Source organism: Coregonus lavaretus (genome assembly GCF_964263955.1).
Source record: "Coregonus lavaretus genome assembly, chromosome: 24".
Taxonomy (NCBI): Eukaryota; Metazoa; Chordata; class Actinopteri; order Salmoniformes; family Salmonidae; genus Coregonus; species Coregonus lavaretus.
This window is the reverse complement of record NC_140011.1, coordinates 32,692,445-32,814,169: the sequence shown is the minus strand read 5'-3', so window position 1 is coordinate 32,814,169 and position 121,725 is coordinate 32,692,445. Positions and strand designations below refer to the sequence as shown.

General features: G+C 44.2%; 5 protein-coding genes across 5 annotated transcripts; all 5 read left to right on the top strand.

Annotated features, from left to right (window-relative positions):
* Positions 1 to 3,089: 3,089 nt before the first annotated feature.
* efemp2b (EGF containing fibulin extracellular matrix protein 2b) lies at positions 3,090 to 7,996 on the top strand (the record flags this gene model as incomplete). Its single annotated transcript, XM_084140464.1, has 10 exons — positions 3,090 to 3,194; positions 3,651 to 3,699; positions 3,962 to 4,174; positions 4,849 to 4,971; positions 5,115 to 5,231; positions 5,419 to 5,538; positions 5,888 to 6,007; positions 6,243 to 6,369; positions 6,463 to 6,658; positions 7,318 to 7,996. The coding sequence occupies 10 exons, from the start codon at positions 3,090 to 3,092 to the stop codon at positions 7,477 to 7,479; spliced, it is 1,332 nt and encodes a 443-aa protein (XP_083996590.1). The 3' UTR covers positions 7,480 to 7,996.
* A 15,369-nt stretch (positions 7,997 to 23,365) lies between these two features.
* Positions 23,366 to 28,954, top strand: LOC311099829 (neuronal PAS domain-containing protein 4A-like; the record flags this gene model as incomplete). The annotated part of the gene is made up of 8 exons (XM_084140569.1): positions 23,366 to 23,540; positions 23,987 to 24,138; positions 24,264 to 24,372; positions 26,189 to 26,480; positions 26,586 to 26,695; positions 26,837 to 26,972; positions 27,098 to 28,722; positions 28,926 to 28,954. 8 exons carry the CDS (start codon positions 23,366 to 23,368, stop codon positions 28,952 to 28,954), a joined length of 2,628 nt encoding a protein of 875 aa, XP_083996695.1.
* An 11,625-nt stretch (positions 28,955 to 40,579) lies between these two features.
* Positions 40,580 to 41,900, top strand: LOC311099686 (small ribosomal subunit protein uS12m-like). Its single transcript, XM_084140404.1, has 3 exons — positions 40,580 to 40,708; positions 40,814 to 40,864; positions 41,442 to 41,900. Exons 2-3 carry the CDS (start codon positions 40,816 to 40,818, stop codon positions 41,825 to 41,827), a joined length of 435 nt encoding a protein of 144 aa, XP_083996530.1. The 5' UTR covers positions 40,580 to 40,708; positions 40,814 to 40,815; the 3' UTR covers positions 41,828 to 41,900.
* Positions 41,901 to 42,251: 351 nt separating this feature from the next.
* Positions 42,252 to 60,939, top strand: LOC311099663 (chromosome-associated kinesin KIF4-like). Its single transcript, XM_084140384.1, has 30 exons — positions 42,252 to 42,501; positions 42,844 to 42,967; positions 43,085 to 43,199; positions 43,307 to 43,497; positions 43,734 to 43,832; positions 43,941 to 44,107; positions 44,329 to 44,423; positions 44,949 to 45,071; positions 45,678 to 45,853; positions 45,965 to 46,026; positions 46,856 to 46,988; positions 47,195 to 47,253; positions 47,765 to 47,870; positions 48,200 to 48,322; positions 48,564 to 48,737; positions 48,927 to 49,030; positions 49,243 to 49,387; positions 49,632 to 49,742; positions 49,880 to 49,963; positions 50,080 to 50,193; positions 50,580 to 50,735; positions 52,932 to 53,029; positions 56,520 to 56,649; positions 56,866 to 57,147; positions 57,560 to 57,637; positions 59,261 to 59,362; positions 59,501 to 59,668; positions 59,812 to 59,937; positions 60,269 to 60,388; positions 60,615 to 60,939. The coding sequence occupies exons 2-30, from the start codon at positions 42,845 to 42,847 to the stop codon at positions 60,768 to 60,770; spliced, it is 3,720 nt and encodes a 1,239-aa protein (XP_083996510.1). The 5' UTR covers positions 42,252 to 42,501; position 42,844; the 3' UTR covers positions 60,771 to 60,939.
* A 10,154-nt stretch (positions 60,940 to 71,093) lies between these two features.
* Positions 71,094 to 102,643, top strand: LOC311099770 (nuclear protein AMMECR1-like). The gene is made up of 6 exons (XM_084140514.1): positions 71,094 to 71,965; positions 86,182 to 86,292; positions 98,877 to 98,991; positions 101,721 to 101,811; positions 101,941 to 102,037; positions 102,340 to 102,643. Exons 1-6 carry the CDS (start codon positions 71,520 to 71,522, stop codon positions 102,452 to 102,454), a joined length of 975 nt encoding a protein of 324 aa, XP_083996640.1. The 5' UTR covers positions 71,094 to 71,519; the 3' UTR covers positions 102,455 to 102,643.
* Positions 102,644 to 121,725: the final 19,082 nt, after the last annotated feature.

Here is a 121,725-nt window from a genome sequence, read left to right as displayed (position 1 = left end):
AACTGTTTTGTATATGTTTGTGAAAGTGTGAGGGTCTGTGTGTGTGTCTTAGTCCATGTGTGTGTGTTTTAAGGGGGTGGGTTAGCAGCAGGGGGCTACAGTTGGTCAGGGTTGTCTCGGAGGGGGTTTTGTGTCTGAACTGAGACTTTACTACCTTATAAAACCCCTTCACTGGGACAGCTGTCAACCCCCTCCTGCCCCGATCCTGCCAAATGGTAATGGAAATTCCCTTGACAAAGTGTCCCCATTTTCCTAATGATAACTTGGACTAAGGAAATGGAATCACAGTTTATTTTCCCTTGAATCAGCTCACTTTTCCAATGCATAGAGGCATTTGCACTCTGGTGCAATACAGGGATTTATCATGTTGAACATGAGCACACTGGTGTGTACACTGTAGAAACTGTGGCCTGCTGTCTTTAACTATTGTACCTTGTTTCTTTGTTTCTGCTCGTTAATTTGTCTCCACATTCCTCTGGGCCCCCCTTCTTCCCAGACAGTAAATATCCAACTGTGTCAGAAGGAGAATAAGGGGGCAGGAGAGGGCAGGGATGGATGGCACTCAGAGGTACGGAGGGAGCAGGGGGAAGAGTGATAAGTTAAGGACTGGGTTTGATTTAATCCAGGTATGTCCTTTCCCCAGAGAGCAGGGTTGGTTTTTCATGCCACCATTGTCCCTGGCTGGTTGATTAATGGATGTGGAATTTGGGCTGCAGACCAGGAATTTGAATCCCAGATAAAGAGAAGAATAGACAGAGGACATGGCCAAACAAGAGGCTGAAGGAGGGTAAGGCTCAGGGCTGGGCAGCAAGGATGTGGTTTAGGGGGTAAGAATGGGCTGTCCCTCCCCCTTTCCTTTCTCTACCCCAGACCCCTTTTTTTCTCCACAAACACTTCGTTTCACAAACACACTTTCACACTGCTTCACATACTCACTTTCACACTGCCACAATCTACTGATCTACTTGTAGGACAGACACCTAAAAGACAGGACCTGTAAATCACTAATCAAAAGGAGGAGAGAGAAAGTGAGGAAGAGACAGCCCATAAAGCTGTACTATAGCCCTGCATCTTGAGGAAGATTTTCTGTTAGCATAAACCGCAAAAGGGTGTCAAGGACGTACAACATTATACAAGTGAACAGAACTGTGGATTAGAGGAAGACTGATCAGTGAGTGTGATTCTTTAAAATATTTACCTTGATATTTGTGTCTGATGTGTTTCAATGTTAGATTTTTAAACTGTTATTGTATGTAGGAATGTAGAATTTAAAAACAAATATGCAATACATTACATAGAAAGACAGTACTGTAGGTAGTAACATGTCATTCTTCATTCTTCCCTTCAACCTGCTGTAGTACAAATGTAGGATCTTAATTTGAGCCAGTTTGCTACAGCAGGAACATAATCCTACAGCAACAGGAAATGGAAATTATTATGTGAATTATAATTAATGGACACTTTTGCAGGGGTTGATACATTTTCTGTAAATCAAGTCTGACATTTCAAAGTGGAAATTACAATCTTCAGAAGCCTTTTTAAACCTCAAATACACTACAAGTTAAAAATGTATTGCATTGCAGGAAAGTTATCCTGCAACAGGCTGATTAAATTAAGATCTTACATCTGTATGTTGTTTTCTGCTATTTTTTTTTTTCTTTGAGGATAAAATGCACTGTGTAAGTTCTGCAATGCAAGTTGTATTGAATTGATTGATCAATTGCTAAATATATGCTCATCTTAAAGCCTGTTACTGCAGTGGGCTAAATCAGGGTCACACAGAGTGATTCTTGGTAGTCTTAAACTAATCTACTTTGAAACAAAAGTATACACCTCACACACATGGTTATGGGCTTACAAAAAAGAAGTCACCTGTACCATGTTGAAATGTATAACATTTTGAGTTTGCATCCCAATATACACTTTCTATACATCACAGAAGACTAAAATATAACACAACTGTTTGACATAGAAACACCTGATTTTTGTCTGTTTTCTTTAATAATCTGTATTAAATATGAAATTATGAAAAATATTAACAACATTCCACCCATGAGGACAATAGAGGGCGCTTTTGGTCAGTGACTGCAGGAAAGGGATCGGTCTACCCACTAAAACCCTCCTGAAAGAGGAGGCTCATCTGTCAATCTCATCACCTGCCAGGCTTTAGGGCCAAGAATGGCCACAATAAACATGTGTACATTTCCACATTTGATTTTGAGATGGTTTAATATTATGCTAAACGTCTGTTTTACATTATTGCACAATGATAAAACCTATGGAAAAATGTACCATGGACTAATAAAAGTTTATGCACAGCTGTGAGCTAAATCCAGTTATGCATAGCTTCATGTGGTGTCTGTATACCTGCACCTGTGCCCTCCCAGGCCCTTGAGGTCATATCTCTGGCACCATTAGACTAGAGTAGTGAGGAATTTAGGAAAGGAGTTCACGGCCTTCTTGGAACCAGCCTAATTGCTTTAATCTCTCAGAGAGTGGTGATGTGGTTATTTGCCAATATCAGCAAGTGTCTGTCTGGATATGGGGGTTCAGTCTCATTATACTGAAGTGAAAACAGAGGACTTCATGGTATGTGGCAAGTTATGAAATACCGATTCAAACCATTATAATTGTGTGACATATTTTCTTTGAAATGGTAGTTTGGCCAGTGGCACACATTGTTCTACTTATGCAGTACATGATTCGAGCATGAGAGCATGGGGCAGTCTACTCTGTCTTCCAGTGTGACCATTAGTTTAGCAGGTTAAAAAGCATGGGTCTAAATGTAGCTATTTGACATAATGCAGTTGTGTTCAGGTCACCCATGCACAGTCTGAACTGGGATACATGCACACATGACATACCACTAGTAAGTATCACTGTTTATGCCATTGTCATACTTAATTTCTCTCTCTCTCTTGTCTCTCACAGATTCTGGAATATCACTTTGGTTCCCCTCCCTGTGTTATTGATCTTTGCCCGTACATTTATGTACTGCTGACTCAAGTGTGTGATTGTGATTGAGTGACTCCGCAGCATTTGTTTGTCTGTCTGCTACCTGCTCTCTATTTGTTTGCTTCTGTGTGTTTATGTGTAGTATGCGGGGAACATTTGTGTTGTTATGTGTGTGTGTGAGTTTGTCCCTCCACCACCATACAATGTCTCAATCGCCTCCTGAAGGTGACAGCCTCATGGTAAGGATGAGTCAGTCTTCACGTCTCCTCTTCCTTCTTATTACTTTTTCATTGCTTAGTTTTTCACCCTGTCTCTTCTAAAAGCCACTTTATGCCTCTCTCCCTGCAACATTTACACCTCTCGATAACAATGCTCATTCCCCATGTACCTGAGTCAGTCCCTCTTCTAATATTGTATATGTGCATAGATGCTCTGGCACTTTAGTGCATACAGTCAACACTGCAACCTTTCTCTCTCTCTCTCTCTCTCTCTCTCTCTCTCTCTCTCTCTCTCTCTCTCTCTCTCTCTCTCTCTCTCTCTCTCTCTCTCTCTCTCTCTCTCTCTCTCTCTTTCTTTCTTTCTTTCTTTCTTTCTTTCTTTCTTTCTTTCTTTCTTTCTTTCTTTCTTTCTTTCTTTCTTTCTTTCTTTCTTTCTTTCTTTCTTTCTTTCTTTCTTTCTCTCTCTCTCTCTCTCAGGAGTGCACAGATGGTTATGAGTGGGATATTGAGAGTCAGCATTGTAAAGGTGGGTGGATTAATTTAGGTTGTAATGTTACAGAGAGTGATGTGTGAGAAAGTGATGTCACTGTGCTTATGATCTGATGGTGTCACAGCCAAAATATCATGGTAAATATGCTTCCTTTGTCAGTTCTATTCATCACCAACTCTCATTTGAGGTTTTTTTACTCCTCACGTGATTGCACTTTCACACTTTCCTCCTCATCTCTTGCTCTCTCCATCTCCTTCATTTGCCTTTCACCCATTTTCTCTCTTACCTCATCTCTCAGATATCAATGAGTGTCAGACCATTGTGGAGGCCTGCCAGGGGGAGATGAAGTGTTTTAACCACTATGGCGGTTACTTGTGTCTCCCACGCTCTGCCTCTGTCATCACCGCCCCTGAACCGTCCAGCCAATCAGTGGCCATCCTGCCAGTGGAGTCCAATGAGGCCTTCAACCCCTGTCCTGTGGGCTACGATGCCCATGGGGAGGGCTGTGTAGGTGAGGCCCAGTGGGAGGGCTGTGTAGGTGAGGCCCAGTGGGAGGGCTGTGTAGGTGAGGCCAGTGGGAGGGCTGTGTAGGTGAGGCCCAGTGGGAGGGCTGTGTAGGTGAGGCCCAGTGGGAGGGCTGTGTAGGTGAGGCCAGTGGGAGGGCTGTGTAGGTGAGGCCCAGTGGGAGGGCTGTGTAGGTGAGGCCCAGTGGGAGGGCTGTGTAGGTGAGGCCCAGTGGGAGGGCTGTGTAGGTGAGGCCCAGTGGGAGGGCTGTGTAGGTGAGGCCCAGTGGGAGGGCTGTGTAGGTGAGGCCCAGTGGGAGGGCTGTGTAGGTGAGGCCAGTGGGAGGGCTGTGTAGGTGAGGCCCAGTGGGAGGGCTGTGTAGGTGAGGCCAGTGGGAGGGCTGTGTAGGTGAGGCCCAGTGGGAGGGCTGTGTAGGTGAGGCCAGTGGGAGGGCTGTTTGGGTGAGTCACAAACCTGGACAGAGAATGGGAAGGCTGGCCATAAGTGTTGAGTGGGAGAAGGGTCGGGGTGAGTGTGTATGTGTTGGTTTATTTTATGGAGCGCTGTGAGTGAGAACAGAGATCAGGGTGGAATGATTTACTATGAACACCTCGCCTTCCCTATTTGTTCTACTGAATCAAAGGTTACACTGTGTGTGTGTGTGTGTGCGTGTGTTTTCAGACGTGGACGAGTGTGTACTCAATCTTCATGACTGCCAGCCAAGCCAGCAGTGCGTTAACACTGTGGGCACCTACAGCTGCCAGTGTCCAGATGGATACAGCAAGATTGGTATTGAGTGTGTGGGTGAGACAGGCTACCTACCTCATGTTTCTCTTTATTTTTTCCTCTAATGAGGCTTTTTACTTTGTGTTTATTTTCCATCTTCTCCTATTCTCCTTTGCGCTACCTCAGAATCTTACCTCCTCTCTTTCGTCCTCTCCTCTCAGACATTGATGAGTGCAGATACAGGTACTGTCAGCATCGCTGTGTAAATGTACCTGGCTCTTTCTCCTGTGAATGTGAGCCTGGGTTTCAGTTGGCTGGAAACAACCGTTCATGTGTGGGTAAGTCCCTTTACATGAGTAAAACTGGCAGCAACTCAACTTTAAACGCTAAACTAGAATTCATTACCTCACAATATATTTGATGATGGTTACTGTAGGTTCTTCTTATCCCCCTGCTGGTCTCTTCCTCACCCGACTACAACTTAACCCTAACCCTAACCCTACAACACCCAATATCCAACTCTAGATGTGAACGAGTGTGAGTTGGCCGCCCCCTGTCAGCAGAGATGTTACAACACGTATGGTACCTTCCTTTGTCGCTGTGAACAGGGCTACGAGCTGGGACCAGACAGACACTCATGCAATGGTAAAGGGCCTGATTTTCTCCTTGGCTATTGTCTGTCTGTCAGTCTATATCGCTGTAAGGTTTCCAACATGAAAACAAAGAATGCTGATGGTTATTAAACTCCAGCCCTTCAGTTACATCTGTGCCCTTCCCTGACTCTTCCCTGACTGTCTTTCTCTCTCTCTATCTATCTATCTATCTATCTATCTATCTATCTATCTATCTATCTATCTATCTATCTATCTATCTATCTATCTATCTATCTATCTATCTATCTATCTATCTATCTATCTATCTATCTATCTATCTAATCTAATCTAATCTAATCTAATCTAATCTAATCTATCTATCGCTCCTGCTCTCTGTGCAGACGTAGACGAGTGCAGCTACTCCAGTTCCATGTGCCAGTTCCAGTGTGTTAACGATCCGGGGAGGTTCTCCTGTATCTGTCCAGAGGGGTACCAGGTAGAGGGCACCAGACTCTGCCAAGGTAAACATCGTTAGAATACGCTATCATTTTTATTTTTTATTTAACCTTTATTTATACAGGTTCTTCTCATTGAGATAAAAATCTATTTTTCAAGAGTGACCTGGTATTTATAACTGACAAATGTGAGAAGTTATGATATCTCTTTCTCTATGTTCTTCTTTCTCTCCTCTGCCCTCCCTCTCTTCCCCTATCCCCCTCTCCCTCTCTCCCCCTCTCCCTCTCTCCCCCTCTCCAGATGTGAATGAGTGTGAAACAGACATACACCAGTGTGGAGAGGGCCAGACCTGTATTAACATCCATGGGGGTTATCAGTGCACCGATTCCAACCGCTGTCAAGAGCCCTATGTGCAAGGGTCCGACAAGTGAGTAGCATCCTCTTACACACAGATACACAAGAAATGACACACGGACAGCACTAGACAGGTTATTTCACCCCCTCTTCCCTGTCTTTCTAGCCGCTGTGTTTGCCCGGTCATCAAGCCTGAGTGTGGTGACCTCCCCTTCTCCATCGTCCACCGCTACATGAGCATCACCTCAGAGCGCTCCGTCCCCTCAGACATCTTCCAGATCCAGGCCACCAGCGTCTACCCTGGAGTCTACAACACCTTCCGCATCCGCTCTGGGGACGACAATGGGGAATTCTACATACGGGTGAGTGGGTGGGAGATACTGGCATCTTTAAGAGTATCAACTATTTTCTCTCCACTCCATGTGTTAACTGTAGACCAGTTTCATTCACTACACTACACTCTTATCCACATAGGAGAACCCTTTGAAGAACCCTTTTGGTTCCAGGTAGAACCATTTTGGGTTCCATATAAAACCCCTTTCCACAGAAGGTTCTACATGGAACCCAAAGGGGTTCTACCTGGAACCAAAAAGGGTTCTACCTGGAACCAAAAAGGGTTCTCCTATGGGGACAGCCGAATAACTCTTTTGGAACCCTTTTTCTAAGAGAAACACCAACTGCTGAATATCCAGGTGTGTGTGTTGTAATGCTTGGAGTTAAAGGGTACAGTGTTGACTTAAGAGTCAGGGTGAGAACGTGTCCCAATCTCAGCCATACATGGTCTTATACATACCAGACCACTGGGTTGGATGCATGTCAAGAACAAAGCAGAATGTCTAGAATGTCTAGATGTCTGCATATTACACAAAAATACTTACCAAGACCTAACATGTAAAACTGCCTACTGCAGTAGTAGGGGAACAAAAATGACTGGTTTTGAAGACAGAATACTGAGTTAAAATTATGATTCAGTCCTGCACATTCATGCAATGCCACTACACCTCTCTCTATCTTTTCACAGCAAATTAACAACATCAGTGCCATGCTGGTCCTGGCCCGTGCTTTGACCGGTCCAAAAGAGTACACCCTGGAGCTGGAGATGGTGTCTGTCAACCCCCTCATGAGCTACCAGACCAGCTCTGCCTTACGACTGTCTGTCTTTGTAGGACCATACGCCTTCTGAGGAGAGAGGAGAATGGCTGGAATGGAATAAATGGAACAGTATCAAACTTGTTTTTGATACGGTTCTATTTATTCCCTTCCAGATATTATTCCCTCCTTTCACCAGCCTCCTCTGACACATACACAAGGACACACGCATGGCACACTGGCACAGGGTACACATGGCTGGCACACGGGTACATCACAATAGTTTAAGACAGTTCAATCAGTAATATTCCCATTACAGTTATATAAACAGATTAACCTATCACCTTGTGTTCACCATAACACAGTTGGTATCTGGTCTCTACACCATATTTTCAATTTTCAACCCTAAGTTATATAGAGGGCCATTATCTTGTTACCAAGGCAACTGATGAAAACATCCATTCAAGGGTACCATTTCCACCCATGTTATACTATGTTCTCTTTCTCTCCATCAATAATTTACATTACTGTTTGTTACTATTCTGTAGTTTTTTTTAAGTTTTAGTTTTTAGTTTTTCTTTTACAACTTATGGTTGTTTTGACATGTTACTAAAATGAAAAGAAATGAAACCAACATTTGGATGAATGATGTTCCTTTTGGTGGCCTTACATCCTATTCTGCTTAATTAAGGCCCATTAATGGGTTATTTTACTGACCTTTTTTCTAACTCTTTCTGTCACGTTTGCTTATCTTCTTTTGAGTACAGACACAGATCAATGCATTTACACTACAGTAAATTAAAAGCCGTAGAGCACAATTACAATACAAGGGACACTGTTTCTATATACTACCACATTGGAGTATATTTATATCTGTAGTTACCATAGATTAATATCTTAATGTAAATTGCCAAATTACTGTAACTTCGGGTTTAAATGTCTTTTAAATGTATAGCCTACAGCGTAACTTAAAAGTTGGTAAATTGGTTGAGTCAATAAAGGGCCCTATTCAATCTGCATCACGGAAGTTCAGCTTTACAGCGTGATTGAAATTTAAAGGCAATGTTCCCGCTTTAGAGGAGACTGCATTCATGGTAAACGCTGAATATGTCGGCTCAATCGGAAATTACCTTTTACATTTCTAATCTGTAACGCTTCAGCTTTACAGATTGAATAGAGCCCAAAGTCTCCTTTCAACCTACTTTATCAATGTGTTGCATTAACGTGACTAGTTGGTAGACTGTGCATGAGGTCATGAACATGCACAGTCTTTTCGTCTAATTTTAACCCAGATGTCAACCAAAAATCAACACTAGGATTCAAATCAACAATGCAGTCACATATGAACCAAACTTGGATGGTGTGACGTCATGTAGCTGTGTAAGAGTTCACATTCATCTAAAAAGGGGTTGACATTACATCAATGCTCCACTGTATAATTTACCTTTACCTAAGACATAATTCACAGTTATCTCTGTTATCTAAACAATTATTTTGAGATATGGATGTTATTCTCACTTCATCATATTCATGTTCAAAAGGTTGACATTACATGAATGCTCCACTATAGAATGGTCCCTTACCTAAGACATAATTCACAGTTATCTGTTACCTAAATAATTATTTTTAGAAATTGATGTTATTCTCGCTTCATCATGTTCTTTTTCACACTAACAAGTTTTTCTCAGCTTTGCCCCACACACACATGGTCAGTAGACTGAAGTAGCAGTACCTTAATGTCTCCACATAGTGGCAGAAACAACAGAAACCTGAAGCTGATTCACTTGTGTAAAAAATAAGAATATTTAGAGTATTTCAGAATAAATTCTTTACTCAGACCTTACATTAGAATGGGCAGTGAAGAGTGTGTGTTTGCATGTGAGATAATGTGTGAGTATGTTTTGATGTGTTTGTATCAGAGTGTTGGGCATTCCTCTGTGGTATCTTCAGTGTGGGAGCTGAGAGGCAGGGAGTCCAGGCACAGACGTTATGTAGGTGGGCAGGGGAAGAAACAGATGGGTGTGGGTGGTGGGTAGTACAGGGGGTAATGTTATGGGTAATATTATGGGTGGTGAGTAGTACAGGGGGTAATGTTATGGGTGGTGGTTAGTACAGGGGGTAATGGTATGGGTGGTAGGTAGTACAAGGGGTAATGTTATGGGTGGTGGGTAGTACAGGGGGTAATGTTATGGATGGTGGTACCACAGGGGGTAATGTTATGGGTGGTGGGTAGTACAGGGCGTAATGTTATGGGAGGGGGGTAGTACAGGAGGTAATGGTATGGGTGGTGGGTAGTACAAGGGGTAATGTTATGGGTGGTGGGTAGTACAAGGGGTAATGTTATGGGTGCTGGTAGTACAGGGGGTAATGTTATGGGTGGTGGTAGTACGGGGGGTAATGTTATGGGTGGTGGGTAGTACATGGGGTAATGTTGTGGGTGGTAGGTAGTCCAGGGGGTAATGCTATGGGTGGTGGGTAGTACAGGGGGTAATGTTATGGGTGGTGGGTAGCCCAGGGGTAATGTTATGGGTGGTGGGTAATACATGGGGTAATGATATGGGTGGTGGGTAATACAGGGGGTAATGTTATGGGTGTGGGTGCTGTCTAGTACAGGGGGTAACATTGTCAGGGCACACCTGGGATTGGACAGGGATTTCATCACAGGGTGCCATGGTATGGGTGGCAGGGGTCACAGAGCAGGCTCAGTCTGAGGTAGAGGGAGAGTATGAATTGGCTTACCAGTGAGGACCTAAAAGGTTATTATTAATCTTGTTGACACTTTACAATGACTAATTTGTATACATCTACAATAAATGGTTAAATCCTCACAACATATTCCAATTATATACTGTAGCTTCACCACCAACATATTTTATTAACCTATGCCGACTCGAAATGGTTTTTAGTCTTATTTATTCCTGTGGATAAAGATATTTGTATATTTCCTGTCCAGAGAGGAGGAAATTGAGCTGGATCAGGTAGAGAGTCATTTTCTCTCCACCCCCTCATGAGTCCCTAGTCATCACCAGTCCATTAGGAGAAGGGCTCTGACATGAGAGAACAAATGCATGAATGAAAGAGGAAATGAATAATCGTTCTATTCAAATTCAAAAAAGTGTAGGACAGTGTGTGTGAGCGAGAGACTGATTTTATATTTATTTGCATTTAGCTTGTTCATACAATTTTTAATATCATTAGAGAAAATGTAATCATGACTAGAGACAAATGCGGCATCATTACCTGATTGTTACGTCTCCTCCCGTTGCTCCCCTCCGGCGCTCTGATTCGACCGGTCTACTGAGCCACCGGTCTGAATGCACCACCTCGGCAACACCGGAATGGAAACCCAACGCACCCTAATCACCTCCAGCGCACCTGCACCTCATCATCACCCCTATTTAGCCCTGGACTGTTATGTTGTGTGTGATTGTTTAGCTTCGTGTCGTGTACGCTATCTTTGTTATTTCTCTTTGTCATTGTTTAGTAAACCTTGTTAATTCCTGCATCTGCGTCCTGTCTCTTCGTATACTCAGTACTCGTCACAGAATCACACACCAAACGAAAATGGATGCAGCAGGAGTTTCCTAGTGCCTCGACCAGCAGCAGCTTGCCCAGTTGAACGCCGCCATGCAGGAAGTACTCCAAACTCTGCATAATCTGCCCAGCGCTCCGGTTCCACCTCAGGGAGCGGCGAGTGCCCCCAATCCACCTGTTCAACTGCAGTCTGGGAAGGAGAGGAGGCAGTGGCACTAGCCTACCCCACCTTCCTCGCTCAATTCAGGGCGGTGTTTGATCATCCCATGGAGGGAAAGGACGGGGGTGAGCGTCTCCTCCATCTACAACAGAGAGAGGGGCCCGCGTCCGAGTACGCTCTGAGCTTTCGCACGGTGGTGGCGTCTTCCGGCTGGAATGAGCGTGCTATGCGCACGGCCTTCAGGAGAGGCTTAAGGGAGGACATCAAGACGGAACTCACATGTCGGGACGACGAGATGGACCTTGATACCCTCATCACCACGTCCATCCGTCTTGACAACATGTTGAGAGAGAGACGGCGTTCCCAACACCTCCCGGAACCTCGACGCTCACCCCATCTGAGCTATGGAAGCCGCCCTGCTTCCGAGTCCTCACCCATGGAGGTGGGCAGCACCCCCTACACCACCATGGATAACATATCTCCTGGCGGCTCCCTATCTAGGCGGTATGACTCCCGTCGCCGCTCCGTGAGTGTTACGTCAGCTCCTATCACAAAACCATTGTTTTGTGATAGGATGACTAGTTAACGTTAGCTTGGCTCTCTCTCTGTGTTCGTGCGGTGGGAGGAGGGGTTTCTTCGTTGGCAGATAGCAATGGCTAGCTAGTATGCTAACTATTCTAGCTAACTAACTGGCTGAATAAGTTGACGACGGACTCGCTCAAGCTTTCGGGACTAACCCACAACGTTAGACACGGACACAAATGATCTGCTTGGCGTGTTGACACACTGGTGGTTTGTTGTGGCCGAGTATTGGTGCTAAACCGTGTTGTTGGAGTCCGGCATGCTAGTTGGCTGTGGCGTCATATGACTAGGTGCCCTGGACGGTTTTCACGGAAGAATACTGTACCAAGTTAGCTAGCTGAATAAACTAAGTTAGTCTATTCCTAGAAAACATTGAACCGCTGTAGTTTACAACAATTATAGTTTCTGAGGTGGAAGTTGGGAGAGTTATATTTGGGTGTTTCAGTGAAACATAAGTGAGGGAGGCCCCGCTCTCTCACTTTCCCAGATGTTTAGTTCATTTCATTCCGATCTCCTTTGCATTATTGTAGCCATTTTCTGTAGCCTGTCAACTATGCCTCTGTCTATCCCTGTTCTCTCCTCTCCGCACAGGCTATACAAACGCCTCACACCGTGTGGCTGCTGCCTCTCTAACCTGGTGGTCCCTGCACGCACGACCCACGTGGAGTTCCAGGTCTCTGGCAGCCTCTGGAACTGCCGTTCTGCAGCCAACAAGGCAGAGTTCATCTCAGCCTATGCTACCCTCCAGTCCCTCGACTTCTTGGCGCTGACGGAAACATGGATTACCACTGAAAACACTGCTACTCCTACTGCTCTCTCCTCGTCTGACCATGTGTTCTCGCATACCCCGAGAGCATCTGGTCAGCGGGGTGGTGGCACAGGAATCCTCATCTCTCCCAAGTGGACATTCTCTCTTTTTCCCCTGACCCATCTGTCTATCTCCTCATTTGAATTCCATGCTGTCACAGTCACTAGCCCATTCAAGCTTAACATCCTTGTCATTCATCGCCCTCCAGGTTCCCTTGGAGAGTTCATCAATGAGCTTGACGCCTTGATAAGTTCCTTTCCTGAGGATGGCTCACCCCTCACAGTTCTGGGTGACTGCAAGCTCCCTACGTCTACCTTTGACTCATTTCTCTCTGCCTCCTTCTTTCCACTCCTCTCCTCTTTTGACCTCACCCTCTCACCGTCCCCCCCTACTCACAAGGCAGGTAATACGCTCATCTTTACTAGATGCTGTTCTTCTACTAATCACACTGCAACTCCCCTCCATGTCTCCGACCACTACTTTGTATCCTTTTCTCTCTCGCTCTCCTCCTACACTACTCACTCTGCCCCTACTCAGATGGTGATGCGCCGTCGCAACCTTCGCTCTCTCTCTCTCCCGCTACTCTCTCCTCTTCCATCCTATCATCTCTTCCCTCTGCTCAATCCTTCTCCCTCCAATCTCCTGATTCTGCCTCCTCAACCCTCCTCTCCTCCCTTTCTGCATCCTTTGACTCTCTATGTCCCCTATCCTCCCGGCCGGCTCGGTCCTCCCCTCCTGCTCCGTGGCTTGACGACTCATTGCGAGCTCACAGAACAGGGCTCCGGGCAGCCGAGCAGAAATGAAGAACAACTAGACTCCCTGCGGACCTGGCATCTTTTCACTCCCTCCTCTCTACATTTTCTTCATCTGTTTCTGCTGCTAAAGCCACTTTCTACCACTCTAAATTCCAAGCATCTGCCTCTAACCCTAGGAAGCTCTTTGCCACCTTCTCCTCCCTGCTGAATCCTCCTCCCCCTCCCCCCTCCTCCCTCTCTGTGGATGACTTCGTCAACCATTTTGAAAAGAAGGTTGACGACATCCGATCCTCGTTTGTTAAGTCAAATGACACTGCTGGTCCTGCTCACACTGCCCTACCCTATGCTTTGACTTCTTTCTCCCCTCTCTCTCCAGATGAAATCTTGCGACTTGTGACGGCCGGCCGCCCAACAACCTGCCCGCTTGACCCTATCCCCTCCTCTCTTCTCCAGACCATCTCCGGTGACCTTCTCCCTTACCTCACCTCGCTCATCAACTCATCCTTGACCGCTGGCTATGTCCCTTCCGTCTTCAAGAGAGCAAGAGTTGCACCCCTTCTCAAAAAACCAACACTCGATCCCTCTGATGTCAACAACTACAGACCAGTATCCCTTCTTTCTTTTCTCTCCAAAACTCTTGAGCGTGCCGTCTTTTTTTTATTTTTTTATTTCACCTTTATTTAACCAGGTAAGCCAGTTGAGAACAGGTTCTCATTTACAACTGCGACCTGGCCAAGATAAAGCAAAGTAGTGCAATAAAAACAACACAGAGTTACATATGGGGTAAAAAAAACAACATAAAGTCAGAAATACAACAGAAAATATATATACAGTGTGTGCAAATGTAGCAAGTTATGGAGGTAAGGCAATAAATAGGCTATAGTGAATACTATTGTAATTATTCTGAACACTGGAATGCTAGATGTGCAAGAGATTATGTGCAAATAGAGATACTGGGGTGCAAAAGAGCAAAATAAATAACAATACAGGGATGAGGTAGTTGGGTGGGCTAATTTCAGATGGGCTGTGTACAGGTGCAGTGATCGGTAAGGTGCTCTGACAACTGATGCTTAAAGTTATTGAGGGAGATAAGAGTCTCCAGCTTCAGAGATTTTTGCAATTCGTTCCAGTCATTGGCAGCAGAGAACTGGAAGGAATGGCGGCCAAAGGAGGTGTTGGCTTTGGGAATGACCAGAGAGATATACCTGCTGGAGCGCAGACTACGGGTGGGTGCTGCTATGGTGACCAATGAGCTAAGATAAGGCGGGGATTTGCCTAGCAGTGATTTATAGATGGCCTGGAGCCAGTGGGTTTGACGACGAACATGTAGTGAGGACCAGCCAACAAGAGCGTACAGGTCACAGTGGTGGGTAGTGTATGGGGCTTTGGAGACAAAACGGATGGCACTGTGATAGACTACATCCAATTTGCTGAGTAGAGTGTTGGAGGCTATTTTGTAAATGACATCGCCGAAGTCAAGGATCGGTAGGATAGTCAGTTTTACGAGGGCATGTTTGGCAGCATGAGTGAAGGAGGCTTTGTTGCGAAATAGGAAGCCGATTCTAGATTTAACTTTGGATTGGAGATTCTTTATGTGAGTCTGGAAGTTGAGTTTACAGTCTAACCAGACACCTAGATATTTGTAGTTGTCCACATACTCTAGGTCAGACCCGTCGAGAGTGGTGATTCTAGTCGGGTGGGCGGGTGCTAGCAGCGTTCGATTGAAAAGCATGCATTTAGTTTTACTAGTGTTTAAGAGCAGTTGAAGGCTACTGAAGGATTGTTGTATGGCATTGAAGCTCGTTTGGAGGTTTGTTAACACAGTGTCCAATGAAGGGCCAGATGTATACAAAATGGTGTCGTCTGCGTAGAGGTGGATCTGAGAGTCACCAGCAGCAAGAGCGACATCATTGATATACACGGAGAAAAGTGTCGGCCCAAGAATTGAACCCTGTGGCACCCCCATAGAGACTGCCATAGGTCCAGACAACAGGCCCTCCGATTTGACACACTGAACTCTATCTGAGAAGTAGTTGGTGAACCAGGCGAGGCAGTCATTTGAGAAACCAAGGCTATTTAGTCTGCCAATAAGAATGCGGTGGTTGACAGAGTCGAAAGCCTTGGCCAGGTCGATGAAGACGGCTGCACAGTACTGTCTATTATCAATCGCGGTTATAATATCGTTTAGGACCTTGAGCGTGGCTGAAGTGCACCCGTGACCAGCTCGGAAACCGGATTGCATAGCGGAGAAGGTACGGTGGTATTCGAAATGGTCGATGATCTGTTTGTTAACTTGGCTTTCGAATACTTTCGAAAGGCAGGGCAGGATGGATATAGGTCTGTAGCAGTTTGGATCTAGAGTGTCACCCCCTTTGAAGAGGGGGATGACCGCGGCAGCTTTCCAATCTCTGGGGATCTCAGACGTTATGAAAGAGAGGTTGAACAGACTAGTAATAGGGGTTGCGACAATTTCGGCGGCTAGTTTTAGAAAGAAAGGGTCCAGATTGTCTAGCCCAGCTGATTTGTAGGGGTCCAGATTTTGCAGCGCTTTCAAAACATCAGCTGTCTGAATTTGTGTGAAGGAGAAGCGGGGGGGGCATGGGCAAGTTGCAGCAGAGGGTGCAGAGTTGGTGGCCGGGTTAGTGGTAGCCAGATGGAAAGCATGGCCAGCTGTAGCAAAATGCTTGTTGAAATTCTCGATTATTGTAGATTTATCGGTGGTGATAGTGTTTCCTAGCCTCAGTGCAGTGGGCAGCTGGGAGGAAGTGCTCTTATTCTCCATGGACTTTACAGTGTCCCAAAACTTTTTGGAGTTAGTGCTACAGGATGCAAATTTCTGTTTGAAAAAGTTAGCCTTTGCTTTCCTGACTGCTTGTGTATATTGGTTCCTAACTTCCCTGAAAAGTTGCATATCGCGGGGGCTATTTGATGCTAATGCTGTACGCCACAGGATGTTTTTGTGCTGGTCAAGGGCAGTCAAGTCTGAGGAGAACCAGGGGCTATATCGGTTCTTAGTTCTGTATTTTTTGAATGGGGCATGTTTATTTAAGATTGAGAGGAAATTACTTTTAAGGAACAACCAGGCATCCTCTACTGATGGAATGAGATCTATATCCATCCAGGATACCTGGGCCAGGTCAATTAGGAAGGCCTCCTCGCTAAAGTGTTTTAGGGAGCGTTTGACAGTGATGAGGGGTGGTCGTTTGACCGCGGACCCGTTACGGACGCAGGCAATAAGGCAGTGATCGCTGAGATCCTGGTTGAAGACAGCTGAGGTGTATTTAGAGGGTATGTTAGTCAGGATGATATCTATGAGGGTACCCATGTTTACGGATTTAGGGTTGTACCTGGTAGGTTCGTTGATAATTTGCGTGAGGTTGAGGGCATCTAGCTTGGATTGTAGGATGGCTGGGGTATTAAGCATATCCCAATTTAGGTCACCAAGCAGTACAAACTCTGAGGATAAATGGGGGGCAATCAATTCACATATGGTGTCCAGGGCACAGCTGGGGGCTGAGGGGGGTCTGTAGCAAGCGGCAACAGTGAGAGACTTATTTCTGGAAAGGTGGATTTTTAGAAGTAGAAGCTCAAACTGTTTGGGCACAGACCTGGATAGTATGATGGAGCTCTGCAGGCTATCTCTACAGTAGATTGCAACTCCACCCCCTTTGGCAGTTCTATCTAGACGGAAAATGTTATAGTTGGGGATGGAAATTTCAGAATTTTTGGTGGCCTTCCTGAGCCAGGATTCAGACACTGCTAGAACATCAGGGTTGGCAGAGTGTGCTAACGCAGTGAATAACTCAAACTTAGGAAGTAGACTTCTGATATTTATGTGCAAGAAACCAAGACTTTTGCGATTACAGAAGTCATCAAATGATAGCGCCTGGGGAGTAGGAGTGATACTGAGGGCTGCAGGGCCTGGGTTAGCCTCTACATCACCAGAGGAACAGAGGAGGACTAGAATAAGGATACGGCTAAAGGCTTTAAGAACTGGTCTTCTAGTGCGTTGGGTACATAGAATAAAGGGGGCAGATTTCCGGGTGTTATAGAAAAGATTCAGGGCATTATGTACAGACAAGGATATGGAAGGATATGAGTAAAGTGGAGGTAAACCTAAGCGTTGGGTAACAATGAAAGAGATAGTATCTCTAGAGGCATCAATTGAGTCGGTCTCTGAGTGTATGGGGGGAGGGACAAAGGAGCTATCTAAGGCAGGTTTAGCTAGGCTGGGGGGTCTACAGTGATATAGTACAATTAGAAATAACCGAAACAACAATAAACTAACCATGTTTGGGCTGAGGCTAAACATAAACAGGATGTAGTACCGTAAAAAGGAACAGTCCAGCAGATATCAGCTGTATAGCTGAGTTATAAGGTCCGGTGGTGAAGCACTTGTGAGTAAGAGGCCACGGATAGCGTGTGCTAGCGGGCCAGGGCTAGCCGATGGATGGAATCTTCGTGGTTAACGTCGTAACCACATCAGACGATTTCGTCGGCAGACCAGTCGTGTAGGATCGGCGGGGCTCCGTGTCAACACTAGGTGGTCCCGTCCGGTTGACAGAGAGGTAGATAGCCGGGAGATGGGCCTAGCTCAGGATGATTAGCCAGACCACAGCGTCCGTTTTGTTGTAGCCAGCTGGTAGCGATGAATCCGGAGTTAAAGGTCCAGTGATTCAGTGATTCCGGCGGAAAAACTGATATGTTCTGAGTCTTTAGCCAACTCTCTTGCTATCTCGCTCAGAATGACCTTCTTGATCCAAACCAGTCAGGTTTCAAGACTGGTCATTCAACTGAGACTGCTCTTCTCTGTGTCACGGAGGCTCTCCGCACTGCTAAAGCTAACTCTCTCTCCTCTGCTCTTGTCCTTCTAGACCTGTCTGCTGCCTTTGATACTGTGAACCATCAGATCCTCCTCTCCACCCTCTCCGAGTTGGGCATCTCCGGCGCGGCTCACTCTTGGATTGCGTCCTACCTGACCGGTCGCTCCTACCAAGTGGTGTGGCGAGAATCTGTCTCCGCACCACGTGCTCTCACCACTGGTGTCCCCCAGGGCTCAGTTCTAGGCCCTCTCCTATTCTCGCTATACACCAAGTCACTTGACTCTGTCATATCCTCACATGGCCTCTCCTATCATTGCTACGCAGACAACACACAACTAATCTTTTCCTTTCCCCCTTCTGTAACCAGGTGGCGAATCGCATCTCTGCATGTCTGGCAGACATATCAGTGTGGATGACGGATCACCACCTCAAGCTGAACCTCGGCAAGACGGAGCTGCTCTTCCTCCCGGGGAAGGACTGCCCGTTCCATGATCTCGCCATCACGGTTGACAACTCCGTTGTGTCCTCCTCCCAGAGTGCGAAGAGCCTTGGCGTGACCCTGGACAACACCCTGTCGTTCTCCGCTAACATCAAGGCGTGACCCGATCCTGTAGGTTCATGCTCTACAACATTCGGAGAGTACGACCCTGCCTTACACAGGAAGCGGCACAGGTCCTAATCCAGGCACTTGTCATCTCCCGTCTGGATTACTGCAACTCGCTGTTGGCTGGGCTCCCTGCCTGTGCCATTAAACCCCTACAACTCATCCAGAATGCTGCAGCCCGTCTGGTGTTCAACCTTCCCAAGTTCTCTCACGTCACCCCGCTCACTCCACTGGCTTCCAGTTGAAACTTGCATCTGCTACAAGACCATGGTGCTTGCCTACGGAGCTGTGAGGGGAATGGCACCTCCGTACCTTCAGGCTCTGATCAGTCCCTACACCCAAACGAGGGCATTGCGTTCATCCACCTCTGGCCTGCTGGCCCCCCTACCTCTGCGAAAGCACAGTTCCTGCTCAGCCCAGTCAAAACTGTTTGCTGCTCTGGCACCCCAATGGTGGAACAAGCTCCCCCACGACGCCAGGACAGCGGAGTCACTCACCACCTTCCAGAGACACTTGAAACCCCACCTCTTTAAGGAATACCTGGGATAGGATAAAGTAATCATTCTACCCCACCCCAAAGAAAAAAAGAAAAGAAAAAATATTGTAAAGTGGTTATCCCACTGGCTATAAGGTGAATGCACCAATTTGTAAGTCGCTCTGGATAAATGGTTATTCCTTCTCTTCCATTTCTACTGCTATGATAGATTCCGGATCAGCGGGGAACCTTATAGATAGGGAGCTGGTCTCTGAATGGGGGTTGCCCACCGTGCCACTGCCATCTCCGCTACACGTCACCTCACTGGACAATAAACCCCTTGGATCAGGCACCATTACGCACGTCACTCTCCCCATCACCATCACCATTCCCACACTACCGGAGCACCTTGAGGAGCTGTCATTCCACATCGTCACGTCACCCCTTCACCGGATCGTCTTGGGATTGCCCTGGCTCAGACTACACAACCCCACCATCAATTGGAGCACTAAGAGGATCACAGCCTGGTCTACCTCATGCCGGAAGACCTGCCTGCTGGTGGTTTGTTGTTCCACGTCAGTGGAGAGTCCGGAGTCCGCCCTCCAGCCCAACATTCCACGTGAGTACGCAGATCTCTCCGATGTCTTCTCTTCAGTAAAGGCTACGCGTCTCCCTCCTCACAGGCCCTGGGATTGCGCCATTGACTTGCTGGAGGGACAACACCCCCCGAAGAGTCGCATTTACCCGCTTTCCATGGCGGAGACTGAGGCCATGGAGAGGTATGTGGCGGAGACCCTGAAACAGGGGTTCATCAGACTCTCTACCTCTCCTGCCTCCGCCAGCTTCTTCTTCGTGGCCAAAAAGGACGGAGGACTGAGACTATGCATTGACTACAGGGGGCTGAACGCAGTCACCACCAAGTACCGGTACCCCCTCACTCTGGTTCCGTCGGCCATCGAGCAGCTACGAGGGGCCCGGTACTTTACCAAGTTGGACCTGAGGAGTGCCTACAACCTGATCCGAATCCGGGAAGGAGACGAGTGGAAGACGGCATTCAGCACTACCTCAGGCCACTATGAATACTGTGTCATGCACTACGGCCTCGCCAACACACCTTCTGTGTTCCAGTCCTTCGTCAATGACATGTTCCGGGACATGCTGAGTAGACAGGTGGTGGTGTACATCGATGATATCCTGATCTACTCTGCTACGTTCGAGGAGCACGTCAGGGACATCCAAGCTGTCCTACTCCGCCTCTGGGAACACAGCCTGTTGGTGAAGGGGGAGAAATGCGAATTCCACCAATAGGCCATCTCCTTCCTGGGATACCGGATCACTCCTCAGGGGGTGTTCATGGAAGGAGTGAAGACGGATGCCGTCAGGTCATGGCCAGTTCCCACCACCATCAAGGGCCTACAGAGCTTCCTGGGCTTCGCTAATTTCTACCAGCGTTTCATCTGGTCCTTCAGCTCCATAGCCGCCCCACTCACCTCTCTCCTTAAGGGTGGGCCTCAGAAGCTGGCCTGGAACCCTGAGGCTGACGCTGCCTTCAAGAGGCTGAAGGAGAGGTTCACCACAGCGCCCATCCTAAAACACCCAGATCCATCTCGTCCTTTCATCCTGGCGGTGGACGCATCGGAGGAGGGCGTGGGTGCGGTCCTCTCCCAGCAGCACGGTAAGCCAGAGAGAATTTATCCCTGTGCCTTTTTCTCTAAAAAGCTTACCCCCGCAGAGAGGAACTCTGGAGTTGGAGACAGGGAGCTGTTGGCGGTGGTCCTCGCTCTGGAGGAATGGAGACACTGGCTGGAAGGCGCAGTCCATCCATTCCGGAATCTTACTGACCACCGGATTTGGAGCACCTCCCATTGCTCTGATTCGCCGGTCTACTGAGCCACCGGTCTGAGCGCACCACCTCGGCAACACCGGAATGGAAACCCAACACACCCTAATCACCTCCAGCGCACCTGCATCTCATCACCATACCTATTTAGCCCTGGACTGTTCTGTAATATGTTGTGTGTGATTGTTTAGCTTCGTGTCGTGTACTCTATCGTTGTTATTTCTCTTTGTCATTGTTAAGTAAACCTTGACCTTGTTAATTCCTGTGTCTGCGTCCTGCCTCTTCGTATACTCCGTACTCGTCACACTGATAAAACTCTACAGAGGAACAATAAGGAATTAAATGTTTGGTCGTGTTACACAACTTCTATGAAGATCATACTGTGCTCCTGTCACGCCCTGACTCAGGGGACGCTTATATGTTGAGTCAGGGTGTGTATATTCCTTGTTGTGCTTTTTCTATGTTTGTGTTCTAGTATGTGTGGATCTATGTTGGCCGGTATGGTTCCCAATCAGAGGCAGCTGTCGCTTGTTGTCTCTGATTGGGGACCATACTTAGGCAGCCTATTGGCACTGTCTAGTTGTGGGATCTTGTTCCGGGTAAGGTTTGTTCTATGTACAACCTTAGGACTTCACGTTTCGTTTGTTTGTTGTTTATTCAGTGTAAATAAACATGTACGTATATCACGCTGCGCCTTGGTCTGACCCGTCCTTGAACGAACGTGACAGCTCCTCCTAAACTGAACCTATGATGAAGATATGGCAGTGGTCCATGTAATCACATCGCTCTACACTAAATGTAATTACATATCCAAAAATCGTATTTTATATTTCAGACAACATACTTGCCTTTATCTGTAATCCGCCTCTAAATAATCAAGTGTGGTTATCACTTTCTGGCTTAAATGGTGTCTTTGGTCCACAAATAAATAATTATTCTCAATGTGGTTACTAAGTAACAGCAGTATTGTTGCCATGGTCACACATAGATGGAGACATTGTGATTGATGAATGAAGATGGAAAGAGAGAGAAATAAATGCTGAGTTATAGAAAAACTCTCTAACACCTCTGCATGTGAAAATGTCTCTATATACAAAATAGCAATTCAAGAGTTGGGAAAATCTAATTCTGTGGTGTATCAAAGTCCTGCACCATCAGTGAGAATAGATGCTCCATATCTCAACACCATTGTAGTTTCAACAGATGGCCACACCACCCACGATAAAAAACATCCATTACCACAGGGAGCCCAGGGTGTCAAACAGCAGTTCCCTCTGTGTCCCATGGGCCTGGACCAAACTGAAGCCAGTAAAATCTCAATCTATCTGACGTCATCTGATGATTTTTATTTTTTTACAATTCAAGGAGAATCCAGTTGATCAGTCGTACATGACGAAGAGACTGTAGTGTAGTGATATGATATTATGAAGGACTATCAACAGGATGTTTGAGTCAGGCATGTTGTACATCAGTAAAGTGAAAATGTGTGTGGCTGTAGTCTCATTTGTGGTTGTAGTTTACTTATAGGTAAAAAGTATACCAAATGTTATCTGAATGATGTATACTGTTTGACTTCAATGCCTAATATATCTTAACTCTAATGTAACTCCACTTCTAAAACTACAAATGAACAAATGTAATCTTGACCTCTTGTATTTTCGCTGTAATTGGTGCAGACCTCGAACTCAGTCTGAGAAGCGAATCAGATAAAAATAGAGTATCATTACAATCAGAACATTCCTCTTAAGTACATGTTCTAAAAATAAACTGAACAACCAAGGCAATAATAAAGCAAGGAACATGTACAAGGCTGAATTCTCACCAGAGAGAGAAGGGAAGGGGAGTGTGTAGGCGTTTGCTTAGTTCACCTGGAGACAACACTTACTGCCTATGCTTTGGTTAACACACATACAAACACACACACATTATCTTTCTCTCTCTCTCTCTCTCTCTCTCTCTCTCTCTCTCTCTCTCTCTCTCTCTATGACACTTGATAGAGAGAGAGGGAGTGAGAGAGAGATATCATACAGCAGGCAGTTCTCAATGCTAATCACCCCCTCCCATTGCCATTCAAATTCTATTCCTATCTATGGTTGCTCACCACCCCTCCACCCCACCATCAGCCTATATAAAGAACATCCTCGTTCATGTACTTTATAATCACGACATAACTAGTCAACATAGACAGCCACCATAACAGCTCCTTGCCCGCGGGGAGACAAATTACAATGAATTGACAATGCAAACTCAGCTATTAAACTAGTCATATTCATTCTAACAATTCCGTTGTCAATTTACAGCGCCTGAATGAGGATGAAGTAGTGAGACAGAACAACTCCGCGACTTCTACAAACCTCTCAAACTCCGAACAGACACCTGTTTCAGACAGGCACGCGACAATGTATCGGTCGACAAAAGGAGCATCGAAGGCTCGGAGGGATCAAATCAACGCAGAGATTCGGAACATCAAGGAACTGTTGCCCATCTCCGATTCGGACAAAGCTCGACTCTCCTACCTACACATCATGTCACTTGCCTGCATGTACACCAGAAAGTCTGTATTCTTCTCTCAAGGTAGGCTCAACCTTTTTGTTATTTTAAATATGGTCACACGAAGTGTACTTTTTCTCTTGTGGTTTTAGTCACCAGGTGCACTGAAGTTTAACGTGCATGGTCGACAACCACTGCATCCTATCATGCACTGTAATTTAGAAGTTAATCTATTGATTTATTTGTTGGCTAATAGTTTGATTTGGTATGGATTTTTACATAATGTCCCTATACGTCTTGCGCTGTCCAAAGTTCTGAAAGTATTTGGCGCTGTCCATGGTACTAGTCTGTTGTAGCGAGTAAATGCGCGTGACTCCAATCTGTTGGAAGCATAACACCAGTAATATTTAGGATGAACACGATCCCTGTTGAATAAAATGCAAATAGTACAATTTATTTTATGCTTTTTGTCTCCGTGACGATATTCACAACTAATTTTAGACCTTTTTTTTTTTTATTTGCCAAAACAGACGCTCTTCAAGACGAGACCATGGACTTCATGTTGTTTCACGAGCTGTCAGGGCTGATGTACGAATTGTCAGGTTTCATGATACTCCTAACAAGCGATGGAAAACTTATGTATCTATCTGACAACGTCGCAGACCACCTCGGCCATTGTATGGTGAGTAGCCTAAGCTGCAAACTGGTGGCTGTTGTTGTTACTTTGACAAACCATACACTGAAAGTATTGTGCATAGGCCTATGAAAGTATCATTCAATGTCATGCAACCTGTTTTTCTCATTCAGGTGGACCTGGTTGCCCAGAGTGATCGTGTATATGATATAATTGATCCTAGGGACCACTTTGTCATGAGGAGCAACCTTGCAGGTCTACCGATGACCACTACTGACACAGGTATAGATCTCTCATCACTGTACTAATCTAAGAATTGTTTTACTGTATCCATTAGAAAGACGTTTAGTAACCCAACTGCTGCTTCCTATCCTAGACTATGGTGACATCATCTATCAAAACACAACCAAGACCTTACTTTACGAATTATATAACTGTTCTTCAAATGTACACTACCAGTCAAAAGTTTGGACACACCTATTCATTCAAGGGTTTCTCTTTATTTTATTATTTTTTACATTGTAGAATAATAGTGAAGACATCAAAACTATGAAATAACACATATGGAATCATGTAGTAACCTTAAAAGTGTTAAACAAATCAAAATGTTACATTTGAGATTCTTTAAATAGCCACCCTTTGCCTTGATGACAGCTTTGTACACTCTTGGCATTCTCTCAACCAGGTTCACCTGGAATGCTTTTCCAACAGTCTTGAAGGAGTTCCCACATATGCTGAGCACTTGTTGGCTGCTTTTCCTTCACTCTGCGGTCCGACTCCTCCCAAACCATCTCAATTGGGTTGAGGTCGGGGGATTGTGGAGGCCAGGTCATCTGATGCAGGACTCCATCACTCTCCATCATGGTAAAATAGCCCCTACACAGCCTGGAGGTGTGTTGGGTCATTGTCCTGTCGAAAAACAAATGATAGTCCCACTAAGCCCAAACCAGATGGGATGGCGTATCGCTGTAGAATGCGGTGGTAGCCATGCTGGTTAAGTGTGCCTTGAATTCTAAATAAATCACAGACAGTGTCACCAGCATAGCACCCCCACACCATAACACCTCCTCCTCCATGCTTTACGGTGGGAAATACACATGCAGTGATCATCCGTTTACCCACACAACGTCTCACAAAGACACGGCGGTTAGAACCAAAAATCTCCAATTTGTACTCCAGACCAAAGGACACATTTCCACCGGTCTAATGTCCATTGTTTGTGTTTTTTGGCCCAAGCAAGTCTTTTCTTCTTATTGGTGTCCTTTAGTAGTGGTTTCTTTGCAGCAATTCGACCATGAAGGCCTCATTCACACAGTCCCCTCTGAAGAGTTGATGTTGAGATGTGTCTGTTACTTGAACTCTGTTAAGCATTTATTTGGGCTGCAATTTCTGAGGCTGGTAACTCTAATGAACTTATTATCTGCAGCAGAGGTAACTCTGGGTCTTCCATTCCTGTGGCGGTCCTCATGAGAGTCAGTTTCATCATAGCGCTTGATGGTTTTTGCGACTGCACTTGAAGAAACTTTAAAAGTTCTTGAAATGTTCTGTATTGACTGACCTTCATGTCTTAAAGTAATGATGGACTGTTGTTTCTCTTTGCTTATTTGAGCTGTTCATGCCATAATATGGACTTGGTCTTTTACCAAATAGGGGAATCATCTGTATACCCACCTACCTTGTTACAACACAATTGATTGGCTCAAACTCATTAAGAAGGAAATCAATTCCATAAATTAACTTTTAAGAAGGCACACCTGTTAATTGAAATGCATTCCAGGTGACTACCTCATGAAGCTGGTTGAGAGAATGCCAAGAGTGTGCAAAGCTGTCATCAAGGCAAAGGGTGGCTATTTGAAGAATCTCAAATATAACATTTTGATTTGTTTAACACTTTTAAGGTTACTACATGATTCCATATGTGTTATTTCATAGTTTTGATGTCTTCACTATTATTCTACAATGTAGAAAATAGTAAAAATAAAGAAAAACCCTTGAATGAGTAGGTGTGTCCGAACCTTTGACTGGTACTGTATATTTATCTTATAATGACAACAGATTACATTAATTTCAAACCTTTCTGCTTTTTGTCCTCCTCCAGACAGGTTATTTAGATGTCGCTTCAATACTACAAAGTTCATCCGGCGGCAGGGTGCGGAGAACAAGTTGATGCTAGTCAGAGCTCGATGCCTCACCCCACCTTGCCCTGTCTCTGCATACTGGAACTCCAACCCAGTATGGGTGTGTTTCTGTACCCCTCTGAAGACAAAAACGCCTTACCTTACAATCGCCAAGAGTGGCCCGCTCACCCCACCCCCTGAGCAGTCCATCCTGCTGGCTTGTTTCCACTCTCAACACCACAGGGACATGAGGCTTTGGGATGCCCAGGACAGGTAAGAATAAGCCTGGTTCATTCTGAAGTATAACACTGTTTTGGTAGTGTATATGCATGAGAACATGAGGTATGTTATCAACTCTGCTGTCCCTTTCTCCTCCAGTGTGAGTGTGTACCTAGGCTACGATGTGGATTCTCTACGCTCTCGCTCCTGGTACAGCCTGGTCCATCCCAGGGATCTCTCCCATGCTTCTACACAGCACTGTCTCCTATGTGAGTACATCCACAATAACACAACTACTCAACCACAGCCACTTAACATATAGTGTAACACAACACAACCAACAGTACAAACACAAGAGGAAGACAGACCAGCGAGGAGAGCTGAATATGGGAATGTGTCTGTCTCTGCAGTGAGTGAAGGAGGGGAGAGGCAGGTGGAGATGGTGGTGCAGGTGGAGGCAGCAGACCACTCATGGGTCTGGCTCTATATGGTCCTCCAGCTGAACAACGAAGAAAACCCCATCAGCTGCCACAACTACGTCATCAGGTACCACAGCTACACTGTTATGAAATACCACTATGCCATTTGTCTCTTACCTTTAACAATGACCTCTATACAGGATCTGTGAGATATAAATCATTATTGTCTCTTTTCCTCTTTCTCTCTCTTAGTGAGTCAGAGGCGTGGTCAATACGCCAGCAGCTGTGTTTGGAGCAGAACCAGTTCCCTGGGTATTTGGGTTCTGGTGAGAGCCTGTCCAGTCCAAATCAGGTCTTCACCCCCAGTAGAAGTGACCTGTCAGCCCAGTCCTTTGACTTCGGCACTGCCACGTCTGGTGTGAGCTCTTGTGAGGAGCCCATGCAGCCAGTTGGTTATGGTCCTCGCTCCAGCCTGTCGTCTCTGGATGAAGAGAACTTCCCCCAGACACATGGAGGACAACACCAGTGGAAAATAAAGACCAGCCATCTCTCTGTTGGACCAACCACTCCTGCCTCACTGACTGACCCTGAGTCTGATATTCTGACTCAGAGAATTACCTCTCACCTAACCAATATGTCAGAACCCCTCCCCTCCTCCCTCACCAAGCCCCTCGCCCCTCTTACTATGCCCCACCCTCAACAGATGGGGGAGTTTGCATGCACTCCCCCGTACACCCCTCATCTTGCTAGTGGCAGTTTTCCTTTTGTGGAGAAACTGCAACTCAGTTTAGATCCTTTCAATGCAGCTGTGTCATGCCCAATGGTCCATGCGGTTATTAACTCAGCACATAGAGCACCAGGCTTCTCCCAGGCCCTCTCTTCTGAGCATCCTCAGGTACTCTTCCCGGCAGAGCCCCATAGAAAGCTGCCCCCTACCACCAATAGTTTTGGGGGAGATGAATGCTCAATCATGGGCTTGCCACAGATTAGTGGTCCCTTGTATGTGGATGTTCCCCACAGGCCCTTCCGTGGCCCTCTGAATGAGCTCCTCCTAACTCCAGAGGCTTCCCCCACACACCCGTCCTGCTCTTTCTTCTCCATGGAGAGAGAGCAGGAGCGAGAGAGGGAGGAAATTTCTCTCTTGGCTAAATATATTAGCTCTTTAGCTGAGGGATTCTATTGTGACCCTCTTCTCCCCAGAGTAACCCCATCCACCTTCTCGTCTTCACCCAGCCTTCAGTCCACATCCCAGAATTCCTCTCCTCCTTGCGGAGGTGAGTGCCAGCCCTGGATGGGGCTAGACCCGCCCCTTAGCCGAGAGGATATCTCTCTGTATGAGGAGAGTATGGCTCTAGAGAGCCTCATTGAGGAGGTCTCAACTTTCCCTTTGTCCCCCTCTTCATGTTACTCTCCCCCCCCTTCCTCCTTTAACTCCTCCCTGCCATGCTTGCCACTCACCCCAGTGAGCAGGTGTAACCCCAGCCTCTTCAAGGGTGAATCTTCAATTGGAGTAAACCACTTCTGTAGCGTCCAATCGACGCAGTGTAACTGCATGGCAGTGGGTGGAGCTATGATGGCAGGGACTAAAAGAGACATGGTGGAGTCATCAGAGAGTGAGATAGATACGAACGTGTCAGTGGAGCCTCCATCATCAATACCATCGTCAGCCATCGCTCTCACAGCCTTCCAGGAGTGTGCCCCTGCCTTGGTCCATCCAGCCCCCACCATCAGTTTGCCCCATGCCCAGTCCCTTCTGGAGGAACTGGATGCCATGGAACCTCTGTTTGAGGCAGATGCCTCTTTCACCCTGTCTTGGGGTGACAACCTGAGTTGTATCAACTCCCACTCAACCATGCACTCACAAAGCTTCCACCAAGGTAAGGGACATTTTTGTCGTGCTAATATGTTGATATAAGACAACAGGCCATGTTACCACTGGCACATAAAAAAATGTCATAGTCTCATCCGATATTTTCCATTTCACAGTATAAGATGCATCACTACTAAGATTTCAGTGTGATAAATATTGTTTGCTGAACTAAATTAACGAACTCTTCTCTGTTGTTTTCTTTCATTTCAGATGGAAGCCTGCGTGACCCTCCGTCCTAAAATAAGTCTGTGACTTACTTAATTCAGTATGGCATATTGTCATATTTCAAGCTTTTCCTGTAAAATGTGCAACGTCTATACAAAATATTAAAAACGGTGAAAATGTATATTCTCCTATACATATTTAGGATACTTACAATCCAATATTGTATAATAATGTTTTCTGATGATTCAGTTGTACATGCATTACTTTGAATTAATTTGATTGCTGAGTAACCTCATAATAGAGGTAATTTAAAATGCCATATTTATATTAACTCATAGTGAGAAAGAAGGCTTCTTTGAGCACAAAATATAAAATGGCGAAAATGTAACAGACCACAACGATTTTGTTTGGTTTTTATCTATAAAGATACAGTGTTTTCTACAGTGATCTACACATTGGTCAACTTGGTCTTATTTTGTTGAATGGATGCATTTTGGTTTGAAAATCATAATGGGTTGTCTTTCAGCAGTTCTCAATCGATAGACTTCTGTTTTAGTGTCAAAGTACACATTCATGTAGCATTGTCTATGGCAGAGTAAAGGTTTGATTTCTATGTTTTAGAAATTAAACGATTATATTATACACAATAGTGTTTGTATAGAATAATGTGGAAATATATGTGTTGTTCACATACTGTGTTTGACTGATCTATTGACTATATATTTTGTATATGACTCTAAAAGTGGAGTGAAAAGTGTGTATTACCAGTGTACCAATAATATACTGTATGCTGTACATTCATATATTATATAACTTTCAGATTTCTGTATTTGATTAAAAAAATGACATCCAGTACATTAGCTACTATACTGAATATGAGTCATGGAGATTATTAATGTATTTTTTTCTTGTTGTCGATGTATTTGGATACCAATCAAAAGCAACACTATTAAAATATATTTTTAAGTCTTTGTGTTGTACTGATAATTTAGACACTGTCATTCTAGCCATTACCCATCCGCCTCTCCCTCATTCGCTCCATTGTGTGAGGAGAGTCAGGGACACTTCTGACGTACATTGTGACGCCTGTCGCACAATCTTGACTATGGGGAACAATCAGCAGCTCATACTGAGCTACAGGCTTGAATGCAACTGCATTTGCGCAAGCACGCACGCACGCACACACACGCACACACACACACGCACACACACATACACACAGACACACACACAGACACACCCACACACAAACCTGACAGATGTACCCTTTAATATATAAACTAGAATGATATTACAGTTTTTTCCCAATTGTTTTGGTGCTATTTTCCCAAGTATGTGGTGATCCAAGCTGGTAACACTTGTAACGCAACAAGTCTTATATTTAGAACCTTTTATTGTGCATTCATTTTGTTTGGCGACATCGTTCAACATGCAACCATTGATCCAAAATATAAGTTTACTGTGAAATACCATTAGAACATTTATTTAATCACAACATAATTTTACATTCACGCTCTTATTCAGAGCGACTTACAAGAGCAATTAGGGTGAAGTGCATTGCTCAAGGGCACATCGACAGATTTTTCACCTAGACAGCTTGGGGATTCAAACCAGCAACCTTTCGGTTACTGGCCCAACGCTCTTAACGGCTAGGCTACCTGCCTCCCATTGTGTGATATCTAGTTGTTTTAACAACCATTTAATCCAATAGAAAAAAATACAAAATACATGTTTCAAAATTGCCCTTTGAACGTGGTATGCCACAGTACTGTAAATTACAGTACTTTACACTGTTTTCACATTAGGTAATACACTTGCACTACCCATCAAAAATGACTTAACATTTTCCCCCCCATAATTTCTTTCCCATGTGTGATCAAAAGGTGTGATCATTGAAGATCACAATCATTGATGCAAAAAGTAAATGTATTGTTCGGATATACAGTGAGGGAAAAAAGTATTTGATCCCCTGCTGATTTTGTCTGATCAGTCTATAATTTTAATGGCAGGTTTATTTGAACAGAGAGAGACAGAATAACAATAACAAAATCCAGAAAAATGCATGTAAACATTTTTATAAATTGATTTGCATTTTAATGAGGGAAATAAGTATTTGACCCCTCTGCAAAACATGACTTAGTACTTGGTGGCAAAACCCTTGTTGGTAATCACAGAGGTCAGACGTTTCTTGTAGTTGGCCACCGGGTTTGCACACATCTCAGGAGGGATATTGTCCCACTCCTCTTTGCAGATCTTCTCCAAGTCATTAAGGTTTCGAGCCTGACGTTTGGCAACTCGAACCTTCAGCTCCCTCCACAGATTTTCTATGGGATTAAGGTCTGGAGACTGGCTAGGCCACTCCAGGACCTTAATGTGCTTCTTCTTGAGCCACTCCTTTGTTGCCTTGGCCATGTGTTTTGGGTCATTGTCATGCTGGAATACCCATCCATGACCCATTTTCAATGCCCTGGCTGAGGGAAGGAGGTTCTCACCCAAGATTTGACGGTACATGGCCCTGTCCATCGTCCCTTTGATGCGGTGAAGTTGTCCTGTCCCCTTAGCAGAAAAACACCCCCAAAGCATAATGTTTCCACCTCCATGTTTGACGATGGGGATGGTGTTCTTGGGGTCATAGGCAGCATTCCTCCTCCTCCAAACACGGCGAGTTGAGTTGATGCCAAAGAGCTCGATTTTGGTCTCATCTGACCACAACACTTTCCCCCAGTTCTCCTCTGAATCATTCAGATGTTCATTGCCAAACTTCAGACGGGCCTGTATATGTGCTTTCTTGAGCAGGGGGACCTTGCGGGCGCTGCAGGATTTCAGTCCTTCACGGCGTAGTGTGTTACCAGTTGTTTTCTTGGTGACTATGGTCCCAGCTGCCTTGAGATCATTGACAAGATCCTCCTGTGTAGTTTTGGGCTGATTCCTCACCGTTCTCATGATCATTGCAACTCCACGAGGTGAGATCTTGCATGGAGCCCCAGGCCGAGGGAGATTGACAGTTATTTTGTGTTTCTTCCATTTGCGAATAATCACACCAACTGTTGTCACCTTCTCACCAAGCTGCTTGGCGATGGTCTTGTAGCACATTCCAGCCTTGTGTAGGTCTACAATCTTGTCCCTGACATCCTTGGAGAGCTCTTTGGTCTTGGCCATGGTGGAGAGTTTGGAATCTGATTGATTGATTGATTCAGTGGACAGGTGTCTTTTATACAGGTAACAAACTGAGATTAGGAGCACTCCCTTTAAGAGTGTGCTCCTAATCTCAGCTCGTTACCTGTATAAAAGACACCTGGGAGCCAGAAATCTTTCTGATTGAGAGGGGGTCAAATACTTATTTCCCTCATTAAAATGCAAATCAATTTATAACATTTTTGACATGCATTTTTCTGGATTTTTTTGTTGTTATTCTGTCTCTCACTGTTCAAATACACCTACCATTAAAATTATAGACTGATAATTTCTTTGTCAGTGGGCAAACATACAAAATCAATAGGGGATCAAATACTTTTTTCCCTCACTGTAATTACGACATAGGCTTACTGTAATCAAATGAAACAAATGAAATCAATGAAATCAATGAAAGAAACATAAATGTTTAGCAGGCACTTGTTTGCATCAAGCCTGTCTTGAACATTTGGCCATAGGTTCTCATCGACATTTCAGTAAATGTCCTCATTGTTCATGCACCTGGGGAAAAACATTTTGGCATGGTGAATCCAAGCCTGAAATAGGTCTGAATTGCTGTCATTGCATGCCTCAACCATGGCCTGGAGGAGGGTGGCATGCTCAAGGGAATGGCAATCATACACCTACCATCGGTATTGTAATCATGTATTGTATTTTACAGTATTGTATTGTACTTCTGTATTGTAGTGGTCCTATGTGGCTCAGTTAGTAAGAGCATGGCGCTAGTAGCAACAGAGTTGTGGGTTTGGTTCCCATTGGGGTCACATACACAAATGTGTGGACTTACTGTTGTCCCTTTGGATACAAACACATATATTACAGTACTGTATTGGCCAGCAACTTCATTTTGGATACATGTTTAGTGTATAGGGGATGCATTACATACAGTACATTTCTGATCTTGTCAATATTAGATTTTTCTTTACTCACTGTGAAGTAAAATCATTAAAGTCATCATCATAATAGTACAGTAGAGAATATTTCATACTTTATATGTTTATACTTTACAAACATACATTTTCATTATGTAGTTATCAACATTTGTTTAAGACAAAACGATTTAAAATCTATAGGTTTAACAAACGGTTAAGTAATTATCAATTAAGAGCAGTCGGATTAACTAATAGTAAAATGTATTTCAACAATGAAAAAACAATCATATCAAAAGTAATGTGAGCATTGCATTGTGAAAAGTAATTACTTTATATGAACATGTATTGCAATATGAAACATGTATTTCTAGATGAAACACCGATTGAGTTTGGTGAAAATGTGACTGTATGATTTTGTGTGTTGTACTTAGTCAATTGAAAATGTGCTTACAGTTTTGAAACAGCTGCCTTTTTGATGATCTGTTTGGAGTTTTGTATGAAGCGTGGTGAAAATGTACCACATATTTGTGAAAATTGCACCAGACATTTAAAAATATATATAATAATCTCAAATGCCGTCCACCCTCCTGGCCCTTTACACCCACTGGGTCTTGTAGCGCTGCTGAGTTCTATGAAAGAGATTCCTATTTCTAGTGCTCTCTCATTCTATCCTTCCTGCCCTTGCGTCCTTGTGAAAATTCAAGAGGGAAAAAAATAGACTGAACCTAAATGAGAGAAAAACATGAGCGTGATAAAAGGGTAGAAAGACACGCAAGGAGGACTTGAGATGTTGTTTTTTTGTCTCCCTCCATCTCACTTGTTATCTCTCTACCTCTCCCTTTCCTCCCACAATGTTGTTTTCCTTTAATCTTCCCTTTTTTTTTTACACATCTGTGTTCTCTTGTTCATTCAGCCGTACCTCATTCATGGAAACCACCTCCTTATTAGTCATTGTCACCATACTCATCTATCCCCGTTCTCTCCTTCCTAGCTTTGCATCCGCTTGCTACTTCATCTGCTCTACACAGAACCACACACATTCACACACACGCACACACGCACGCACATACGCACGCACACACACACCAGTGACGGTCGTTGCCGTTTAAGATGAGCATGATCTTATTTCTATTACAGCATATTGGATTCCCCCAGCTCAATGTAACATCGATAGATTTAGGCTACTACACATGATACTCAAATTTTCCCTACACCCTGCACAAAATACCCCATAATGACAAAGCAAAAACTGGTTTTTAGAAATGTGTGCAAATTTATAAAAAATAAAAAACTGAAATAACACATTTACATAAATATTCAGACCCTTTGCTATGAGACTCGAAATTTAGCTCAGGTGCATCCTGTTTCCATTGATCATCCTTGAGATGTTTCTGCAACTTGATTTGAGTCCACCTATGGTAAATTTAATTGATTGGACATGATTTGGAAAGGCACACACCTCTCTATATAAGGTCCCACAGTTGACAGTGCATGTCAGAGCAGAAACTAAGCCATTACATTTTACATTTTAGTCATTTAGCTGACGCTCTTATCCAGAGCGAGTGCATACATTCTTTATTTTCATACTGGCCCCCCCGTGGGAATCGAACCCACAACCCTGGCGTTGCAAGCGCCATGCTCTACCAATTGAGCTACACAGGGCTATGAAGCCATGAGGTTGAAGGAATTGTCCGTAGAGCTCTGAGACAGGATTGTGTCGAGGCACAGATCATGGGAAGGGTACCAAAAGATTTCTGCAGTATTGAAGGTCCCCAAGAACACAGTGGCCTCCATCATTCTTAAATGGAAGAAGTTTGGAACCACCAAGACTCTTCCTAGAGCTGGCCGCCTGGCCAAACTGAGCAATCGGGGGAGAAGGGCCTTGGTCAGGGAGATAACCAAGAACCCGATGGTGACTCTGACAGAGTTCCAAAGTTCCTCTGTGGAGATGGGAGAACCTTCCAGAAGGACAACCATCTCTGCAGCACTCCACCAATCAAGCCTTTATGATAGAGTGGCCAGGCGGAAGCACATGACAGTAAAATGCACATGACAGCCTGCTTGGAGTTTGCCAAAAGGCACCTAAAGACTCTCAGACCAGGAGAGGAGAGGAACTCCAGAGAAGAATGGGAGAAACTCCCCAAATACAGGAGTGCCAAGATTGTAGCGTCATACCCAAGAAGACTCAAGGCTGTAATCGCTGCCGAAGGTGCTTCAACAAAGTACTGAGTAAAGGGTCTGAATACTTATGTAAATGCAATATTTCCGTTTTTTTAATTTTATATATTTGCAAAAATTTATATAAACCTGTTTTTGCTTTGTCATTTTGGGGTATTGTGTGTAGATTGATGAGGGGGGAAAAACAATTAATCAATGTTAGAATAAGGCTGTAACATAACAAAATGTGGATAAAGTCAAGGAGTCTGAATACTTTCCGAATGCACTGTATATACTGTATATGATGGAATGTAGACATTATGGACTGTCACGCCCTGGCTCTGGGGACTCTCGTATGTTGAGCCAGGGTGTTTATTTTGTTTAGGTTCTAGTCGTTGTCTATCTATGTTGGCCTGAGTGACTCCCAATCAGAGGCAACGAGTGTCAGCTGGTTGTCTCTGATTGGGAGCCATATTTAACTGTCTGTCTTTCACTTTGTGTTTGTGGTTTCTTGTTCTGATTTGGTTTGTGTTATACTGTAGACGTCACGTTATCGTTTTGATCGTGTGATCATTCTAAATAAATATATAATGTTCGCATTCAACGCTGCGCCTTGGTCTCTCCCTGACGATCGTGATTGAAGAAACCACCAAAACCAGACCAAGCAGCGTGTCCAGGAGCCATCGCTAGCAGATCTCCGTGGCAACCTCGACTGGGTCAAGCCTAGTGAGGAGCAGAGAGGGTGGACTTGGGACCAGTTGAGGAAGAGCTTCGACTGGGTCAAGCCCATTGAGGAGCTGAATGGCGGGAGTTGGAGACAGAGGAGCGAGAGTTGGGCGAGAACGATGGAGGCCTGGCCCACGGGGAGGAGAGACCCCCAGAAAAATTTTAGGGGGGGGCTCACGACGTCGGGGCAGCAGGAGGCCGCGATAGAGCGGTCCAGCGGGTTGGCAGAGGAGGCCGCCAGGTTACGGGAGTCACTGGTCACCAGGGGGAAGGAGGTTGTAGAGGCACGGCGAGAGGTACTGGCGTGTGTTGCCAGTCCGGTCCGGCCTGTTCCTGATCCCCACGTAGGGCCAGTGGTGTGTGTTCCCAGTACGGTCCGGCCTGTTCCTGCCACTCCCACCAAGTCAGTGGTGCGTTTCGTCAGCCCGGCGCGGCCCGTTCCTGCTCCCCGCACCAAGTCAGTGGTGCGCGTCGTCAGCCCGGTCCGGCCCATTCCTGCTCCCCGCACCAAGTCAGTGGTGCGCGTCGTCAGCCCGGTCCGGCCCATTCCTGCTCCCCGCACCAAGTCAGTGGTGCGCGTCGTCAGCCCGGTCCGGCCCATTCCTGCTCCCCGCACCAAGTCAGGGGTGCGCTTCGTCAGCCCGGTCCGGCCCATTCCTGCTCCCCGCACCAAGTCAGGGGTGCGCTTCGTCAGCCCGGTCCGGCCCATTCCTGCTCCCCGCACCAAGGCAGTGGTGCGCTTCGTCAGCCCGGCTCGGCCCGTTCCTGCTCCCCGCACCAAGTCAGTGGTGTGCTTTGTCAGCCCAGTACGGCCTGTCCCTGCTCCACGCACCAAGCCTACGGTGTGCGTCGTCAGCCTGGTAAGGCCCGTTCCTCCTCCACGCACCAAGCCAGGGGTGCGCGTCGTCAGTCCAGCACAACCCGTGCCTGGGTCATGTTCGGAGCCGGATCCGCCGCCGAGGCGGAGTGCCCACCCGGTCCCTCCCCTGTTGTGGTTGGTTGGCGCGGTCGGAGTCCGCGCCTTTGGGGGGGGGGTACTGTCACGCCCTGGCTCTGGGGACTCTCGTATGTTGAGCCAGGGTGTTTATTTTGTTTAGGTTCTAGTCGTTGTCTATCTATGTTGGCCTGAGTGACTCCCAATCAGAGGCAACGAGTGTCAGCTGGTTGTCTCTGATTGGGAGCCATATTTAACTGTCTGTCTTTCACTTTGTGTTTGTGGTTTCTTGTTCTGATTTGGTTTGTGTTATACTGTAGACGTCACGTTATCGTTTTGATCGTGTGATCATTCTAAATAAATATATAATGTTCGCATTCAACGCTGCGCCTTGGTCTCTCCCTGACGATCGTGACATGGACAGTATGTGGATAGAATATTCAGTTTATCTGTAGAGTACGAAGGACAGAATAGTATGTATACAGCAATAGTTTAATAGGATGGCATTGACTAGAATACAGTATATACATATAAAATGAGTTAAACAGTATGTAAACATTATTAAAGTGACCAATGTTCCATAACCTTTTTTTTTACTTAACACTTTTTTTCTTAAAACTGCATTGTTGGTTAAGGGCTTGTAAGTAAGCATTCCACTGTAAGGTGGAATTCGGCACATGTGGCAAATACGATTTGATTAGATTTTATATTAAAGTGACCAGTGATTCAATGTCTATGTACATAGGGCAGTAGACTCTAAGGTGCAGGGTTGAGTAACCGGGTGGTAGCCAGCTAGTGAGAGTGACTAAGTTCAGGGCAAATAAAATAAAATACAATTCCTTATATTAAGCAAAAAATTCCTTATATTAAGCAAACCAGACGGCACCATTTTCTGTTTTTTATTTATTTATGGATAGCGAGGGGCACACTCCAATACTCAGACATCATTTATAAACAAAGCATGTGTTTAGTGTGTCCGCCAGATCAGAGGCAGTAGGGATGACTAGGGATCTTCTCTTGATAAGTGTGTGAATTAGACCATTTTCCAGTCCTGCATTCAAAATGTAACGTACTTTTGAGTGTCAGGGAAAATGTATAGAGTAAAAAGTATTATAATTTTCTTTAGGAATGTAGTGAAGTAAAAGTTGTCAAAAATATAAATAGTAAAGTACAGATACCCAAAAAAACTACTCAAGTAGTACTTTCAAGTATTTGTACTTAAGTACTTTACACCACTGGGTGAGAGCACATTGAATATGGCGTTTGAGCTTTAATTGAGAATGTGACAAAATGGACGCATGCCTCCTGGGCTGCAACATGTCGTAGTAAATATAATTTGTCGTAGTAAATATAAAATGTTATAACGTGAAGAGGGGGATTTGTCATGTGTCTGGTATTAACAGTGGGCTGTTGTGTTGGTTGTCGAACAAAGGACAGTAGAAGAGCAGCCATATCTTGTCACCAGATGGCCTAGTCAGGAGTGTAATAACAGGACAACACCCACGCCCAAGGCCACAATCACCAGATCCTCCTCACCAGTTCCCTGGACACACACAAATATTTCATTTGCACGCACACTCATTCTCCACTTCCTTCTACTGGTCGGGTGCCAAGGGCAGAGGACTCTGCCGTGCACCAATGGGGCATATGCTCTGGACAGAGCAGACCCGCCTCCTACGCCTCGGGAACCAATCAAGGGACTAGAAGAAGGACCCCTTCCTTTATGTTACATTGTATAAAGTAATGCTGTAAACTCCTTTTAATCGCCCTTCTCAACTGTCTCCTTAAGAGGCAATTGGTTGGGTCCATGCATGTAGCTTAACAGTACCAGCTATCTCTGTTTTAATAAACTGCCTTTTGCTTAAACCTAATTCCACTCTGTCTAGCGTCGATGGTTTGTACTCCCTCTCCTAATTATGGTTTCACCAACAAACACTTCCTGTGCCCCTTTTGTTTTCTTTGGGTTTATGTTTTAAATGGAATGGTTTTTAAAGTAAGACTGAACTGAAGGAAACTGATACCAAGAACTGAAATTATGTGTATTGACGATTTGACTTGAATGTGTTGAACAGTTGAACCGAAAACCATGCCTTAAAAATAAATGTTTTGAAGCTGGTCCTTTGTGTTGGTCTCTACATAATAATAATAATAATAATAATAAGCCACTTAGCAGACGCTTTTATCCAAAGCGACTTACAGTCATGCGTGCATACATTTTTGTGTATGGGTGGTCCCGGGGATCGAACCCACTACCTTGGCGTTACAAGAGCCGTGCTCTACCAGCTGAGCTACAGAGGACCACGAGCTACATCAGTCTACCTTCTCAACCCAGGTCTAAAATAACATGTCACATTCCACTTCGTGACAGTATTGTTAACAAATGACAAGAAAATAATTTAAAAAGTAAAGTGAATATTGCATTTTGAAAACCAGATGCTTAGATTGAATATGTTTCCAACTTGAAAGTGATTTGGTGCAGTGAACAAGTGACTGTGAATTTGTTTGTTGTACTCAGTCATTTGAGAATGTGATTAGAGTTCTGAAACATGAGCCATTCTGATGAGTTTGTTTTTGCTTAGAATTGTGAAAAAGTACCACATACTTGTGAAAATTGCACCAGTAGCTAGGTTTCCATCCAATTGGCGACAGATTTTCATGCGAATATTCTAGAATCCACATAAAGAAAATATGGGCTGTTTCCACCAATTGGACTTCAGGATAAAATCGGTGCTTGATGACGTAGTGCACACCATTTACTTTTTCGCAAAAGTTTTCATATACCGAATAAAAATCTTAAATTCAATGTGTTTCCACCGCATTTTCAACTCTACCGATTAGTTTTGTAACAAAAACGGTTGCGTTAAATAGCAAAGGTGCCTACTTATGTCTTAGCATCTGCGAAGTAGCCAACAGCTCGCATCTGCTGGTATGCTATGGGCACCATATCATCGAGTGACTCCAAATGTACCTCGATATGATGGTTGTTGCAAGGTTGGGTTATTATATAAATATTTGCGCATAAAGGCGTTCCACCGCTTTCCTGCATAATTAATTTTAACAACACAAAAAGATCCCACCATGTCGAACGAACAAATTATCTGTCAGTATTTATAAAATTACACAGAAACTTCCTCTTTCCATCACAGCTGTCATGATTTTTCTTTGATACTATATGACTTTACTTGCATAAAAACGGTGGATGGAAACGTGGTTCGAGATTGAAAAAAACTGTAAACACTATCCTGGACACAAAATCTTCAGTGTTTTGTGGATCTCAACTTTCTTCCTAACAATTATAAACATAGACAAACAATTCTATCAAATATGAGGAACAAACTAGTGAGATGCATGATCTGTCATCTTTCATTTAACATATTTTCTAGACTCATAACCTGCCTGTAAAATATCACCTGATTGGGAGAGCCACTTGATTTTAAGTCCCTAGAGAAAATGAAATAACGTAGCCTACTGTCATGAGTTTAACAATATTTCAAGGACAATTTGACTATAATCAATTTGGGATGGATTTTAAACAGAATTTACCTAAACTCTGACTTGACACTGCTTTGGTTTACCCATCCTGATCCAGCACACCCCTGTCTATTTCAAGGGTTCTAACATATAAGATACCTTTGGGTTTATTTAGAAAACGATCAACATCAGATCCACAAGCACTTTCTTATTCGTGGCCAGCATAACGTGCATGGGATTTTGTGGTTATTTTCGTGTAACCAGCAAGTAGGTGGCAGTAGTGCTCTTACAAACATCTGCAACGGAAGCTGTCGCACTCAATGCGGAAAAATATATATAATACTTCCGGAGGTCATCTGCGTCACCGTGGTTATGATTTTTGTGTGACGTTTCATATTTTCCCTATTACAAGTTGTTATATACTTTGAAAACACACGTGGGTGGTTTGTTCTTGGCCAGGAACTGAAAAGCAGCAGGTACGATTTGAAAATACTGTAGAACACGGTTTTAGACTAGACTAGAGGAAATTGTAGGGTTAGACACAGACAGGTTCCCCCTAAATCTTGTTTTTGCCTCTTTAGGGATGGCTTCATTGGGGAGTCTGAGACCAATGTTGACATCACTTCTGCAAGGTAATGTCATCATGCCTGCGTATTACACACACACCAAAAAATTTATGCACACATGACTGTAAAGTTGCTTTGGGTAAAAGCGTCTGCTAAATCGCACATAAAACAATATAATCATATTACACACACAGAGGGTTAACAGTGAAAGTCATCATCCATGCACTTCACTTCAGACCTGCAGGGGTGGGTAATCTTACCTTGTTAGGGCCAGTGTGCGTGAAACCATGAACTCAGCTGATTACACAAAAAATAAGTATTTATTTATTGAAGACCAGATGTTGATTAAATGGTAAGTTGAATGAAGTATGGTACTGCTTTGGCTGGAGTGAAAGCCTGCATCCTCACTGCACCTTTTTTGAAGATGATTGCCCATCCCTACTTCAGAATACCCTCAGCATCTTATTTAGGCCCATTTATCAGACTGTGGGGATTCCTCATCCCTGGGACATTTTTTTTGTGTGAGAACAAAAGCTGATAACAGAAAATCTGTAGCCAACACCAGCTGTTATGTTTATACTTTTTACTCTCAACATTAGAAATTGGAGCAGATCTCTTATGCAGTCTTTGTACCCTAATACAGTGTCTCAGTCTGGCTCCCAATGGTCCGGACCTGGCCTCTCCAGAACTATGGCTACGCTGAATCAGATGCATCGCCGGGGAAAGCCATCGCCCCCTCCCCCGAGCGTCAGTGCCATGTTCGGCCGCCCCCAGCTGAAGGCAGTAATCCTGAAGACAATGATCCGGAAACCCAAGAAGCCAAACTCGGCCAACCGTAAATGTGCCAGAGTCCGCCTCAGTAACGGCAAGGAGGCAGTGGTGTTCATCCCCGGGGAGGGACACAACCTCCAGGAGCACAATGTAGTGCTGGTGCAGGGGGGCAGGACACAGGACCTGCCAGGAGTCAAGCTGACTGTGGTCAGGGGAAAATATGACTGTGCCCATGTTGTGAAGAAGAAAAATAACTAATGGGAGAAATGGTGGTGTGGTGGGAATGTGTTTTTTGTTGTGTTTGTGTAATAAATGTCTTAGTTGAAACTTGCGTTGGACCCAGTGATTGATCTCTCTTGTGATTTATCCCATGTTTCAGTAATTCCCTTTTTGTTTTGTGGACTTCAGCAACCGGCCCTCTGCTATTTCCAGAGATGAACAGTCCGCTCTAAGAGGATTTGCCATATTCAAATGAGTTCATAAGAAATAAGATTATATTATTTTCATATCTTGAGATATTACTGCATTATATATTGTTTAATTTAAATTAATGTATGCAATGTGAGCGGATTATATGTACAGTATATGTAAGGCTTTTATTTTGAAATTTGAGAAACAGGCGAATGACAGCAACTCTGCGACGCAAAACGGGTGGTGGAGGCGGGGCTGAATATTTGAAAGTGGCGGGCAAGACGAGATCCATGACAAGCACTGACCGAAGTTATCGTTTGAAGAAAATAAACGTTCAGTCTAGATTTCTTACGACAACTGATGCGTGGTTATATGCCATTCATGAACTGAAGCTCTTCTTATTCTATCGTCTGAATTATTTTATTTTTTGAAACGTTTAACAAGCTAGAGGCACACACATTTTTGCGAACGTTAGCTAACTCATTGTAGGGGTGAAGACTAACGTCTTGTCAGCCCCCAAGGTAAGTGACCGTCCTCCTTAACTTTACCTACTAAACTTATTTGGATGGGTAGGGCATGGTAGTGGTATGATTCATAATGGGGGTTAGCTAGCCCGATGATATAGACAAGTTAACGTTAGCTCGCCAGGTGTGCTGGCTAACAATACTAACAGCAGCCGTCCGTAGTATTATCAGATGGGTTTGGTCGGTTGTGAATAGAATCACAATGAGGCTAAAATAGCTTTCAGAAAATAGTTTTCCGATTTGCAAATCTTCCAATGACAACATTGCTTTAAAGTATTGGCCACCCTCTCGAGTCACGTACAATCCTGTTCTGAATCTGTCAATCGCCTGATTTCAAAGCATGACAAAGGAAGATGATAAATCGATCCCTGTGCGGGTTGCCCTGCGGTGTCGACCTTTGGTTGCTAAAGAAATCAACGAGGGTTGCCAGACCTGTCTCACTTTCGTGCCAGGGGAGCCACAGGTCAGCAATCTATTCCACAATACATAACAAAGCACCTGGCCTGATGTTTTATGGATCCCATTTCATAGCTAGCCACGTAAGTACAATTATAGTCTAAATAATTATCTTATCTTGCAGGTGATTGTTGGCACTGAAAAGACGTTCACATACGATTATGTATTTGATCCTACAACTGAACAAGAGGAAGTCTTCAACAGTGCTGTTTCACCATTATTGTGTGGTCTTTTTAAAGGTAGGGAAGACCAACCTTTTACTTTCAGACAGTATTGCCCATAGAACCAGTAAGCAGACACAATGGAATGGGATCAATAAGCTGTATGTTTCTACTTATCTTTTAAGGCTATCATGCTACTGTGCTTGCGTATGGACAGACTGGTTCAGGGAAGACCTTTTCTATGGGAGGAACCTACACGTCGGCCCAGGAGAATGAGCCCACCGTTGGAGTCATCCCCAGGGTGGTCAGAATGATCTTCCAGGAAAGGGAGAAGCATACCGATTGTGAAATCTCTCTTACAGTGACCTATCTGGAGGTGTGTGGAAACCTCTATTATTTATCTTCTTTGATTGTCATAACACAAAGCCATGGTTTGATTGTAATAACAGCCAAAATAATCATTATTACGTTCCTCTTTTCAGAAACTCAAAACAGGGAGTCGTGATGCTCAAAAAGCGAGGATTCTGAATATTGAAGAAATACCTCTTTGTTTCTGGAAGTATCCTGGCCATGTTTTTCTGTAACGTTATGTATACATTTTATTTGCCATAGATATACAATGAAGACATCCTGGACTTGCTCTGTCCATCGGTATCCAAAGATAAACCATCAACCATCAACATTCGGGAGGACCCCAAAGAAGGCATAAAGGTGAGTGAACTGTCTGTAATCGTTGAACATGTTGCATTCATTTGTTTAAAAGGACCGTTTGGGGGAATGTTTTTTAAAATCCAATGTCCATCTGCCGCCCCATCTTAGATCGTGGGCCTGACTGAGAGACAGGTGTTGTCTGCCCATGAGATGGTGGGCTGCTTGGAGCTGGGGAACTCAGCCCGCACTGTGGGCTCTACTGCCATGAATGCTGCCTCGTCTCGCTCCCACGCAATATTCACCATCACCCTGGAGCAGCGCAGGGGGGCAGACAAGTCAGTCTTCTCTTGCTTTCTCCCTTAGATCTAACCTTCTAATGTTCATCCCAAGGAAACGTTGCCGTTCATAAATGTATCTGACACGCAGAGCGGAGCATAAACATTGTTTATATACAAATATCTCTTGATATAGTTCATTCAATTAATTTGATTTAATTTTGTCTGCAAGTTGATTTGTCCTCAGTTCTTCCTTTCTGTTTCCAAATGTGTGTTTGTAGATCTGACAATGTGGTGTCAAAACTACACCTGGTGGATCTGGCCGGCTCTGAAAGACAGAAGAAGACCAAAGCTGAGGGAGATCGTCTGAAGGAAGGTTAGTTGATTACCATTTACATTTTAGTCATTTAGCAGACGCTCTTATCCAGAGCGACTTACAGTTAGTGAGTGCATACATTATTTATTTTTCATACTGGCCCCCCGTGGGAATCGAACCCACAACCCTGGCGTTGCAAACGCCATGCTCTACCAACTGAGCTACATCCCTGCCAGCCATTCCCTCCCCTACCCTGGACCAATTGTGCGCCGCCCCATGGGTCTCCCGGTCGCGGCCGGCTACGACAGAGCCTGAATTCGAACCAGGATCTCTAGTGGCACAGCTAGCACTGCGATGCAGTGCCTTAGACCACTGCGCCACTCGGGAGACTAGAAGCTCCCAGAAGCTAATACTTTATATAACAAGCTTTCATTGACTGTAGTAAGATGTGTGTTTTAGTATTGTTATGGTCAATTATTAGCACAATCTACATGTTTAAAAGACAGTCCCAGTTCTATTTCGATGTGTGATTTAGTTCAGTATCAGAACCTTATTGATTCTCTGCTTTCATCCTGTCTGCTTCAGGCATCAGCATCAACCGAGGCCTGCTCTCCCTGGGCAACGTGATCAGCGCCCTCGGGGACGAGAGCAAGAAAGGCACCGGCTTTGTGCCCTACAGGGACTCTAAACTAACCCGCCTGCTGCAGGGTGAGCGCTCAAAAGGATGGTCAGCTGATGCAGGTGTTGTTGTCACGGGCTGTGGTTGGGCAGTCCAAATCCCAGTGATTACCGCTGGATCTTTCTGGGTCCAGTGTCAATTTAGGATGAGCTTTTAAGTACAATGCAGCCTAACATAACAAAGATGGTGTCATGTGGTGCAAGACCTTGTGCTAGTCAGATGACTGAAAGAACAGTCAAGAGATTTGTAAGTTATATACCCTAAGGCAGGGATGAGCAACTGGCCTCCATCACGGTTGACAACTCCAACGTTGCCCAACTCCCAGAGGGCAAAGTACCTTGGCGTGACCCTCGACAACACCCTGTCGTTCTCTGCAAACAGCGCCGGCTTTGACTGCATGTGTGGGGGTGGTTGTGGGTACGCAGACCCGCGAGCCACTGCGGCACCTCATGATGAGTTCAGATTCTGTGGCCTCCACCCATCAGTTGTCCCTGCCCTAAGGCATTCAACACAACAAAAAGCATTCATCCAAATCCGCCATGTTCTTCTTATATTTAGAATCAGTTATATATATTATACTAAGACTTCATGTTTTATAGTGGCCATTAAATAGTAAATACTGCTCTCTCCATCAGATTCATTGGGAGGTAACAGCCACACCTTGATGATCGCGTGCATCAGCCCTGCAGACTCCAACATTGAGGAGACCATCAACACGTTGCGTTACGCTGACAGAGCCCGCAAGATCAAAAACAAACCCGTGGTCAACGTGGACCCTCGAGCTGCTGAAATGAAAAGCCTGAAGCAGCAGGTGCACTGGCCACCTGACTGAGTGACCGTACAATTTGTGTGTTGGCGACGTTTACATGATTTTAAGTGTCCATTGTTTTGATGGGAACGTTTCCTCCTCTTTTGAACACAGGTCCAGGAGCTACAGGTGATGCTTCTGCATGCACGTGGGGGTGTGGCACCAGTGCTTTCTGGGTAATTACTAAAGCTATAAATTTTGTGATAATTTCCCCAACTATCATAGTCAGGTCCAAAGTTATTGGCACCCTTGATAAAGATGCGCAATTAATACAATACTGAGCTATGTTGCATGCTCAGAGAAATATATTTTGTTAAACAAGTAATAAAGAAAAAAGATGGGTGGTCAAAATTATTGGCACCCCTGTTTTCAGTACTCTAGCACCCTCCCGTTGGGAGGATAAGGACACTGAGCCTTTTTCTAAAATGTTTAATGAGATTAGAGACCACATTGGTCCACATTTTTTGCAGTGGCCATCTCACTCTCCGGACTTGAACCCCATTCAAAAAACTGATTTGAATTGAAGAGGGCAGTCCATAAGCACAGACGAAGGACATCAAGGATCTGGAAAGATTCTGTATGGAGGAATGGTCTACGATCCTTTGCAAGGTGTTCTCAAATCTCATAAAACAGTGTTGTTATCCTCGCAAGGGGAGGGTGCTGGAGTATTGAAAACAGAGGTGGCAATAATTTCTTCCCCTTTTATATATTTATATATTTTTTTAATACAAAATCTTTCGGAGTAATTGTGTTAGTATAAAATAATATAATATCCCCCTTTTTTGAGCGTACAATTTAGCTCAGTATTTGTATTATGTAGTCTTTTTGCACATCCTTATCAAGGGTGCCAATAATTCTGGACCAGACTATATGTCTGTAGTCCTCTATCCATCTATTCAGTCAAAGAGTCTGTCAACCTATGATGACTGGCAGACTGAACATCCATACTGGGAACTTACTGCGAAAAAGTATCTCACTGACTCCTTTCATCTCTTCTATGAAAAGGTCTGAGCCAGCGGAGAACGTGTCTAAGATCCTGGAGAGGACCCGTACCCTACAGGATGAGAACAACAAGCTGAGCCGTGCGTTGAGCGAGGCAGCAGGCCAGACTGCCCTGATGCTTGAGAGGATCATCATGGTGAGGATGAGGACCTGCGCTAGTCTAGGACTGGCTCTGTCATACTGCAGGCCATGCCAACATCACACAGCAACGCTGACTGACCGTTTCGAACCATCCACAAACATATATAATTGTCCTTTTTAGATATTCATCTTTGGAAAGATATTTGGAGATATTACCATGATCGTCACATGTGCCATACTTTTTTGTCACCCCGCCCACAGACGGAGCAAGCAAATGAGAAGCTGCAAAGCAAACTGGAAGAGTTGAGGCAGCATGCAGCGTAAGTCTGAACATCCTTTAGTGAACTAACACTTGCACTTGACTTTTTTCTCCCCTTACGAGCTCTGACTTTGTTACTTTATTGAGGAAAAGTTTACTTACTATGACTGAGATATGTGGTTGTCTCACCTAGCTATCTTAAGATGAATGCATAAACTGTAAGTCGCTCTGGATAAGAGCCTCTACTAAATGATTCAAATGTAAACATTTAAATGTCCATTTTTAATTGAACCTTTTATTTAACTAGGCAAGTCAGTTAAGAAAAATCTTATTTACAATGACGGCCTACACCGGCCAAACCCGGACGACGCTGGGCCAATTGTGCGCCGCCCTCCCAATCACGGCCGGTTGTGATACAGCCTGGAATCGTACCAGGGTCGGTAGTGACGCCTCTAGCACTGAGATGCAGTGCCTTAGACCGCTGCGCCACTCGGGAGCCCATTGACTCCATTGTCCGAATAGGTAATTGGCACCAGAATAATTTGTGTTAAAACACAAGGCTTATCGTTTAGGTGTAAAGTGGACCTGCAGAGGGTGATGGAGACTCTGGAGGACCAGGAGCTGAAGGAGAATGTGGAAGTGATCCAGAATCTGCAGCATGTCATCCTGCAGCTCCAGGTACGGCCAGACGAGGGAGCTCTCACAAACCACAAGCCTGGATCTACTGATGCATGACAGACTGCATTCAGTCCTCTGTGTTTAGCAAGCAAAGCATTTTTCCTCTGAATTTCACAGTAGCTAAGCTATTTCTGTGCAATTTCATGACCTTATTGGTCATGCTAGTCATAAGGATAAAGGACACTTGATTTATTCTGTAACATTATACACATTGCACGTGTCAATGTTTGAATGGCTGGATATATTAGTTCCCTTCCCCATATTCAGTCTAATAAGAAGCTGCTCTGCATCCTGTCTGGGTAATAATGTCTGTGCTCTTGTTCCTCCAGGATGAGAGTGCTGGCCTTGCTGCCACTATTGAGGCGTTGGCTGCAGACTGTGGGGCTGAAGGAGAGGACAGCCCTGATGGGCCAGGGAGTGGCAGCGGCACCCCAACTGATGGCTCTCCTTCAGTAAGTCTGGTCATCTAGAACCACTCATCTAATGGAGAAGGCTGTCTGCTGCAGATGTACTCTTCCTGACATGTATCTGATTCTGTGCAAGTGTTTTGGGATTATTGCATTTTCACTGATCCTATAGAATTGTTGTGCAAGTTGTTTAGGTGTTGTACAACAGATGTGTTGTACGAAACAAGTGTGTTTTGTTACCATACAAACAAACAAACAAACATACATCCTCTTCCCCACCCTTCAGACTGCTGCTGGCAAGGACTCTCCAGAGGGCTTCACTACCCAGCATGCCCTGCGTCAGGCCCAGATGTCCAAGGAGCTGATTGAGCTCAACAACGTTCTGGCTCTGAAGGAGGAGTTTGTCAGGAAGATGTGCCAGAATGACAGCCACCTGGAGCCTATGCAGACTGAACACCAGGTAGGGCTGGAGATGACCGTCCGGAGAGGGGAGAGAAAATATGGGTTGGTTGTAATGGAGGTTTAGAGGGCTGAAACGGGGGAGGCAACACCAGCACAGCACTTTGATTCTTATCCACTGGGAAGGTTTCAAACTAAACTGGTGGAGCAGCTTTTTAATCTTAACTCCTAATTAACGGTTCCCCTCCAGAATAACATCAAGAGCCTGCAGACATCAGTGGGCTCTCTGCAGAAGGAAAAGGAGGACCTCATCCTGGCTCTCCACTCTGCCAAGAAGGATGTCAATCAGGCTAAGTAAGGCTAAGTATTTTAAAAGGGTCTTTATGTTCAGTCTGTATAGTGAATTGATATGATAGTTATCTGTCACAAGAGTTTCCTTTATGATAGCCACAAGCTTGGTGTGTAACACAACTTTACGTTTAGTATAAGCATTTCTCTGCAGTAGAATGGAATCATCAGTCTCATTTCCTTCTGTCTTTCTCCCTCTCTCTCCATCTTTCCACCAGGCTGAGTGAGCAACGGAGGAAGCGTCTGCAGGAGCTGGAGGGTCAGATCACAGACATGAAGAAGAAGCTCCAGGAGCAGTCCAAACTCCTCAAAGTCAAAGAGTCCTCTGTCCGAAGCGTGGCCAAGCTCAACCATGAGATCCAGGTATGACAATGTGCTTGCATCCGGTGTGTCACTGTCACAACACTGTGGGTATACTGCTGAGCTGTGGATATACCAGTTACTCTGAACTAATCGGCACTATTTTTCAGGACAATGAGAGGTTTTCAGTCTGGATCTGATCAGTCAATGGGCTTCTGAAACTAAATGGTTGAATTCGACCTAATTATGGTTTTCTAAGACGTGGTTGTTGATGGCTTCTCTGTTTGTCTGCTCTCTTTCCCTGTAGGCTATGAAGAGTCAGCGTGTACAGCTGATGAGGCAGATGAAGGAGGACTCTGAGAAGTTCAGAGTGTGGAAGAACAAGAAGGACAAGGAGGTTCTTCAGCTCAAGGAGAAGGTGTGTGTGATGTGCGGTAGCGACTCTGTGGCAGACTCACCAATCCACGGATAAGGCACACTGTTCACCACTTTTATTTCCATGTGGTAGATTATTGTTTTGTTTCAATGACAATACATTTCTCACCTCTCTCTCAGGACCGTAAACGTCAGTTTCAGATGGTGAAGCTTGAGAGTGACTTCCAGAAGCAGGCTAATGTCCTGCGTCGTAAAACTGAGGAGGTGAGGCCTAGGTCTATTACATCTAATCAGGAAAACGTGTTTTGTGTCAATTCTTTAATGGCTGTTCGCTGGAACTGTGGTGAGAGGTAGTTCTAACTGTGGGTGTTCTCCTTCAGGCCGCAGCAGCCAATAAGCGTCTGAAGGATGCCCTGCAGAAGAGGAGTGAGGTGGCAGAGAAACGAAAGGATGTCCAATACAGAGGGATGGAGGGAGCAGCCGGGAGAGTGAAGGTCTGGTCAACTATTTGTTTGATTCTGTTTGTGTACTGTGAATTATTTGATCAACGTTTTGTGAGGGGTCCTGGTTTGCAAGAAAGGAAATTATTGCCATAATGTATTATGCGAATGTGCATGCTGTGGTCTAAGTGATTGTGTGTGGTTTGAATGAGTGCTGTCTAGGGTTGCAAAATTTTGGAACTTTCGGGAAAAAAAGTTCCTATTTTTCCCGAAATCCCGGTTGGAGGATTTCCGGAATAAGGAAGGAAAACCAGGGGAATTTATTGAAAGGTCCCAGAATTTTGCAACCCTAGTACTGTCGCTGTGTATGTATGAATTAATTAATTAATGACTGAGTGAGTAATGTAAGCTGTTACCTGAATCTGTGTGTGTGTGGGCAGACCTGGCTCCTGAACGAGGTGGAGGTGCTGGTGAGCACAGGGGAGGCGCGGCGCCACCTGCAGGACCTGCTGGAGGACAGGAAGATCCTGGCAGAGGAGATCTCCCAACTCAAACAACAGATGGAGGCAGGGGAGCGGCCTGCTGCCAAAGTCAGGGTAAGTGGAGTCCCTTTCTTAAAAAGATCAATGAGAATCTGAGCTTTTACTAAATGAAATTTAGTAAATTTCCACCGCTAGGCTACATGAGGAAATGATGCTTCTATATGTTTCTCTATAGGAGTTAGTTAAAGGGGAATGGAAACACTAGGCTTTCGAACACCAACTAACTAAATCGTCAGATTGGTATTGTTGCATCACTGGCAGGATTTCCCAAAAAAGGCTGAATCCCAAAACTGTCTGAAAGACCATGAACTCTGCGGGCATTAATGAGCTAATTTATCTAGTGTCAAACCATATATGAAAACATGATACACATTTTGAAAGCTGAGAAACAGCCATTTCAAATGATATGACATACAATAGCACCACATCAATCAAATGGTAATCAGTCAAGAAGAAATACCTGTGAAATGAGTATCTTATATGAAAATCTATGCTTCCTAATGACGATGGAGAAAAAAATGAGTGTATTAAGTCTTATTTTGTAAGGATTGAAAATCTAAAATCAGAATAGTAATACCTTTTATTGTGAATGAGTTACAGCTGTTTTAGGGAACGGTGGTATTTTTCTAGGATTCTATGTAATGCTCGTTATCAGACACTTATCTGGATTGTAAATTAACTACAAATCTGCACCAAAACATTACAAATTGCATTTAATTTGACATATGATGAGGAAAGACATACACAAGTAATATAATATTAATAAATCAAGAACTTTATTTAAATAACTTTATTAAGGGAAATACATCGTCTCATTCAAACCTGAAAACAAAGTGCAATTTACATCGAAAATTGGAACAATGTAATTTCCTCCTATCTTTCCTCTGACAAAGCCAACACTTTCTAGTGTAGTCCTCCAGTACATTGAAGTTCATCTAGGCTCAACTAGGATGTGAGGGTGGGATTGTCCCTCAGCCATGTCTGCAGCCTCCACAGCATGTTATCAGCCTAGCTATCATAAGCTTTAGGCTTAGTCTGTCCTGGCTCAGAGTGGAAGAGAGATTGACTTCATCACTGCTTGTTTTTGTAAGAGGGGTTGACAAGCTGAATGTACCGAGCTGTCTGTTTAAACTACTATCACACAGCTCGGAAACCCATGCATACCCCACAAGACATGCCACTGGAGGTCTCTTCACAGTCCCCAAGTCCAGAACAGACTATGGGATGCGCGCAGTACTACATAGAGCCATGACTACATGGAACTCTATTCCACATCAGGTAACTGATGCAAGCAGTAGAGTCAGATTTTTTTAAACAGTTAAAAATACACCTTATGGAACAACAGGGACTGTGAAGAGACACACACACAAGGGTATAGACACATGCATACGCACACATTGTGATATTGTTGTATGGTGGTATTAAACATTTTGTATTGTAGATAGGTAGTGGTGTAATAATGTCATGATGTACTGTTTTTTATATTTTGTTTTAAATGTAATGTAAGTGCTTTAATATGTTTGGACCCCAGGAAGAGTAGCTGCTGCCAAGGCAGCTAATGAGGATTCCTAATAAATACAAATACAAATCTTGCAATCAACAGCCAGCAGGCTTACTATTTTTAGGAATAATAGATAACTATCTACATATCTCATTAGGTATTTGTTTATCTAGCTAACTAATAATTATATGGGTATCATACCTTTTACTGGTAAAATGGCAATCCTGCTGCAGCCCTCTCTTGTGGGTGGCTGGCTAGCTAGCTACTGTAAAATCAGGCTCTAGCCAGTTCATTTTAGCTCTTAGCTATACCAATGACAAATGCTCTTCAAATTGATAATATGAGAATTGTATTTTGTACAGTTATCAAAGACAGTATTAACATAAAGACAAGATAAGTGCTAAATCAAGTAGATGGCTAGCTAGCTACCTTGCCTCATTTTGGCGGACTGTCTCGGCTTATCAGAAGTTAATTTCAGACTCATCTTATCAATCTGAAAAAATACTATAATTACCAACATAAAAACAAATTGTATGCAGTTTCTTACCTTTTTAATATTTGTTGTCCTGATCTCAATGACAAAGCTATCAAAGTTGAGAACCCTTTAAAAGTTGTTCAATATAAAAATCATAAAAATAGAGATGTTAAATGCATATTGTTTAGTATTAGTGGATGGAATACATCACTTTGCTTCGCTTTGCTTCCTAAACTGTTTTTACTGTGTTTTCTCTCTCTCTGTACTCCCACAGCGTCGGACCCTCATTATCTCAGAGCTGGAGAGTCAGGGAGAGCTGGAGGCGTCTCTCAGCAAACAGGTAGACAACCTGGGGACAGAGATAAACCTCAGGTGAGTCTGACTAGTACTGACCTTACTTATTACCTCCCGCAGCTGAGGGATTCCTTCTAACCAAAACCTAAACATGGACCTATATTACCTCCCGCTGCTGAGGGATTCCTTCTAACCAAAACCTAAACATGGACCTATATTACCTCCCGCTGCTGAGGGATTCCTTCTAACCAAAACCTAAACATTGACCTATATTACCTCCCGCAGCTGAGGGATTCCTTCTAACCAAAACCTAAACATGGACCTATATTACCTCCCGCAGCTGAGGGATTCCTTCTAACCAAAACCTAAACATTGACCTATATTACCTCCCGCAGCTGAGGGATTCCTTCTAACCAAAACCTAAACATGGACCTATATTACCTCCCGCAGCTGAGGGATTCCTTCTAACCAAAACCTAAACATTGACCTATATTACCTCCCGCAGCTGAGGGATTCCTTCTAACCAAAACCTAAACATGGACCTATATTACCTCCCGCTGCTGAGGGATTCCTTCTAACCAAAACCTAAACATGGACCTATATTACCTCCCGCAGCTGAGGGATTCCTTCTAACCAAAACCTAAACATGGACCTATATTACCTCCCGCAGCTGAGGGATTCCTTCTAACCAAAACCTAAACATGGACCTATATTACCTCCCGCTGCTGAGGGATTCCTTCTAACCAAAACCTAAACATGGACCTATATTACCTCCCGCAGCTGAGGGATTCCTTCTAACCAAAACCTAAACATGGACCTATATTACCTCCCGCTGCTGAGGGATTCCTTCTAACCAAAACCTAAACATGGACCTATATTACCTCCCGCTGCTGAGGGATTCCTTCTAACCAAAACCTAAACATGGACCTATATTACCTCCCGCAGCTGAGGGATTCCTTCTAACCAAAACCTAAACATGGACCTATATTACCTCCCGCTGCTGAGGGATTCCTTCTAACCAAAACCTAAACATGGACCTATATTACCTCCCGCTGCTGAGGGATTCCTTCTAACCAAAACCTAAACATGGACCTATATTACCTCCCGCTGCTGAGGGATTCCTTCTAACCAAAACCTAAACATGGACCTATATTACCTCCCGCTGCTGAGGGATTCCTTCTAACCAAAACCTAAACATGGACCTATATTACCTCCCGCTGCTGAGGGATTCCTTCTAACCAAAACCTAAACATGGACCTATATTACCTCCCGCTGCTGAGGGATTCCTTCTAACCAAAACCTAAACATGGACCTATATTACCTCCCGCTGCTGAGGGATTCCTTCTAACCAAAACCTAAACATGGACCTATATTACCTCCCGCTGCTGAGGGATTCCTTCTAACCAAAACCTAAACATGGACCTATATTACCTCCCGCTGCTGAGGGATTCCTTCTAACCAAAACCTAAACATGGACCTATATTACCTCCCGCTGCTGAGGGATTCCTTCTAACCAAAACCTAAACATTGACCTATATTACCTCCCGCTGCTGAGGGATTCCTTCTAACCAAAACCTAAACATTGACCTATATTACCTCCCGCTGCTGAGGGATTCCTTCTAACCAAAACCTAAACATTGACCTATATTACCTCCCGCTGCTGAGGGATTCCTTCTAACCAAAACCTAAACATTGACCTATATTACCTCCCGCTGCTGAGGGATTCCTTCTAACCAAAACCTAAACATTGACCTATATTACCTCCCGCTGCTGAGGGATTCCTTCTAACCAAAACCTAAACATTGACCTATATTACCTCCCGCTGCTGAGGGATTCCTTCTAACCAAAACCTAAACATGGACCTATATTACCTCCCGCTGCTGAGGGATTCCTTCTAACCAAAACCTAAACATGGACCTATATTACCTCCCGCTGCTAAGGGATTCCTTCTAACCAAAACCTAAACATGGACCTATATTACCTCCCGCTGCTGAGGGATTCCTTCTAACCAAAACCTAAACATTGACCTATATTACCTCCCGCTGCTGAGGGATTCCTTCTAACCAAAACCTAAACATTGACCTATATTACCTCCCGCTGCTGAGGGATTCCTTCTATCCAAAACCTAAACATTGACCTATATTACCTCCCGCTGCTGAGGGATTCCTTCTAACCAAAACCTAAACATTGACCTATATTACCTCCCGCTGCTGAGGGATTCCTTCTAACCAAAACCTAAACATGGACCTATATTACCTCCCGCTGCTGAGGGATTCCTTCTAACCAAAACCTAAACATGGACCTATATTACCTCCCGCTGCTGAGGGATTCCTTCTAACCAAAACCTAAACATGGACCTATATTACCTCCCGCTGCTGAGGGATTCCTTCTAACCAAAACCTAAACATTGACCTATATTACCTCCCGCTGCTGAGGGATTCCTTCTAACCAAAACCTAAACATGGACCTATATTACCTCCCGCTGCTGAGGGATTCCTTCTAACCAAAACCTAAACATGGACCTATATTACCTCCCGCTGCTGAGGGATTCCTTCTAACCAAAACCTAAACATGGACCTATATTACCTCCCGCTGCTGAGGGATTCCTTCTAACCAAAACCTAAACATGGACCTATATTACCTCCCGCTGCTGAGGGATTCCTTCTAACCAAAACCTAAACATTGACCTATATTACCTCCCGCTGCTGAGGGATTCCTTCTAACCAAAACCTAAACATGGACCTATATTACCTCCCGCTGCTGAGGGATTCCTTCTAACCAAAACCTAAACATGGACCTATATTACCTCCCGCTGCTGAGGGATTCCTTCTAACCAAAACCTAAACATTGACCTATATTACCTCCCGCTGCTGAGGGATTCCTTCTAACCAAAACCTAAACATGGACCTATATTACCTCCCGCTGCTGAGGGATTCCTTCTAACCAAAACCTAAACATGGACCTATATTACCTCCCGCTGCTGAGGGATTCCTTCTAACCAAAACCTAAACATGGACCTATATTACCTCCCGCTGCTGAGGGATTCCTTCTAACCAAAACCTAAACATTGACCTATATTACCTCCCGCTGCTGAGGGATTCCTTCTAACCAAAACCTAAACATGGACCTATATTACCTCCTGCTGCTGAGGGATTCCTTCTAACCAAAACCTAAACATGGACCTCACCTTACTGCTAATGCATTTGAGTTTTTTTCATGACTCCACTGCTGAGAAAGTCATCCATATAATTTATTTCAGTTGCATTGCTATGTATTTTTGCACTGTCATTGTAAATTCCTGGCCTACCTCCCCTTGGCTTTCCTGGAGAAATGTTGATGTCATAGTGAGGCGTTGCTCCAAAGCTTTTCACACCTTCCAAAGCATACGCCTTCCCCATCTGTTCTTTGTTAATTCCTGTTGATAGGATATTGTGACGGCTGCCAGATGCAAGTCCTTAGAACAGAGTAATGATATGTGATAAAGTATTTACATTTGGGCAGTTGAATCACATTCATGTGCATTTATAGACTAACATTCACATGTAATGTTCCATGGTTTTCCTCCTAGGAGTGCCCAGATAGCTGACCTACAGCAGAAGGTTCTGGATGCAGACAATGAGGGGCGGTTGAAACAGCGCTGGGACAACATCACTACTATGGTGGAGGCCAAGTGTGCCCTCAAGGTCCTCATGTCAGAGGCAAGACATGAGTTTATTCGCATATCGTTGAAGCTTATTAGTGTCACAAGTTCTCAATGTCTTGAAAAGCATGTCATTCTCTGCCTATTAGCCTACCTTGTAAGCTAATGTTTATTGACAAAATACATGACAACTAAAAATTAAGTTTGACATTTTAGTCTTTTAGCAGACGCTCTTATTCAGAGCGGCTTACAATTAATGTCACCGCCTCCACAGTTGGTGTCTGCCAAAACGACCAGTTCTAAGCTGGAGAGCGAGCTCAAGCAGGAAAAGGGCAACGTGCTGGACCTGCAGAAGACGCTGTGTGACGAGAGGAAGCTGATGTCCACCATGGACATGGAGCACCAGCACCACCTGGTGGAGTTGGAGCAGATGCACCAGGAGAAGGTCCTCTACCTCCTGGGCCAGCTGCAGAGCAAGGAGAGTAAGTCAGTGGAGAAAAAGCAGGAGGAGACTTCAAAAAGGGAGAGGGAGCTTCTGCAGCGCCTCAAGTTCCAGGTCTGTCACACTGTCCTCTCAGCTACTGTGCACACTGACATGTTGGAGGAATGTTCATCATGATCAAAGTCAGGTCTATTTATCAAATGTTATTGGTCACATACACATATTTAGCAGATGTTATTGCGGGTGTAGCGAAATGCTTGTGTTCCTAGCTCCAACAGTGCAGTAGTATCTAACAATTCACAACAATACACACACATCTAAAAGGAAAAGAATGGAATCAAGAAATATATATAAATATTAAGCAATGTACTTGTTTCTGCTATTAATCCTCATTGTCCAAGCAGGTTGATTTGACTTCAAGTTCAGCTCAAAGTGTTGAGTCTTTAAGAAAATACTCTGTCAAAGACTGATCACGGTGAATATAGGTATTCTAACCCCCCTCCAAATTCAATGCCTGTCTCTACAGGAGGATGAGATTGAAAAGATGCGGGAATTGAATGAGCAAAACCAGAGGCTGATGGACGAAAATGAACAATACAAACAGGTAAATGCCCGGATGAGCATGTACAAGGACAATAGAACACTCCAAAGTATGTACAATAACAAAGGTCTACAGTAGGGTTGGGCGGTATCCAGATTTTCATACAGTCATACTGTTTCTGTACCATACCGAGGTATACGATATTACCGGAAGTGCACACAAGGGTCACAATTTTTTTGAAATAGAAAACAATTTAGGCAACAGCGATCTTGATCCAGGACTGGATTGAATATCTTTGCTGTAACCAAGAAGCTTGCTCTTGACATCTAGACACTTAGCTAGCAAGTTAGCAAACCAAATGCATTGCTGGAGCCCTGAGCTGTATATAATTTATTTGACACATCTTAGATATATTGTAGTTATACTTAACTTATACACTCACAGGCCAGTTTATTAGGTACTTGTATTTGTATTGTGTGTCTATCTTTATTTGATTTTCATGTTTCCCCCAAAGCTCCCTCTGCTGGGATCTCTTGATTGGGCCAATACTGGCTGTGAATGTATAATTATGCCCACCTATGAGGTCTTGTTGTTGTGACATTGATTGCCATTGCCATTGCCTTGCACGCTGAAGAAAACGTTCGTGCGGCAATAAAAATGTAAATTTACATTTGTTTACCGGAGTGCTGTCATATTTCTGTTCTTTTCATTATATACGAGGATCCAGCACCTGATTTTTAAGTCAAGCACATTGTTGGTCTTTTCAGTTTATTAGGTACCCCACCCCGTTCATGAAAATGGATGTGGCCGTGGCTTGCTATATAAAGCAGGCATCGAGGCATTCAGTTACTGTTCGATTGAATGTTAGAATGGGCAAAACGAGTGACCTAAGCAACTTTGAGCGTGGTATGATAGTCTGTGCCAGGCACGCAGTATTCAGTATCTCAGAAACGACTGCCCTCCTGGGCTTTTCAAGCACGACAGTGTATGTTTTCCCGAGAATGGTGCGACAAACAAAAAACATCCAGTCAACAGCTCATTGATGAGAGAGGTCGAAGGAGAATAGCAAGAATTGTGCAAGTTAACAGGCAGGCTAAAAACAGACAAATAACGCAGCAGTACAACAGGGGTTTGCAGAACGGCATCTCGGAACGCACAACTCGTCGATCCTTGTCACAGATGGGCTATTGCAGCAGACGACCACAACGGGTTCCACTCCTATCAGCTAAAAACAAGTAGAAGCGGCTCCAGTGGGCACGCCATCACCAACACTGGACAATTTAGGAGTGGAAAAATGCAAGTAGTTCTGGAGGCAAAGGGGGGTGTTGAACCCGGTACTAGGGGGGTGTTGAACCCGGTACTAGATGGGTGTACCTAATGAACTGGCCGGTGAGTGTAGTTATAAGCATTGGCGTAGCAAGCAGCATCTGCAAGGCGTGGGTGACCCAACTCCCCAAAAAGAAAATGGGGTATTGAAAATCATACATTCAGTATTTCTAAATACCCCAGTATACGGTATATCGCCCAAGCCTAATCTACAGGTAACATAATAATAATAATAATACATTTGTAAAGCACTTTTCTCACCCTAGGTGCTAAAAGTACAGGTTATTACATTTCGAAACATTTAGGTCAACTATTTGTTGAAACTGTCCATATCAAGCAACTTTTGATCTGTGTCCTCAGAAACTAACACTGCTCCAGTTGGCCAGTGGGAAAAAGATCAACAACCTCCTTCCAACATCCATTCAGTCCCCAGATGACTCCTTTGAGTACATCCCACCTAAGGTAAGCCACTGGTACGCTTCCTCACCAGTCTGTTTGATATCCAACTGTTAGTGTGAACATTTCCCCCATTCGAGTCTAGGGGAAGGTGACCCTGACCTAGACCAGTGCTGAGAGGCTGGTGTTCTTTACCTCTTGCAGCCTAAAGGCCGGCGTTTCACTACAGCCAGGGCTCCCCTGAAGATGGCCATCGACATGGAGGAGCTGGAGTCTACCTCCGAGTCAGAGGAGGATGAGTGGTGCCCTGAGAAGAATGAGAGCGGCCGTAACAGAAAGAGCTCCAATGTAAAAAAAAACAAGGCTACAGGGGTGAGAACATAGACATGATGTATAGGAAATCATTTAGTGAGACCGGGGCAGCACTGTCAGTAGTTTTAGAGATGATCAGATCTCTATTCTCATGTATTTGTAGTGTTAAATGAATTTGCACATCTGTATTCCTCTTCCTTCAGTGTGCCTGTAAGGGTCGCTGTGGCAACAAGCTGTGCCGGTGCCGTAAGGGAAAGATGAGCTGTGGGGAGAACTGCCAGTGTGACCATGAGAAGTGCCGCAACATGGACAACCAGACGTCCAGTATAGTAAGTTAAAATTGTCCCTCTGTCAGATATAAATGTATGTATACCATAGGCTCCCTACATTCAATAATAATAATAATAATAATAATAATTGGTCATTTAGCAGACGCTCTTATCCAGAGCGACTTACAGGAGTAATTAGGGTTAAGTGCCTTGCTCAAGGGCACATCGACAGATTTTTCACCTAGTGGGCTCGGGGATTAGAACCAGCGACCTTTCGGTTACTGGCACAACGCTCTTAACCACTAAGCTACCTGCCTCCCTGTGTGGGAGACTATTTCATTGTTTGTGCATTTTATTTTTCATAATCATTTTCCTCTCTTCCTAAAATCAGGACTCCAGCGAGGTCACCGACGATGGGTCCAAAGATTTAGTTTCTATTCCCCAAGACCCCATGGCCATTAGCTCTGGGGACGCCACCTTCTTTAAACCACCCTGTGTCACTCCCACCAAGGTAGGCACATCAGGGCGGTGACATCATACCAGTAACAGACTCATCACACTCTCTTAAACAACATCACTGTTTTAAGCCTAATGATGCCTTGGGTAGTGTTATGGTTGAATCTGGTGTGGTGGTATTATTTTGCACAAAGCGGCGTCTTAGGTGGGTATTGGGTTTTTCAGATCATGTCCTTATTTATTGTGCTGAAAATACTATCTTTCTTGCTGTGTTCTTATAGCTTGTGAGGAAGACTATCTCAGTCGAGGAGGAGGAGGAGGAGGAAGAGGATGAAGAGAGGAACACGGCCAGCTTCTTGAAGAAGAAGAAGCGGGTCCTTACTAGCTTCCAGAACAGCTTTTTCTCTGGATGTACGCCCATCAGGGAAGAGTCTTAAGATGGGCAAAGCATGCTAGTATAGACAAAAGACATGCCAGAACTTAGCCTCTGCTATAGGATAGTCCTTTTATCTGTTTGTGTGTTTCAGTGTGTTGTTGGTCATTTTTCAATGTCTTTTAAATGTCCTCTTCTACGTTCCATGTAATAAAGTGTAGCAATTGATTCTTAATGAGACACTCTTTTATCTGTCTAAATCTTAGAGGGCACAGGTAAATGTACTTACTGTGAACTGCTGTAAAATGGCCTAATTATGAGGGCTAAAATACATCAACGAGACAATTTTAATTAGACGATCATACTAGGGAATTATTTTGTCACTTGAAATATAAGCGTTTAATCAGTTGTATGTAACTGATTTTCTATCAATAGAAATTGATCATTTCTTAATACTCATTTTTATCCATAATAAATTAATAATTCATGATTTTTCTTTTCTGTGGAAGATTGTTTATTTGTTCCATAGTTAATCAATCTAAAAAAAATGTACTCGCAGATGTCTAACAAAAACTTTGACAAATCCAATTATCACCCCTTCAGTATGAAGGATTCTGGATCAGCTTTGCGATGTTGTCGTTAGCATTCCCAACCTTTTTAATGCTTCAGTCCAGGGTTAATTTAACATCCACTCTGTCTGAACTGCTGCCATTTTAAGACTCAGTCAAAGCAATGTGGCTATGGGGGCCTCCCGAGTGGCACAGCGGTCTGAGGCACTGCATCGCAGTGCTAGAGGCGTCACTACAGGTCTGGGTTTGCTCCCGGGCTGTGTCACAGCCAGCCGCGACCGGGAGACCCATGAGGCGGTGCACAATTGGCCCAGCGTCGTCCGGGTTAGCCGGATTGGCCGGCCAGGATGTCCTTGTCCCATCACACTCTAGCGACTCCTTGTGGCGGCCGGGCGCATGCATGCTGACTTCGGTCGCCAGCTGTACGGTGTTTCCTCTGACATTGGTGCGGCTGGCTTCCGGGTTAAGCGAGCGATGGGACAAGACTGTAACTACCAATTGGATATCACGAAGTTGGGGAGAAAAAAAGGTGTAAAAAGTACCACCAAAAAAAAAAAATGCCAATGTGGCTATATTGAGTTGGGAAAAACCTTTCACGCCACTTCGATACCGAAGTTACTTTTTTGTAGCAGGTTAGGGCAATTTACGCAGCAGGTTAGGAGACTGAGGTTACAGTTCGCGAAAATGCCCTACCAACCTGCTACGAAAATCACTTTGTATCGAAGTAGCGTGAAAAGAGTGTCCCATATAAAGACAGCATAGGCCCAAATTAAAAATAGCAGTGAATCTGAGAGTGCACTTTGAAACCAAATACCTTTTGCTGAAATGGACAACGGCCCAGGGGGATTTGGATGGTAAGAGGTCTGGAAAAATGTAACGTGAGACCAAAAATGACTGTCCTGTAATATCCTAGCCTGAGGCCTTGCTTATGCACTAGCCAAATACTCCTACATTTGACCTGACTGTATTTTGAATTGAGTTTCTTTATTGTTCATCCGATATTGGATTGCGTTATCTGATGTTTAATACCCACTTTAAGGGATATGTTCTATATGATAGGTGACCGATAAGGCCATTTTAGAGTGAGGTTTGTGTTGGATCTGTACATGGCTCTTAGTTGAGTGAATGAAGCAGAAGTGATTTTATAATGCAGTCAGTGTCTGCAGAAAATTCAAACCAGTCCTATGTTCAGTAGTAATTACACAGAACAAAAATAGAAACGCAACATGTGAAGTGTTTTTCCCATGTTTCATGAGCTGAAATAAAATATTCCAGAAATTGTCCATATGCACAAAAAGCTTATTTCTCTCATTGTTTGCACAAATTTGTTTACATCCCTGTTAGTGAGCATTTCTCATTTGCCAATATAATCCATCCACCTGACAGGTGTGGCATATCAAGAAGCTAATTAAACAGCATGAGTGGTTTGCTGATGTCAACATTGTGAACAGAGTGCTCCATGGTAGCGGTGGGTTTATGGTATGGGCAGGCATAAGCTACGAACACAATTGCATTTTATCGATGGCAATTTGAATGCACAGAGATACCGTGATGAGAACCTGAGGCCCATTGTTGTGCCATTCATCCGCTGCCATCACATCATGTTTCAGCATGATAATGCACGGCCCCATGTCACAAGGATCTGTACACAATTCCTGGAAGTTGAAAATGTCCCAGTTCTTCCATGGCCTGCATACTCACCAGACTTGTCAACCAAATAGCATGTTTGGGATGCTCTGGATCGACATGTACAACAGCTTGTTCCAGTTCCCGCCAATATCCAACAATTTCGCACAACCATCGACGAGGAGTGGGACAGCAATCAACAACCTGATCAACTCTATGCGAAGGAGATGTCACACTGCATGAGGGAAATGGTGGTCACACCAGATACTGACTGGTTTTCTGATAAAAAAAAGAGCTATCTGTGACCATCTCTATTCCCAGTCATTTGAAATCCATAGATTAGGGCCTAATGATTTTATTTAAATTGACTGATTTCCTCATATGAACAGTAACTCAGTAAAATCTTTGAAATTGTTGCATGTTGCGTTTTATATTTTTGTTCAGTATACTTCCCTGTCCTGAACATATGAATGTCGATGAGGCTTAGGAGCCAGTCAAACATTGGATTTCTATCAGTGAATAGCTGGCGGCATCACTCCACCGAGGGTCGTCAACAGTCCAAACTGCTGAGGTACATAGTAATTTAGCAATAGACTGTGTGTGTCCTTGGAGTGCTATTGGTTTGTTCTGTCGGTGTCTGACTGGGCCAAGCATGCTTGAATTGTGATCCAAATATTTTCGGTTCATAGCCTATTCAAACATTCGATTTGTATCATGTTTTCAAACCTGCTTAATATCATGTTTCGTATACACATCAGTAAAACTGAGCTCACTTGAAATTTGGAGGTAGATGTCACCATTATAAGTATGAATTGGTTGACAGGGTGCCTCTAAGTTTGCCCAATATGGCAATAATTTTGCAAGAGTAAATCTCTACTGACCTGAGTGTCTGGTGTATTTGTCAGTGAGGACCATGCTCCTCTGCCTTGGAAGGGATTAGATGAATAACTCATATCTGTCTCTGTCTGGAGGAAATTGGTTTCATATTAAGAGTACCTGGAGTCCTGTTGCTCACATCTAGCCAGAATATAGACATCTCCCCAGCTAATGTTTCTTCCTGCCTCTTCTTGCCCTTTAATAATGTCATAATTGTTCACCATTACAACCATCATTGAGCCAATTACATAGATCACAAGTGCACATGTATAAGGTTCTTGGAGGCACTTTCTAAATTCAGCAGCTGGCATTAAACTTGTAGAAGTGTGGATAAAGTAATGCAGCACATTAACTTCTTGAATGTCATGTATGAAAAATATTTCCAATTTCAGTACAACACATAACATCTTAATTATATCTGGCACAATCACAATCTGGTGTTTCACACTGTACCTCTGTGCAGCTGTCCAACTGTTAAAAGATGCCTCGGGCAGGCAACAGAGGATCTACCTTCCTGGAATGTGGAGAATGCTTCCTTTCAACTGCACACGAGAACGACAATGCCTACAGGAGAATCATTTGAAATGTTTCGATACCTAAAAATGCTGAACCTATGTCTCCTGTGACAGTCACAGTTTTGAGTTATGGCGATGACATACGAAGTAAATACATTTCTGGGAGATGGCCAGTTTTGGCCACCATCTAAATCAAGTTTTTAGCTAAAAAAAATAATTGTTCCAGGAAAAAAATCGCCAGGAAGTCAGCTACAAATTAGTTTAATTTAGGAAATCTGTTCAAGTATTCCCACGAATAAAAGAGACGTGATCGTGTCTTGATGTAATCAAGGTATGAAATGATTGTTCTTTTAAAATGCAATCTCTTTTTGGGCTTAGTTGTGGTCAATTTGCAGTGTAGAAATTATTATAATTATGTTCTGGCCCCTGACCATCCGCTCCGATAAAAATCGGCCCGCGGCTGAATCTAGTTGCCTACCCTTGCTCTAAATATTGAGAAATGCACAGAAGAGCTGTGCACAGAAGAATGTACCTGTCTAGTGGAAGGAATGCTGATGGCATACATTTACAAACTACTCTTGTCGTATTGTGTGGGTGTGCATGTTCATGGTGTGATGCTCAGCCTAATGTGAATAACAAGTAGGACTATTCTATTAATTGTATTTATTTATTATTTTTAAACGACAACAAAGAAGACTAAGCTATTCAATAAGTATGCTTTTTAAAAGCACACACATTGCCTATAGAAAGTCTACACCCCCTTGAACTTTTTTTCAAATCAGACATGGAATATATCTTTAAGCATGGTCAAGTGAATAATTATGCTGTTGATGTATAAAATATTCTGTGCTATCCGGTATCCTTGGGAGTTGAAGTTGACATTTAAAATGGTAAGGGTTAAGGTTAGGTAAGGGTAGGGGGTTAGGGTTTTTAGGGCAGGGACGTCTCAAGGATCCCTGTTAGCACTGGCATGTATTAAACCACCCAGACTCATCAAAGATGCAGTTGTCCTTCTGAACTGAGCTGCAGGACAGGAAGGAAACTGCTTAGGGATGTCACCATGAGGCCATTGGGGATTTTAAATAATGACCCAAATGATAGAGTGAAAAGAAGAATATAAATATTCCAAAACATGTATGCAACAAGGCACTAAAGTACACTGAATAAAAATATAAATGCATCATGCCACAATTTCAAAGATTTTACTGAGTTATAGTTCATATAAGGAAATCAGTCAATTGAAATACATTAATTAGGCCCTAATCTATGGATTTCACATGACTGGGAATATAGATATGCATCTGTTGGTCACAGATACCTTAAAAGGTTAGGGGCAGGGATCAGAAAACCAGTCAGTATCTGGTGTGACCATCATTTGCACCATGCCGCGCGACACATCTCTTTCGCATAGAGTTGATCAGGCTGTTGATTGTTGCCTGTGGAATGTTGTCCCACTCATCAATGGATATGCGAAGTTGCTGGATATGGTGGGAACTGGAACACGCTGTCGTACGCATCAATCCAGAGCATCCCAAACATGCTCAATGGGTGACACATTGGTGAGTATGCAGGCCATGGAAGAACTGGGACATTTTCAACTTCCAGGAATTGTGTACTGATCCTTGCGACATGGGGCCGTGCATTTACTTACCAAGACGACAGTGAATTTTCCTGAGTGACCTAGTTACAGTTTTGACTTAAATCTGCTTGAAAATCTATGGCAAGACTTGAAAATTGCTTTCTAGCCATGATCCCCAACACCTTGACAGAGCTTGAATAATTTTGAAAAGAATAATGGGCAAATATTGCACAATACAGGTGTGCAAAGCTCTTATGTGACTTACTAAAGAAGACTCACAGCTGTAATCGCTGCCAAGGTGTTTCTAACATGTATTGACTCGGGGGTGAATACTTATCTAATCAAGGTATATTAGTATTTTATTTTGTATTAATCTAAAACAGAGTATTTTGTGTAGATCGTTGACAAAAAATGACAAATCCATTTTAATCCCACTTTGTAACAATAAAATGTGAAGAAATCCAATGGGGGTGTAGACATTCTATAGGCACTGTAATTGGCTCCTTCTGACTGAGTACAACTCCAGTCATCTTGCTAATGTATCACTGCTGCAGGTAGAAACATTTGTTGGGCTATCACACTGTCATATCATGTTTCTAACCTGACTACAGATGTGACAACCTTCCAAACATAGCAATAACTTACAAAAATTCAAACAGGAAGTACCAGTGATACGCTGAATACGGAAGTGGTCTGATGAAGCGGATGCTAAACTACAGGACTGTTTCGCTAACACAGACTGGAATATGTTTCGGGATTCATCCGTTGGCATTGAGGAATTTACCACATCAGTCACCGGCTTTATTAATAAGTACATCGACAACGTCGTCTCCACAGTGACCGTACGTACATATCCCAACCAGAAGCCATGGATTACAGGCAACATCCACACTGAGCTAAAGGCTAGAGCTGCTAGTTTCAAGGAGCAGGACACTAATCCGGACGCTTTTATGAAATCCCGCTACGCCATCCAATGCCCTGGACTCTACCCACACACTCACACATACTACACTGACACTCCAACTCACACACTACAGTCGTGGTCAAAACTATTGAGAATGACACAAGTATTGGTCTTCACAAAGTTCGCTGCTTCAGTGTTATGAGATATTTTTGTCAGATGTTACTGTGGTATACTGAAGTATATATACAAGCATTCCATTAGTGTCAAAGGCTTTTATTGACAATTACATTAAGTTTATGCAAAGAGTCAATATTTGCAGTGTTGACCCTTCTTTTTCAAGACCTCTGCAATCCGCCCTGGCATGCTGTCAATTAACTTCTGGGCCACATCCTGACTGATGGCAGCCCATTCTTGCATAATCGATGCTTGGAGTTTGTCAGAATTTGTGGGTTTTTGTTTGTCCACCTGCCTCTTGAGTATTGACCACAAGTTCTCTATGGGATTAAGGTCTGGGGAGTTTCCTGGCCATGGACCCAAAATGTTGATGTTCTTTTCCCCGAGCCACTTAGTTATCACTTTTGCCTTATGGCAAGGTGCTCCATCATGCTGGAAAAGGCATTGTTCGTCACCAAACTGTTCTTGGATGGTTGGGAGAAGTTGCTCTCTGAGGATGTGTTGGTACCATTCTTTATTCATGGCTGTGTTCTTAGGCAAAATTGTGAGTGAGCCCACTCCCTTGGCTGAGAAGCAACCCCACACATGAATGGTCTCAGGATGCTTTACTGTTGGCATGACACAGGACTGATGGTAGCACTCACCTTGTCTTCTCCGGACAAGGTGTTTTCCGGATGCCCCAAACAATCGGAAAGGGGATTCATCAGAGAAAATGACTTTACCCCAGTCCTCAGCAGTCCAATCCCTGTACCTTTTGCAGAATATCAGTCTGTCCCTGATGTTTTTCCTGGAGAGAAGTGGCTTCTTTGCTGCCCTTCTTGACACCAGGCCATCCTCCAAAAGTCTTCGCCTCACTGTGCGTGCAGATGCACTCACACCTGCCTGCTGCCATTCCCGAGCAAGCTCTGCACTGGTAGTGCCCCGATCCCGCAGCTGAATCAACTTTAGGAGACGGTCCTGGCGCTTGCTGGACTTTCTTGGGCACCCTGACGCCTTCTTCACAACAATTGAACCTCTCTCCTTGAAGTTCTTGATGATCCGATAAATGGTTGATTTAGGTGCAATCTTACTAGCAGCAATATCGTTGCCTGTGAAGCCCTTTTTGTGCAAAGCAATGATGACGGCACGTGTTTCCTTGCAGGTAACCATGGTTAACAAAGGAAGAACAATGATTTCAAGCACCACCCTCCTTTTAAAGCTTCCAGTCTGTTATTCTAACTCAATCAGCATGACAGAGTGATCTCCAGCCTTGTCCTCGTCAACACTCTCACCTGTGTTAACGAGAGAATCACTGACATGATGGCAGCTGGTGCTTTTGTGGCAGGGCTGAAATGCAGTGGAAATGTTTTTTGGGGATTAAGTTCATTTTCATGGCAAAGAGGGACTTTGCAATTAATTGCAATTCATCTGATCACTCTTCATGACATTCTGGAGTATATGCAAATTGCCATCATCAAAACTGAGGCAGCAGACTTTGTGAAAATTAGTATTTGTGTCATTTTCAAAACTTTTGACCATGACTGTACATACGCTCACACACACACACGCATATTGACGCCACAGACACACTTTCACACTTCACATACGTTGCTGCTACTGTTTTTTTTTTATGTATCCTGATTGCCTAGTCACTTTTACCCCTACCTACATGTACATATTACCTCAATTACCTTGTACCCCTGCACATTGACTGGGTACTGGTACTCTTGTATACAGCCTCCTGATTGTTATTTTATTGTGTTACTCTTTCCTTATTTGCTCATTTGTTTGTCTTCTTACTTTTTAACTCTGCATTGTTGGGAAAGGGCTCGTAAGTAAGCATTTCATAGTAAAGTCTACACCTGTTGTATTTGACGCATATGACAAATAAAATGTGATTTGATGCCTCAATCAATTCTTTGTTCTGGGACCAGGGGTTGGAGTGAATGGGTGTCATAAGTCTACCTTTTATTAAAGGACATGCCAGCTCATTGTTGCAAGTAGTTTGCTGTTCTCGCAAATAACCATCAGCAATATACAGTAGTTCAAATGAAGATGAGCAACACACTGCAAAAGGATTGAGCGCTTCAAGCTGATGCTCATTCAGCCAAGCAGCTTAGAGGGCTCTGTATGTGTTTTCTCTCCAAACCTGCTGTGTCTAGATCTGCCCAGCTCAAGTGCTGAGAAACCTCACTCATCCATTTTAAGCACTGACTCAGGGAGCAGCCAGCCATCTGCAGAGAGGTGTAAACCTTGCCTGGCTACCCATCCACATCGCTCTGGCAGACTAATGTTTCTTCTCCAAGATGAGTCTGGATTTCCCCCCCTCCTGACAATTTCTAGAATGTGAACACATTCTGACCATTCTGATTGGTCCCAGAAACCGATGGGTTGGGCCAGAGCCGGCCTACATGATAACGTTACAACTTTGATACTCTGATTGGTTAGATTTGTTAGACTATCCAATCGCTGATTAATTTGTTTTGTACAACATCCCTCATTTTGAAGTCACACAAATGACTTATAGGATGGCAGTTTCAGACTGAATGTACTGTATGTTCAGATCGATATAGCAGCATAATTAAAGTCAGAGTGAGTCCTCAGGCAAGTGTAAACCTACACTTTTATTGCAAGCATGGCACTTTCTGACCTTAGCATCACTCCCTCACTTACAGTACACCTATGAAAGATCATGAGTGAAGGGGTCGTGGGTGTTGTGAGCTTACTGTTGCCATCTTTTGGGTAAATGATTAGGATATGAAACTTTTCCAATATGAAGCTGATTCGTCCCTGTATGGCCGACCTCACCTGGGATGTGAACCCTCATTCATAACAACGACAACACTACTTCAGGTTTCAGGGGTGGTGATGTCATTGCATGATCATGGCTAGAGCTCATTAGATAAGTTGTTTAAATCTTCTGCAGCCCCAACAACTGGCAGAGCCCACCGTGTGATCTGAGTTATGGCACCACTGTAATGCTGGTTCCCAGTTGGTCCGTTATAGCCTAAAACCAGGCAGGTACAGTATGTTGATGTACCACCTAGGTTACACTAATTACTACACTGTACCTGCCCGTGTAACAGCAATGTAATAAAGAGTTGACATTTCTGTTGGTAACTTGAACAGCATTGACCAAGCAATATTTGCAGTAGCCTACATTGGTATTTTGATATAATAATATTGTGAGGAATCGAATCCAATTTTCAAGTATGCTATTCCTAAATCCCTCGCGCGGCCAGTCGATTCTGGAGAGCAGCTGAGACATCACATGCAGCAAGAGGGCGGACGGCACATTTTACGACTACAACGAAAAGGATTTGAAGGGATGCATGTTTGCTTTCTCTAAGTGAAGTCGGATATAAATTGTCTAAAGGAGCACAATTCGTAAAAGAGAAATAGCAATCGAGCATCGGCATCCTCACGCGGTTGAGGCCAAGCTGATTTGAAGCTGAGGATAGCACAAGCAGCATTTTTTCTGCGTAATTCGCAGCAAGAATTCAGATTTGACACGGACAGCATACGGTGAGACTACGCATTATGCGTAGGAATCGATCGCAAAACATTTCCTGGATCCTATTTCGGCGTTGAGGAGGCAAATACTGCCAGTGACTACAGATGATCACAGGTCTCCCCCCCCTCCTCCTTAACAGTACAGAGGCTATCAGGCAAATGGTAGCGGCTGTGAGTCGGGCGAGGAGCGAGTGACCAAACCCGGAGGATTTCAGACAGATGGAATATAAAGAATACTGCTCTCTCAAAATGTATCACAGTAGACGGATAACAAGCTGACTCGCCAAACAAATCTACAGCAAACTGTCAGGGTTGATATGACGCTTGGGTTTAAATAATATTTTTTAAACTGTCCGAGAACTGACAAAATGCAGGTGCAAACTGATCAGCTGGATTTTTGAAATGACTTGGTCGGCGCTGACGCTGTCTGATGGCTCAAACTGCATAATAGCCAAATGGCATTTTATTTTGCGTCGACTTGACGTTTGGACCTCCAATATCGGGTCAGTTGTCTAGCTAGAAGTTCGGATGAAAGTAAACAACTGGAGCAATGTTAAACTACATGGTCCGGAGCGTAATGTACTATTCGTGCTGAAGCGTATGGGTCCTGCGTACTCAAGCTCCCGACTCCCACACAAAAAGGATTGTCTCTGTGTTGCCGGGGGTGCAGTGCAGTAGCTGTCACAGCTCCACATCTGGCTACTAGCTAGCTAACTGTTTTTCCGTTGGGAAGCTAGTGAGGTTGAATGAGTTTCTGCATCATTCGAGAGAAAGATTGCTTTGTGAAATCACCTCTGTGGTTATCGTGTTCTGAAGAAGGGACCTGTATTTTGGACAATATCTGAGATCAATCGAACTGTTTGAAGTGGTTCACAGCTGTCTTCTTAGCGAAAAGACTTTGCGTAAATCACGTATTTTTAAAGGCAAAGATAGGGTGACATTGCAGTCTCATCATATTGGATATAACGTCGCCCGACAAAAAAAAGTGAAAGTGGGGCATTGTCCGTCACACGTATTAACGCAGTGGGATTTGTACGTCTGGTCGGCGTTTCCCCCCACCCTCTCCGCGGTGACGGTGATGGGTCGGAAGCGGTGTGTCGGTGCAGATTGTTCCAAGATGGCGGCTGGGTGCTGCGGGGTGAAGAAGCAGAAGCTGTCGGGATCCCCCGGGTCGGGGGGTCCTGGCGGGGTGGGGGCGGGAAACGGAGTGGCAGGGACCGGACATTGTGGATCGGACTTGGGGATTGGTTCCTCCTCGACTGTGGCGGCAGGGAACATGAATCGAGTAAACGGCCTGGGGTGTCCTGGGGGTAGTAGTAGTAGCACCAACGCGTTGTCCCCAACCCCGGGAGGCTACAACTCAGCTGGCCTCTCCCCGAATCTAAGCCTGGGATCTGGTTCGGGAAGTGGAGGCAGGAAGATGGTTGTTTCGGCGGAGATGTGCTGCTTCTGTTTCGACGTGCTTTATTGCCATCTGTATGGATACCAACCTCCCCGAACACCTAGGTTTACAAACGATTCCTAGTAAGTTTCGTCCTAATATTATGTTGTTAACCAGTAACTACTAATGCTAACGGCAACGACTAAATAAGCGATATTATTGACTGTCTAGCTAATCTAGCCAGTAGTAAACGTTCTTCCCTAACGTTAGCCAGCAAGTTACAGCAAGCTGATAACGAAACAATTGCAATGTAGTAGTGAAAATAAAACAGTCAGTTAGTTGAGCTTTGCAACTTTGGGAAATTAATATATTGCTGCTGCTACTTGGATAAAGTTTACTTTCACTGGGTGGTGTGGTGCTCACTGATGCTTACGTCCGCTAGCTAGCTAGCTCAACAAAGAAAAACAGTAGCTAGTTAGCATTAATGGCTAAGTTAGCTTGGTAGCCAGCAAGGGCGAGTTTCAACTTTCCAGTTTAGAAAGTTTAGAAAACACCACACAATTGTTGTGTTACGGCGCGTGGTGTGTTTGTCCATTTATCTGTGTTCTGAAAATGACACGGCTCGATTCAATTCCTTCATCCAAAGTCGAGATCTACAATTTAGCTAGCTGCCTTGTCTGTGTCAATCGACCATGACAGACAACTAGGTAGGCCAGCGGCAAAGTCAGAATTGGCTATATCGTATATTGGCTGTATTGTATAAAACCAACATTTGCCTTTTTGGTCTTAATTCAAGGTTAGGGTTAGGCATAAGGTTAGCAGTGTGGTTAGTATGTAAAGGCTCATTACACATTGACTTGCTAGATGTGGCAACAACACCAAAGATGCTATTCGAAACGCGAAAAAAATGTGAGCCACATCGACCGAGTTATACCTGACACGTATAATCGATACTGATCAGTGCTGACACATAGGGGCCTACAATTAAAATACGATCTAGCCTGTGTTTCAGACAACTATAGACATAACTATTGATGTAAGGACTATCAGGCTGTGAGATTGACCATTTTGACGATATACCTAACTACATGGCTTGTTTATAAAATAAACAATGGATTAACCATAGAGATCCTATTAAATTACTAGAGGGGCTATGTCATAAACCCTCAAAGTTCCAGAATGGGCTCAAAATGGTAGCCATATTGGTGAGGGAGAAATCCAAACCAGTCTATTTGTAATGAACTGCAGTAGAGCCATTGTCCTGATTTTACTTATACAGGAAAACAAATGTAAGGCATGTGATATGTACATTGTGTAATATAATTATTGTCAACCTAAAATATTGTCATATAATAATGATTACATTTTGTATGGGTTTTATACACATTTTCTGTATAAATAGCCTCTAAAAAATATGTAAACAACATAAATGTAAAAAAAAAAAAAAAAAAAAAAAAGATTTATTGGAAAGCTGTGACTGCTATTATATGATACAATATCAGTACTTGTTGCATTTACAACTTGTCTAAATCCTATCATCAACTGATTTTAGACAGTGTATGGCTATGGATTGACTGCAGTGTTTGAATGGAATGTTATATTGGCTGTTAATTCGAAGAAGAAAAAAATGTGGAATCATTCCTCTAAAACTGTCTGGCTAGCTAACAAACAGTGCATATCAATTATTCAAATTCATTATTTTACACTATTTTATCACAGCACTGGCAAGCCATGGTTGACCAACTCCCTGACCAACATGGCTGACCTTTGGACCATCATAAGAAGTTTCATGTCCATTCTAGTATTCTAATGACTAATTCTATGGGATTAATAGCCTACAACCTCCGTTTTGGCTTATGATAGTGTAATTTACAGTTGTCCTAAACTCAAGGCATAATTGACATTCTTCAAGAATCCATACAGCATTGAATGTAATAACCATTAAAAAGCTGGACAGCTTCTACATATTGTTCATTTAAAAAGGGAGGTTTGTCCACAACACATTCGTGAGTAGAGACAATATTTTATGCAATATTAGGCCTACATTTGCCTATGGCATTGTGTTAAAATCCCAATATGTGTCTTTTCTGTTGGTAATGACAGTCTACACACTTAGTTAGGCATACATCATTACATCATCAGTTATTACAGCCAACCTAGCAGCCATTGTGGCTTTAGGGGTCTGTTGTCATGGTGGCCTGCCCTTGCTCACAGTAAACATTGAGATGCTATTTTTATTGAGATGCCAGTGTACTTTTCTCCTCTAAGGCTAATAAAATGGTAATTGGCCATTGCACAGCTAGGTAAGTAGGAGGTATTCTCTACATACTAGTGTGCAAGAACATATTTTAACAGATAGGCATATGTCCTTTTCAAACCAAATATGGCTCTCAGCCAACTTTTGTAGCATTGTGGATATACATTTCACACTGACTGTCTATACACACAAGTATTTTTAGGGGTACACACAAGTGTTAACTAGTATATTAGTGCTGTGCCTTCATTTCATAGTAAAATCAACATCCTGTCCATTATTCTATATAAATGTAGATGTTTGAAACATAATTAACGGGAGGACTGGAGACAAACTCTATTGATATCATTAATTTCAACATTGTTTTCTTCTTTATAGTAAATCCTGACATTATGCAGTCATTTCTTCCTTACTATATTTAACACACAATTCTTTCCGAATTGATAATAATTGCCTGCTTAAAATATTCTTATGCGTCAAGGCATTATGGAAATGTACTCTTTTAGGGAAAATGATGTAGTGGGGGCCTGCCTATCTTTATAGATACAGGGTTTTGCCACCTGCCTTTTGGAAATGGCCAGACATTTGTTTCTATAGATATGTAAGGGAAAGACTGCATATAACATATTTATCTCTCTGCCTCTCCCTTTTAATCATTTAGCAGACGCACTTATCCAGAGCAACTTACAGGAGCAATTAGAGTTACAGTTGAAGTCGGAAGTTTACATACACTTAGGTTGGAGTAATTAAAACTCGTTTTTCAACCACTCCACAAATTTCTTGTTAACAAAATATAGTTTTGGCAAGTCGGTTAGGACATCTACTTTGTGCATGACACAAGTATTTTTCCCAACAATTGTTTAGACAGGTTATTTAACTTATAGTTCACTGTATCACAATTCCAGTGGGTCAGAAGTTTACATACACTAAGTTGACTGTGCCTTTAAACAGCTAGGAAAATTCCAGAAAATTATGTCATGGCTTTAGAAGCTTCTGATAGGCTAATTGACATCATTTGAGTCAATTGGAGGTGTACGTTTGGATGTATTTCAAGGCCTACCTTCAAACTAAGTGACTCTTTGCTTGACATAAATCAGCCAATACCTCAGAAAAAAATGGTATACTTCCACAAGTCTGGTTCATCCTTGGGAGCAATTTCCAAATGCCTGAAGGTACCACGTTCATCTGTACAAACAATGGTACGCAAGTATAAACACCATGGGACCATGTAGCCGTCATACCGCTCAGGAAGGAGACGCGTTCTGTCTCCTAGAGATGAACGTACTTTGGTGTGAAAAGGGCAAATCAATCCCAGAACAACAGCAAATGACCTTATGAAGATGCTGGAGGAAACAGGTACAAAAGTATCTATATCCACAGTAAAACAAGTCCTATATCGACATAACCTGAAAGGCTGCTCAGCAAGGAAGAAGCCACTGCTCCAAAACCGCCATAAAAAAGCCAGACTACAGTTTGCAACTGCACATGGGGACAAAGATCGTACTTTTTGGAGAAATGTTCTCTGGTTTGATGAAACAAAAATAGAACTGTTTGGCCATAATGACCATCGTTATGTTTGGAGGAAAAAGGGTGTGGCTTGCAAGCCGAAGAACACCATCCCTACCGTGAAGCACGGGGGTGGCAGCATCATACTGTGGGGGTGCTTTGCTGCAGGAGGGACTGGTGCACTTCACAAAATAGATGGCATCATGAGGAAGGAAAATTATGTGGATATATTGAAGCAACATCTCAAGGCATCAGTCAGGAAGTTAAAGCTTGGTCGCAAATGGGTCTTCCAAATGGACAATGACCCCAAGCATACTTCCAAAGTTGTGGCAAAATGGCTTAAGGACTACAAAGTAAAGGTATTTGAGTGGCCATCACAAAGCCCTGACCGTAATCCTAGAGAAAGTTTGTGGGCAGAACTGGAAAAGCGTGTGCGAGCAATGAGGCCTACAAACCTGACTCAGTTACACCAGCTCTGTCAGGAGGAATGGGCCAAAATTCACCCAATTTATTTTGGGAATCTTGTTGAAGGCTACCCGAAACGTTTCACCCAAGTTAAACAATTTAAAGGCAATGCTACCAAATACTAATTGAGTGTATGTAAACTTCTGACCCACTGGGAATGTGATGAAATAAATATAAGCTGAAATAAATCATTCTCTCTACTATTATTCTGACATTTCACATTCTTAAAATAAAGTGGTGATCCTAACTGACCTAAGACAGGGAATTTTTACTAGGATTAAATGTCAGGAATTTTGAAAAACTGAGTTTAAATGTATTTGACTAAGGTGTATGTAAACTTCCGACTTCAACTGTAAGTGCCTTGCTCAAGGGCACATCGACAGGTTTTTCACCTAGTAGGCCCAGGGAATCGAACCAGCAACCTTTCAGTTACTGGCCCAACGCTCTTAACCACTAGGCTATCTGCCGCCCTGCTAGGCTACCTCACACAAATGCATACGCCGGATCACACAAAAGTATATGCTTCCCATTTAGTTAATGTTGGATAGAGGATGAGCAGAGGTAGAGCCATTGGTTGAGAGTTGGACACGTGATTCCATGTCTCAGTTTACACACGCAGGGATTTCTTGAATTAGAGGTCTATATATAGACTTACTAGTGAGAGAATCCTGGTAGCTGTTGGTTTATTGAAGGTGATTTCCCCTTGATTCCTAAGTCCCGTTTTCAGCTAGTGTGTCATGCAAACCAGCTCAGTGTCTGTTTATGACAGTGAAACGAATTCAACCTCACTAGACAGTTCTGTCACAAGTTTGAAAATCTTGTGTATGTTGAGGATACTCCGTATTTACCCAGTCTGAATCAGTGTGTTCTGTGAATGTTACATAAAGCAGGAACCTGATAGTGCTCAGGGCCATGGTGATGATGCACTGTAATCTGTTGATCCGTTTGATGCCCACTGTCCCTGGATTTAGGGGTCAAGTGAAAGTTCTGCCTGATGTCAGAAAATGGAACCGAAAATCCAAGCAGAGTGTGGCAGATGGGAAAGGGTGGAGTAGGTTGAAAGCCCAGTTTCATTTTCCTTAAATGGGAAATTCCACCGTGAAATCATTATTTGAAATCCAGTTCCGCTCTTCTGGAAATATTGAAACCACACCTGAAGAAAAAATGTGTTGGACTGTTTTCTTTAATAGAAGGCATCTCATACGTTCACATTCATAGGATTGTTTGAAGTTACACATTCTTAAATAGGGAATTGATCACCCAGAGGTGGTTGTTTGCAACATGCTTGTAATGTTGGGCTGTAACGCAGAGGGAAGAGATGAGTAATGCCATGATGGGTATACAAGAGGCAACAGCATACACATATGTTCCAGCCCCTCCCTGTCTTCTGACATTAGTATGGAACTGAACACCGCTCTGCTTCTCTATATTTTAACACCGGTGTCATCTTTATGCTAATTTTAGATTTGAATGGCAAGGGCTTTCCCTGTGTTGAGAGACTTCACTCAGTTCCTCTCCAAATCTACCCCCACTTGCGTTAGCCTATACGTCTAAAATGGAGATGAGAGTAGTCTGATCCATCCAGGCCAGTGTGTTTACCACCAGGAGGATTTACCTGATCAGGTGGTGTGGATCAGCTCCAAGAGGAGGGTTGTTGCCCTAACCATGGCTGGATAATATAGCTGCTCTACCGGGGCTCAAATGAACATTCAACTTACCCCTGCACCTAAAGCCTCATGCTTGATTTATTATAGACTATTAGAATGTGGTAGATGAACTGGGCCTGCCAGGCTGTAACCTAGCGCCACACGCAACATGGTGGTTTCTGCTTGAGGAACTGATGATGTGAGGAACATGACACCAGTCCTTCCCACACCCCATCTGATCTCTGCACACACTCCTGCCCACAACACCAGCTCCACCTGTGACCCATAAATCAGAAGCCAAAGGAGTGTAATATGTGCCTGTATGCATGTGACTTACGACAATGTTGAATCTCGTGAATAATTGCCCCCTCAGTGTGAAAGCTGGCACTAAGCTGGGACTGGGTACTGTAGTGCAATGTGTAATTGTGACTATGGTGGGCAGTGATGTCATCAGGACTGATTAGTAGTCAGTCTGCAGTGGGAAGGTGGCTGTGTGTGAACTGGGCTCCAGATGTAGCAATGCGCATTAAAACGCCCTTGCAGCTTTTTCTAGTGATTCCACTGTTTGGGATGGCACATATTTGTATGGACTGATTAGTGCAGAGGATTTGAAGCACCTCCTAAAACATTACATGTGATGACGTAACCTCTTTATCTGAACTATGTACCTGTCAGGATCTTCCATTTGGGTCGTTCCACCTCAAAAAGAAAGAGGATTTCGACACCCACCATCTCAGATTGTTCTGAAATAGTTTATGTTGTTTAGAAACAGATAAGATTAGCATTCCTGCAACATTATTTTGCCGCAGCACCATACTACTTGTCAGACATAGAGAGCTGATACTGTATACTCGTTGTTGGGGTGGGTTTGGCTTGGGGTGTCCGTGGGTGGTTTTTGACAATTTCTTTGGATTCCTCATGTCTGTCATTGATCGAAAAAAGTTTGGTCCCAATCGAATGTTGACTACTATATTTATTGGATATTATACAAATCCTATACATTAAGGGCCAATTTAGGTGCAATCAATTAGCTTAATTTCTCACAGATCAAATTATATTTCAACAAAATAATGTCGCAGGAATGCTAATCTTATCTGTTTCTAACTACAGAGATTATTTTAGAACAATCTGAGATAGTGGATGTCATTGCTTTCTGAAATGTATTTGACTTACTCGCTGCTTTAAATTAGGACTGAGTGACTAACTGGGGTCAGTTAAATATGCTTGACAAAGATTTTTAAAAGCAGCCCTTGTTTGATGTGCTTTGCAGAGACACACTGTCTGTGTCCTCAGGGTTGGACCTCTGCAGTGCAGAGCACAGGTTCTCCGACTGTTTGTGTGCCTGAGTCGAGGTTCAATTGGTTAGGCATATCACACATTGCTACCCATCCATCCATCACCAATGATCCATCCATCCATCAGCAATGGGTAGTGTTGGATCACCCTTTCACACATGTACACTGAACAAAAATATCAACGTAATATGCAACAATTTCAAAGATTTTACTGAGTTACAGTTCATATAAGGAAATCATTAGGCCCTAATCTATATATTTCACATGAGTGGGAATACAGATATGCATCTGTTGGTCACAGATACCTTTTTTAAAAAAGGTAGGGGTGGGGATCAGAAAACCAGTGAATATCTGGTGTGACCACCATTTGCCTCATGCAACACGACACATCTCCTTCACATAGAGTTGATCAGGCTGTTGATTGTGGCCTGTGGAATGTTGTCCCACTCCTCTTCAATGGCTTTGCGAAGTTGCTGGATATTGGTGGGAACTGGAACACGCATTATCATGCTGAAACATGAGGTGACTGCGGCGGATGAATGGCACGACAATGTGCCTCAGGATTTCGTCACGGTATCTCTGTGCATTCAAATTGCCATTGATAAAATGCAATTGTGTTCATTATCCATAGCTTATGCCTGCCCATACCATAACCCCACCATGGGGCACTCCTTTCACAACAGCAAACCGCTCACCCACACGACGCCATCTGCCCAGTACAGTTGAAACCGGGATTCATCCGTGAAGCGAGCACTTCTCCAGCGTGACAGTGGCCATCGAAGATGAGCAAATGCTGAAGTCGGTTACGACGCCGAACTGCAGTCAGGTCAAGACCCTGGTGAAGACGACAAGCACGCAGATGAGCTTCCCTGAGATGGTTTCTGACAGTTTATGCAGAAATTCTTTGGTTGTGCAAACACAGTTTCATCAGATGTAGGGGTGGCTGGTCTCAGACGATCCCGCAGGTGAAGAAGTCGGATGTGGAGGTCCTGGGTTGGCGTGGAAAGGAGAAATGCTCACTAACAGGGATGTAAACAAATTTGTGCACACAATTTGAGAGAAATAAGCTTTTTGTGCTTATGGACAATTTCTGTGATCTTTTATTTCAGCTCATGAAACATGGGACCAACACTTTACATGTTGCGTTTATATTTTTTGTGTAGTTTAATCACCCTTTTACACATGTTTAATTGAAACCATTGAGAATGTTTCTGCTCTTCCCTCTTCAGGCATGCAGAGCAGTCTGGATGGGGGTTGGTATGGTATGTGAGGATGGTGTTGGCTGTGGGTGGGTGGGGGAATGGATGATGAGTGGAATCGTCAAGGTCACAGTATGGCACGTGATGCAATAGGACATCCCTTTAGTATGTGGCCAGCAGGCTGGGATTACTCTTCAGAATGGGCACACAGAACTGAGTGGGAGCTCTGCCAAAAAAGCTAGAGTAGAGGGAGAGAGGAAAAATAGCCTGAATTACGCATAGCATAGTGAGCATCTAATAGGGGCCCAGGGAATACAGTCATTGAATGTAGATTCTTAGTGGTCAGTGGACACAAAGACGATCATGCTGCTGTGTTGTTACCTGCCTAAAGGCGAAGATGATTTTCTGGTTTCTAGCTGTTTAAACCCAGGCCACCCCCACCGTCTCCCTTTCATATCTGCAGTGCCCTATTGTCCCTCACACTATTTTCATGACTCAGCCATGGGGGTTTTAGACAGATTCTCTTGTTTGCTCAGACCTCATGGTGTGATTGATTCAACAGCAGTTCATTAAGATAAATCCATGTTGACTCGCAGGAGTCTGGCTTTTGTAACGCACTGAACCCATCAACCCTGGCTGCATGTCAAAAATGTTCCCTGTCACCCCTCCCTCCAGAACTCGTAACACTCACCATAGAATAAGAATGTTTAGTTAGCAGGCACAACTGGCCGCTCACTCGCAAGAGATCCATCATGGATTCTTGTCAGGAAACTGTATGATCGACAAATGTTCTAACTGAAAATCCTTTTGAAGTAGAATTTCAATGGAACCACAGCTTTTGTCAGACCAATGGAAAACTGTCGTTAAAGGTGGTCTTTCACCCCTCAGTGGTGACTGGGGTCACAACTGCAGCTCTTGTTAAGCGTCTCTGCCTCTGCACTTGCTTTCCCATAGATGAATGTATTGGCTAACACAGTCTCTCTCTCAGGCTGCTGCTCACCTTATTTGCCAAGGGGTTCATCAGCCAGATTAAAAGCCATTCATTTTAAGTAGGGAGCTGCAGGCTGCGACAGTCAGTCTTTTGGGTTTGGTAGGTCTCTACTGCATAGCCATGAAGTGGCCGGCCTGACGGATGGACTGACTCACTCACTGGCTGTCTGGAGGAGCTTGTCTGTATGAAGTCAACCCTTTACAGCAGAGCTGCCCCCTCGCTTCTAAAGTATGGGGTTGTCTGTCTGTCACTCCAGAGATCACTTCTTATTAGGATCAACTGACATCAATCTCACAAGCAAGTTTGCGATGCCTCTGACTTACTCACACACTCACTCAGACAATTTATTTTCTCTTGTGCTGTCTCTCTCTCTCCTCTCTACAGTCTTCTTTCAGACTGTGAAGTGATTGTCCACTGTTCTGTTATTTTCAGACACTTATCGAGTGCTGTCTGTGCATTCCAGAGAGGACTTGATTTTAATGTAGATTGGCTGCTCCTCAACTATTCCTCACTCTAAACACGTTGATGATTAAGAATATTGACAACATTTTTGATTAGTAAGCAACAGATTTTTCTCTATCATACTCTTTCCCAAGACCGTCTTTCCTCCCTCCCCTCTGCATTTTCCCGGCTTTTAAATATACATGAAGTCATGAGCTTCAAGAAAGGCAGTGATACTAAGAATAGATACAGTTGAAGTCGGAAGTTTACATACACCTTAGCCAAATACATTTAAACTCAGTTTTTCACAATTCCTGACATTTAATCCTTGTAAAATGTCCCTGTTTTAGGTCAGTTAGGATCACCACTTTATTTTAAGAACATGAAATGTCAGAATAATAGTAGAGAGAATGATTTATTTCAGCTTTTATTTCTTTCATCACATTCCCAGTGGGTCAGAAGTTTACATACACTCAATTAGTATTTGGTAGCATTGCCTTTAAATTGTTTAACTTGGGTTAAACGTTTCGGGAAGCCTTCCACAAGCTTCCCACAATAAGTTGGGTTAATTTTGGCCCATTCCTCCTGACAGAGCTGGTGTAACTGAGTCAGGTTTGTAGGCCTCCTTGCTCGCACACGCTTTTTCAGTTCTGCCCACACATTTTCTATAGGATTGAGGTCAGGGCTTTGTGATGGCCACTCCAATACCTTCACTTTATTGTCCTTAAGCCATTTTGCCACAACTTTGGAAGTATGGTTGCGGTCATTGTCCATTTGGAAGACCCATTTGCGACCAAGCTTTAACTTCCTGACTGATGTCTTGAGATGTTGCTTCAATATATCCACATCATTTTCCTTCCTCATGATGCCATCTATTTTGTGAAGTGCACCAGTCCCTCCTGCAGCAAAGCACCCCCGCAGCATGAAGCTGCCACCTCCGTGCTTCACGGTTGGGATGGTGTTCTTCGGCTTGCAAGAAACCCCCTTTTTCCTCCAAACATAACGATGGTCATTATGGCCAAACAGTTCTATTTTTGTTTCATCAGACCACAAGACATTTCTCCAAAAAGTACGATCTTTGTCCCCATGTGCAGTTGCAAACCGTAGTCTGGGTTTTTTATGGCGGTTTTGGAGCAGTGGCTTCTTCCTTGCTGAGCGGCCTTTCAGGTTATGTCGATATAGGACTTGTTTTACTGTGGATATAGATACATTTGTACCCGTTTCCTCCAGCATCTTCACAAGGTCCTTTGCTGTTGTTCTGGGATTGATTTGCACTTTTCGCAACAAAGTACGTTCATCTCTAGGAGACAGAACGCGTCTCCTTCCTGAGCGGTATGACGGCTGTGTGGTCCCATGGTGTTTATACTTGCGTACTATTGTTTGTACAGATGAACGTGGTACCTTCAGGCGTTTGGAAATTGCTCCCAAGGATGAACCAGACTTGTGGAGGTCTACAACTTTTTTCTGAGGTTTTGGCTGATTTCTTTCTTCCATGATGTCAAGCAAAGACGCACTGAGTTTGAAGGTAGGCCTTGAAATACATCCACAGGGACACCTCCAATTGACTCAAATGATGTCAATTAGCCTATCAGAAGCTTCTAAAGCCATGACATAATTTTCTGGAATTTTCCTAGCTGTTTAAAGGCACAGTCAACTTAGTGTATGTAAACTTCTGACCCACTGGAATTGTGATACAGTGAATTATAAGTGAAATAATCTGTCTGTAAACAATTGTTTTAAAAATGACTTGTGTCATGCACAAAGTAAATGTCCTAACCGACTTGCCAAAACTATAGTTTGTTAACAAGAAATTTGTGGAGTGGTTGAAAACGAGTTTTAATGACTCCAACCTAAGTGTATGTAAACTTCCAACTTCAACTGTGTATTTTCTTTTCCTGGCCTTTTCTTTATGAGGTGGTCATCATGATAGATATAGTTACCTCCACAATGTGCTCTGCTGGACAGCTCTATTTCTTCTGGAGAAGTGAGTTTATACAATACAGAGCATATTAATACTCAGCTCAGAGTAGAACATGTCCTTAAGTATGAATGAGGCTGGAACCCTCATACCGTCATCCTTATCTGCCCAGATTGGGACTAGTTAGGCTATTTGAAAGTGATGTATGTATTAACAAAGTGTATTAACCAATGCAAGTATTATCCTTTTGTGTTGCGCAATATAATTTTTGGGGAAATACTTAGTTAGCGACAGTAATCCTGGGGGTAATTGAGAAAAGGTGCTAAATCTCTTAGGTGAGATCTGAGGGCAAAGAGGTGGAGCTGCTGCCAGGCTTTTCGGTGATTCATTGGACACCCTAATCTGCAATATTGCCTGCATATTGTGTGGGTGTGTTAAACATGTATGTGTTGTTTTTTGTTGGTAAGAGACTAACCATAACAATTTAGGCTAACAAGGCTACATTGTGTCATTTTACAGAGAAAGCAATGCAGTATATCTGTTGGTGCACAAAATTCTCTAGGCACACATACCACAAGACAAAATGTCACTGACTGCTGCCTCGCTGGTCCCAGTCTCTCGCAAATTGATTTTAGCTCCCAATGGGCAGTCAAACTCAAACTGTGGTGCTGACTGAGTCCATATGACCATGATAAACAGGCAGAGTAAACTGGACAGGTTGCTGCTTTGACAGAAAAGGTTAACTTTACTTTGATCCAGAGAACACCTGAATGTAAAACAGAGGGCTATGATCTGTCTAATAGCAAACTGTAACAGAAACCTCATATAGCCCTCTTATTTTCAGTACTTGCTACACACTCAATATCTGTCAGTACAATGTTAGTTGAGAAAGCCCTTTGTTGTCAGTGTCACCACTAGGAATGTGAGAAATCAATTCAAATATTGCGTCCACAATTGTTTTTCTCAACCCTACAGTGCATTCGGAAAGTATTCAGACCCCTTGACTTTTTCTACATTTTGTTACGTTACAGCCTTATTCTAAAATGGATTAAATCTACACACAATACCCCATAATGACAAAGCATAAACAGGGTTTATGGAAATATCACATTTACATAAGTATTCAGACCCTTTACTCAGTAATGTGTTGAAGCATCTTTGGCAGCGATTACAGCCTTGAGTCTTCTTGGGTATGACGCTACAAGCTTGGCACACCTGTATTTGGGGAGTTTCTCCCATTCTTCTCTGCAGATCCTCTCAAGCTCTGTCAGGTTGGATGGGGAGCGACGCTGCACAGCTATTTTCAGGTCTTTTCAGAGATGTTCGATTGAGTTCATGTCCGGGCTCTGGCTGGGCCACTCAAGGACATTCAAAGACTTGTCCCGACGCCACTCCTGCGTTGTCTTGGCTGTCCTGTTGGAAGGTGAACCTTCGCCCCAGTCTGAAGTCCTGAGCGCTTTGGAGCAGGTTTTCATCAAGGATCTCTCTGTACTTTGCTCTGTTCATCTTTCCCTCGACCCTGACTAGTCTCCCAGTCCCTGCCGCTGAAAAACATCCCCACAGCATGATGCTGCCATCACCATGCTTCTCCGTAAGGATGGTATTGGTCAGGTGATGAGTGGTGCCTGGTTTCCTCCAGACGTGACACTTGGCATTCAGGCCAAAGAGTTCAATCTTGGTTTCATCAGACCAGAGAATCTTGTTTCTCATGGTCTGAGAGTCCTTTAGGTGCCTTTTGGAAAACTCCAAGCAGGCTGTCATGGGCCTTTTACTGAGGAGTGGCTTCTGTCTGGCCACTCTACTATAAAGGCCTGATTGGTGGAGTGCTGCAGAAATGGTTGTCCTTCTGGAAGGTTCTCCCATCTCCACAGAGGAACTCGAGCTCTGTCAGCGTGACCATCAAGTTCTTGGTCACCTCCCTGACCAACAAGGCCCTTCTCCCCCGATTGCTCAGTTTGGCCAGGGGGCCAGCTCAAGGAAGAGTCTTGGTGGTTCCAAACTTCTTCCATTTAAGAATGATGGAGGCCACTGTGTTCTTGGGGACCTTCAATACTGCAGAAATGTTTTGGTACCCTTCCCCAGATCTGTGCCTCGACACAATCCTGTTTCGCAGCTCTACGGACAATTCCTTCGACCTCATGGCTTGGTTTCTGCTCTGACATGCACTGTCAACTGTGGGACCTTTATATAGACAGGTGTGTGCCTTTCCAAATCATGTTCAATCAATTTAATTGACCACAGGTGGACTCCAAGTTGTAGAAACATCTCAAGGATGATCAATGGAAACAGGATGCACCTGAGCTCAATTTCGAGTCTCATAGCAAAGGGTATGAATACTTATGTAAATATAGTATTTCTGTTTTGTTATTTTTTTTATAAATGTGCAAAAATTCTAAAAACCAGTTTTGCTTTGTCATTATGGGGTATTGTGTGTAGATTGATGAGAAAAATAAATAATTTAATCAATTTTAAAATAAGGTTGTAACATAACAAAGTGGACAGTCAAGGGGTCTGAATACTTTCCGAATGCACTGTAAGTGAATCCTGGACCTTCAAACTATTTATTTGGCCTAGTTTTTAAATGATGTTCTAATGTGTTTAACTCTAAAGGTCCTAACATTGTCTTCCCTTCTTTCTCTTTCAGCCCGCTGTTTGTCACATGGAAAATAGGCAGAGACAAGCGGTTGAGGGGATGTATAGGTACATTTTCTGCCATGAACCTGCACCCAGGACTCAGGGAGTACACCCTTACCAGGTAAGCCACTCTCTTAACTTGATCATGCCCAGAGTTCCAAGCATGTACAGTGGGGGAAAAAAGTATTTAGTCAGCCACCAATTGTGCAAGTTCTCCCACTTAAAAAGATGAGAGAGAGGCCTGTAATTTTCATCATAGGTACACGTCAACTATGACAGACAAAATTAGAAGAAAAAAATCCAGAAAATCACATTGTAGGATTTTTTATGAATTTATTTGCAAATTATGGTGGAAAATAAGTATTTGGTCAATAACAAAAGTTTCTCAATACTTTGTTATATACCCTTTGTTGGCAATGACACAGGTCAAATGTTTTCTGTAAGTCTTCACAAGGTTTTCACACACTGTTGCTGGTATTTTGGCCCATTCCTCCATGCAGATCTCCTCTAGAGCAGTGATGTTTTGGGGCTGTCGCTGGGCAACACGGACTTTCAACTCCCAAAGATTTTCTATGGTTTGAGATCTGGAGACTGGCTAGGCCACTCCAGGACCTTGAAATGCTTCTTACGAAGCCACTCCTTCGTTGCCCGGGCGGTGTGTTTGGGATCATTGTCATGCTGAAAGACCCAGCCACGTTTCATCTTCAATGCCCTTGCTGATGGAAGGAGGTTTTCACTCAAAATCTCACGATACATGGCCCCATTCATTCTTTCCTTTACACGGATCAGTCGTCCTGGTCCCTTTGCAGAAAAACAGCCCCAAAGCATGATGTTTCCACCCCCATGCTTCACAATAGGTATGGTGTTCTTTGGATGCAACTCAGCATTCTTTGTCCTCCAAACACGACGAGTTGAGTTTTTACCAAAAAGTTCTATTTTGGTTTCATCTGACCATATGACATTCTCCCAATCCTCTTCTGGATCATCCAAATGCACTCTAGCAAACTTCAGACGGGCCTGGACATGTACTGGCTTAAGCAGGGGGACACGTCTGGCACTGCAGGATTTGAGTACCTGGCGGCGTAGTGTGTTACTGATGGTAGGCTTTGTTACTTTGGTCCCAGCTCTCTGCAGGTCATTCACTAGGTCCCCCCGTGTGGTTCTGGGATTTTTGCTCACCGTTCTTGTGATCATTTTGACCCCACGGGGTGAGATCTTGCGTGGAGCCCCAGATCGAGGGAGATTATCAGTGGTCTTGTATGTCTTCCATTTCCTAATAATTGCTCCCACAGTTGATTTCTTCAAACCAAGCTGCTTACCTATTGCATATTCAGTCTCCCCAGCCTGGTGCAGGTCTACAATTTTGTTTCTGGTGTCCTTTGAGCCAGCTCTTTGGTCTTGGCCATAGTGGAGTTTGGAGTGTGACTGTTTGAGGTTGTGGACAGGTGTCTTTCATACTGATAACAAGTTCAAACAGGTGCCATTAATACAGGTAATGAGTGGAGGACAGAGGAGCCTCTTAAAGAAGAAGTTACAGGTCTGTGAGAGCCAGAAATCTTGCTTGTTTGTAGGTGACCAAATACTTATTTTCCACCATAATTTGCAAATAAATTCATTAAAAATCCTACAATGTGATTTTCTGGATTTTTTTTCCTCAATTTGTCTGTCATAGTTGACGTGTACCTATGATGAAAATTACAGGCCTCTCTCATCTTTTTAAGTGGGAGAACTTGCACAATTGGTGGCTGACTAAATACTTTTTTTCCCCACTGTACCTGCTCTATCGCATTCTACCATTAATTGAAAACCATTGAAGACTACACACGGAAAAGTCATGCTATTTGTATTTGAGCAATATGATTGGCTGTTGATTCAAGCACCACCACGCTCCTGCAAGTCACATTAGTTGATGCCTTAACACAGCACACACAAGCTGTCCAGAGCAAAAAGAAGCACTCATTAATCCACTCGCGGAGCTTATTGATTTTAGGGAAAGTGATTTACCAAAGTAAACCTTCAATAGTGAACATACTAGCAATATGCTGGCTACTGTTGATAGTCTGCAAAAAGAAAGCTTCAAAAAGACACCTAGCATTTCGTCTTGGCTAGCCTACTGTAGCCAGTCGATATATTGCGTTTTTTTCTTAAAGAGTAACTTTCATGATTTAAAAAAAATGTTTCATAGAAAAACAGATGTTTAGGCATAGTTATATAGAAATACGTCAATTCTGGTCTTTATTTTGACAGTTAGTTGCAAAAGTTATATATTTTGGTCTTTTAGTAGTAAATCTTGCTCTTTTTGCCCCTAGTGGTTCAACTCTACCATTGAAATCGTGATGTAGAGGTACCTTGAGAAGGTTCCTCTCCGTCATCTCGAGGGGTTCGGTATTAAATACACTCCCTTCTAGATGTGCTGGGTGGTACCACCTTAAGTCTTACTATAAAAGCAGGTGACAGCGTGCCTTACTTTGTAAGTGGAGTGTGCCAATATATTTTGCATGACGCTTCCTTGACTAGACTACGGACGTTACACGATTTAAAAGGCAGTTAAGGCAAATTTCCGCGAATGATCAAATTCAACATTTTTGTTAACCGTTTCATACACATCTATGTGCTTTTTACGAAGAAAAAAACATGTAGGCTTTGAGGATTATACGTTTATATTCGTAGCTACATTCATTTTAAGAAGAAATAGATGACAATGGTGGTCATGTGAAGTCGTATTTTTTCCCAACTTCTATGACAGATTGGTGGCGCAGTCTGCTAACACAGTTGGAGTTCAACGGTTGTGAATTCTAATCCCACATGGGGATTAGAATTTTCTTCAAATCCTTTATTTACAATATGCATCCCGTGCCCACACACTTCTAATTCTGAAAAGTGAAAGCATACCTGTGAGAGGGGTCGCCCTGGTAGTAGTTGTAGGGGTTTTATACGGTACCCAAGACCAATCTGTGAGTTAAATACTGTAATGCAGATTGATCATGCCCCTAATCTTCATTTTCAAGGTGATGATTGCACTTTTCTTCCCAACACAATAACGCAATAAATGCGAGTCCACATTTCAAAGATTTGTTTTGGACACCATGGGGAATTTGAACTTAAACCGCAAGTGGCAATACATGTCAGGAACTCGGTGCCTGACCACTGATCTAACTGTCCAGAGCCGTATTTGCTCAGAGCATGCCAGTGGACTTCTGGTAAGTATGTTTTAGTGGAAAGTGTTGGGATCAGGTACAACTATGTTTACCCACCCCAAACATTTATATTTATGAGCAACTCCCCCCACCCACAACTCTTTGGGCATTTTTGTAAAATTTGAAGGGGTTGTGCAAAGGCTGAAATTGGGGTTGACAGTTACCCTTTAAAGGGCAAGCATCCTATTTTGAGCTGTTACATTTATTTTCTCAAAATGACATACTTTAGAAATAAAAATTAATGCAATCAATACAATGCAATTCTAAAGAATAGAGTAATGACTTGCATTACTAAATTATACTGAACAAAAATATAAACACAACATGTAAAGTGTTGGTCCCATGTTTTCATGAGCACAAAAGCTTATTTCTCTCAAATTTTGTGCACAAATTTGTTTACATCCCTCTTAGTGAGAATTTCTCCTTTGAAAAGATAATCCATCCACCTGACAGGTGTGGCATATCAAGAAGCTTATTAAACAGCATGATCATTACACAGGTGCACCTTGTGCTGGGGACAATAAAAGGCCACTCTAAAATGTGCAGTTTTGTCACACAACACAATGCCACAGATGTCTCATGTTGAGGGAGTGTGCAATTTGCATGCTCACTGCAGGCATGTCCACCAGAGCTGTTGCCAGATAATTGAATGTTAATTTCTCTACCATAATCCGCCTCCAATGTTGTTTTAGAGAATGAGGCAGTACGTCCAACTGGCCTCACAACCGCAGACCACGTGTAACCACGCCAGCTCAGGACCTCCATAACTGGCTTTTTCGTCTGAGACCAGCCACCCGGACAGTTGATGAAACTGTGGGTTTGCACAACCAAAGAACTTTCAGAACTGTCAGAAACCGCCTCAGGGAAGCTCATCTGTGTGCTCGTCGTCCTCACCAGGGTCTTGACCTGACTGCAGTTTGGCGTCGTAACCGACATCAGTGGGCAAATGTTCACCTTCAATGGCCACTGGCACGTTGGAGAAGTATGCTCTTCAAGGATGAATCCCAGTTTCAACTGTACCGGGCAGATGGAAGTCGTGTGGGCGAGTGGTTTGCTGATGTCAACGTTGTAAACAGAGTGCCCCATGGTGTCGGTGGGGTTATGGAATGGGCAGGCATAAGCTACAGGCAACGTACACAATTGCATTTTCAAATCAAAAATGAAATCAAATTGTATTTGTCACATGTGCCGAATACAACGGGTGTAGACCTTACCATGAAATGCTTACTTACAAGCCCTTAACCAACAATGCAGTTTTAAGAAAAATAAGAGTTAAGAGAAATATTTACTAAATAAACGAACAAGGCTATATACAGGGGGGTACCGGTACCGAGTCAATGTGCGGGGGTACAGGTTAGTCGAGGTAATTTAGGTAATATGTACGTAGGTAGGGGTAAAGTGACTTGATGGCAATTTGAATGCACAGAGATACCGTGACGAAATCCTGAGGCCCATTGTCATGCCATTCATCCACCGCCATCACCTCAAGTTTCAGCATGATAATGCACGGCCACATGTCGCAAGCATCTGTACATAATTTCTGGAAGCTGAAAATGTCCCAGTTCTTCCATGGCCTGCATACTCACCAGACATGTCACCAATTGAGCATGTTTGGGATGCTCTAGATCAACGTGTACGACAGCGTGTTCCAGTTTGCCAATATCCAGCAACTTCGCACAGGCTTTAAAGAGGAGTGGGACAACATTCCACAAGCCACAATCAACATCCTGATCAACTCTATGCGAAGGATGTGTGTCGCGCTGCATGAGTCAAATGGTGGTCACACAAGATACTGACTGGTTTTCTGATCCACACCCCTACTTAAAAAAAAAGATATCTGTGACCAACGGATCTGTTTTTCCAGTCATGTGAAAAGCATTGATGAAGGCCAAATTAATTTATTTCAATTGACTGTGGAATCTCAGTAAAATCTTTGAAGTTGTTGCATTTATATTTTTGTTCAGTGTGCATTACACAGCTTTTTATTACATATCATAATAACCAAATGTAGCCTATTAATAGCTGGATGCAGAGGGAAGCATGACAACCTATAGGCCCTGCATGACCCCAATGTATTAAACTACACCATGTCCGGGCCAGTAGAAATTATTTTCGGGCCAAAAAGTTAATGTTGGACCCTTCTCCGTCAGTGGAAGATAAAAGCAGAGCAGCTGGTTCTGACCCATCAAGTGCTATGAGGCGGAGGGTGGTGAGCAGTGACAGGGGAGACGAGTGTATGCACTAGCAGGAACACCGTGTCTGTGTTCTGTCCCTGTCGCCTGCTGGGATATCTCCACATTTTTGCCTCGTAGGCATGAACAAAAAGAGAGGGGGAGGGAATGAGGGATGACAACAAATCCTTTGGGAGAAAACATTCACCCAACAGTTCCCTTTTGATATATTAAAGTAAAAAAAGATGGCAGACATGTTTTGAGTTCTCGGGGTGTGAATCTAGTTATCTTTTTGTGTTCTTATTATTCCGTCAATGAAAGGAACACCCCACCATCATCGAAACAATTCTGTCTTGTTGGTAAGGAAATGGCTCCTTCATTGGGGAGAAGCAGCATACCAGGTGGACAGGAACAAATAACACTGTATTTGAATGGGCAGGGGGTGCACATAAGGCTGAGCTGTAGCTCTCTCTCTTTCTCACACGCATACAGTGACAAACACACTCACTCACAGGCACACATACTCACTGACATCTGGAACTGGGCTCCTATTGGCTACAAGTTAAGACTCCTGCCAGTCTCCTATTGGCCAGCACTGTTGCTAGGATGATTCCACACTGAGGCCTATAGAGGAGGTCATGCACTGCAACATAGAGTTCAAGCTTTCTGCTGCCACAGCAAATGTCAAGTTTACTGGACTAAATCACGTAATTAATTTGATCTGATAACAAAATAGGAGCCCTTACATTAATACTTAAGCAAAAATAAAAAGTGGTATTTAGTTGACATGCATATTTTTGAACAGCATCAAGCAGAGTATTGGTGTGTTATGTGTTTACCCTAGCTTTTGTTTTTGTTGAGTTCACCGTAGGTACAGTCAAGGTTCGAGGATAATGTTTTTTTTAAAGTTTCCTCTATGGATTGAATTGTATCTAGGTACCACAAATGGCAGGCCTCTCGGTTCATTCGTTTTTCAAGAGTTGGGAGGGAGGTTGGGGGAGGGGGAGAGCAGTGTGTTGTGAGGGGGAACCACAAAAAACAGGATGAAGCGTCCAGATGAGGATGCCAGTAAAGCTGGGTTTTGTTCACTCAGCCCGCCTGCCTCTGTGGGCACTAATGTCATTAGTGAGGCCTGGGGTACTTCTGGGAAAAACGGGGCCTTTTGGTGTAATGTTATCAATATGACTGGCTTCTTTGATAAAAAGAAAGATTATACTTCATGTCTTGCATAAAGAAGCTATGCTATGATTTTTTAGCTTGTTGAATCAAATAGCCGTGTCTGATAATTAGGGCTGGGAATGGCCAGGGATCTCACAATATGATATTATCACGGTACTTAGGTGCTTATACGATATGTATTGCGATTCTATATGTATTGCGATTCGATACTGATGTTCCAAACATATTGCTCACCATATGTCTGGAGCAGAGGGACAAGAGAGAGCCATGAAGAAAACTAGTTTTGCTCAGTAATGGAAATAAAAGTGCTGGAAACAAATTGGTTCCCTATTTAAAAGAAGATGGAGAACAAGCTATGAAGGAATAATACTGGAGTTTTGGTGAAGGTACAGCCAACTAGCGCAAAAAGTATATTACGATATTGTCAAAACGATACGATATATTGTCATAAATATATCCCGATATGTACAGTTGAAGTTTACATACACTTAGGATGGAGTCATTAAAACTTGTTTTTCAACCACTCCACACATTTCTTGTTAACAAACTATAGTTTTGGCAAGTCGGTTAGGACATCTACTTTGTGCATGACATAAGTAATTTTTCCAACAATTGTTTACAGACAGATTATTTCACTTATAATTCACTGTATCACAATTCCAGTGGGTCAGATGTTTACATGCACTAAGTTGACTGTGCCTTTAAACAGCTTGGAAAATTCCAAAAAATGATGTCATGGCTTTAGAAACTTCTGATAGGCTAATTGACATCATTTGAGTCAATTGGAGGTGTACCTGTGGATGTATTTCAAGGCCTACCTTCAAACTCAGTGCCTCTTTGCTTGACAACATGGGAAAATCAAAAGAAATCAGACAAGACCTCAGAAAAAAATTGTAGACCTCCACAAGTCTGGTTCATCCTTGGGAGCAATTTCCAAATGCCTGAAGGTACCACGTTCATCTGTACAAACAATAGTACAGAGGAAGGAGACGTGTTCTGTCTCCTAGAGATGAACGTACTTTGGTGCGAAAAGTGCAAATCAATCCCAGAACAACAGCAAAGGACCTTGTGAAGATGCTGGAGGAAACAGGTACAAAAGTATCTATATCCACAGTAAAACTAGTCCTATATCGACATAACTGAAAGGCCGCTCAGCAAGGAAGAAGCCACTGCTCCAAAACCGCCATAAAAAAGCCAGACTACGGTTTGCAACTGCACATGGGGACAATGATCGTACTTTTTGGAGAAATGTCCTCTGGTCTGATGAAACAAAAATAGAACTGTTTGGCCATAATGACCATCGTTATGTTTGGAGGAAAAAGGGGGTGGCTTTCAAGCCGAAGAACACCATCCCAACCGTGAAGCACGGAGGTGGCAGCATCATGCTGTGGGGGTGCTTTGCTGCAGGAGGGACTGGTGCACTTCACAAAATAGATGGCATCATGAGGAAGGAAAATTATGTGGATATATTGAAGCAACATCTCAAGACATCAGTCAGAAAGTTCAAGCTTGGTCGCAAAGGGGTCTTCCAAATGGACAATGACCCCAACCATACTTCCAAAGTTGTGACAAAATGGCTTAAGGACAATAAAGTGAAGGTATTGGAGTGGCCATCACAAAGCCCTGACCTCAATCCTATAGAACATTTGTGGGCAGAACTGAAAAAGCGTGTGCGAGCAATGAGGCCTACAAACCTGACTCAGTTACACCAGCTCTGTCAGGAGGAATGGGCCAAAATTCACCCAACTTATTGTGGGAAGCTTGTGGAAGGCTACCTGAAATGTTTGACCCAAGTTAAACAATTTAAAGGCAATGCTACCAAATACTAATTGAGTGTATATAAACTTCTGACCCACTGGGAATGTGATGAAAGAAATAAAAGCTGAAATAAATCATTCTCTCTACTATTATTCTGACATTTCACATTCTTAAAATAAAGTGGTGATCCTAACTGACCTAAGACAGGGACATTTTACAAGGATTAAATGGCAGGAATTGTGAAAAACTGAGTTTAAATGTATTTGGCTAAGGTGTATGTAAACTTCCCACTTCAACTGTAACTGTATCAATTTGTTCCCACCATCACTATTGATCATGTGTTTACACTGAGCCGAACAGACAGGGCAGCTTTAGTTTCTGTCTCGGGCTTGTGCCAACCAACCCGTGGTTGTTTTGGTTTTCAGACACTTTTCCCTCCCACTGCATTCCAATCTCCCTGGTTTTTGTTATTCATATTTATAGATTTCCTAATGCCACAATCTCTCTCACCAGGCAGAACAGAATGCATGCTTAGGAAGATGTTCATGTGTCAAACACGCAGTTAGGCTATTTTCTGACTGTAGGGAGGACTGAACAGGCACAAACAGGAAAATAACCATTGTCAAAGCGCGGCGCACCTCTGCCGTTGAAACCTTTAAAACCAATGTTTTAAATGCGCATGTTTTTCAGAGAACAGAATGTTCAAGGCAGAAGTACAGCATTATTAAAATGCAGATGGCTGGAAGTAGCTATTGTACCAAGAAAGTGTTGTCCTATAATTATCCAGTTAATGTTTAGGGACTTTAGGATTTTTAACTCAGCAATTCTACAGAACACCCCTCACATCTTACCATATACAAAAACATAACTAGGAGCTTGTTCCTTGGAGCTTGTGTGTGTGTGTTTTCAGTTTTGTGTACGTCGAAGGACCTATGGTGCTGAATAAATCATGCAAAGCATGTACATGGAGCGGAGGAACGGCCTGGCCCCAGGGACCTCCAGGAGGGTTTTACCTCACTGAGAGATGCTGCTCTGTGCTCAGCTTGTCTCAGAAATGTATGGAACTCATTTACACTGTCATGCCCAGTTCAGATGCACCATTGCCTGTTTAAAGGCAATTGTTTACCAGTGCATTCATTTGATGAGTGGTCTGTCTTCCTATAGAGGGGCCAGCTCTCCTGGAGTTAATATCAACCTTCATGTCAGTATCTGCCAGTAAAGGAAAAATACAGTACAATACAGTATTTTATGCAAAGTAGGCCTACTAGGCTGATTTGTATTAAATGTGCTCTTTTTTATTCTTATTCGTTTCTAGAAGTCTTTCTTGGTGTGTGATTGCATGTGTGTGATTGAGACTGGGCTCAGTCAGCTTTAATCAACCTAATAGCATCTGTGGTCCACAGTGGGGGAGAGAGGATCTGGTTGAGCCGTGTGAGTGTGTGGTGTGCAGGGGATGAGACCGAGTATCAGACAATCCAATAAAGAATGCATTACCTTTACAGCATCTGGGCAGAACTGGTTTGATTATGTCTCTGTCTGTCTCTCTGTCTGCCTGTCTCTCTGTCCGCCTGTCTCTTTCTCTGTCCGCCTGTCTCTTTCTCTGTCCGCCTGTCTCTTTCTCTGTCTGCCTGTCTCTCTGTCCGCCTGTCTCTCTGTCCGCCTGTCTCTTTCTCTGTCTGCCTGTCTCTTTCTCTGTCTGCCTGTCTCTTTCTCTGTCTGCCTGTCTCTTTCTCTGTCTGCCTGTCTCTCTCTGTCTGCCTGTCTGCCCGTCTCTCTGTCTGCCTGTCTCTCTGTCTGCCTGTCTCTCTGTCCGCCTGTCTCTTTCTCTGTCTGTCTGTCTGTCTGTCTCTGTTTATCTGCATGTGTTAGTCATGTGATCTGCACTACTGTCAAAAGGGCCTTTCAGCCTTGCTGCATAGCCTCACCCTCCCAATGATCTGACATGCACTGTATGAATGTCATACTTTAGTGTGTGTTGGTTGCCCTGTTTCAGTAACTGACAACGTTCGTGAGGTCAGTCTCATGAATTCTCTCATCTCTTCCCTAATTTATCTCTGGGACAATTATGTTCCTCTTCATTGTTAGACCCTGTCTACAACTGGTATTAAAATAACTTTTCCATTTCTAATGATAGATACCAATCCGATCACTGTTTAGCATCCACATCTGGTATTTCATCATTTCATTCTGTCCCTTGGATAAGCTTACATCAGCAGTCTGTAGAGGAGGATGCTGTCAGAGGATCTACAAAGCATGTTTTGTCTCTGTGTTACACTTGAAGTCCAGAGCAGCCATTTTGTAGAGGTTGCGATCATGTTTGTTTTAGTAGACAGACCTTTTTGAGGGCTGCTAGCAATGTCAAACTCAATGACCTGGTGCTCTGAAACTGCCAGCCAGGCAGGCAGGCTAGTTACGTTCTTGTTGTACTCACCCTCGGGTGGAGTCTTGTGTTTGTATTCAGCTATAGGCCTAAATGTAGCCTATAAATGTGAACACGTGTGAAATACAGTATTAATCCAAGCCTATTTGGATAAAAGGGTCAGCTCAGTTAAAAGACACATTTAGTTGTTTAATGACTCATCTGAGAGGATAAGCCTCACTACTCTTCTGTGAGTGCCAGAGGTTTGTGGGTGCTGTTGTTTGTGTATCCTTTTTGCGTCTCCTGTCTGGGAAAGATTTGCCAACCCTGCCCTCTAATCAATCTGATCTGCAGCATGTAGAATTCCCCTCTCTCCCATGGAATCTTACACTGGAGCTGCAGCAACTCAGACATTAGAATGTCTCCAGCCAAGGCTGTTGTTTAGCCACTGAGGCTCTGAGAGCCAATGTCATACCAGGTCAGGACATTATAGAATATGTCTACAATGTTTTTATTTTTTATTTACATTTATTTAACTAGGCAAGTCAGTTAAGAACAAATTCTTATTTACAATGACGGCCTACACCGGCCAAACCCGGACGACGCTGGGCCAATTGTGCGCCGCCCTATGGCACTCCCAATCACGGCCGGTTGTGATACAGCCTGGATTCGAACCAGGGGGTCTGTAGTGATGCCTCAAGCACTGAGATGCAGTGCCTTAGACTACTGCGCCACTCGGGAGCCCAATGCTGTGTATCGTGACTAAAATGTTCCTGTTTTCCACCCAACTCAACATTAGGCTAACCATGTTGTTAGCACAGGAAAAGGGAGGGCCAGTGAAACAGGAGAAATGACAGATATTGGAGGGGCCTGACTCGTGGGGGATGTCATTGTTGCTTGCTAAGGGCCTCTGAAATGCAAGATAACCTTCTGAAAGCTCTTGAGTCTAGATTGTAGCCTCTGAAAGTGCTTTAGTTTAGGCTTATCCGTTTGTTCTGTTTGTTCTGCTGTGTTGTCCTCCTCAATACAAAGATGAAAAGCCACTCACATATACACAAAAATGGATTCCCTGTACTCCGCCTTAGCTGGCCAGTAATCTGCTGTCTGGTCAGGTTCTCTCGGCTTATCATGCCATCAGCGTACCCTCAGATCCTGAGAAGTCAATTACTCTGAGAGATCATTTGCTGTGTGATGTGGTCCAGAAGCAGTGAACCGGCCTGTTTTATGTGTTCATTATGTTGCTTCTCCGTGCTTCTCTCCCACATCTCCCTCTAGCAAGAAACAGAACTGGGCCTCTTTCTGCTGAACTCAGCTTGTCACTCCCAATCCTGGACTGAAAGAAACAGAGTCCTATTTAACACATCATGGACTTAAAAGGGATGCTGTTCAGCGTTCACAGTTCATACCATTTGTTGTTACCAAATGAGTGTTGTATCAGTAAATACATGTAGAAGAGACAGCCCTCTGACAGAATGCCATCACCACATGGGGCATTTCACTCCTATGGGTGAATTAGGACAGGGTGTGGTGGTAGGTTATGGCACATAGAAACTGTAACTGACTCCATTCATCTGTGTTGTCTGCTGTCATGACGTGGGCAGGAAGGGTGGTGGCAGCAGTATTTTGTTAGGGTGGAGTGGAGTGGGGGAGAGGGGGGAAATTAGGATCTGTTGGGGGTGGAAATGAAGAGTCTGTGGGTCCAGCTAATACGGAGACTCACCTGCCATCAGGTCATTCTATTTTCAGATCCCCTCTGATAGGCTGTTTCTGAAATGTAGCACGGAAGATGTCACTTAATGGCTAATGTCTTCTGAAAGGATAAAGGAATATGCTTGCAGGGTTTCTTCATTTACGTGTTCTCTTATCAAAGAGATTTGCTCTTTCTTTTCATTCTAACAATAATGCCCTGTGAGATGAGATTAAACGCAAATATGTACTTCAGGTAGACATTGTCCTTGATAATCTGTTGGTCTTCCAGTTGGAATTGGTTCAAAGTAATGAAGCTGATGTTGTCCCTAAACGTCCCCCGTTGTCTCCACAGTGCCCTTAAAGACAGCCGCTTTCCCCCCGTGACGAGGGACGAGCTGCCACGCCTCTTCTGCTCGGTGTCTCTGCTCACCAACTTCGAGGACGTCGGTGATTACCTTGACTGGGAGGTAAGAGACAAACAAGACAGGTAGCTATTAATTCATCTTATGCAAAACTCTTCAGTCATTTAATTTTTATTGAAATTAAATAGCCTTCACATGTGAATCCAGCAGTTGAGGTTTACAGTGCACCGGAGAACAGTACACTCTCCACACTGAGCTGTACACTCTCCACACTGAGCAGCACACTCTCCACACTGAGCAGTACACTCTCCACACTGTGCAGTACACCCTCCACACTGAGCAGTACACTCTCCACACTGAGCTGTACACTCTCCACACTGAGCAGCACACTCTCCACACTGAGCAGTACACTCTCCACACTGTGCAGTACACCCTCCACACTGAGCAGTACACTCTCCACACAGAGCAGTACACTCTCCACACTGTGCAGTATTCTCTCCACACAGAGCAGTACACTCTCCACACTGAGCAGTACACTCTCCACACTGAGCAGCACACTCCACACTGAGCAGCACACTCTCCACACTGAGCAGTACACTCTCCACACTGAGCAGTACACTCTCCACACTGAGCAGTACACTCTCCACACTGTGCAGTACACTCTCCACACTGAGCAGTACACTCTCCACACTGTGCAGTACACTCTCCACACTGTGCAGTACACTCTCCACACTGCAGTACACTCTCCACACTGAGCAGTACACTCTCCACACTGAGCAGTACACTCTCCACACTGTGCAGGACACTCTCCACACTGTGCAGTACACTCTCCACACTGAGCAGTACACTCTCCACACTGAGCAGCACACTCTCCACACTGTGCAGTACACTCTCCACACTGCAGTACACTCTCCACACTGAGCAGTACACTCTCCACACTGAGCAGTACACTCTCCACACTGCAGTACACTCTCCACACTGCAGTACACTCTCCACACTGAGCAGTACACTCTCCACACAGAGCAGTACACTCTCCACACTGAGCAGTACACTCTCCACACTGTGCAGTACACTCTCCACACTGTGCAGTACACTCTCCACACTGTGTAGTACACTCTCCACACTGTGCAGTACACTCTCCACACTGCAGTACACTCTCCACACTGAGCAGTACACTCTCCACACTGAGCAGTACACTCTCCACACTGCAGTACACTCTCCACACTGAGCAGTACACTCTCCACACTGAGCAGTACACTCTCCACACTGTGCAGTACACTCTCCACACTGAGCAGTACACTCTCCACACTGTGCAGTACACTCTCCACACTGAGCAGTACACTCTCCACACTGAGCAGCACACTCTCCACACTGAGCAGTACACTCTCCACACTGTGCAGTACACTCTCCATACTGAGCAGTACACTCTCCACACTGAGCAGTACACTCTCCACACTGCAGTACACTCTCCACACTGTGCAGTACACTCTCCACACTGAGCAGTACACTCTCCACACTGAGCAGTACACTCTCCACACAGAGCCGTACACTCTCCACACTGTGCAGTACACTCTCCACACTGTGCAGTACACTCTCCACACTGTGTAGTACACTCTCCACACTGTGCAGTACACTCTCCACACTGCAGTACACTCTCCACACTGAGCAGTACACTCTCCACACTGTGCAGTACACTCTCCACACTGTGCAGTACACTCTCCACACTGTGCAGTACACTCTCCACACTGAGCAGTACACTCTCCACACTGAGCAGTACACTCTCCACACTGTGCAGTACACTCTCCACACTGAGCAGTACACTCTCCACACTGAGCAGTACACTCTCCACACTGAGCAGTACACTCTCCACACTGAGCAGTACACTCTCCACACTGTGCAGTACACTCTCCACACTGTGCAGTACACTCTCCACACTGTGTAGTACACTCTCCACACTGTGCAGTACACTCTCCACACTGAGCAGTACACTCTCCACACTGAGCAGTACACTCTCCACACTGAGCAGTACACTCTCCACACTGAGCAGTACACTCTCCACACTGAGCAGTACACTCTCCACACTGAGCAGTACACTCTCCACACTGTGCAGTACACTCTCCACACTGCAGTACACTCTCCACACTGCAGTACACTCTCCACACTGTGCAGTACACTGGGAGAGATGAGAATGAAATAGGAATAGGACGCTGCTGCAGTGGCCTGAGTGAACTGGACCCCATTGCAGCCTGGAGATCCACACAGCAAGCATGATTTAGGCAGACAAGCAACATACACAGGCACTCTGTCTTTGTTGTGAGGACGTAAGCAGTGACCTTGCTGACCCAGAGGGGCTACAGTACAGAGTGGGCCTCGGGTGGGGGTAGGGTGGGACAAAGGCCGTGGCATGGGTGGGGGATTGTGTGTCACCCGGACGTTTTCGATTATAACTGGAACAATCCCCCGAGCTATCTTGACCGGATCCTGACCCTCAACCAACAATCTGAATTGCCTAAAAGGAACTAATACATCCAACTGTAGGGAACTCTGAAGATTGTTCCATAAGTGAGGTGCGAAGAAACTAAAAGCTGTTTTTCCTAAATCTGTTGTGACAGAAGGAATTTCAAGAGTTAGCCCTCCCTGTGACCGGGTATGGTATCTCGTACTTCTATAAGTTAGTAACACTGTTAGGTAATGCTGTAGTTTTTCTGGAGTGTGTGGCCGAAGACATGTAGTGTGTATATATAGGCATTTGTCTGTGTTGGTCCTGTCATTAAAGTGATGTCCGTTCTTCCGTCTCTCTCTCTCTCTCTCTCCATTCTTTCTCTGGCCTGTAGGTGGGTGTTCATGGCATTAGGATAGAGTTTTTCAATGAAAAAGGATCAAAGCGCACCGCCACCTACCTACCAGAGGTCGCAAAAGAGCAAGGTAAGTGAAATCGTGTCCCATCACCTTTGTATAATCTCTGTATGACTGAAGGTCTTGGTTCTAGAGAGAAGTGGTATTCAAGGGGATATAAAGGGGGATATTCAAGGGGATATAACCTTCTCTGTGCAGGATGGGACCACATTCAGACCATAGATTCCTTACTACGAAAGGGAGGCTACAAAGCTCCCATCACAAATGACTTCAGGAAGACCATTAAGTTGACCAGGTAAGAGAGGCTCCTTTCACACCGGATGCTGTCTGACTTCTACTGCTGGCCTTGGTTTTGCCTTAAGTGTAGATTATGACAGTGTAAGTGTTGCCCACTGCTGGGAATATGGCACTGGTGCATAATTACTGTAGGTGACCCTCCCAAAGCCCACCATGGTCCTGTTTGCCAAAGTACAGACAGAAATCAGTGAAGGAGTACTGCTACATCCATAGCAGCATTAGGATGTAGAGATTATAGGGCCACTGCCAGGTAAATTGGGGTAACTGTTCCTTCTCTAACTTCCCTCTCCTCCTGCTCAGGTACCGTAGCGAGAAGATGACGATGAGCTATGCTGAGTACATCGCCCACCGCCAGCACCATCATTATCAGAATGGCACCGGGCACCCTCTACCCCCATACAACCATTATTCCTGACAGCGAGCCGCATGACCAATCACTGGACCTCTCTGCGGACCTTTTCCCAGGAGAGCCCGCCCCCTCCTGGTCTAGCTATCTCTACTATTGTACAATTTTATGATGATAGTTTCCGTTGCCATGCTGACGCTCTCCCAGACATTGACGTGGCAACGGGTGGCAAAATGAGCATCAATTGATAATGATGAGAAAAAACAAAAATCGTTTTATTTTTATCCTCCTATTGATTTAGTTTTTGCAGCATATATATATATATATATATAACTCCTTTAGTTCTTATTTTCGTTCACAAATACTAGATTTTCCTAAATGTTTATTATTTTCAAACAATCCTAATCAGGCTTTTGATTCTGTGGATGGAAGCAAGTCATATATATGGTAAATTAGTCTTGCATAAAGGTATAGGCTCATATTTTGTGTAGGCTTAGCTACAGTGTCCCATTATTTGTATTTTCCGTTTAATCCTTTCTTAGTGGCCGGATTGGCATTATTTGTATCATGTAGCAAGCCAACAGCCGTTCTGGAAGGTTCTATCTTTTCCTCAATTTTGCGATTCCTCTCAAGAAATTATTGACTGTTTAAGGTTGGTTTGGCCTTTGTAAACCGTTGTAGTGCTGTAGTTTAGAGTAGATGTTGGGACTTGTATACCCAATATTGTAGATTGTAGGGTTGTGATGCCACGCCACCAGTATTTGCTGGTCTTCTTTATCACATTGCCACACAAATGTGTTTGCTTTTCTGTGTGTGGTTAGAAGTTTGTTAAGTTCACATCTGACAGGAGATTGAAACCGCTATATTAAATTAGGAATAGGATCATGACAAAATATATGACAGAGCCATTCATTTCCACCCCTGAGTGTTCATGGTGTTTTGTAATGAAACTTTCATTTAATTTGTTCGGCTCCAGCTCAGATATTTTCGCTCGCTCTTCTTTCCAACTTCATTTTAGCTTGATCATGGCTGCGTCAAAATAGGTAATCTGTCCCTTGTCTCTGTGAAGCAGGCCACTAGTGAAAGTGATCCACAGGTGTGGTAGGGTTGGAGAGTTGACTGGAGGGCTGAATGGTTTGGTGTGGTAGGGTTGGAGAGTTGGCTGGAGGGTGTGGTAGGGTTGGAGAGTTGACTGCAGGGCTGGAGGGTGTGGTGTGGTAGGGTTGGAGAGTTGGCTGGAGGGTGTGGTAGGGTTGAAGAGTTGACGGCAGGGCTGGAGGGTATGGTGTGGTAGGGTTGGAGAGTTGGCTGGAGGGTGTGGTAGGGTTGGAGAGTTGACGGCAGGGCTGGAGGGTGTGGTGTGGTAGGGTTGGAGAGTTGACTGCAGGGCTGGAGGGTGTGGTGTGGTAGGGTTGGAGAGTTGACTGCAGAGTGCATTGTCCTCTGAGAAAAAGGCCTTCATCCTGTTATTCCATGCTAGTTGGTTTGAGAGGAAAATCCAATGAATGAGACTTGAGTTTAATGACAGGGATATGCTAAAACTACTAAAAGCCATATTCTGTTTTTAATGCATGTGGTTGGTTTGTAGGCTTGAGATGTTTGCTTTTCTCTCCACCCCCTATCTATCCATAACCTCTGTGTTTACTTCCTCTACGAGTTTACTTTATTCTGGTGGCTTTGGTCCCAAAAATGGGGTTTCCTCTCAAAGTTTGTGTTTTGGTCCTGGTTAGGAATCTGGGCCTGTGAGACATTATCTGGACTTACTCGGTTAGCATCAGGGGTGTATTTATTAGTTGGAGTCTGTTGCAAAACGTTTTGCAATAAAAAACATTTACTGTTTGGTTCCTAGAGTAAACAGGGCAAACGGAACAAAACGGGAGGACTACCTGAATTTGTCCAATAGAAACTCGTTTTCATTTAGAAAAGTTTTACATTTGCAAAACATTTTGCAACGGGATCCGACAAATGAATACACCCCAGCGCTTGAGCTCCTTTGTGTTTGTTAGAGTTCTCGTCACCTCCACTGCTTTTATACCATTTTAACTGAAGCTTGTGGCCACAATGACAAATAATGAAACTTGATGTAGGTCTAATCAATGTTTACATCCACATTTGACATTACATGCTTGATGACTGACGGTTGCCATAGCTGTGCACTTTCACGTGCTCTCGTCAAATGTTAGCTCTTGTGGAGGCTTCTGGAGGTAGCGTCTAGCTAACCTTAAACCCTTGGCACTGTTCATCGTGGGTTGAGTTGTTGAAATCCGTTATTTCCTCATGACAGGCTGCTGTTTGTTGAGGTGCTTGCTGTTTTCAGGACCAGTTGCTCCCCATCTCTGTGCCACTAGAAACCATGCATGGGTTGTTGGTATTTCTTGTCAGCTGTTTTGGCAGACTGGTGAGCTGGTGAGCTGGTTGAAACTGATGCAGAGGAAACTGGGAAAGGATGGTCAAGCTGCATTCAATCAAACCCTACATAAAGAGCCAGGGATTTCAAAGGACCAGTGAGGCCATGTCCTCTTCAAGTATTCCTTATTGTCAGTCACATCAATGCCCAGTAGTTGGTATGTTTTATCAAGTGTAGTTACTGGATTAGCTCATGACCTCCGTGTATTGTACAGGTTTGAGAGGTGCTTGTACCAAAAAAATAAAAAAATAATTTTGGAACAGCTTTTACCAACTGACAGTAGGGTTAATCCTTTTTATTTTATTTTTATATGCAAAATGTTAAGGGCTTTTGGCACTCCATCCACAGTAACCCGAAATGACCCAGATTTCAGTTGTTGATTTAATAAATTATGGACCAGTGAAATGATGCCCTGAGTGTTCCTCTGTCCTGTACTGTTGTCTAACCCTGACCTCAACCTACAGGGCAGTGAAGGGCCTTAAAAACCTGATTCACCCATTCACCCTCAGATAGACACATTGTAGTGGGAGGCAGGTGGGAACCTTCCTTGTAGTGACACCAGGCCATTAGACTTAGAAACCCCAGCTTACTTAATTAATATAGCCTAGTGTAGAAGTGGTTGGTCCACAGACATGCAAGGTTCAGATGTTATTGTGATAATGGTCTATCTACCCTGTTCTCTGTGGTTCCCTGCTCAGAGATTGGATGGCATTTCCTTCATATTATCCTCTTGGGGTCAGGGAAATGCTGCTCAACAACATTGACAGGACAAAGGAGGCCTACTTAAAGAGATATATTGGCCTAGTAGTTTGTCACAAAAACAGTTTTCAGAGAACTGCAGGACAAGCTTTCCCTCTTGTTGAACAGTCAGGTACCCATTTTCTGGTCCATTCACTACAGCACAAGCGGAACATTTTCCTGCTGCAAAACCAAGTCCGTCATTCTCTTTTACATACTTGCTGATGTATGTATACACAATCCATTGTGTTGCATGTGTGTATGTATATAAAACATACAGTATGGTTTAATCCCCGACACGCTTCATCTAAGGCTTAGAGACTCGTATAAATCATCAGAAATAAATAAAATGGTGCTATTGGACCTCATGTTGGGGCGGTTGCGGGTTTAGTGACTGGTCATGCGGACTCATCGATCATATCAGACTTATTATCCTTGATATATGCAGATCTGTTCAACAGGTGTTTTTTTCCTACCAGTGTAAGTCAACACCCTGCAGGTTTGAAAGGACAAGAAGTCACAACTAACCCCCCTCCCAACTCCCTGCCTCATGGCCTGGGGGTTAAAGGTGTAGTCTGTCGTTCAGTAGATTGTGGCATCAGAAGGGGACATTCTCTCCTGGGCTGGGACAGTAAAGAGTTAGAGTAAAAGGGTTCTATCGCCCCTCTCCAGCCTCCCATCGTAGGCCCCTTTCCCTGTCCAGCCCATGACTGGAGATTCCTCTTAGAAGCACACCCATAACACTTCATGTTTTACCCCTGTTAAATCGTGAGTTTTTATAGCTGACCTGTATCATTCACTCGTCCATGGGGTTGATTATCTGCTTAAAAGATAATCTGACAGAAGGCTCTCACTCAACTCTGGCTCTTACAAACTCCCTCAAAGGAAGTCGTGCTTCTCATTTAATATTGTCATGCATGTAAGTTGGCAGGTTTAGTGAGCCAGGTGAGTGATTGCTGACATCATCAGGATGCTCACATAATTCTTGTATGACATTTGACTAGGACCATTCTTTGCCATTCATGAATCAGTCTTCCGTATGACCGTAAGTATATCATGTAACTTTAACATGGAAATGACTGAACGTAAAGGTTCATGAATATCAATTAATCTCAGTCAAATGTGATGTGATTTTTCCTGGTGTCCTTCAAAAGGTAATTCTGACTGCTCATTTGCAGTTAGTTTAAACACACCTCTGCCCATGGATGAGTGGCCGTTGTTCATACTGACACAACTGGGATAATGTGTGAAGACAATGTCATTTGGCTACATTGCCGGGTTTAGCCCCAGCATTCCTTGTATATGTACCGGTATGCATATATTTTTGTGGAATGCTTACGCTCCTATTACCTTTGTTTGTTCGACCGAACCAAAGATGCCTCTGGCCCATAGCGATGTATAGAGATCATAACATGGAAGTAACCTGTTTTTGCATGGACATTGCCATTGAGGGCTTACGCCATTTTAAAATGGTCAACTGGATGGGGATTCCTATGGGTTGGGAGTGATTGGCCAATGAGCAGAGCATTATTTTCTTCTTCAAATTAGTTTGCCTAGTTTGTAATTGGCTTTAAGCTATATGACTGCCATCTAGCGGCCACAAATGAAACACGATTTGGTTCAAGACTCCATCACTGCAGGTGGTAGTAAGTCACCAATATTAGCTTTACACTTTTTTCAAACATCAAAAGAAGGAAATGTACTACTTTAAAATGGAGAAAGCCTCAATGGCGCTGAGCCTGCTGTCACAGACGCCATAATGGCACAGATAAAACGTAGCGATCACTATACATCTATGTTCTGGCCATGTCCAAATGCTGCTCTTCAGGCCTGGCTTCCTGTCCTTCCAAAAAACACCCCTGCAAGAGACAAAATGTTACTTTTTCCCGTCTGTTTAGTTCTTTTTTAAATCTGTTTTTTGTACGATTTCTAACTTGTCTTTTGATTTCTTTAGCAACCTGTTATTCAATGAATGTTCATTGATTCTTTCTGAAGCCTTACCAGGCCTCAAGGATAGGGAAATTACTAGGTTGCACACATTTATTTTTATTTTGTTGTTGTCACTTGTATTTTCATTATTATTATAATTTTTTCAACAACAACAAAAACCCATAGCGTGCCTCCTAGATGTATGGGTTTCTGTGTTTCTTTCCTAAAGACCAGCAGTTATACTTTATATAAAAGATGAGTTTGTCCTTATTTTTTACGCCATTAAAGATGAAAAAAAAAGCCTATTTTCTTTACTCTGGACCCAGTAGCTGCACTGGTATACAATCGCACTAATAGATAAACAAAAAAATAGAAATAAATGAATCAATAATAAATGAAATAAGAACTACAATAAACTTGTGTTTGGAACTTTTCTAAGATTTACTAAAAGAAAAAAAATGAAATGACTGTTTTTGTACATCAAAATCAATTCTTTTCCCAAAAACTTTTGGATCTAGTTTCTAAATTATTTTAGTGGTTTTCTATGTTCTGAAAATGTGAGACACGGAGTTGTGCGAAGTGTCGCTGTGCAGAGTAACTGTCTCTGCTTTGGTGGCATGACGGGACGTGGGGTTGCCTGGCGTAACCCCTCACACCCACCTTTTATTTCTTCTACTTTGAATTTTTGGTTCTTTCTCTGCTTTAGTAACTTAAATGTTGATGGAAGAATATGAACTGGGATATATATAAAAAAGACTCCTTTAGAGCTAAAGTCTCCTTTCTCTCCCATTGAATTGCTGTTAGTGTGATGAGACTTGAAATGGGCATTTATGATAGTATGGCTCCAAAAAAATACAAATGGAAAATTTTACAAAAAAATGTGTGGGGAGGGAGAAAATCTTATATATAGATGGGTTATCAGTGGGTATGTGAGAAATGGCTGTGGATATGATCATGTAGTTTTAAACATTGTTATTACCGTTTAAATTCATTTAGCCAATAAAAAATAAATAAAACCAAGTGAAAAGAGAAATGTGTGTGTGAGTTTTGTGTAATGGGTGTTTTGTCATTATGTTAAACGACTGATAATGTATTTGGTTGTATGCTTGGAGAGTTGGAGCCTGATTGAATGTCATACAATACACAATAGGTTATATTTACAGTTTGGTTAGAAGTCCATAGTAATGGGAAGGAAATAATGTAGGTGCTACACATTGATGGTGTTAGAGGTGTTCGCCCCTTACTATTTAAATCGCTTTGAGCACTGTAAAAGCGCTATATAAATCAAATCTACACCTGTAGAGGTGCAAGGGTAAAATCACAGGGGAAGCCAAGGCCCCCAAAAAATAAGGCATATTACAACCTGTGTTGTGATAATTGCGTAGTTTGCTCTATAACCTGTTAGTTCATATGCCTTGACACCGTGATATATAGGCCTAAGGGCGAGACAATAAGAAGACAGTGGCAGAATAAATTCAACCACACATTTGTTTCATTGCAAAACTGGAGAGCAACATCTGTCCGGTGAAGTCCACAAAACATATTGCATGTAACAAACAGTTAATTACCTACAGCATGGTCAAGCAAGGTAATGTTTCCAACATTTTCAGACTACTATTGATTTAGAACCACACAGTTACCGCAAAATCGCAAAGAAAACAGGAGCTGCTTCAACTATTCCACCACCATTTCAACATTATCTAATCACCTATGCTTAGTCTAATGCAGTGACAACTAAAATATACAAAAAACGATTGTCAAATAAACGTAAACGTGATGTGGCTATCCATGGTACTGATTTCTGTGCGTGTTGTGCGCATGCAAGTAGAAAAAACACGTTGAAGCCAATGCCATCCTCCTAATTCATGTTGCCTAAACAATTAGTTACCGGAGTGTAACTCCAGTTCTATGAGTGGAGCGGAGCCCCATAGGGGAGCTCTGCTCCTATTGGTTTACCCACTGCCCTAAAGCAGCATCAGCCTGAGACAAAATTATGCACACACCTGCAGCCAATTGGAGTACAGGTGTCCCTATAAGAGGGAATGCCTCCCCTCAATCAGCCTCCCGAGATATTTATCTTCAGCGAGACTAGAGAGGGTCGGCAGGGCCTTAAGTCCTATGGGGCTCCGCTCCACTCATAGAACTGGAGTTACACTCCGGTAACTAATCGTTCTATATCGTGGAGCTCCGCCCCATAGGGGAGCTCTGCTCCTATTGGTTTAAGGCGGAGCGTAGCGCTCCAAAATGTACTCCCTGCCGAGCCCAACACTTCCCATCAAAATGAAAAGGTCAGGCCTAGCAATGGCTGCAAACAATTCCTGCAGTACTGCAACCACTGTAACCATACAAGTGTCACAATATACTGCGTCATCGGTTAAAAACCCGCCCCACCTAGTCCAATGGCAACACCAATAACTAGTGGGCAGATCACCAGAATACAGGCCATACTAATCTGTACTAGCAGATAGATGGTACCTTAATATCCTGTCACAATAATACCGACCACTAATGGAATGACACAGAGTGTCACTCTACATTGTGTATACGGTAGGCCGCCTCACTCAATCAATGGAATCCCAGAGATTAGTGGGCAGATCCCAGAACATGATTCATACTAATCTGAACAAGCAGATAGATGACGTCACATTCCGTCAAATTGTCATGACCGGTCTAATAGTATCGTAACCCAGGTTACTACTATTATCCCTCATCATTCCGCCTCAATCCAGTGAATCACTGGTGGGCAGATCAATACATGCCCTCTACTGTACTGAACCTGTCAGTCAGGAGTCATGTCAAAAATTATGTCCTTCTATCAGAAGCGGACCTGAAGGAGACCTGTCTCCACAGTCCTGCATTCCTCTCTCCTAGCTCAAGTTCTCCCTTCAGCTACGCTGAGTACAGACTGAGCCAAAGATTTAGAAGACATATCCAAGAGATAGAAACGGATAAATGGAGACGGTGTTGACCATGACGCGCTCTACATATATCCTCTACCCCTGTTCCTCTGAGAAGGGCAGTAGAAGCTGCTACTCCACGAGTGGAGTGAGCTCTTATACCCTGAGGCAATTGTCGCCCCGCTGTCTCAATGCCTTCACAAAGCCAATGAGACAGACGCTGTTTCGAAAGTGGTCTACCTAGTGCAGCCGCACCGTGACACACAAACAGCTGAGGCGATGACCTAATCGCTGCTGTGCGCTCAACGTAACACGCCAAGGCGCGCACTGGGCACAGGCGATGGAGCCTTTCCTCACTCCTCTCCCTATGAGGGGGAGAAAAAGCCCACAGCTCCACGGTCTGTGATCTATATGAACTCTTAATAACCTTTGGCACAAATGCCGGGTTAGGACGTAACACCGCTCTGCTCAGATCGCCATTAATGGCCAGGCAGTCGGGTCTCGTCGAAAGAGCACACAAATCACTGACACGCTTAGCAGTAGTCAAAGCGAGCAACAGTGCCGTCTTCATAGACAGCATCTTGAGGTGTATTTGATTCAATGGCTCGATTGGCGACTTACATAGCGCTTCGAGTACCAAAGCCAAATCCCACTGAGGAAGCGTGGCTCTAGGCATTGGCCTAAGCCGCCGCGTTCCCAATAAGAAACGTTTCACTAGAGGGTGGCTGAAGACATTGTCTCTGCCAAACCCCTCGTGACAAGCTGAAATCGCCGCTGCAAACACCTTAATGGTGGCGGGCGATCGCTGCTTATCAAACATAAGCTGTAGGAAAGAGAGAACACTCTCAACCTGACAACTCATGGGGTCTACACCTTGTGTGACACACCATCTTGAAAAAACGTTCCATCTGCTGGCATACATCCTGGAAGTGGAACTGGCACGTGAACCCTGTATGGTCCTGATTACTGAATCAGATAACCCACGGCACTCTAGCCTGTCCCTCTCAGCAGCCAAGCCTTCAGTGGTTGGCCGATTATGGGCAACTGCCCTATCGAACCCCCCGCCTGAGACAATGCGTCCCGTCGATGTGGAATTGGCCAAGGTAGCGCAATCAACATCTGACTCATCTCCACAAACCAAGGAGCCCCTGGGCGATCGGGGGCTATCAGTATCACTGACAGCCCTCCTGATCTCACCCTGGCTAACAGTGGGAGAATGCAGGACAGCGGAGGGAATGCATACAGAAGAACTCGGCCACGGGTGGTGCGCAAATGCGTCTCTTCCCAGTGGCGGTTCGTCCTGTTCCCTCAGAGAGAACCATAGGGGACATTGCGCGTTCACACGTGACGTGAATAGATCCACCTCTCCCGAACTGTTCCCAAATTTTGAGAACAATGTCCGGATGCAGACACCACTCGTCGTCTCGAGGACCCCCTCGCGACATGTCTGCTCCTACGTTCAAGTAGCCCGGAATGTGTGCTGCTCTCAATGAGCGAAGGTGCTCGTGAGCCCACAGCCACAATTCCTCTGCCACCCAATGGAGAGCAGGAGACCTGACTCCTCCCTGGCGATTTATGTGGGCTACTGTGGTCCGGTTGTCTGACCAGACCAGCACATCGCGACCCCGAAGGGTAGACGCGAAGTGGGTCAGAACCTGTCGAACCGTTTCCAACTGCAAGAGGTTGATGTGGCGACTCGAAAGAGACAACACACCTCCTATCGCTTGGGTCTGACATGTCCCTCCCCATCCAGTCAGAGAGGCATCTGTGAACACTGGAATGTAGGAGGACACCTTGCTATTGGGACTTCTCCAATAGTTCAGATCTGCACTGAGCGAGAGGGGAACCACCACCAACCGATGACGTTGACGCACTGGGTCTAGTCTTAGTTGGGCGAACCATCGCTGCATCCTGCGCATGTGCAGGAGTCCCAGCGGAACCACAGAGTGGGCTGACGACATGAGACCCAAGAGTGACATGATCGACAGCGCCGTCACCGTGTGATTCGGACGACACTTCCTCAGGGATAGCAACAAGGCTACCCTTCGAGGGTCCGGAATTCGAGCCCTCATCATTACAGTGTCTAGCTGTATCCCCAGGTAGACAATCTGATGACTGGGCCAGGGCGCGCTCTTTTTCCAATTCACAGCGAACCCCAGACGTGTGAGATGAATCACTGTCTGTGTCGTGTGAGTGATCGCCAGCTCTGCTGACGGGGCGAGAACCAGTAGGTCGTCTAGGTAGGCTAGTAGCCTTATTCCCTGACGACGCAACGGTTCCAATGCCGCCTCCACACACTTGGAAAATGTGCGAGGTGCCAGGGCGTACCCGAATGGCATCCTTGTGTATTCGTACGCCACCCCTTGAAAGGCGAATCGCAGAAACTTCCTGTGACGCGGCTGTACCGGCACATGAAAGTACGCGTCCTTTAGGTCTATGCTTGTACAAAAGTCTCCCTTCTGGACACATTCCAGCAGACGTTTTGTCGTTAGCATTCGAAAGGGCTGTTTGGTTACGCTCTCGTTGAGAATGCGTAAATCCAATATCGGCCTCATTCCCCCCCGTCTTTTTGGGCACCAGGAAGTAGGGTGAATATAGCCCTTTGTTCCTTTGCTCCTGGGGAACTACTGTGACCGCCTCCTTCGCCAAAAGTTCTGTAATCTCTGAAACCAGAGCGGCCACTTTTTCTGGCGTTTTCATCACCGTCTCCACCACTCCCCTGAATGGGGGTGGGGTCCGATGGAATTGGAGGGCATAACCCTTCTGCAAAGTCTGTTCTAGCCAGCGTGAGAGGGTACAGCTTCGCTGCCACTGCCAGCAATGCAGAGAAAGCGGGCGAGAGCGAAGCTGTGGTACATTCAGTAGGAAGGACCTGTATTCCTCTATGGCCCTTGCCGCCGCTGTTCTCCAACACTGAGGTGGTGGAACAGCCCAAGGTGGGCCTCCCATGAAAGGGAGAGGAAACATCAGTGCGTTCTGAGAGAGAAGGAGGAGCAGAGACATTGGTTAAACCCGTAACCGTCGTATTCCTGCCCTCCGTGAACGCAGCGCGGGTCTGAACTGCACTGACCGAGGCCACAGCCTGCGACAGGGCACCATCCCCAGCGAGCGATTGCGTCATCATCCCAGACTCTGGCTGTGACTGCAATTCGCTATTACAGCCCCTCACTACAATACTCCTAGGAGTCTGTAATATGAGGTCTCTATGAGGTAACACACCTTGATACCTTCTTAACCTTCACCTTCTGTGTGTGTTCAACTCTGCACCTCTGATGGGTTGAGCTACACTCAGCGTGGTGAGCATCAGCGCGTTCTGTGAGAAACGGGGGCGCCGATACGTTGGTTATTCCCGTAACTGTAGTAATCAGGCCCTCCGTGAACGCAGCATGGGTCTGAATCGCACTAACAGAGACCTTAGTCTGCGATAGTGCGCCATCCCCAAACAGCGGTTGCGTCATCCTGTCTCCTGACAGACTGCAACCTGCTATGAGAGACACTCACTACAGTACTCTTTGGAGTCTGTAATGTGAGGTCTCTTTGAGATAACCCAAGACGGCTCCTTGGTATCTTTTTTCCTTTCACCTCCTGTGTGTGCTCGGCTCTGCACCTTTGGTGGGCTGAGTTACACTCAGTGTGGTGAGCATTGGCGCGTTCTAAGAGAGGTGGGGGCGCCGATACGTTGGTTACTTTCGTGACCGTGGTAATCGGGCCCTCCGTGAACGCAGCATGGGTCTGACCTTAGTGCGCCAAACCCAAATAGCGGCTGCGTCATCTTGTCAGAGTCTGACCTAGACTGCAGCCTGCTATGTGAAACACTCCTTATACATGAAGTGTTATTCATACCTACCCTAAGTGCCTGTTCAGCAACGCACCCCTGGTGGGCTGAACGGCGCTCAGAGTGGTAAGAGAGAGAGGGTGAGATATGAACGCTCTCGGACGTATTATGGAAAAGGGGCTCTTTTTTGACAAAGTCAGATGGAGCCAACTCTTTATTGCATACATCACATAAAGCATTATCATCATCACCCATCCCTTCAACCGAAGGGTGGGGGGGAACAGTGGCCACGTTCGATCCCGACGTGTCCTCCATCCACTCCCCTGCGTCCCGTCATGTGCGCCTCCTCTTGTGGCCTCCTTTTGGGTGCCAGGTCGGCGTTCTCACCACTTCTCTCGCCGGCTGTGTCAATGGGGCCACCGTGGCTGCTGGGGGGGCTGAGCCCGCTCTCCTGCCTCCTGTAGCCGCCGACTGGCACCGGATACGCCGCCTCGCCGTAGACCCCTGTCTACCCTGGGCGGCGGAAGTGGACGGTCTTTGGGTTTGGGGTGCAGGGCCTAACCTCCCTGCCAGTGGCAGGTGTCTGGCCAGCTGCTTCTTCTCCTCGTCCAGCCTTGAAAACCTCTCTGTCGCCTCTTTAACGGCAACTCCGAAGAGCCCGTCGTCAGAGAGGGGGGCGTTCAAGAGGGACGTCCTGTCTGCCTCTTTCATGGTCGTCAGAGACAACCAGAGGTGTCGCTCCGCGACCACCGAAGTGGCCATAGACCTCCCCGAGCAGACGGCCGAAGCCTGTGTTAGGTGCAAGATGGCGCCAGAAATTCTGGACGCTTCCTCCACCTCCTCTGGTTCCAGCTCAGTCTTACCCGTGGTTAAACGGGACAGAGCGGCTGCCAAGAGGGCAATGTTATTGGCTGCTGCTACAGCCTGGGCTCCCAAATTGAAGGACTTCTCTAACAGCTGTGCTGTGAGACGGTCCTTCTGAGATGGTAGAGTGGCCTTTTTGGAAGAGGGCCAAGGACTCGAACCTTTCCTTGGCCTAGAATAAGGGCCGCCCTCCATTAAATCAACCTCCGGTACGGAGGGAATAGGGGGCAGCGCTATTTCCAGCCGTCTGGCAGCTCTCTCAATGAGTCCGGGAAAGTCTGACCTCAGAGAAGCTGCAGCGAAAGACAGGGCTTCTGATTTCTCAGAGCCAGTGTCGTCATCGCCATAGGAACTACAGGCCCTCTCACTAACCAAAGGGGGGCTTGAACGTATGAGGGATGGGGTCAGACTGTTCCATTGGAATGCCTGCCTCCTCCTCATAGTCCCCATCATCTCCAGTCTGCGCCGTCAGATGACACCTCTGAAGCAGAGGCTAAAATCGACAACATCTTCTAGAGGGATATCCTCCCTGAAAAACGCCCAGCGCTGCTTCCTCTCCTTTATAGAAAGGAGGGCGCAGGAGGCGCAGTTAGGGGGACTGCTGACGCCCTCTTTGGCATGCTGAGACCCCAAACACACGAAACATAAGTCGTGGGAGTCGCCAGCCGCCATGGAGGAGCATCTGCATTGAGCTCTGAAAAGAGCTTTTGGGGGTGGAAAATCTCCAGGTGTGCTCATTTCTGGGACGACATCGATGAACTGGAAATCGACGGTGTATCTCGTCCTGAGTCTTTCTTCGTGTCTTCTTGGCTTCTCCAGTCTAGTCCAGTCGCTGAAGATAAAGGGAGGCTGATTGAGGGGAGGCATCCCCTCTTATAGGGACACCTGTACTCCTATTGGCTGCAGGTGTGTGCATAATTTTGTCTCAGGCTGATGCTGCCTTAGGGCAGTGGGTAAACCAATAGGAGCAGAGCTCCCCTATGGGGCGGAGCTCCACTATATAGAACAGTCTATGACTCATTCAGTACACTTTTAGTTATTGTTGTCCTAGGCTACCTGGCTAAAATGCTTGCTCACTAGCCTAACTTCCTTTCATGGGCAATGAGGCGCCAGGCCAGCTAGTTAACATTAGCATACTACATCTAGCTACATGTTTGGACCATTCACAGCAGAGCTCACTCAGTTTAACTCAACGCTGATTGGCTTTTATTATTCCATTTTTTTATCAAAGGAGGCCAAATGCTTGCTGGCATCCCATCCTGGGCTGCAATAACATCCTACTCTTTTTGACCAGACTGCATCACATAGATAACCTACAGTCGTGGTCAAAAGTTGAGAATGACACAAATATTAATTTTCACAAAGTCTGCTGCCTCAGTTTTGATGATGGCAATTTGCATATACTCTAGAATGTTATGAAGAGTGATCAGATGAATTGCAATTAATTGCAAAGTCCCTCTTTGCCATGAAAATGAACTTAATCCCCAAAAAACATTTCCACTGCATTTCAGCCCTGCCACAAAAGGACCAGCTGACATGTCAGTGATTCTCTCGTTAACACAGGTGAAAGTGTTGACGAGGACAAGGCTGGAGATCACTCTGTCATGCTGATTGAGTTAGAACAACAGACTGGAAGCTTTAAAAGGAGGGTGGTGCTTGAAATCATTGTTCTTCTTCTGTTAACCATGGTTACCTGCAAGGAAACACGTGCCGTCATCATTGATTTGCACAAAAAGGGCTTCACAGGTAAGGATATTGCTGCTAGTAAGATTGCACCTAAATCAACCATTTATCGAATCAACAAGAACTTCAAGGAGAGAGGTTCAATTGTTGTGAAGAAGGCTTCAGGGCGCCCAAGAAAGTCCAGCAAGCGCCAGGACAGTCTTCTAAAGTTGATTCAGCTGCGGGATCGGTACACCACCAGTGCAGAGCTTGCTCAGGAATGGCAGCAGGCAGGTGTGAGTGCATCTGCACGCACAGTGAGGCGAATACTTTTGGAGGATGGCCTGGTGTCAAGAAGGGCAGCGAGGAAGCCACTTCTCTCCAGGAAAAACATCAGGGACAGACTGATATTCTCCAAAAGGTACAGGGATTGGACTGCTGAGGACTGGGGTAAAGTCATTTTCTCTGATGAATCCCCTTTCCAATTGTTTGGGGCATCTGGAAAAAAGCTTGTCCGGAGAAGACAAGGTGAGCGCTACCATCAGTCCTGTGTCATGCCAACAGTAAAGCATCCTGAGACCATTCATGTGTGGGGTTGCTTCTCAGCCAAGGGAGTGGGCTCACTCACAATTTTGCCTAAGAACACAGCCATGAATAAAGAATGGTACCAACACATCCTCCGAGAGCAACTTCTCCCAACCATCCAAGAACAGTTTGGTGACGAACAATGCCGTTTCCAGCATGATGGAGCACCTTGCCATAAGGCAAAAGTGATAACTAAGTGGCTTGTGGAACAAAACATCGACATTTTGGGTCCATGGCCAGGAAACTCCCCAGACCTTAATCCCATTGAGAACTTGTGGTCAATCCTCAAGAGGCGGGTGGACAAACAAAAACCCACAAATTCTGACAAACTCCAAGCATTGATTATGGAGGAATGGGCTGCCATCAGTCAGGATGTGGCCCAGAAGTTAATTGACAGCATGCCAGGGCGGATTGCAGAGGTCTTGAAAAAGAAGGGTCAACACTGCAAATATTGACTCTTTGCATAAACTTAATGTAATTGTCAATAAAAGCCTTTGACAATTATGGAATGCTTGTAATTATACTTCAGTATACCATAGTAACATCTGACAAAAATATCTAAAAACACTGAAGCAGCAAACTTTGTGAAGACCAATACTTGTGTCATTCTCAAAACTTTTCACCACGACTTTACACATACTGAGACAGAGGGGCGCTGTTTCATTCGCTCTGATATTTTCTCCAGTGAAATACACTTCCTTCAATTCCCAAGAGGCTGAATGTATGAAACACAGAGAGACAAAGGGTACCTTATTTTGGGGAAGTCTGGTTAACATGAATACACACCACTAACCTACACTGAACAAAAATATAAACGCAACAATTTTAAAGATTTTACTGAGCTACAGTTCATATTAGGAAATCAGTCGATTGAAATAAATAAATTGGGCCCTAATCTATGGATTTCACGACTGGGAATATAGATATGCATCGGTTGGTAACAGATGGCTTTTTTTTTTTTAAAGGTAGGGGCGTGGACCAGAAAACCAGTCAGTATCTGGTGTGACCACTATTTGCCTCATCAGGCTGTTGATTGTGGCCTGTGGAATATTGTCCCAGTCCTCTTCAGTGGCTGTGCGAAGTTGCTGGTAGTACACATTGATCCAGAGCATCCCAAACATGCTCAATAGGCGACATGTCTGGTGAGTATGCAGGCCATAGAAGAACTGGGACATTTTCAGCTTCCAGGAATTGTTTACAGATCCTTGTGATATGGTACCGTGCATTATCATGCTGAAAACATGAGGTGATGGCGGCGGATGAATGGCACGACAATGGGCCTCAGGATCTTGTCATTCAAATTCCCATAGATAAAATGCAATTCCGTTCAGTGTCCGTAGCTTATGCCTGCCCATATCATAAACCAACCATGGGGCACTCCTCTGTTCACAACGTTGACATCAGCAAGCCGCTTGCCCACACGACGCCATCTGCCCGGTACAGTTGAAACCGGGATTCATCCGTGAAGAGCACACTTCTCCAGCGTGCACTCACTGGTCAGTTACGATGCCGAACTGCAGTCAGGTCAAGACCCTGGTGAGGACGACGAGCACACAGAGACTGTTTCTGACAGTTTGTGCAGAAATTCTTCGGTTGTGCAAACCCACAGTTTCATCATCTGTCCGGGTTGCTGGTCTCAGACGATCCCGCAGGTGAAGAAGCCAGATGTGGAGGTCCTGGGCTGGCGTGGTTACACGTGGTCTGCGGTTGTGAGGCCGGTTGGATGTACTGCCAAATTCTCGAAAACATTGAGGCGGTTTATGGTAGAGAAATGAACATTAAATTATCTGGCAACAGCTCTGGTGGACATTCCTTCAGTCAGCATGCCAATTGCACACTCCCTCAAAACTTGAGACATCTGTGTTGTGTGACGACAACTGCACATTTTAGTGGCCTTTTATTGTCCCCAGCACAAGGTAAACTTGTGTAATGATCATGCAGTTTAATCAGCTTCTTGACATGCCACACCTGTCAGGTGGATAGATTATCTTGGCGAAGGAGAAACGCTCACCAACAGGGATGTAAACAAATTTGTGCACAAAATGAAAGAAATAAGCTTTTTGTGAGTATGGAACATTTCTGGGATCTTTTGTTTCACCTCATGAAACATGGGGCCAACACTTTACATGTTGCATTTATATTTTTATTCAGTGTATTATTAGTACCTGAGGTATTCACTGAGAAAAGACAATTTAAGGGCAGAAATCACTTTTATTGTCAATACAACAGTGTACATTCCCCCAGAAGAAAAAAAACAAAGTGTACAAATGTAAACCATATCCCTTGTTTTTGAAATGTGTACTTGTAAAGTAACACAAGAATCCCTCATTACAAAATGGGAGCGATCCAATGATCGAAGTGATGGGGAATAGGAAATGGTACTTAACACCTTGTCAACGGGATGTAATCCTTCCCTTATAACAGGAGTTCCCAATGACTGTCCCAAAGTAGAGCTATGCAGGTTATCAATAAACAGATACACTATGTGATCATTTATATAGAACATGTATATTGGGGTACATGATATGGACTGAAATTGGGATGCCCCTGAAATAACCTGGGGCACAACACTCAGAATGTAGACTGAATTGCAAAGTAAAGAACAGGCCTGGTTCACAATCTCATGTAATAGAGAATAATCAACATTATAGTTTCATCTGCAACCTTGATAGTTGTGCCCCACTGAAAATGCCCCATGATTAAAAAAAAATATATATTTTATGAATAATCTCAAGGCCATCTCTTCCTCTAAGATCCCTGTATCTCTCAACAGGCACAGGACATCGTTCCTCCGTCCTGCACCTAAATACCTACTTCAAGATACTTACCTGTCATTTCTCCTCCATAATAATAATCTGATAGGCCAGAAAACAGTCTTAGAATTATGATGTAGGGGGCCTTTTCAGAGACTATCACCTCTGCAGTTTTGTAAAATCAGTGATGGAGAGATGGGATAAAGAAGCGGGAGCCTTTTTCATATATACCACTTGGTCCAGCAAAGGAGAACATGTGAGGAACAGGTTTCTCCTTGTCAGTCATTGAAGAGGCTGTGACCGAGGCTATCTGACCACAGCTATCATGACAACTGTTACTCAATTAAACAATCATAAAGTGATGGGTTTTACAATGGATTAACCATGTCACAGATAAAATGTTACAAACACAAAATGGCAACTTGACCCATATCCGGGCCAACTGGCATGGCAAGCCCAAATGAAGAGTTTAAAGTGTACAGTAACAATGACAGTTCAGTGACATCTGAGAGAGAGCTCTAAAAAATGTTTTACTGAACATAACTACAAAAGGCTACTTTAGAAATAAAAATGAACTCTTATTCAGAAAATCTGACCAAAAAGAAGAAACAAAGGCAAATTTCCCCCGGCCAGCCCCACATCAATAACTACCAACTCCAGAAGTCTTTCCCATTGTGCGTATAGACGCCTGAGCAATGGAGCAGCTGCACCCCCACTTTCAAAATAGAGGTGAAAACATACGTTTTTACACCCCCACTTTCAAAATAGAGGTGCAAACATACGTTTTTACACCCCCACTTTCAAAATAGAGGTGCAAACATACGTTTTTACACCCCCACTTTCAAAATAGAGGTGAAAACATACGTTTTTACACCCCCACTTTCAAAATAGAGGTGCAAACATACGTTTTTACACCCCCACTTTCAAAATAGAGGTGAAAACATACGTTTTTACACCCCCACTTTTTTACCAGAAAATTATGATCCATTCGATAATTTTTAATGATTAATGTTTTGAGTTCGTCTGTGTTTAAATGTATACATGTCCATTTTATATATGATATAATGATTAACAGATTGCATTTTGCATCTCCATAAAACACCTCTGCTTACGGGCCTGGCTCCACGAAGGGGCAAAAGGAGGCTTAGCCCCCTCAGTTGAAACTTGTGCCACTTCCGTTTTATGTCTCTATATAAAAATAGCAAGAAAGTTCAAATTGAGTGACAGGTTGGCGCAAAATCTCTATCTCCGCTGCGCTGTGCGCAACGCAGAGTGTGTGTGTGTAGGTGGGCTATGGAAAGCCACTTGGCGGTTAGGTATGACTCCTTTGGGTTTCCATAAAAAGCGAGAAAAAACGCTTCTCATCTGTGGTAGGCTAGGTAAATAACGTGATATGCCTCCACCTGTAATATTTGATTTAGATTTATAAGGAAGGGGTCAAGTTTGCAGTTAAAGCCCCACCACTACATAGTTTAGTTAGCTTCTTTGCTAGTTGTAAAAGGTGTTAGTGTTATTAGCCTATTTAGCGCTAACCAGATAATCTGCCACTGCCACGATGGATATCAGAAACGAAACCAAAGGCCGCCGCCGCCAAGCACAGCAGCGATGATGCTCCGCTTGAAGAGCCTACTCCCCCTTCCACAAGTGCCACCAGGATAATGGCTCCACAGCCCCCTCCACCTGTTCCTGATGATCTTGGAACAGAGAAGCCAGCCCAGGTTAGCCTAGAA

Excerpts from the sequence above, each read along its gene's own strand:
- LOC311099686 (XM_084140404.1), top strand. The coding sequence starts at position 40,816 with ATGGCTTCATTGGGGAGTCTGAGACCAATGTTGACATCACTTCTGCAA. Across the intron at positions 40,865-41,441 it reads GTTGACATCACTTCTGCAAG|TGTCTCAGTCTGGCTCCCAA; the intron begins GTAATGTCATCA and ends ACCCTAATACAG.
- LOC311099663 (XM_084140384.1), top strand. The coding sequence starts at position 42,845 with ATGACAAAGGAAGATGATAAATCGATCCCTGTGCGGGTTGCCCTGCGG. Across the intron at positions 47,871-48,199 it reads ATGTCATCCTGCAGCTCCAG|GATGAGAGTGCTGGCCTTGC; the intron begins GTACGGCCAGAC and ends TTGTTCCTCCAG. Across the intron at positions 59,363-59,500 it reads TTGAGTACATCCCACCTAAG|CCTAAAGGCCGGCGTTTCAC; the intron begins GTAAGCCACTGG and ends TACCTCTTGCAG.
- LOC311099770 (XM_084140514.1), top strand. The coding sequence starts at position 71,520 with ATGGGTCGGAAGCGGTGTGTCGGTGCAGATTGTTCCAAGATGGCGGCT. Across the intron at positions 98,992-101,720 it reads GTGATTACCTTGACTGGGAG|GTGGGTGTTCATGGCATTAG; the intron begins GTAAGAGACAAA and ends TCTGGCCTGTAG. Across the intron at positions 102,038-102,339 it reads AAGACCATTAAGTTGACCAG|GTACCGTAGCGAGAAGATGA; the intron begins GTAAGAGAGGCT and ends CCTCCTGCTCAG.